The sequence below is a fragment of the Pelobates fuscus genome, chromosome 4 (assembly GCF_036172605.1).
Source record: "Pelobates fuscus isolate aPelFus1 chromosome 4, aPelFus1.pri, whole genome shotgun sequence".
Lineage (NCBI taxonomy): Eukaryota > Metazoa > Chordata > Amphibia > Anura > Pelobatidae > Pelobates > Pelobates fuscus.
In genome coordinates, this window is record NC_086320.1 from 379,373,370 (window position 1) to 379,517,548 (window position 144,179).

The 144,179-nt window shown below is 40.6% G+C and overlaps 1 protein-coding gene across 6 annotated transcripts; it reads left to right on the forward strand.

Annotated features, from left to right (window-relative positions):
• The first annotated feature begins 20,272 nt into the window (after positions 1-20,272).
• MYL3 (myosin light chain 3) lies at positions 20,273-116,042 on the forward strand. 6 transcript variants are annotated; one of them, XR_010090792.1, is made up of 8 exons: positions 20,273-20,490; positions 47,222-47,249; positions 104,986-105,135; positions 108,250-108,423; positions 109,325-109,402; positions 110,647-110,690; positions 112,856-114,932; positions 114,964-116,042. XR_010090792.1 is itself a non-coding variant. In XM_063452827.1 (7 exons), the coding sequence occupies exons 1-6, from the start codon at positions 20,374-20,376 to the stop codon at positions 110,673-110,675; spliced, it is 576 nt and encodes a 191-aa protein (XP_063308897.1). In that variant the 5' UTR covers positions 20,273-20,373; the 3' UTR covers positions 110,676-110,690; positions 112,856-116,042. The 6 variants fall into 6 exon arrangements, 1 of the variants encoding a protein (XP_063308897.1); XR_010090793.1 differs by having other exon boundaries at positions 112,856-114,915; XR_010090794.1 differs by having other exon boundaries at positions 112,856-114,901.
• Positions 116,043-144,179: the final 28,137 nt, after the last annotated feature.

Sequence of the window (144,179 nt, forward strand, 5' to 3'; positions counted from 1 at the left end):
TAATGGCAGCGTCAGGGTAAAGCCACATAATAATTATGGGGGGAGGATCAGAAGAGATATAGTGGAACATTGGTTAAGTATCTTCTCGGATGTTCTACATCCCAAGTAAAAGCAACACCAGACAGGTTCTTGGGAAGGGGCTAATACATTCTGATCCCATCATCTTGTTAAATAGGTGGCATATCTTTGACAATGCACATACTGGAAATAAGCAAAGCAAGTCTTGGCATAGTTTGCGTTTGGAGGTCCCAGGCCTCCCAACAGCCCCGATTTCTGCAGGACAGTCCCAATGTTGTTATCATCATGGACAGGCACTAGGACAATGCAGAGAGTGTTTGGTCCTTTAGGTTGGTGGCCAGCCAGGACACTGTCAGCCAGTCTGGCTCGCTAGATGCTAAGATGACACATCTCTCTGTACTAGGGATACTGTTCCTTTTCTGGGTGGGCTTTTAAATATGGTAACTAGCAACACCTCCCTCAGACACCCTCAGACCCACCCACCCCACTCTTGTACCTCACAATGTTTGGAGGTATGGATGACCCGATATCTGTTTTGCTGCAATAAGTAGGTGATCTACTACCCGGAGAGTCCTTTATGTGTTTCTTGTGTATTTACACTTGCTCCATAACTGGGAATACTATGAAGAAATCACAAAAAAATAATTCATATCTGCCAAGTGCTCCCCTCTGGAAGATGGTTCTTTGAACTGTGTTGTTTTTTTGTTTTTTTTTGCATGTGTTAGTCTCATGTTAAGGCAAATTGTGCCCTGGAAACAGCTGGTGTGTAAGCAGACAAAAGACAGACGTAAAATAACATGTAAAGTTACAGGAGTCGGCATTCCAATGGATTATGTTCCGCGCATGCAATAAAATCAATCACGAGACCGGCTGCCAACTATAAATAAATGTATACACGTGTGTATGAAACTAGTTACACCCTGAAATTTATATTAAATATTAAATATCAATATTTTATATTGTATGTGGAATATTTTTATATATTTATTTTTGTATACTAATTTAAACTTGTTTGTTTGCACTACATTCTTTAACAGAAAGTAGATTTCCGTGATAAAATGTAATTCATTATTTCCAGTACCCCGTCAGAGAATTTATCGGTCTTCGAGCGGTAATTACATTTAAACTTACTGTTTCTTGGTTAGATAAATATATTATAGGTTTAAACAGATCGATAAAGGCCTCTGTTGGCCGAAACGTTGCAGTTTTTTTTTTTCAATAAGCCGGCCTTCCTGCAGCAATCCTGAGTGCCTGGACCCAAGTATTTTATAAACCGATTTAAAGACAGTTGTTTTTTTGCAGCAGTGACACAATTAAAAGGAAACCATTAAAATACATGAGATGATCTGGTGAAAGACTGTAACTAAATCTGTCGATAGTTTTATTTGTTAAATTAAAAAAGTCAGAGGTTTTAAAAATCAACTAAGATAATAACTTTCCAAATGATTCCTAAATGATTATAGTTAAATATTAAACATATGAATCCCTAGACTGGGCCTCAAATCCATATTATCAACCAAATAAAAAATATCTATGTATAAAAGTAACCAATCTTTACAACACATTCATACTATTCATCACATTCAACACATATTCAACACATTCATCCTGCGAACCCAAACGACTATTTCACACATTTAACTCTCTTCTTCGCCCTGCTGTTGCTCCTCCACCTACTAACTTGACCGCCTCAGACTTTGCAACTCACTTCACTGACAAGATCTCTACAATCAGGAAAGAGATCTCTCATCTTTCTTCTTCCCCTTACAATACTTCCCCTAACTTCACTCCCTCTATCTATCCTCCCTTATACACAAGTATGTCCCGTCTAGGCCCTTACGATCTAATGAAGACTTACGTCTATCTTCTGTCCGTACTCCCACCTCTGATGCTCGCCTTCAAGATTTCTCGAGGGCTGCACCGTTCCTGTGGAACTCACTTCCCTCCTTCGTTAGATGCTCACCCAATCTCCACTCCTTCAAAAAATTGTTAAAAACATACTTCTTCATAAAGCGTATCCATTAAACTGTTAATAGCTCCCGACTGATTCCTCTTCTGCAACTGTCACTAGTCTAATACTATCCTTACCTTTTTGTGTCATTTTACCCCACTCCCTCTAGCATGTAAGCTCATTGAGCAGGGCCCTGAACCCCTCTGTTCCCGTGTGTCCAACTTGTCTGGTTACAACTACATGTCTGTTCGTCCACCCATTGTAAAGCGCTGCGGATTTGATGGCGCTCTATAAATAACATAATAATAATAATAACAATACTAGTGAAACTCGTGTAAAATAATGCTCATTGTTTTAAAAACATTTACCACATTGTATGACCCTTAACTATGTTATCTGTCCAATTAAAAACACCCATCTCAAAAGTCCAAAGCTGGTTTCTCTCCTGTAATTCTAGGGATAAGAACCTGTGATCAATAGAGTTACAGCCATCTGCCTATTGACAGATATTAGGTTAAAATAAAATATACTTGAAGATTAATTTCTGATCAAACTACCATTTGTCAGAATTTGGGTAAATCGGATATCGGTCAAATTCCCAAACTCCGAACCGAAATGTTCCCAAATCACAAACCAAACAATCAGCTCAGTGGTCAAACATGTCAATTTAGATTTGTGATTCAGAGTTCCGCCCATGGGCTAAAACAAGAGATGATCGATTTGGAATAAAAGCTGATTTGGTGTGAACAGTCACTCAGTGTTAATTTTATTCCCAATCTAGTGAGAAGTGAGCGATAGCAGCAATAAAAAGTCATACGTTACACTGAACGCAGGAGGAATTATTCTCAGAATATTAATTACTTCTAATGCATAGAAACGCAATCCACAATTTATATTTTCTTGAAAAATTAATAGGTATCTCACACCATGGAAACATCACCTACTTTTGGTGAGATTTATCGAGGGAACACTACAATAAATTGCTTCTGGAAGTGTAAGTGAAGCATTTACCCTGCGATAAGGCTGAATTGTTCAGGAATAAAATTCAGAAAATCTCTCAGTCTAGCCTTATAATACAACAAGAGAGTAGGGTAACGGCCACAGCTTTATTAAATCTTATTAATCATTGAAGCACCTGCCAGTTGACCAGGTAACTGCCTGCCAAACAGATTTGTTTGCCCTATCCCAGGAGTCCAAGCAGCCAGCTCTATTGCCTTCAGTCCTGTAGCAGGCTGCACCTTCCCGAGCCTGGTCCGGCCATTTTTGAACCATGCGCTGGCCATAACTACAGCCAAACTGTGACTAAAAGAGAGAGAAACAAAAAAAAACTAAAAACTACATAACAAACACAATCTGAACCCCAAACAAAAAGGGGAGAATGGGTGGGGTACAGCTTCTCTCCTCTACACTCGTTTGAAAGGAGAGTGGAAAGTTACAGTACAAGTCCCACCTTCTCTAGAATAGCAACACGTTGCATTTTTAAACACAGCAGTTATGACCCCCTTCTTGTAAAAGCAGGGGGTCACTTTAACTAGGCCCCTACCTGGTTTCAGCTAACGTGTCCCCAAACAGGGCCGGACTGGCCCACCGGGATACCGGGAAATTTCCCGGTGGGCCGCGGCACCTGGGGGCTGCGCATATATGTGCCACCGGGTGGCCGGTCCGGTGGCACACTCATAGGGGGCCGGCCGCGCTTCAGGCTGGAGCCGCCGGGCTCCAGCCCGGCGGAGAGGAGGGAGAGACACTGGGAAAGTGGGGAGGAAGAGAGGAGGGAGAGACACTGGGAAAGTGGGGAGGAGGGAGAGACACTGGGAAAGTAGGGAGGAGGGAGAGACACTGGGAAAGTGGGGAGGAGGGAGAGACACTGGGAAAGTGGGGAGGAAGAGAGGATGGAGAGACACTGGGAAAGTGGGGAGGAGGGAGAGACACTGGGAAAGTGGGGAGGAGGGAGAGACACTGGGAAAGTGGGGAGGAAGAGAGGAGGGAGAGACACTGGGAAAGTGGGGAGGAAGGGAGGAGGGAGAGACACTGGGAAAGTGGGGAGGAAGGGAGGGACACTGGGAAAGTGGGGAGGAGGGAGAGACACTGGGAAAGTGGGGAGGAGGGAGAGACACTGGGAAAGTGGGGAGGAAGAGAGGATGGAGAGACACTGGGAAAGTGGGGAGGAGGGAGAGACACTGGGAAAGTGGGGAGGAGGGAGAGACACTGGGAAAGTGGGGAGGAAGAGAGGAGGGAGAGACACTGGGAAAGTGGGGAGGAAGGGAGGAGGGAGAGACACTGGGAAAGTGGGGAGGAAGGGAGGAGGGAGAGACACAGGGAAAGTGGGGAGGAAGAGAGGAGGGAGAGACACTGGGAAAGTGGGGAGGAGGGAGAGACACTGGGAAAGTGGGGAGGAAGAGAGGAGGGAGAGACACTGGGAAAGTGGGGAGGAAGAGAGGAGGGAGAGACACTGGGAAAAAGTGGGGAGGAGGGAGAGACACTGGGAAAATGGGGAGGAGGGAGAGACACTGGGAAAGTGGGGAGGAGGGAGAGACACTGGGAAAGGGGGGAGGAAGGGAGGAGGGAGAGACACTGGGAAAGTGGGGAGGAAGGGAGGAGGGAGAGACACTGGGAAAGTAGGAAGGAGGGAGAGACACTGGGAAAGTGGGGAGGAAGAGAGGAGGGAGAGACACTGGGAAAGTGGGGAGAAGGGAGATACACTGGGAAAGTGGGGAGGAGGGAGAGGTGTGGAGGAGGGAGAGACAAAGAGGGAGAAATGAGGGAGACACACAAGGGAGTGGGAGAAAGAGGCAGAGGGGGGAGAGAGAGACTGGGAAGGAGAGGGGAGACATTGACAAAGTGGAGCAGTGAGGGGGAGAAAGAAACATACAGAGTGACTGGGGGGAGACAAAAAGGCACACAGAGGGGCTGGAGATAAAAAGAGACACACATAGCACATAGGGGCTGTATATATCACTGGTGGATGGGGGGGGCAACGAGGCAATTCCCCCCCCCCCCCCCCCCCACGAGGCTTTCCCCTGGAGGAAGAGAGGACCCGGGGAGCTCTAGCAGCCCCCTGGGTCCTTCTCGCGTGAGCACAGAGCATTGCCGCAGTTTCCACGGCAACGCTCCAGCTCTCACGAGGGTGAACCCTGGAGTCCTGGAGCTACGGGCTAGAGTTCACTCTCAGCACTGCGACCACCAGGGATTCACATCTGCTTAAAATAAATCTGCACTTTTGTTTATTTTGAAGCCTATGAGTGCGCTTTTTACATTAGAGTAATTTTTTATTTAAAGTTATCTGTTCTAACACTTTATCTGCACACTATGCTGGCGCAACGCATTATGGGGCTGGTAAATATTTTTTTTCCAGGGCTGCCCTGTTCCCAAAAGTCGCAAACTCTCTTGCATTATGCTCAGGGCACTTAGTGGGTTGGCCTGCATGATTGACAATCAGCCTGGCATGAATTCAAACCAGAATGACCTACCTATCTTTCATGTGGGCACTCCCACTTCTGCGCAGTCCCACCCCTTTGGTCAGTACCAGTAACACAATTCTTATCTCTGGCCTGCTTCCTTTACCCTGCCAAAAGTATTCTGGTTTTGGCATTCTGCCACGTCCACGCAGGATGTAGGAAGAGGGCTTATCACTGAGCTCCCACACTTATTTACGTGTTGACCCCAAATTATTTTTAGATCTCCACTCACTGTGAACTCTTTGGTATTCTCTGGGTTAATACTGGGCTCCCATCGAAAGACATATTGAATTTATTTTTAATCTGCTTTCCCATTTCCATCTTACAGAACAGTATATGTATTTAAATACCCCATTTTATAATTGACATATTATGGTTTGATTTTTCAAATCAGTTGTCAAGTCACTGTCTAACCAGTAGACTCTCAGAACTTGGATTGCATGCTGGAACCGACATGACATGCGCACAGTCGTTATTCGGCTTGTGGCATTTTGATCCCCATAACCCACCAATAAACACAGACACCAATTTCTGTTGGAAAATAAAAGTCCACAGCTTTATTTAAATTTTTCAATAAACAAGATAACAAATTGGGGTCATTGCCAAATAAAATTAATTTACCCCCACCCCCATCCGTACAGCATTAACCCAGACAATGACCCCATACCATAAACAATATATAACAATATAAATAACACATAAATATAACACACGGCCTACCAAAGAGGCCCCATAATTATAACTTTATTAACTGTAGGGGTGTACCGAGACACCCCTACACCACCAGGTTCGGAGCCACCGATGAGCTCGAACCAACAGACCACTTCCAACTCTGGCCTAATTCAACCTAAGCTTAGCCTAGCCACTTGCTAATCCACTTCCATCCCAATTACCCTAGCCCTATCCTGCCGCTGTGACCAAACGGGACCTGCTAAAAACCAGGGAGGGTGGGAGGGACAATTAACAGGTAAGTGCAGATTCTGATTAAAATGGCCACTTGCTAAAATGGCCGCTTAATATACTTGCACTTTTCACACCCTTTAACATGCTCCACCCTAATTCCCCACCCCTAAATCTATAGCTCCACCTGCCCACTCCTTGGCTCTGTCAAGGCCCATTCCCCTGACTGCGCTGATCCATGGGCTTCATAGCAGAATCTGTGTAAAAACACACAGGACTCAATTTAATATTACTGGTTTTTCAAATGATTTAAGATTTTTGGTTACATTTTTTAAAATGATTTAATAGTATCAAAATATAGTAAATTTCCTATCATTTTTTATATATTTTTTATAACTGTTGCCATATTTATTATATATGATCATTTTTTTTTTTTATATTTTAAAATGTTAAAAAAGAAGCTTATTAAACATTATTAAATTGAGGCCACAATTATATATGAGGAATTGATAAGAACGGGGGTTTTGTCTGAATGCTATAGATAACAACGTGTCACCTTAAAAAACTAATAATGCAATTTATTGTCAGTTCTAACCGAGGGAGATATACAGGACTTCTACCCAGCAACGGAAACTGCAATAATGTATTTTTGGAAATGATAACAAATCAAGTAAAAATGGGAAAAACATGTAATCACAAAAATCAACTGCACAGCTTGAATCCAGCATGTTTGATTGTTTCACAATGCATCGTTCCCCTATGGTAAGAGAGACCTGACTACTGAACTCCATCAAATTGATTGGAAATTCAAAAAAAAAAAATGTTGATAATCCCTAATAGTTTTTAAACATGAATGTGGGGCAATCACTAAGTAAATAAGTGGAATCAGAAGGAATCTTGCCTCCTTGTGTCACTAAGGTCCTACCTATACTAAGTTATACTGCAGGTAATATATCTGGACAGTGCAGCTCGACCCCGTGTTGGAAGTTCTGTCCGTGTGTTCATCATTTACGGTGTCCTGATATCAGGAACATGTCATTTACGGGGGAGAACAGAAATACTGGCAAGTCATTTATTAGCTACGATTATGAGGGTATTATTACAATTCTGCTGGCATGCTCCATTTGGCATCACAGCTGTGGTCATAACATGGCAGCGAGATTATCTTTGGGTGTTTCTGTTTGTCGACTTAGTTGAGAGACACACCAATACCATCACCCCTTCACTAGATCATAGTAAAGAAGTATTTCTATTGTTGTAAAATGTTGCCTATTGGTGCATTTTTTGCCTTTTTTATTTTTATACTGTTGCGCACGTTCCCCAACAGATTCTTTATGTAACAGGAAAACTGTCTCCCCAGGAATATCAGAGCTGTTGCGCAATTGTAGAAATCCACACCACTTTACATAGTTACATAGTTACATAGTTACATAGTTACATAGCTGAAAAGAGACTTGCGTCCATCAAGTTCTGCCTCCCTCACATATGTCTTTGCTGTTGATCCAAAAGAAGGCAAAAACCCAGTCTGAAGTGCTTCCAATTTTGCAACAAACTAGGAAAAAATTCCTTCTTGACCCCAAAATAGCAGTCAGATGTCTCCTTGGATCAAGCAGCTATTACCCCACTAATTAGAAATGGTATCCCTGTATGTTGTGTTTTTGCAAGTATTTATCCAATTGCAGTTTAAACATCTGTATGGACTCTGATAAAACCACCTCTTCAGGCAGAGAATTCCACATCCTTATTGCTCTTACTGTAAAAACATTTTCTTTGCCTTAGATGAAATCTCCTTTCTTCCAGTCTAAATGTGTGACCGTGTGTCCTATTTATACCTATAAGGACCTCGTGTTCTTATTTACCTCTATTATGGAACAGCCTCCATCCTAACTCAATCGTTGCAATAAATGCTGCTTTCTGCCGTTGAACGCTGTAGAAGAGGAGAAATTAAAGAAAGCTTCTGTTTCTACCCTAGCTCAGGACAGAGTTGGGTTGTAAATCCTTAAAGAGACACTCTAAGAAACAAAACACCCTCAGCTGAATGAAGCAGCTATGTAAAAATGTATTTCTTGTGTTTTTAATTGTATTTGTGTTACACATCTGACATGCATACAGGCAAGTAGCGTAGTGTTGAAAATGTTGCATTGTTACATTATGCGATCAGTCATTGGCTGTACATATCCATTTTGTTTGCTGCTTGTTTCGTCAAAGTAACAGGTCCGGTAGTCATTTGCTTTACACTTCAAACAATAATAGTGAATGCCTCGTACTCTAAGTAGCTATCAGTAATCATTATGAGAAAACATAACTGAAAAAATGTAAATTATAAAACATTATAGAAATAAATTCAGGGCACCACCATTTAGTACATTCCTAGGTAATGATAAAAGATGAAGCAGTTTTGCTGTATAGATCATTCTCTTTCAAAGGCATTGCTTAACTGTCAGTTCTCTGCCCCTTAGGAGTTAAATCATATGTTTATACAGTCCTGGCCACACCGTACCTGTCTGTGACTCACACAGCTTGCATGAACATTTTTTTTTTCATTTTCAATCAGATCTTACAGGACTGTGTGTTAACTTTAAAAGTTATTATCTCCTGCTCTGTTAATTGAACTTTAAACACATACAGGGGGTTCCTGCATGATCTAGGAGGCTATTATCAGAGCACTAGGTAAGAAATTCTAAATTTAACCCCTTAAGGACTGGACTGTTTTTGCGATGTTGTACATTTGCGACCAGGCCTCTTTTTACACTTTTGTGGTGTTTGTGTTTAGCTGTAATTTTCCGCTCTCTCATTTACTGTTCCTATACAAATTATATGTTGTTTTTTTCAGGACAAAAAAGGCTTTCTTTACATACCATTATTTATATAATCTCATGTCATTTAATTTAAAAAATAAAATAAAAAATATGATGAAAAGAATGAAAGAAATATGTTTTTTTACTTTTACTTGAAAAATCTTTTACTCATCTACAAAAGCGAATAAAAAAAACTGCTACATAGATTCAAAATGTTGTCCTGAGTTTTAAAATACCCAGTGTTTACATGCTTTTTTTGCTGTTTTTTGCAAGTTATAGGGCTATAGGTACAAGTAGGATATTGCGGTTTCAAAACATAAATTTTTTCAAAGTCATCAATAGTGACATTGTAACACTATTATCTGTCAAAATTCTCTGAATAACACCCCACATGTACATATTTTTTTTTAAAGTAGAGATCCCAGGGTATTCAATATGGGGGTATGTCCAGTCTTTTTTAGTAGCCACCTAGTCGCAAACACTGGCCAAAGTTAGCATTTATATTTGTTTGTGTGTGAAAAAATTAAAAAACTAAATTGAACGCTAATTTTGGCCAGTGTTTGTGACTAAGTGGCTACTAAAAAAGACTGGACATACCCCATTTGCAATACCTTGGGTTGTCTTCTTTTGCAAATGGTATGCCATCATGGGGGTAATTCTCATTACTGGGCTACCATGCGCTCTCAAAGGCAACGTAACCAACCTGGCCATTTTCAATGTAAAAATATTTGACCCATATATTTGACCCTGTAACTTTCAAAAATGCTATAAAATCTGTACATGGGGAGTACAGTTCGGGAGACTTTGCTGAACACAAATATTAGTGTTTTAAAACAGGAAAACGTATCACAACAATTATATCATCAGTAAAAGTGATGTTTGTGTGTGAAAAATTCGAAAAAAGTCACTTTCACTGACAATATCATCGCTGTGATAGGTTTTACTGTTTTGAATCACTAATATTTGTGTTCAGCAAAGTCTCCCGAGTAAAACGGTACCCCCCATGTACAGGTCTTAGGGTGTCATAGAAAGTAACAGGGTAAAATACAGTGCTAGCAAATTAAATTCTCTGCAATTTCGGCCTGGGTTGGCAGGCAGGTCCCTCAAATTGCAATTAATAAAATTACTTAATTATGTAAAAATATTACATAAATACGCACGTAGATTTTAAATACATATGCATATTTATATATTTGAAGTCTACGTGTATATTTATATAATTATTTATGTAATTTTGTATATGGACATATGTATATTTCGTATTATTTTTATTTATTTATATATACATAGATATATATACAATTTCATTCTAAGTGTATTTTGATATAAATATATATATTTTAATATCAAAATACAGTTAGAATAAAATTTCATATAGATATATATATTTTTTAATTTTTATTATTATTTTAATTTTTTTTATTTAATTTAATTTACTTATTATTTGTATTTTATAATAATATATATATAGACAATATATATAGTTATTATATATATATATATATATATATATATATATATACATGTGTAATTTAATTATAAGTGTATTTTTATATTAATATATGTACATATTAATATAAAAATACACTTGGTATGACATTATATATATGATATATAGACATATATTATATAAATATAATATATGTCTATATATCAATATCATATATATACACACGTATATAATTTTTTTTAATTAACATTAACTTTATTTTTATTTTTTATTTTACAGTTGCAGGGAGACTACCTGTCAGCACAGACAGTCCCCCTACAAGCAGACACATGGACACCTATTGTGATCATGTGATCGCTGTGTTGAGTGATCACATGGCCACAGGGGTCCTAATCCGCCATGTGGAGACTGACTGGGCTGCAGGCAGTCTCCCCACACCGGGAGCACCGCCGATCGCCGCCGGGGGAACCACGGCGATCGGGTAAGGACATTGCACCGTCATCGGTCGGCAAGGCAAAAATGCCGATGACGGTCCTGAACCGTCCTCGGTCCTTAAGGGGTTAAACACACATTGTGAAATAGAAAACGTTGACTCTTTACAGGAAGTGTGTAGGGAGACTGTGAAGGTCACATGCAGGGAGGTGTGGCTAGGGCTGCATAAACAAAGTTATTTAACTCCTAAATAGCAGGGAATGTATTCAGTGAGACGGCAGGGGCTTGATCTGTACACCAAAGCTGCCTGATTAGGCTAAAGTTGTGTTGGTGCTCGGAGTGTATCTTTAATTTAAACGTAAAAGACAACTGAGCGTCACATTAAGAGAGTTAACTCAAGTTATAGATGAGTTTTACTATTTAATTCAATGCGGTGCTTTCTGTAGCCTCATACTGTGAGTGCCACATTATACCGAGGATAATTTACTAAAACAGAAAATGCCAAATCCCATAATGCTATATGGAATAACATTTAGCTTTGGCTTTGTAAGATTTTTTTTGACCCTGAAATAATTATAATAATCTCTAATATCCACACACATTTATTTTCCTATAAAAGGTGAATAAATAATTTCCAAATTCTATAAATTTAGATAATTTACACTGTGAGATATATTGAATATGCCATATGCCTGATTTGTCCTAAATGTTTGCTCTAGTTATTATCCCAATATTTTAAACATTTGTGATACGTCATGTTTTAATAAAAATAGACCCTTTACTGACAGATATTCTCACCCAGACTCCATGCCTACTTTATGGGAGCAAGTTAACTCTCCCACTGACATTGATGGGAAAGGAAGCCCCAGTTCTAGCCTAATTTTGGAAACAGAGGTCTCCCCTGCAGTTTATCGTACCAGGCATGGCTGAGAAAGATAAGAGTTGATGTCTGGTTATGAGTGCAGTGGGTTATGGACTAACTGTGTAAATGTGTCTTATCCGATTACTGCTGTTTGAGCCTCATCCTTGATTTGGCAATATTCCCAAGTCAGGCATGAGCCGAGCACTTATAGCTGTCACCGATGAAGTCATGTGAATGTAATGTATGTGCGGCTATCAGGACATACACACCCTTTATGGCTCTATCTTTGAATTAAAGCCTCAAGTGCATTTCATTGCAACGCATGCCCTCTGGTTATTGACCTCTGACAGTGACTGACATGCAAACTCTCTGAATGTCCTTGATATGGCAATGTCCTCTGGAGCAAATCCCTTATCCCACAGCCAGGGGATTGGAGTAGGAACTATCAGGAGAGAGTTAACAATATGCTCTCTTTTAATGAATTTTGCTAATTTGTTTAATGAAATTTGAACAAACCAAATTAATGTATTCACTAAATGTGGATTCCAAACCATTTTTTTTTTTTATCTCGGACAAACTAAATTGAATGAACTGAACATTTTCCTCTTGCACAGGTCTGCTGAGAGTCTCGTTATGTCTAAAGCTGTTCCATTTTAGATCTAGCATAAATAAAATAACAATTGCCCCCCCACCCTTCCGCTCCCCCATATACAGCAAAGCCACATTTTACCTGCTGCAAACACACAGGACACAGCTATATTCAAGGCTTGAATACAAGACTCCATGGATCAATGTTGGGACCCCAAAAGATATTGGGGGGAAAAAACTGCCAGAGAAAAGATCTACAAAGTGCTCGATCTCACTTCAGTCTATAAAAGCCTGTTAATACATTTTCACAAAAAACACACGTTAACTTTTGATCAGGGCCATTTGGGTGATTTCTGTTATCATTATGAAATAAGAAGGAGCCTGTGACAAAGTGCCTGTTGCCACTTGGTCCTGGAGAGGCCTGCTTGCCCTGGGAAGTATTTCCATTTAAAAACACTATTTGGACTTATTGATGTTTAAAAGTCTGTTCCTGTTTGACCCTCAACATAGAGTCTTGTCTCATGATTGGGGGATATTACTGCATCTACACTGGGGGATTGCTATACTCTGTATACTCCCCTAGCTATAATCACTAAGCTCTTTTAAGAGCTTGTTCCAGCTTCGCTCCCTGAAGGAAGAGAGGTTCGGTTTGCAGTGCTGATGGTGTCAAGTGGAGTGCTTGGATTCCTCGGGAAGCACTAAGAGCATCCATCAACGGAGGTACTCGGTCGGAGTACTAGGAGCTCCGTTACAGAGCCAACTATGTGATAATAGATGGCTTTATATGATCGCTATCCTTCAATAAAAGACATGTTTTGCATGATCAGTCATATTTTTTAAAATCAATGTGAAAATTTCACAATTTCTGCCAGTGTAAACAAACTTTTGAGCACAACTGTAACTGCTCAAGTTAATTAGCAATTTTATTAACACTTTTGTTTGACCCTCAATTTCTTCTTGAGCTCGATTATTCTAGTTGTTTCTAAGTAGTTTTTGAACATGTTAAATAACCTGTGACATATTGGTGCACAGCGTATAAACATTTGTAGGAGTAGTTATCCAGGTATTTAACACCGCCTACCTCGCACCTGGGCCGTAGCCACTCAGGTTTCCCCTCCCCTCTGTGTACTAATAAGTATTACCTTGGTGGGCCCTATTTAAATACAGGTCTACCTGACTGTCGGTTTCTGCACACCATGACTGACCTGCTCACTTAAACCTCGCCCTTTGTCCCAGACCACAAATATATACCGATATATATATATCTTTATTGGTGTTGAATAGTATAGACACATGTCTATAAAGTAAAGGCAGATATTATCTCTGCTTTTGTTTAAACTTTGTACAATGGAAATAAAGTGATTTAGGTTTGGAGATTTGCTGCATTTCATGAAAGGAGATATTTGAAACTGATTTATTAACATAAATGTCCATTTACTATTTATAAGTAGTGGATTTATGAGACATTTTAATATGTTGAGTGGAAACCTTTAGAAAATATTCACTTTGGCAATTTAAAGAGGTTTTTTTCCAAAATGCCACTTTAATTATAAGTCTGACAAGCAGGGCTAACCTGGAACCGTAATTAGAATAATTGCATAAAATAGTTCAAAATCACAACTGAGTTTTAGGACCATTGCTGAGAAGTCTAATTAGAGCAGTACAAACGGAATAAATTAGATTCGATACCTAAGCTTAGGTAAACGTGTCATGTGAACTTAAAAAATGTTCCATAATCTAGATCTCTCATTCTTAAAGGAACACTGAGGGCACCATAACAACTTCAATCTAAATGAAGTGTTTTGTTGTCTGAAGGTCCAAGGTATCATCTTTCCTCAAAGGGTTAAACTATTTACAAAGTGTTTCACGTGGTGCTTCTTCCTCTGCCTTTGTTCCATCCTCAATATGGAGACCTCAGCCTGGGTCCTCTCAGCCAGTGCCTTCTTAACAACATTATGGGCCCCCGGGGAAGCAGTGCACTGGGGCCTTGCCTACACACAACTCACAGGAAAACAAATATAAATTATAGATAAAATTAAACTTATAAATTAGTACCTCCAACAAATGCAATACATACATACAATACATACACACAGACTGCTGAATGCACTCACAGACTGCTGAACACATACACACACCGACTGCTGAATACATCCACACACCGACTGCTGAATACATATACACAACAAATACTGAATACACACGTACACAGACTGCTGAATACACACACAGACTGCTGAATACACACAGACTGCTAAATACACACAGATAGACTGCAGAATACAAACACAGATAGACTGCTTAGTACACACAGACACTCCGCTGAATACACACACACACACACACACACACACAGTCTGCTGAATACATACACAGACTGCTGAATACACACAGACTGCTAAATACACACACAGACATACTGCTGAATACACACAGATAGACTGCAGAATACAAACACAGACTGCTGAGTACACACATACACTCCGCTGAATACACACATAGTCCGCTGAATACACACACACACACACAGTCTGCTGAATACATACACAGAGTCCGCTGAATGCACACAGACAGACTGCTGAATACACACACAGGCAGACTGCTAAATACACACAGACAGACTACAGAATACACACACAGACAGACTGCTGACACACACAGACAGTTGTCACGTCCTGTTACATTCTGCTGATTATTTCTGTCTTGGCTTCTGATATCCAGTACTCTTTTTACAATTCTTGTTTAGTTTTTCTTGGGTTGTTCTGGTTCTCTGTTCCATTTCTGGTTTTCTTTATGCTGGGTCTTCTGGGTTTATTCCTTTATTCCATTCATTGAATTCCTAGTCTCTTGGATTCATTTAAATGTTTGTTTTTTGTTGCCACACCCATTCCTTTGCCATTAATCCATTTAGTTTCAGTGTTCCCTGCTAGTATTGGTCTCATTCCTAGCTCCGTCAATAAAATCTTTGCATGTGGCAGCCAATACAAGTGTACAGCTCAGTGACTGAAAGATACTATCAACAAATCCACGTCAGGAACAGCCAATAACAGGGCGCGACAATGCAGAAAATGTTATGTTAAAATGGAATGGACTTGTCAGTGTAGCCTGTTGATCTTCTCCTGTGAAATCATGAATGCCAAAACGATATTTTAAAGAAAACATATAGACACATTGCTTAACTGGTGGGACCAGCTATATTGGTATAAAAGTAGACATTTTCATGAAGAGAATATTGGCTAACCTTGTTTTACTGCATTTCCAAATATAATGTAAATTTGCTCTCCTATACTTTTTTTTAATTATTTGGGACTAGTGATGTCCCGAACAGTTCGCCAGGAACTGTTCGTGACGAACGCGGCGGGCGAACATATGCGATGTTGGTCCGCCCCCTATTTGTCATCATTGAGTAAACTTTGACCCTGTACCTCACAGTCAGCAGACACATTCCAGCCAATCATCAGCAGGCCCTCCCTCCCACACCCTCCCACCTCCATGACAAATAGGGGGCAGACCGACCATCGCATATGTTCGCCCGCCGCGTTCGCCACGAACAAGCTATGTTCGCCAGCGAACTGTTCGGGACATCACTATTTGGGACGTTACTTTGTGAAATCAGCCTTCTCCCACCCTCATTGCTCATAGCAGATTGTAGGTAAACATTGTTTGTGAAATGTAATTACCATGTGACCTGCAGGGTATCTGTGTGTGTAAAAGTAAAGTTCTCACACTAATTAACAAACACAGCTTTTTCAATACTGTAGGTAACAAATTGTAGTAAACGACAAGTGGATCAGCGCTGAGTAACCAATCAGAGAGTATATTTTTAATAATGGGCAACAAACCTAATGTGTGGGGCTCCCAAACCCCAGAAAAGAGAACAGACAATAAAATAGAAAATAGAACATAGGTTGTGCTGAAAAAAATCTTAAACTAAAGAAAATTACCAACAGAATGAACACAATAAAAGACAACACTAAGATAATAATAAAAAAATACAAAATACAGAAATGAAAATAATAAAAAAAAGTCCAATCTTGAAAAATAAATAAAAACTTTGAGGTACAGCAATAATAAAATGGAGACCTTATTGCAATTATTTTCCTGTGAGAATCGGGAGGTTGCTGCTTCTTCAATTCATTTGACAATAAAGGGAAGAAGAAGAAACTCCAATGGTGTAGTATGCGACAAACAGGAAAATAAATAACATAAACAATATATAGATCTACTCACATTTAGTAGAGCTAATACAAGCTTGGGTGTGGTGCGCTTTCAGTGGCGTTGATCCCCCACTGGTAGGATATTGGTGGTTTTGCTTCCAAAAGGTATCTCCAAACACATAGGCGAAGTCGACTACTGCCTCTCGATGTTCGCAGACGATATCCTACTATCACTAGAACACCCACTCACCTCGGTACCAGCTCTTCTCTACCTGCTAAAAGAATTTGGAGACATCTCCTATTACAAACTAAATCACGTAAAAACCCATGCATTACCAATTGGCCTACCAACACACATGGTACAACAACTTTCACAATGTTATCGGTTTGACTGGAGGAAGACTAGCCTAACCTACTTATGGGTAAAATTGGCATCATCCCTGAAATCCACCTTTAACCTGAAGTCTGTTGGAAATGATAATTAGTCGTGAAGGTATCTACCTGATCCTGAATACACTGCCACACTGTCTGTTGGCACAAGTGTCTCTATCATTGTATCAACTTATTGCCTAATGTGTATGGAGCATACTATACTATACTATAATCTATGATCTTCAAGTAGTTACTGGCATGACAGGTTAACATTGAACTGCGTGTGTATTGACTTATAACTCTCCATATTTCTCTTCTGTACCCCGATATAATGTTTGACTGGTGCTATTATTGTGATTTCCTACAATGTACTTTTCTAATGTCTGTTTAATAAACAATACAAAACCTTCAACTTAAAAAGGTATCTCCAAGGCAAGGTGTCTCAAAAGAGAAAGACAGGGAAAAATAGTGCTCTCTGAGTAAACCTGTAAAATATACGCTAGTTTAAAAGGTCTTATTGTGAGGAATAACCAGTGGCCCAACATGCAGAATTCAAACGCGTAACAAATAACAAACAGTAACGACGTATTACCGGGCCTTAGAATGGCCAGATTTAACGTAATAGAATAACCAGTCACGAGCAGAGATCAGGACTACAGAAAGGAACAATTATGGTAAGAACGAAGCGAAAGGGTCAGGAAAACCAAAAATATGGGAAGTCAAGCCAAGCCAGGATCAATAACCAACAGGATGAAAACAACGACAGGGCTCTGAACAATTGCAGGTTTGGGTTTAAATAACCCAGTAAACCCTGCTATTTGTTATTTTGGGTCCCATGACCCCAAAACGTGTGTACATGGCGAAAACGCGATGCCGCTCGCATGTTCACATCACTAGTGGACAGTGCTATCATATACACTGAGGTGCCAATCGAACACCATAACACTTATACTCACAATTGATTAAGCAGGAACTACTGCTCAATGATTGAAGAGTAGGTGGTATAATCCCCACCTGGGATTCTTTGGTGAGTTGTTCTTTGAAGATGTAGATCGGTGACCAGGTCAAAAGTATATAAATAAATAAAAAGTATATGGTTCAAAGAAATAAAATAGCCAATATTCCTTTAATTCTACAATGTAAATTAAAAAAATGTTTTAATAATTTTTAATTTACATTGTATAATTAAAGGAATATAGGTAACAAATTGTGTCTGTTTTTTTATATACCGCTAAGAGTACTTTCCATCTAAATTCTAAGCACATACAAATTTAGGGATGGTCACATGAATTTCAAGGATATTCTCTTGACATGTGAGCTTGCAATTGAAGAGGGTATCGTCAGCACAATACAAAGTTTAACATTGAGATACATGCATTTTGTTAGATTCCCAATTCAATATTTTTTTAAGCACTGGCTATAAGCATGGGCGTCCGCAGATGTTTTTTAATGACATACCTATTTTGCAGGGCTGGACTGGGGATACAAAGTGGGGATACAAAATGTATGCCAGCCCCATACGTCATTGTGCAATGTAGTGTGTGTGCGTTTGTGCGTTTGTGCGTTTGTGCGTGTGTGTATATATATATATATATTATTGGTATGTTTCTTTTTCTAATTCAAAATATTGGTTCCATCAGTGTAAATTATGTAATTATACAATAAGCATACTCACATGCAGACACAGACAATCTCACTGACACAAGCACACAAGTTCATTGATACACAGGCTCACAGACAGACCATATCATTGATACACATAATCTTATTGATATAAAAACACAAGCTCACTGATACACACAAATAGCCTCACTGACAGACCATCTCACTGACACACAGACAAGCTTACTGGTACACACACACAAACTTAGTAAGAAACTCTGACACTCAAACAAGGTAAATACAGACACATTGGTATACAAAAACAGACTTACTACAGACAAACTTACTGTCACACAAACAGATGCTCACTACAGACAACCTCACTCACACACACAAGCGCAGTGACACACACATGATCACTACAGACAAGCTCACTGACACACATACACATACTAAAGACAAGCTCACTGGCACACATGCTCACTACAGAAAAGCTTGCTGACACACATGCTCAATACAGAAAAACTCACTGGCACACACAAGCTCACTGACACATATACACATGCTCACTGACACACACATGCTTACTGCAGAAAAGCTAGCTGACACACACAAGCTCGCTCCCTACCTGAGTTAATGTTTTAGAACTTTGATTATATCCATGCCTATATATAAAGTACACACAACACTAAATGTGTCCCTTAATGCATCAGAATAAAATTGATATTAGTCAACAAATAATGGCAGCCACAGATAATGTCAAGGAGCAAAGTCAGTACAATAACCGATGACTGCTTGCATCTGTGCCAAATGCGGAACTATTGTTGCAGAGATTAGCCAGATGATATTTTTATATGTCAGCCTTTTACATTGATTGTTATTAAGAATATTTACGTATTTTTCCTGAGATAGCTATGGAGTCAGCTTTTAGATTTCAATGGCATATTGTGACCTCGCCATTGAATGCTCCGTGTGCCCCATTGATGCTCACATTAAACGCTATAAAGGTTTGTACAGGAGAAAATTGCTAAATTCTCAGACACCTGTTTAGCGGCAGCTCGGTGCCATAGGAAGCACATTGTTACAAACGGTTCCAAGTGCAACCTGTTCATGTGGTTCTTTTTACATTCCTGATTATTCTAATTCCAGTCACACACCACACAGTCCTATAAACCATCATTAAAAACTAATCTGAAAATAAAATCTACCGTGGCCATAGTTAAGGTGTGAAAAGCAGTTGATTTTGAAGGGAAGTATTACAGTTGGGGAGATTTTCTTTAATAATCATTAGAGGGATTTGTTTTTTATTACAAACATAGCACATTGCCAGAAATATTTTTCTTATTCTTAATGGAAAAAAATGGCTCCAAATGGTTAATTTAGTCACAACAAACCATGATTGCCAGGGCAAGTATTAGGCTTGGGAAATAATAGCTTGTAATAGATTCACTTTTTTTTTTTTTAAACCAATACATTAAAAAGTGCTAAGTCTTTAGAATCTGGCCCTTCCATAATGCCAAAAGCTCTTTTGTTCTACCAACATGGTGTCACAAGTCTTTCCATTTAAGTGCTAATCCTTCGTTATCCTTTGTCCACCTGCTCTAAAATAGCAGAGCAAATATTTTCTCCATATATAGATGTCCCCTATTGTCAGGAGGTTAGACAGAATGAAGGGGAGGACTGGGTGGCCTTTGAGAGTTGATAAAGACCACTTGGACCAGATTGAAACACATTCTCCTGTTCTCAGTCTGGTGAAATAATTTCTCCCACAGTCCGTGTCGTCTCATCATGCCACCCAAAAAGCCAGAACCAAAAAAAGTAGTAGAGGAACCCAAAGCAGCACCTCCACCTCCACCCCAACCAGAACCACCAAAAGAAATATCTTTTGACCCGACCTCTGTGACTGTAAGTATCTTCAGGGATAGTATATAATGGTTAATGTTACATTTATGAGTAGTGAAGTAGCCACAGGTGCAGCTGGAATCCATTACATTCAATGTACCGTGTGTCAGGCCAGCCGACTTTTAACTCTTTAATGTTATTAACGCCAGCGAGAGCAGATGGTCCTCACAAAGTTAGTAAAACAAATACCTTAAATGACAGAGAGGTCTTGAAATTAGTATATGTTTATCAATGGGAGCTGCGTGTCTAGAAGAATGCTCATTCTGAAATAAAGTGGATATTTTTTAATGTTATATTATATTATTAACATGTTATATTATCGTATTACTTTCGATGTTAAATGTGTTAAATGTGCAAGTGTTGGGAACATAAAGATCATGGTTTGTTTTGGGGGTAAAATTTAAAACTTTAGGATTGGGATTGTAAAATTTACACTTTGATAGAACTATCCCTGCATGATTAGTGTCCACACATCAGTACAAATTGCTCAGTATCAAGAAATGGAAGAAGCTCGACAATTACATTTTATTTATTTATTAAGTATTTATAAGTAGTTTTTTTCGCTTATTAATCATTATATTAGTCGTTATATAGTTTGATATCCACTACCCACTTATCATTGAGAGGTTCAGAATAATGTCACAGAATGTGTACAAAATGTTACGGAAGTGCAAATTCTTTTTTATGGCTCTACAGCATTCAGAGTCCCTGGCGTTAGCTCTGTGCCTTACCAGAAAATTGTAAGGGCAATGTGAAATAAAATGTAACAATTCTGACTTTAGATCAGCTTTATTAAATCCATTAATAAATTCTATGAACAGTGACGGCAGTAACACAAATACAGGGCCCCTATTTATTGTCGGAAATGTCTGTATCAATTATATATGTTAGCCAGTGTTATGAATAAAATATGCGTCACTGTCATGCCACCATCGTTTTAAGGAGCGATTAACAGATGTAAGAATCGAAGTCGATCTGCTCGGTGTTTCTGCTAGAGCAGATTCTACAGGGTATATTTACTAAACAGTGAACTTGTGTAAATTGATAAATGAATGGAATAAAGAAGGCAAAAGTGTCTGTTTATAATGATTTAGAGAATATTTCTAAACTGATGTTTTTTGTCTAAATGTTGCACTTTGAGTTTTATTTCACTCTAGTTTGCTGTTTAGTGGATAAACTCCTAAATATAATACTGATGTGCTGAGCGATTCTGCCTAATGTATAGCAGTGTTATATCTGTACCTTTCAAAATACAAGCAATCACAAACGGGTGGACAAACTGTGTCTTCACACATATTTTGTTATGGAGTTCATTTTGATTTGATTTAAGACTCAGACTTGCAGGCGTTATTCCCAGTAGGGTCAGTTTTAAACGTTATGGCAAAAACAAAAGCCAAAAACGTAAAATATTTATATTAACTTCCTACTTATCCACTAAACAAGCTGTGATATTTAGGATAAATTAGCCGCACGGCGAGTGAAGCGCATCCATTTTCCAAATCAGATCTTTTGATTGTATTTGTCTCTTCATCCCAATGATGAATGTTAAGTGAAATAAGGCCGTAATATTATTTGATCTCTTTGTAGTAGAATACAGTGATCTTTCAGCAATTTGAAGCGTATTTTTGAGATTGCCAAAAATAGTAGCAGCGTACCAGCAATTGAAAAACATATCAAAACTGTCTGAATTGGCCCTTATTTTCACAGCTACATTCCTATAAAATCAGTTCTCCAATTGTCCCAACTTACATTTTAGTAAACAGATCCACATTTTACCATCAGAAAACCAATTCAAAGAAACAGACCTGGCTTCCCCCCTCCTGAAACCAGCCGGTCTGTTAGCAGAAGGTGTCACACGTTTGATAGCTTATCGTAGTGATGAGATGAGTGGAATCATAGTGTCAGTGTCAGCCTGGATTAACAGAACACTCGGAAAGGTTAAGTGATGGGGGGGTGATAACCTACTTTAAGAGCGCTAAGTATATAATGTGCAGACTTACAGCACGGTTACTCTAAAGCACCAACAAGCTTGGAAATCTATCATTGCTAAAAGCCACTACAGGCATCAGAGAGCCGCAATATTTAGAAGCAATGCCATTAACCCTGCGTAGTTTTATTGCGCTTAGGAAAATGTCATTTAAAGGGTAAATTGCACAAAAAGCATTTTGCTCATAGAACTTTTTTTCTTATCACAGATAAAAGCTATATATGTGTCCAAAGCACTCTTTACTATAGATTAAAGTGATTGCTCCTAACGTGTTTGGATAGAGTGTTATCCTATTCAATATTATTCATTAATCAAGGATCCGTAACAGCAATGCGTACAAAAAAAAGGTTTGAAATAAAAAATAATGTTAATAAATAAAACAATAATAAATATATATATATGTATATGAGATACATATATTATATCTTATATATAACGTCATGCTAAGGATATTTTGTATTAATAAATACAAATATTAATATAAAAATACACTTAGCGTAAAATTATGCACGTATATATATAATCTATATAATAACTATATATGCACTCCTGGTTAAATTCTTAATGCCCGGTGCAGGTCTGGCAAAATCATGTAGATAGTAGGAAGGACCGCACTCCAAGGTCTTTGTGATAGTTTTCAAATAAAATGTAACTTTTATTTAATTCATATAAAAGTCAACGTTTCAGCCCCCACATGGAGCTTTCATCAGGACAAGATTTTCTATATGTATATATGTAATTTTATTCTAACTGTATTTTGATATTAATATATATATATACACAAACCTGATTACTTAATCCTAAATAATAAGCAGTTGTTACAGGTAATTGACACCAGAAGGTCATAAATAATTGAATTGGAAGGCGATTGCCGGCAGCTATGACCTGTCCGTTAACACGTTACGCTGTTCTCTTTCTGACCTTGTGTTCTTTCGCTTTGTTTTTTAGTTGTGTTGTAATATTAAATGTTTGCTCTGAGGGCATTATTTTTCATTATATCTGGTATCACAGCGTGTCCTCTCGTACTCTACCAAAAGTCCCAAAGTGACAAATTCAACCGGAAAAAAACCCAGCAATAAAACCCGGACATAAAAACATTACTGCGTCAGGTTTCAGAAATATGACAAAACAAAGCAATTGATTAAAAACAATATTTTATTCAAAATAACAGTAAAAAAAACTCTGTCAGAATCATAACAGATAAAAATATGCATCGGCTAAAAAAACCCAAAATTTCTGAATTGAAATAAGTGAATACGCTAATATCCTATTAGTGATGGCTGCAGATTGGCTGAAAACTTTTCAGATACTTTCTGGTCAAAAGTAAGAACTGCTTCTATTTAGTTTTACGCTTCAACTTTAAAACATATTATATAATAATTTAAAACTGTTATAACCCACAGTGTTCCTTTAACTCCTGATAAGCAGGCAAGCCTATACTTAAAGGGACACTGTAGGCACTATAACCATTTCATCCTATTGAAGTGGTTATAATGTCTGCAGTCCCTTGGCGCAGTACCTCCATTCAGAGTTAAATCATATTCCAGCAGTTTAAAACTGGATGATGGTGCCAGGCTTTCCTTAGCTCCACCCCATTGGAGGTGCGGCCAAAGCAGAGATCACACACTTCCTTTTAGTCATACCAATTCACATCTGCAATGCGCACGGTGATAAGTTGAAAGCAGTCAGCTGACACTCTCAACCAATCGCTGCTTTCTCATTAGCCCAAACAGTACAGGCTCCTGGGGACTCATGTTTAGCATTAAAACGTAAATTTTACCAGTTAAATGTTGAATGAAAGGACAGTGCCAATGGTGAGATGAGGCAGTTATGGTGCTTTTTAGTGTTCCTTTAAGTTATCTCCATATCTGTACAGATTCCACTGACTGCCTGGTCTCAGTACTTAGAATGTTCACAGCTATTTGTCAAAGACCTAAAAAAAAAATACAGAAATGAAACTAGACGTTCAAATTCCTTAATGGTCCCCTGTCTGTCCTCCTCTCCGTCAGATCCACTTTACCATGTTAAGCCAATAATAATTCCCAGAGAATGAAATGTTCTTTAATATTATTATATATTTCATGTTAACATATGTTAGTACTTCAGTCTCTCTTTGTCTGCACCACTACATTTCATTCTGTAAGAAATAAATTCACATTCAATGCAATAAGGACAATATTTTCCCAAAGCTTTTTTTAGAAAAAGGAAAAACCTTAATTTCATCCAGAAATCCTTCAGATTCTGGCAGTTCTTACTGAGACCTTTCTTATATTGCTATTTTTCATTTTTGTTTTATAATTGGAAATATCTTGCTATTACACAGAGCTGTAAAGTCAGTCGCTGATCGTATAGTTTCTATATAAATCCCGCACCAGTCTTTTATGATATTATTTCATATTAAATCGGTTCCGAGATTAATTCTTTGGTTTTAACAATAAAACTGGAATTCCATCTATTTTTTCTCTTTTGAAACTGACATTAAAACGAAATGTATAGATTTGTTTCCAAGTTGCATTGATTTATTCATCCTGTCTGTCCTCTAAATGGTAAATCCAATATCTAAAGGTAACATTACCACAACTCCTACAATTTCAACTGGACAACAAGGAACACTTTAATTTTAGTGCTGTGAGTGCGGTTACTAATAACCTATGTAACTAAATCGTATTATTGATGTGGAGCTCTGTTATACTCTCAGACACATTACTGGGAATGTCATTGCTGTGGAGCTCTGTTATACACTCAGACACATTACTGGGAGTATTATTACGGTGGAGCTCTGTTATACACTCAGACACATTACTGGGAGTATTATTGCTGTGGAGCTCTGTTATACACTCAGACACATTACTGGGAGTGTCATTGCTGTGGAGCTCTATTTTATTCACTCAGATACACCAACAATATGGAGCTCCACAAAAGAGGGACAGGGGGATTTGTACCAAAAATAGGTACTATTCTTCCTAAACAGGGACAGCTGGGAAGTATGCATTGCTAGGAAAATATAATACAGGTTTGCGCTCATTTAAATAAAGTTTCTATCAGATTGAATTTTGAATAATTAGGGTATAATTAGGGCTTAAATGCTATACACACAATTGTGGGAAACTGGAACCCAAGTTAGTATTGTGGACTTAATTGGTTTTCATTTACTTTACTTTTAGTGAATAATACTTAAAATAATAATAATACAAAATATTTTTTTTTTTCTGCTAAAAAATGCAAATGTTCCCATTTTAGACCACGATGGATGAGATAATGGGTTCAGAGAGGGATGGCAAGCTTTCTTACTGTGTCAGTTTGAAAGATTCATTCTTCCCACATTCTTTTTGACTTTACTAGTCTACATTTTGTAACTTAGTTTTCAATTCTACAACTCAGTGTTTAATGAACAAACTCCAGAATTATTCGCTAATCAGGAAATCACAGAAATTCATTAGGAATTGCCCCTCATCACCTCTTCTTTCTCTAAGTAAAGTTAGTTTTGCTAAATTTATCTGTACAGTTCATTCAGTCAGAGTAAAAACCCTACATCGAATAACATCTCCAGAATAGGTTATTATCCAGCTTTTCCAGATTTGCAATCCCCTTGTCAATGTTCTGTGTTTTCCAGTTTAGTAAATAAAGCCGAATGTTTAGTAACAACATATAGTAAGATCACACACGTGACGTTTGTACATATCTATATCTTATCTAACCTGGCTTGATGTAGGATAGACTTTGACAGAACAGTTCTCAATAATCTAACAGAGCTATTAACAACAATGTGCAATGTCAATCAGCAGTGGCCAAGGCCAGTAAGGTATTGTCATGCATGAAAAAGGACATTCATTCTCGGGATGAGAATATAACTTTGCCTCTTTATAAGTCACTGGTAAGACCACATATTGAATATGCTGTGCGATTTTGGGCACCTGTTCTAAAGAAGGATATTATGGCACTAGAAAAAGTGCAGAGGCGGGCTACAAAATTAATAAAAGGAATGGAACATATCAGCTATCAAGAAAGGGTAACAAATTTAAACCTCTTAAGTTAAGAAAAAGTTGCCTGAGAGGGGATATGATAACATATATACATATGATATGATATGATATATACAAATATATTCGGGGCCAGTACAAACCACTGTGTGGAAATCTATTCACAAACCAGACTTTACATAGGACACAAGGTCATGCGTTTAGACTGGAAAAAAGAAGATTTCATCTAAGGCAAAGGTTTTTTTTTGCAGTAAGAACAATAAGGATGTTGAATTCTCTGCCTGAAGAAGTGGTTTTATCAGAGTCCATACAGATGTTCAAAGAGCTACTAGATGCATACTTGCAAAAACAGAATATTCAAGGATATAATCTTTCAATGTAGGGTAATAACTGCTTGATCCCAGGATAAATCTGACTGCCATTCTGGGGTCAAGAAGGATTTTTTTCCTAGTTTGTTGCGAAATTGGAAGCGCTTCAAACTGTTTTTTTTTTTGCCTTCTTTTGGATCAACAGCAAAACCTAAGGCTGAACTTGATGGACGCAAATCTCTTTTCAGCCTATGTAACTATGTAACTATGTAACTATATTCATTCAAAGTGAATTGCAAATGTAAAGTCAGAGTAGCCACACTGAAAGTATAGCTGATCGTAGAGCATTTTTGATCATTTTTTAAAATGTATTTGGAATTCTCACTTTAGTGAATGACTTTGATAGACGTATTTAAAATGATTTATAAAGGACTTTGTGCATAGACGCCATTTTAAATCTTATTCGCACGATATTGTGCACAGTTTTCTTTCTGTTCTAGTCTAGAAATCCTGTTTCCCACCATTTTTACTCCCCGATCAATCCATCTCCCGCCAGTGTTGCTTTACTGCGTCAAACGGTAGCTGGCTCTGGTATCACTAAATCAGCATCTTGTGTTTCACAATGCCATGTCCCGCTGATTGTGGGCTGGATGGAGCTTGGCATTTGTTAAACACATCTGAATAAATACATATTTCATAGAGTTGGGAAACTCCAGCATTCTGAGCTGAAACCACAAAGTACTCGGTTTACGATTCAGTGTGATTGATGCGTATAATTAAACCAGCTTTCCATACTGTTATTTGGATACTATGCGGCTGGTTTACCTGAGAACGTTACATTTTCTCTCTGCTGTTCAGACACAGTTATGCCACAATGCATTTTACTAGTTGGCGTATCTGTGTTGAATTGGCAGAAAGAAAGCTTCTGACCAGACTGGAGGAAAATAAATGATGAGATGCATTTGGCAGCTTGAAGATCCATCATTGTGATTGGATTGATCAGCTAGGCTGGCCTTAAATTTGAAATTCACTTAATACGGTGCGTCTATATTATATCACATTATATCACAAAATAATGGGCAACGAAGGGTCAACCTGCTAAAGGTAAAAAATACAAAAAAAAAAAAAACCCAGAGAAATTAGAGACTTACAGAAATATCCGATGGTCCTTTATTATTATGGAGACGGATTCATTTATGCTTTTGTTTGAATGAAGTGGGTGAAAGATAAGGAAATCCTATGCCCTTTAGTGATGAGACGTGGATCATATTGAAACTGTCTGCCAACTAATTGCCCATTCCACACTTATTGTGCTAAAAGTGACTCTAAATGCGTTTAAAGCACTCACACCCTCTGTGTAATTGACTTCCTTCGCTCAGCTCTGATTAAATCTCAATTTTAGCTCCAGCTGGACCCAACGTCGTTCAATATCCTCTTATATTAAATAAGTAATGAGGGCTCTTGATTTTTCTTTCAACGTTTATATTTGTAGAAAAGGATGATGGCACTATACGTGATTGCGATCTTTCACTTTGTTCCAATCTTCAATATACTCTTCATATTTGCAACAAAATGGGAGTGAGCTCAGAAAGCAGAAGATTTAAAAAGGATGTTTTAAACACTGGGCCAGATATTGTAGAAATTATCTACAGCAAGCACGTCAAACTCAAAGGTTAACACGGGCCAAAAAAACAAGGTTTACGTTTATGTGGGCACCAAAAAAACAAAAACTTCAGTTTCCATAGTAACGTAGGTTTATTTAGAAAAGTACAGTGTAAAAAAATTATGGATGTCCTCACGCTCGTAGGACTTTAAAGAAAACAAAAGAGCAAATTTATTTTAAGGAGACGGCATTTGCATATAACTAATGTTTAAGTCCAACTACCTTGACATATTAAGAAATGTTTGGTAATGGAACTGACATGGTGAATGTGTGCTGTTGCACAGCTGTAAAAAACAAATGACGTTATCTTGTTTATTTCGAAGTCCTATGAGTGTGTTCTTCACTTTGGCTGAGATCATCAAACTTGATGATCTCAGCCAATCCAATGCTTTCCCATAGGAAAGCATTGGGAGGCTATTGTACATGTGTGGCAAAAAGCTGCGCGGCCAATCAGAATCTCCGTGGGGAGGGTTCAACGCCTCCATGCAGACCCAATCTAATACACTACCCCCTGCCCCAAATTTAACACACTGCCCCCCTCCCACCACTCTAATACACAGGCCCACTCCCTGCCCCAATTTAATACACAGGTCCCCTCCCTCCCTCAAATTAATACCCAGCCCTCCCTCCCCCAATTTAATATACTGGCACCCTCCCTCCCCAAAATTAATACAGTGCAACCTTCCTCCCTTAAATTAATACACTGCCCACTCACTCCCCCAAAGTAATATACTGCCCCCCCTCCCTTAAATTAATATACTGCCCCCCCATTAAATTAATACGCTGCCCCCCCATCAATTTAACACACTACACAGGAAGGTCCCCCAAGCCCCTCTTCTTCTACCTTAAGATAAGCCGCCCGTCCTCCAGTTGCAGCTCTGCTCAATCAGGCCAGACACTCCTCTGACACTGCGAGCAGGAGGTAAGGGGAATGGCTGGCCTGCTCTGCAGACAGACAGACACTCTACCCTCTTGTGGCCGTGGGAGGTAAGGCAAGAATCACACATGAAATACCTTTCATGTCTTGCGGCTGGTCGAAGCCATAGCATAAAGCGTCCCCAGGTCACGCAGGCCGCAACTTTGACATGCTTGATATACAGAAATACCCACTCACTGCCCTCTGTCACTGCTCACTCATGCTGTGGGACAGAGTGAGAGTCATTAATTGACATAATGGAGTAAAATAAGGAGACACAGACACAGACTGACATAGAAATAGATAACCATGGAAAGAAATATGATACGACGATAAGATGGAAAAATAACAAGAAGAGAGGGAGAGAGAAAAATTGCTAAAGTATAATATCATTATTATTGCATTGTTTCCCTGTCATTGTGTCATTGTATCTCTGTCATTGTTTCTGTGTCTCTCTGTCATTGTGTCAGTGTTTCTCTGTCATTGTGTCAGTGTATCTCTGTCATTGTGTTATTGTTTCTGTGTCTCTCTGTCATTGTGTCAGTGTTTCTCTGTCATTGTGTCAGTGTATCTCTGTCATTTTGTCACTCTCTCTCTGTATCTCTGTCATTGTGTCATTGTTTCTGTGTCTCTCTGTCATTGTGTTAGTGTTTCTCTGTCATTCTGTCAGTGTATCTCTGTCATTGTGTTATTGCTTCTGTGTCTCTCTGTCATTGTGTCAATGTTTCTCTGTCATTGTGTTAGTGTATCTCTGTCATTTTGTCACTCTCTCTGTATCTCTGTTATTGTGTCATTTTATCTCTGTTATTGTTTCATTGTATCTTTGTTTCTCTGCATTGTGCAATTGTATCTCTGTTATTGTGACATTGTCTCTCTGTCTCTCTGTGGTTCTGTCTTTCATTATTGTTTTAGATCTCTATCTGTGTAGTTTTTACATCGTATCCACGTGTTGCTGTGTTTTTTCTGTGTGACCACGGTGTCATTCTAGCTTTGTCCTCATTTCTATCTCTACGAGACCGAGTTACAAATCCAGGCAGATACTGAGATAAACTGGAGAGTGAGACTCGGACACAGATAGAATGAAAGAAAGCAGGCTAACCAGGGGAGAGAGAGATAACATGGAAAATAGGCTCAACAAGGGAGAATATGGGGTGAAGAACTCAATAGCAGCTATGATTAAATGTGTAGATATTAGACTCTCCATAGCAATGAGACGTTATCATCGAGATTCTCCCCAAATCCTGAACAGTTTGCAGACTGTAATCCCAGCTAGTTTACTGTTTCAGTTTTTATTTACATAATGGAGGTGAAATAAAATGCTCATTCACTTACTTGCAGAGATCTAGCAGAATATCGTTTTGGAGATTAATCTGGGGTGCGATTGAAGCCTCTCGAGTGTTGAACTCATTAGATGAATTTCATTTCTTTCATAGAAAGGCAGCTCCTCGTGCACCATCTCTCACGCACCGTAAATCATTTAGTAGGAATTGTTTCACTTTTGTAAACTCAGAATAAGACTGAAGAATGCAGAACAAATCCCACTTTGGGGATTGGTGAAATAATACGTCTTAAAACCCATTGCTGTTCCATTATTATTATTATTATTATTATTATTATTTATTTTGAATATCCCCTCTCTTCACACACATCTTATGTTATATTTGCATTATAGTTTCTTTAATGGTTTCCCCAGAAATATCTTGTGAATAGTTTTTGGTTTATTTTGAATATTTAAAAAAGTTTGTTGGTTTGTGAGATACATTCGATAGCTGCTGATGATGTACGCTGGGAAACTCAGACCAGGTATTCCAGTGATACATAAAGCCAATGTTGTCACAGTAAACCCTCTAGCCACCTGCATAACCTACATCATGGGTTGGAAACCTTTGGAACTCCACATATTATGGACTACATCTCCCGCAATGTTATTATGGCAAAGCATTAGCAGAAATGTAGCCCACAAAACCTGGAGTCAGTGGCGTACATACCAGGGTCGCAGGGGTCGCGGCTGCGACCGGGCCCGGCCCACCAGGGGGCCCGGCCGCCCTGCGACCCAGGTATGTACCCACAGGGCCAGCCTCTTCTGCTGGGGGGCCCAGGAGCCGGCCACCTCCGGGCCCCCCGAGGCTGGCCCTGCTGTCACCCGGCTGGCTGGCGGGCGCGCGAGGGAGCACTGTCCCCTGGGTTCTCCCTCTTCAGCTCCCTCGCGCACCGCACTGAAACCGGAGCCAGAAGATGACGTCATCTTCCGGCTCCGGCATCAGTACGCGGCGCGCGAGGGAGCTGAAGAGGGAGCACCCAGGGGACAGTGCTCCCTCGCGCGCCCGCCAGCCAGCCGGGTGACAGCCTGGCCAGCAACACCACTGGACCCCAGGGAATCCCCCCAGCTCTCCCTCAGGTAAGGAGGCTGGGGGGATTAAATAAAAAAAAAAAATGTTTGAGTGTGTTAGTGTTAGTGAGTGTGTGTGTTAGTGAGTGTGTTAGTGTTAGTGAGTGTGTGTGTTAGTGAGTGTGTTAGTGTTAGTGAGTGTGTGTGTTAGTGTTAGTGAGTGTGTGTGTTAGTGAGTGTGTGTGTTAGTGAGTGTGTGTGTTAGTGAGTGTGCTAGTGAGTGAGTGTGTTAGTGAGTGTGTGTGTTAGTGAGTGTGTTAGTGTTAGTGAGTGTGTGTGTTAGTGAGTGTGTGTGTGTGTTAGTGTTAGTGAGTGTGTGTGTTAGTGAGTGTGTGTGTTAGTGAGTGTGTGTGTTAGTGAGTGTGTGTGTTAGTGAGTGTGTGTGTTAGTGAGTGTGTTAGTGTTAGTGAGTGTGTGTGTTAGTGAGTGTGTTAGTGTTAGTGAGTGTGTGTGTTAGTGAGTGTGTTAGTGTTAGTGAGTGTGTGTGTTAGTGTTAGAGTGTGTGTTAGTGTGGGTGTTAGTGTTAGAGTGTGTGTGTTAGTGTGTGTGTCTGTTACTGAGTATGTTTGTGTGCGTCTGTCACTGAGTGTGTGTCTGTCAGTAAATGTGTGCGTCTGTTCATGAGAGTGTGTGTGTGTCTTAAGCACTTACCTTTCTCCAGCGCCGGACTCCCTTAACGCTGGGGATCTCTCCGTCCCCATCCGCCTCTCAGCTCCGAATGCACATGCGTGGCAAGAGCCACGCGCGCATTCAAACCGCCCATAGGAAAACATTACTCAATGCTTTCCTATGGACGTTCAGCGTCTTCTCACTGTGATTTTCACAGTGAGAATCGCAGAAAATCCTCTAGCGGCTGTCAATGAGACAGCCACTAGAGGCTGGATTAACCCTCAGTGAAACATAGCAGTTTCTCTGAAACTGCTATGTTTTCAGCTGCAGGGTTAAAACTAGAGAGACCTGGCACCCAGACCACTTAATTGAGCTGATGTGATCTGGGTGTCTGTAGTGGTCCTTTAAGTGTATGTGTTTATGCATGCACTGGCATACATACCGCGGTCGCACGGGTCGCAGCCCTGCGACCAGGTGCCCGCCGCCATGTGTTGCGGCCCCAGCCTGCGCAGAGTAAGCACTCGCGCGGGGGGAGGGGGGGGCCCCGGATCAGTTTTCACACCGGGGCCCCATGGGTTGTGTGTACGCCACTGCCTGGAGTGCTGGAGGTTTCCTTCCACTGACCTACTTCAACCAGCTGAAAAAAATGCCACGTGATATATAGAAGCTAGTAGTACAGTACAACATATAACCACTGGTGGCACAGTACAACATATAACCACTGGTGGCACAGTACAACTTATAGCCACTGGTGGCATAGTACATTATATAGACACTGGTGGCACAGTATATCATATGACCACTTGTGGCACAGTACATTATATAGACACTGGTGGATAGTACATTATATAGACACTGGTGGCACAGTACATTTTATATACAGTGGGGGCACAGTATATCATATAGACACTGATGGCACAATATGTTATATAGACACTGGTGGCACAGTGTATCATTTAACCACTGGGAGCACAGTACATTATATAGACACTGGGGGCACAGTGCATTATATAAACACTGGTGGCACAGTACATCATATAACCACTGGTGGTACAGTACATTATACAGACACTGATGGCACAGTATAACTTATAGACACGGGTGGCACAGTACATTATATAGACACTGGTGGCACAGTATATTATATAGACACTGGTGGCACAGTACATTATATAGACACTGATGGTACAGTACAACATAAAGACACTGGTGGCACAGTATATTATATAGACACTGGTGGCACAGTACATTATATAGACACTGGTGGTAGAGTACAACATAAAGACATTGGTGGTACAGTACATCATATAGCCACTGGTGGTACGGTACACTGGTGGTACAGTACAACATAAAGACACTGGTGGCACAGTATATTATATAGACACTGGGGGCACAGTGCATTATATAAACACTGGTGGCACAGTACATCATATAACCACTGGTGGTACAGTACATTAAACAGAGACTGATGGCACAGTACAACTTATAGACATGGGTGGCACAGTACATTATATAGACACTGGTGGCACAGTATATTATATAGACACTGGTGGCACAGTACATTATATAGACACTGGTGGCACAGTATATTATATAGACACTGGTGGCACAGTACATTATATAGACACTGGTGGTAGAGTACAACATAAATACATTGGTGGTACAGTACATCATATAGCCACTGGTGGCACAGTATACATTATATAGACACTGGTGGTACAGTACAATCTTGACCCTAACTCCCAATCTTGACCCTAACTCCCCATCCAACTATCGTCCTATCTCGCTACTGCCTTTTGCATCCAAGATCCTTGAAAGAATTGTGTATGCGAGATTGACAGACTTCCTCGAATCAAACTCTCTGCTAGACCCGCTTCAGTCTGGTTTTCACGCTAAGCACTCTGTGGAAACGGCACTGACCAAAGTATCCAATGATCTACTCGCTGCAAAATCTCGTGGTCACTACTCTATCCTAATTCTCCTTGACCTGTCTGTGGCTTTTGACACTGTTGATCATCAACAGCTTCTTCTCATCCTTAGCAATATCGGTCTACAAGATATTGCTCTCTCCTGGTGCTCCTCCTACCTCTCCCAGCGCTCTTTCAGTGTTTCTTTCTCTGGCTCTGCTTCTTCTCCCCAACTCCTCTCTGTTGGTGTCCCTCAAGGTTCAGTCCTTGGTCCCCTACTGTTCTCCATCTATACTGCCTCCCTTGGTAAACTCATTAGCTCCTTTGGCTTCCAATATCATTTCTATGCAGATGACACGCAAATCTACCTGTCCTCTCCTGATCGCTCCCCATCCCTCTTGACTAGTGTCTCTGACTGCCTCTCTGCTGTTTCTAACTGGATGGCTGCCCACTTCCTTAAACTAAACTTGACCAAAACTGAAATTCTGGTCTTTCCTCCCTCAAGTGTTGTTACTCCTGTGTCTGTCTCCCTCCAAGTCAATGGTGCGACCATCAGCTCCACAACGCAGGCTTGTTGCCTAGGTGTTCTCTTTGACTCCGACCTCTCCTTCAAGCCTCATGTTCACTCTATCGCCAAATCCTGTCATTTCCATCTCAAAAACATTGCGCGCATCCGCCCCTACTTAACGCCAGATGCGACTAAGGTGTTGGTCCATACCACTGTACTTTCTCACCTTGACTACTGTAATCCGCTTCTCAGTGGTCTTACGTGCTCCCAACTTGCGCCGTTACAGTCCATAATGAATGCGGCGGCGAGGCTCATCTTCCTGTCCGCCCGCACCTCCCATGCCTCACCCTTCTGTCAGTCCCTACATTGGCTTCCTATAAAATATAGAGCTCAATTTAAAATTCTGGTTCCTGCTTTTCAATGTCTACATAATGCTGCTCCCACCTATCTATCCTCCCTTATACACAAGTATGTCCCGTCTAGGCCCTTACGATCTGCTGAAGACTTACGTCTATCTTCTGTTCGTACTCCCACCTCTGATGCTCGCCTTCAAGACTTCTCGAGGGCTGCACCATTCCTGTAGAACTCGCTTCCCTCCTCTGTTAGATACTCATCCAGTCTCCACTCCTTCAAAAAAATCATTAAAAACCCACTTCTTCATAAAAGCGTATCAATTAAACTCTTAATAGCTCCCAACTGATTCCTCTTCTGCAACTGTCACTAGTCTAATACTATCCTTACCTTTTGTGTCATTGTACCCCACTCCCTCTAGCATGTAAGCTCATTGAGCAGGGCCCTCAACCCCTCTGTTCCTGTGTGTCCAACTTGTCTGGTTACAACTACATGTCTGTTCGTCCACCCATTGTAAAGCGCTGCGGAATTTGACCGCGCTCTATAAATAATATAATAATATTAATAATAATACTACATAAAGACACTGGTGGCACAGTATATTATATAGACACTGATGGCACAGTATATTATATAGACACTGGTGGCACAGTACATTATATAGACACTGGTGGTACAGTACATCATATAGCCACTGGTGGTACGGTACATTATATAGACACTGGTGGTAGAGTACAACATAAAGACCTTGGTGGTACAGTATATTATATAGACACTGGTGGCACAGACCATTATATAGCCACTGGTGGTACGGTACGTTATATAGACACTGGTGGTAGAGTACAACATAAAGACATTGGTGGTACAGTATATTATATAGACACTGGTGACACCGTACATTATATAGACACTGGTGGTACGGTATATTATATAGACACTTAGTGGGATGGTAAACCAAGAAATTAAAAATAAGAAAAGGGCATTTAAAGCATTCAAATCTGACAAATCAGAGGCATTCTATATAAGACCTTAGTAAATTAATAATGAATGCAAAGAGGTGTTTTAATTGGCTAAACTAGAAAATGAGAAAGTGAGGGCAAAATCAATAACCCCAAAAATGTTGAAGTACATAAATACTAAAACAAAACAGAACTTTAAGTGTAGGTACACTGAAAACAGAGATGAGCGTGTTAGTTAATGAAGACCAGGAAAAGGCAGAAATTTAAATTAACATTGTTTCCTCAGTATTTATTAAGGAAGAACTTATGTCAAGAGGTATGCAAATGATCTTTCAGGATTGGAGATAACCAAATGTGGTTCCTATAATCAATAAAGGCTTCAAAATCTTTGCTTTGAAATTATAGACCTACGAGCTTACATAGAAACATAGAATGTGACGGCAGATAGGAGTCATTCGGCCCATCTAGTCTGCCCAATTTTCTAAATACTGTCATTAGTCTCTGGCCTTATCTGATAGTTAGGATAACCTTATGCCTATCCCACGCATGCTTAAACTCCTTTACTGTGTTAACCTCTACCACTTCAGCTGGAAGGCTATTCCACACATCCACTACCCTCTCAGTAAAGTAATACTTCCTGATATTATTTTTAAATCTTTGTCCCTCTAATTTAAGACTATGTCCTCTTGTTGTGGTAGTTTTTCTTCTTTTAAATATTCTCCTCCTTTACTGTGTTGATTCCCTTAATGTATTTAAATGTTTCTATCATATCCCCCGTCTTGTCTTTCCTCCAAGCTATACATGCTAAGATCCTTTAACCTTTCCTGATAAGTTTTATCCTGCAATCCATGAACCAGTTAAGTAGCCCTTCTCTGAACTCTCTCTAAAGTATCTATATCCTTCTGGAGATACGGTCTCCAGTACTGCGTATAATACTCCAAGTGAGGTCTCACCAGTCTTCTGTACAATGGCATGAGCACTTCCCTCTATTTACTGCTAATACCTCTCCCTATACAACCAAGCATTCTGCTAGCATTTCCTGCTGCTCTATTACATTGGCTGCCTACCTTTAAGCTATCAGAAATAATCACCCCTAAATCCCTTTCCTCAGATTTTGAGGTTAAGACTCTATCAAATATTCTGTACTCTATCCTTGGGTTTTTACGTCCAAGATGCATTATCTTGCACTTATCCACATTAAATGTCAGTTGCCACAACTCTGACCATTTCTTTAGTTTACCTAAATCATTAGCCATTTGGCTTATCCCTCTTGGAGCATCAACCCTGTTACATATCTTAGTATTATCCGCAAAAAGACACACCTTACCATCAAGACCTTCTGCAATATCACTAATAAAAATATTAAAGAGAATGGGTCCAAGTACAGATCCCTGAGGTACCCCACTGGTAACAAGACCTTTCTTCGAATATACTCCATTGACTACAACCATCCGTTGCCTGTCATTCAGCCATTGCATAACCCATTCAACAATCTTGGAATTGTTGCAGTTTATTGCTAAGTAGAGATGTCCCGAACAGTTCGCCAGGAACTGTTCGCCGACGAACATAGCTTGTTCGCGGTTGCCACGGCGGGCGAACATATGCAATATTCGGTCCGCCCCCTATGTTCGCTGGCGAATAGTTCCCGGCGAACTGTTCGGGACATCTCTATTGCTAAGCCTTCTATGTGCAACAGTGTCAAAAGCCTTACTGAAATCTAGGTAAGCTTAACTTCTGTGGCTGCAAAAGTATTCAAAAGGTTATTAAGGGATAGGTTTTAGGAATTCATTGGAGAGAACATTATTATAAGCAAAAAGCAGTATGGTTTTATGAAATTATAGGACTTAAATATAGGACTTTAAGGGACACTATTGGCACCCAGATCACTTCAGCTTATTGAAGTGGTCTGGATGCACTGCCCCAGGTCCTTTAACCCTGCAACGCTAATGGGTTAACTCCACCTCTAGTGGCTGTCTACCAGACACAAGTTTATTTTCCTGGCACTATAGTTTCCCTTTAAATCACCTCGCCTGGCTTTAACTGACACTGCCTGCATGAAAAAAAAAAGTTTTATTTGAAATCAGATAATAACTTATTTTTTGTGACGGTACTTACCTTATCTGGGGGCCAGCCGGAGTCCGGAGCAGATTCCACACGAGCCGCAAAGAGCGGTCACACGGCCCGCCTGGCACTAGGAGCATGGCTCGCGTCACGACGCGGGCCTATTAATTGTAAGTTAATAATATTTAAACTTCCCTAGCCCTATCCACTTTGCCCTTTAGTGTGTTCCTTGATCTCTTGTGTTTATTCTGGTATTGACCCTGCTTTGTATCTGACTCTGAATTTATCTTTAACCCTTTCTTGTCTTGTTTGCCTGTCTGATTTATCACCGTGTACCTGACTCTGGCTGGTTCTTGAAGAACTGTCCACAAATTTGTAATGGGAACACCTCTCTTCCCAGGTTTACTCTGTATGCAAGCATGTCAGGTCATCAAACCTATGGAGTTACAGTGGCAAGGACACAGTACTGCAATCCCAACCCCTCCCCCCCCCCCCCCCCCCCCGTGACCCCTCCACCTCTCCTATTTAAAACTGTTCTTCTATGACGTTAAAAAAGCACAATTATTAGAAACATAATAGAGTAACAAAGACTTTTATACTGGTATTCTTGTCAAGTCACATTTATTTAAGGAATATAAAAATGATTACAAATTGTAAGACTGGAAAAAATGACAAATATTTTGCAGAGAATAATAAGCAGGGCATGGTGTTTCCAATTAGACGGTGAGACGTTTTTCCCTTTTTATGAGTAATTTGAGATTGTTTTACAATGAATAATTTAGAAGGATGTGGGATCATGTTTATGTGTGCTCTTGAACATAAAATGTCTGCTCCAGACTGACTCATAAAGAGAAAATATGTTATTACACCACAACGCAGGGTATGTTCGAGGTGAACAAGCTTTATTATATTTATGTATTGTGCTATTTGGGTCAGGATGGGGAAGTACCTGCTCCTCTAAATAAACTGAGATTTATAGTGAGGATAAATCAATTCCAAGCTCAGGATATCTGTGGTGAAACAGAAAAATACACCTGTTAGCGTTATACAAATAAATTATACATACACTGTATACCTACTGCACTTACTGTACCTCCCTCTACTGTAATGTAACCTGCAAAGTGCTGAGTACACCTGTTAGCGCTATATAAATAAAATATACATACACTGTATACCTACTACACTTACTGTACCTACCTCTACTGTAATGTAACCTGTAAAGTGCTGAGTACACCTGTTAGTGCTATATAAATAAAATATACATACACTGTATACCTACTGCACTTACTGTACCTCCCTCTACTGTAATGTAACCTGTAAAGAGCTGAGTACACCTGTTAGCGCTATATAAATATAATATACATGCACTGTATACCTACTGCACTTACTGTACCTCCCTCTACTGTAATGTAACCTGTAAAGAGCTGAGTACACCTGTTAGCGCTATATAAATATAATATACATGCACTGTATACCTACTGCACTTACTGTACCTCCCTCTACTGTAATGTAACCTGTAAAGTGCTGAGTTCACCTGTTAGTACTATATAAATAAAATATACATACACTGTCTACCTTCTGCACTTACTGTACCTCCCTCTACTGTAATGTAACCTGTAAAGTGCTGAGTACACCTGTTAGCACCATATAAATATAATATACACACACTGTATACCTACTGCACTTACTGTACCTCCCTCTACTGTAATTTAACCTGTAAAGTGCTGAGTTCACCTGTTAGCGCTATATAAATAAAATATACATACACTGTATACCTACTGCACTTACTGTACCTCCCTCTACTGTAATGTAACCTGTAAAGTGCTGAGTACACCTGTTAGTGCTATATAAATACAATATACATACACTGTATACCCACTGCACTTACTGTACCATCCTCTACTGTAATGTAACCTGTAAAGTGCTGAGTACACCTGTTAGCGCTATATAAATAAAATATACATACACTCCTCTACCTACAGCACTTACGGTACCTCCCTCTACTGTAATGTAACCTGTAAAGAGCTGAGTACACCTGTTAGAGCTATATACATATAATATACATACACTGTATACCTACTGCACTTACTGTACCTCCCTCTACTGTAATGTAACCTGTAAAGAGCTGAGTACACCTGTTAGCGCTATATACATATAATATACATACACTGTATACCTACTGCACTTACTGTACCTCCCTCTACTGTAATGTAACCTGTAAAGTGCTGAGTACACCTGTTAGCGCTATATAAATATAATATACATACACTGTATACCTACTGCACTTACTGTACCTCCCTCTACTGTAATGTAACCTGTAAAGTGCTGAGTACACCTGTTAGCGCTATATAAATAAAATGTACACACACTGTATACCTACTGCACTTACTGTACCTTCCTCTACTGTAATGTAACCTATAAAGTGCTGCGTACACCTGTTAGCGCTATATAAATATAATATACATACACTGTATACCTACTGCACTTACTGTACCTCCCTCTACTGTAATGTAACCTACAAAGTGCTGAGTACACCTGTTAGTGCTATATAAATAAAATATACATACACTGTATACCAACTGCACTTACTGTACCTCCCTCTACTGTAATGAAACCTGCAAAGAGCTGAGTACACATGTTAGCGCTATATACATATAATATACATACACTGTATACATACTGCACTTACTGTACGTTCCTCTACTGTAATGTAACCTGTAAAGTGCTGAGTACACCTGTTAGCGCTATATAAATAAAATATACATACACTGTATACCAACTGCACTTACTGTACCTCCCTCTACTGTAATGTAACCTGCAAAGTGCTGAGTACACCTGTTAGCGCTATATAAATATACATACACTGTTTACCTACTGCACTTACTGTACCTCCCTCTACTGTAATGTAACCTGTAAAGTGCTGAGTACACCTGTTAGCACCATATAAATATAATATACACACACTGTATACCTACTGCACTCACTGTACCTCCCTCTACTGTAATTTAACCTGTAAAGTGCTGAGTTCACCTGTTAGCGCTATATAAATAAAATATACATACACTGTATACCTACTGCACTTACTGTACCTCCCTCTACTGTAATGTAACCTGTAAAGTGCTGAGTACACCTGTTAGTGCTATATAAATACAATATACATACACTGTATACCCACTGCACTTACTGTACCATCCTCTACTGTAATGTAACCTGTAAAGTGCTGAGTACACCTGTTAGCGCTATATAAATAAAATATACATACACTCCTCTACCTACAGCACTTACTGTACCACCCTCTACTGTAATGTAACCTGTAAAGAGCTGAGTACACCTGTTAGCGCTATATACATATAATATACATACACTGTATACCTACTGCACTTACTGTACCTCCCTCTACTGTAATGTAACCTGTAAAGAGCTGAGTACACCTGTTAGCGCTATATACATATAATATACATACACTGTATACCTACTGCACTTACTGTACCTCCCTCTACTGTAATGTAACCTGTAAAGTGCTGAGTACACCTGTTAGCGCTATATAAATATAATATACATACACTGTATACCTACTGCACTTACTGTACCTCCCTCTACTGTAATGTAACCTGTAAAGTGCTGAGTACACCTGTTAGCGCTATATAAATAAAATGTACACACACTGTATACCTACTGCACTTACTGTACCTTCCTCTACTGTAATGTAACCTATAAAGTGCTGCGTACACCTGTTAGCGCTATATAAATATAATATACATACACTGTATACCTACTGCACTTACTGTACCTCCCTCTACTGTAATGTAACCTGTAAAGTGCTGAATACACCTGTTAGTGCTATATAAATAAAATATACATACACTGTATACCAACTGCACTTACTGTACCTCCCTCTACTGTAATGTAACCTGCAAAGAGCTGAGTACACATGTTAGCGCTATATACATATAATATACATACACTGTATACCTACTGCACTTACTGTACGTTCCTCTACTGTAATGTAACCTGTAAAGTGCTGAGTACACCTGTTAGCGCTATATAAATAAAATATACATACACTGTATACCAACTGCACTTACTGTACCTCCCTCTACTGTAATGTAACCTGCAAAGTGCTGAGTACACCTGTTAGCGCTATATAAATATACATACACTGTTTACCTACTGCACTTACTGTACCTCCCTCTACTGTAATGTAACCTGCAAAGTGCTGAGTACACCTGTTAGCGCTATATAAATATACATACACTGTTTACCTACTGCACTTACTGTACCTCACTCTACTGTAATGTAACCTGTAAAGTGCTGAGTACACCTTTTAGCGCTATATACATATAATATACATACACTGTATACCTACTGCACTTACTGTACCTCCCTCTACTGTAATGTAACCTGTAAAGTGCTGAGTACACCTGTTAGCGCTATATAAATATAATATACATACACTGTATACCTACTGCACTTACTGTACCTCCCTCTACTGTAATGAAACCTGTAATGTGCTGAGTACACCTGTTAGCGCTATATAAATAAAATATACACACACTGTATACCTACTGCACTTACTGTACCTTCCTCTACTGTAATGTAACCTGTAAAGTGCTGAGTACACCTGTTAGTGCCATATAAATAAAATATACATACACTGTATACCAACTGCACTTACTGTACCTCCCTCTACTGTAATATAACCTGCAAAGTGCTGAGTACACCTGTTAGCGCTATATACATATAATATACATACACTGTATACCTACTGCACTTACTGTACCTTCCTCTACTGTAATGTAACCTGTAAAGTGCTGAGTACACCTGTTAGTGCTATATAAATAAAATATACATACACTGTATACCAACTGCACTTACTGTACCTCCCTCTACTGTAATATAACCTGCAAAGTGCTGAGTACACCTGTTAGCGCTATATACATATAATATACATACACTGTATACCTACTGCACTTACTGTACCTTCCTCTACTGTAATGTAACCTGTAAAGTGCTGAGTACACCTGTTAGCGCTATATACATATAATATACATACACTGCATACCTACTGCACTTACTGTACCTCCCTCTACTGTAATGTAACCTGTAAAGTGCTGAGTGCACCTGTTAGCACTATATAAATAAAATATACATACATTGTATACCTACTGCACTTACTGTACCTCCCTCTACTGTAATATAACCTGTAAAGTGCTGAGTACACCTGTTAGTGATATATAAATAAAATATACACCCACTGTATACCTACTGCAATTACTGTACCCCCTTCTACTGTAAAGTAACCTGTAAAGTGCTATATAAATATAATATACACACACTGTATACCTACTGCACTTACTGTACCCCCTTCTACTGTAATGTAACCTGTAAAGTGCTGAGTACACATGTTAGTGCTATATTAATAAAATATACATACACTGTATACCAACTGCACTTACTGTACCTCCCTCTACTGTAATGTAACCTGTAAAGTGCTGAGTACACCTGTTAGCGCTATATAAATAAAATATACATACACTGTATACCTACTGCACTTAATCTACCTCCCTCTACTGTAATGTAACCTGTAAAGTGCTGAGTACACCTGTTAGCACTATATAAATATCATATATATATACACTGTATACCTACTGCACTTACTGTACCTCCCTCTACTGTAATGTAACCTGTAAAGTGCTGAGTACACATGTTAGCGCTATATAAATAAAATATACATACACTGTATACCTACTGCACTTACTGTACCTCCCTCTTCTGTAATGTAACCTGTAAAGTGCTGAGTACACCTGTTAGCGCTACATAAATATAACATACATACACTGTATACCTACTGCACTTACTGTACCTCCCTCTACTGTAATGTAACCTGTAAAGTGCTGAGTACACCTGTTAGCGCTATATAAATATAATATACATACACTGTATACCTACTGCACTTACTGTACCTCCCTCTACTGTAATGTAACCTGTAAAGTGCTGAGTACACCTGTTAGCGCTATATAAATAAAATATACACACACTGTATACCTACTGCACTTACTGTACCTTCCTCTACTGTAATGTAACCTGTAAAGTGCTGAGTACACCTGTTAGTGCTATATAAATAAAATATACATACACTGTATAACAACTGCACTTACTGTACCTCCCTCTACTGTAATATAACCTGCAAAGAGCTGAGTACACCTGTTAGCGCTATATACATATAATATACATACACTGTATACCTACTGCACTTACTGTACCTCCCTCTAGTGTAATGTAACCTGTAAAGTGCTGAGTACACCTGTTAGCGCTATATAAATATAATATACATACACTGTATACCTACTGCACTTACTGTACCTCCCTCTACTGTAATGTAACCTGTAAAGAGCTGAGTACACCTGTTAGCGCTATATACATATAATATACATACACTGTATACCTACTGCACTTACTGTACCTCCCTCTACTGTAATGTAACCTGTAAAGTGCTGAGTACACCTGTTAGCGCTATATAAATATAATATACATACACTGTATACCTACTGCACTTACTGTACCTCCCTCTACTGTAATGTAACCTGTAAAGTGCTGAGTACACCTGTTAGCGCTATATAAATAAAATGTACACACACTGTATACCTACTGCACTTACTGTACCTTCCTCTACTGTAATGTAACCTATAAAGTGCTGCGTACACCTGTTAGCGCTATATAAATATAATATACATACACTGTATACCTACAGCACTTACTGTACCTCCCTCTACTGTAATGTAACCTGTAAAGTGCTGAGTACACCTGTTAGTGCTATATAAATAAAATATACATACACTGTATACCAACTGCACTTACTGTACCTCCCTCTACTGTAATGTAACCTGCAAAGAGCTGAGTACACATGTTAGCGCTATATACATATAATATACATACACTATATACCTACTGCACTTACTGTACCTTCCTCTACTGTAATGTAACCTGTAAAGTGCTGAGTACACCTGTTAGCGCTATATAAATAAAATATACATACACTGTATACCAACTGCACTTACTGTACCTCCCTCTACTGTAATGTAACCTGCAAAGTGCTGAGTACACCTGTTAGCGCTATATAAATATACATACACTGTTTACCTACTGCACTTACTGTACCTCCCTCTACTGTAATGTAACCTGCAAAGTGCTGAGTACACCTGTTAGCGCTATATAAATATACATACACTGTTTACCTACTGCACTTACTGTACCTCCCTCTACTGTAATGTAACCTGTAAAGTGCTGAGTACACCTGTTAGCACTATATAAATATAATATACATACACTGTATACCTACTGCACTTACTGTACCTCCCTCTAGTGTAATGTAACCTGTAAAGTGCTGAGTACACCTGTTAGCGCTATATAAATATAATATACATACACTGTATACCTACTGCACTTACTGTACCTCCCTCTACTGTAATGTAACCTGTAAAGTGCTGAGTGCACCTGTTAGCGCTATATAAATAAAATATACATACATTGTATACCTACTGCACTTACTGTACCTCCCTCTACTGTAATATAACCTGTAAAGTGCTGAGTACACCTGTTAGTGATATATAAATAAAATATACACACACTGTATACCTACTGCACTTACTGTTCCCCCTTCTACTGGTGCTGAGTACACCTGTTAGCGCTATATAAATAAAATATACATACACTGTATACCAACTGCACTTACTGTACCTACTACAGGTACTCTACTGTAATGTAACCTGTAAAGTGCTGAGTACACCTGTTAGCACTATATAAATATCATATATATACACTGTATACCTACTGCACTTACTGTACCTCCCTCTACTGTAATGTAACCTGTAAAGTGCTGAGTACACATGTTAGCGCTATATAAATAAAATATACATACACTGTATACCTACTGCACTTACTGTACCTCCCTCTTCTGTAATGTAACCTTTAAAGTGCTGAGTACACCTGTTAGCGCTACATAAATATAACATACATACACTGTATACCTACTGCACTTACTGTACCTCCCTCTACTGTAATGTAACCTGTAAAGTGCTGAGTACACCTGTTAGCGCTATATAAATAAAATATACATACACTGTATACCTACTGCACTTACTGTACCTCCCTCTACTGTAATGTAACCTGCAAAGTGCTGAGTACACATGTTACCGCTATATAAATAAAATATACATACACTGTATACCTACTGCACTTACTGTACCTCCCTCTTCTGTAATGTAACCTGTAAAGTGCTGAGTACACCTGTTAGCGCTACATAAATATAACACACATACACTGTATACCTACTGCACTTACTGTACCTCCCTCTACTGTAATGTAACCTGTAAAGTGCTGAGTACACCTGTTAGCGCTATATAAATATAATATACATACACTGTATACCTACTGCACTTACTGTACCTCCCTCTACTGTAATGTAACCTGTAAAGTGCTGAGTACACCTGTTAGCGCTATATAAATATAATATACATACACTGTATACCTACTGCACTTACTGTACCTCCCTCTACTGTAATGTAACCTGTAAAGTGCTGAGTACACCTGTTAGCGCTATATAAATAAAATATACATACACTGTATACCTACTGCACTTACTGTACCTCCCTCTACTGTAATGTAACCTGTAAAGTGCTGAGTACACCTGTTAGCGCTATATAAATAAAATATACATACACTGTATATCTACTGCACTTACTGTACCTCCCTCTACTGTAATGTAACCTGTAACGTGCTGAGTACACCTGTTAGTGCTATATAAATAAAATATACATACACCGTATACCTACTGCACTTACTGTACCTCCCTCTACTGTAATGTAACCTGTAAAGTGCTGAGTACACCTGTTAGCGCTATATAAATATCATATATATACACTGTATACCTACTGCACTTACTGTACCTCCCTCTACTGTAATGTAACATGTAAAGTGCTGAGTAAACTAGTTGCACATTTTTCTCACAGATTTGAACACTTAGAACCTCAATATTCAAAGAGAAATACCCACTTTATTGTCCATTTAATTTGGCATTTCTTCTGTTTCTCTCCTCAGATTGAATTCTCAGCAGATCAAATTGAAGGTAAGATCATACTTTTTTTCTGTGTTGTCATTATCACTTGTAGTGTGATCTAAACCACTGATATACAAATACAGACACTGTTGGTTTATGCACACACTGTCCATACCGGATACCAAACATGGGGGCATTGGTGACTCTCTTATCTCCATCATAGTTTGCATCGTAATGATCACTCCTTGACTCTTCTACTATTGTCTGGGATCTACTGGTTTCATAAGCACTGGTCCCCTGAGTACATTCTGAGGCCTGTGGGTGTTATAAACTCTAATTGTCTGGGTACAGGCTGTAGTCTATAGGATTAATAAACCCCAATTGTCTGGGTACAGGCTGTAGTCTATAGAATTAATAAACCCTAATTGTCTGGGTACAGGCTGTAGTCTATAGGTTTAATAAACCCTAATTGTATGGGTACAGGCTGTAGTCTATAGGATTAATACACCCTAATTGTCTGGGTACAGGCTGTAGTCTATAGGATTAATAAACCCTAATTGTCTGGGTACAGGCTGTAGTCTATAGGTTTAATAAACCCTAATTGTATGGGTACAGGCTGTAGTCTATAGGATTAATAAACCCTAATTGTCTTTGTACAGGCTGTAGTCTATAGGATTAATAAACCCTAATTGTCTGGGTACAGGCTGTAGTCTATAGGATTAATAAACTCTAATTGTCTGGGTACAGGCTGTAGTCTATAGGATTTATACACCCTAATTGTCTGGGTACGTGCTGTAGTCTATAGGATTAATAAACTCTGATTGTCTGGGTACAGGCTGTAGTCTATAAGATTAATACACCCTAATTGTCTGGGTACAGGCTGTAGTCTATAAGATTAATACACCCTAATTGTCTGGGTACAGGCTGTAGTCTATAGATTTAATAAACCCTAATTGTCTGGGTACAGGCTGTAGTCTATAGGTTTAATAAACCCTAATTGTCTGGGTACAGGCTGTAGTCTATAGGTTCAATAAACCCTAATTGTCTGGGTACAGGCTGTAGTCTATAGGTTTAATAAACCCTAATTGTCTGGGTACAGGCTGTAGTCTATAGGTTTAATAAACTCTGATTGTCTGGGTACAGGCTGTAGTCTATCGGATTAATAAACCCTAATTGTCTGAGTACAGGCTGTAGTCTATAGGATTAATAAACCCTAATTTTCTGGGTACAGGCTGTAGTCTATAGGATTAATAAACTCTAATTGTCTGGGTACAGGCTGTAGTCTATAGGATTAATAAACCCTAATTTTCTGGGTACAGGCTGTAGTCTATAGGATTAATAAACTCTAATTGTCTGGGTACAGGCTGTAGTCTATAGGATTAATAAACCCTAATTGTCTGGGTACAGGCTGTAGTCTATAGGATTAATAAACTCTGATTGTCTGGGTACAGGCTGTAGTCTATAGGATTAATAAACTCTAATTGTCTGGGTACAGGCTGTAGTCTATAGGATTAATAAACTCTGATTGTCTGGGTACAGGCTGTAGTCTATAGGGTTAATACACCCTCATTGTCTGGGTCCAGGCTGTAGTCTATAGGATTAATAAACCCTAATTGTCTGGGTACAGGCTGTAGTCTATAGGTTTAATAAACTCTAATTGTCTGGGTACAGGCTGTAGTCTATAGGATTAATAAACCCTAATTGTCTGGGTACAGGCTGTAGTCTATAGGATTAATAAACCCTAATTGTCTGGGTACAGGCTTGTAACAGATCCCTCCCAACCTCTGGTGGATGTGAAACAAACAAGGGAATTACAACTTACACATCCATTGGGTTCATTCCTCTGTTCGTCTGGTTCCGTGCGAATTTCGCGTGTAATACAGAGGTGGCCGCCATTTCGGGACTTTGCACGTGTTCGCGGCCATCTTGTGTGCGAACAGCGGTGTTTGCCTGTAACCGCATGGAACTGAAAACGGATACGCAAACAGGCGAACACCGCTGAGTCCTCCAGACCTCCATAAGTTCGTACGGAAACTACCGAACGTCCCCTCGTTCGGTAGTTATATGCAATCATCTATGGGGATTCCAGCGAACCCCGCGATTCGCATGGATGGCAAGAATATCATACCTTTTTACCGTGCGAACGGAGACCGACCGCAAGGCCAAAACTCATGGAACTAATTTCGGCTAGTTGGTCTGTGCGGTCGGTCAAAACTTTGGAACGTTGTATCTCCCGAACTATACATCCGAATGGGGTGATTTTTGGATATATTGTCCCCCTGAAGGAGAGCTATCCAGCGCTACCGGATTTAAAGCTGTACCCCCTGTCTTTGGGGTACATCCAGAACTGGGGGAAAAATGTGGACATTTTAATTGGGTTATGTAGTTATCTGAGGGGAGGAGACGTGGGGGTGTTACCATCTGTATTATTGGTTGTTTTCATCCTCCCCCTGGGAGTGTTCTGTGTGTATCTATTTCTAATAAAAAGCAGGCTGGGTGTTCCAGTCCTCAGTTCATCTTGACCCTTCAAAACGTAGCCTCGTCTCGTTCTTGGAAGGGGATTATTTGGGAATATTATTCTGCTCCTGTTTACAGCTGAACCTGCTCCTCACTCTGGATATCGTGGATGGGATTACATCAGCCTACTTCTCCACAGCAGCTTGCAGGGAAAAAGGACGTCTTCAACGGCAGAAACCCTCTCTCTATCTGGGTAGCCGTTACATTGGTTGGCAGCGGTGGGATGGTTCTTTTTGCCCAAGGAGCAAGTGCTGAATGGAGTCTCAGTATGCCAAGCTGAAAAGACCCACACTGAAAGATCTATTGGAAAATCGTGGTAGGAGTGCCAGTAACAGACCAAGGAGAGAGCTGATAGCTGACCTACTGGAGCTGGACGAAATGGATAGATCCATGGAGGTAACTGAACCTATTGCACCGGTCAGCGAGAACGATGTACTCACTGCTATTGTACAGCGAAGATTAGCATTATATCCAGAAAAGACCACGGAGCTATTAGACAGACTGTTCAAGAACGCAAAAGAGGAGATCGAGACTAAGAGGAGGCAAGACACGGAACATGTATTGGCGCAACAAGCTAGTACACATATAGTTCCTACTCCTCCTCCCGTTGCTGCAGGGAAGAAAATACCATTTACTGCATTTAAAGCGTTTGCAGAAAATGAGGAAGAAATTGATGGATATTTGGCAGATTTTGAGCGGCAGTGCTCACTGCACCAGATACCCCCAGACCAATGGGTTACTATTCTGGCTGGAAAACTTTCAGGAAAAGCAAATGAGGCTTTTCGGGCACTCACGGCCGAAGATATCACACAATATCAGCGGGTGAAAGCCGCACTACTCACCCGATACGCAGTCACCCCAGAGGCGTATCGCCGTCGCTTCCGGGAGTCCAAAAAGAAGGCAGCGGACTCCCACATGGAATGGGCAAACAAGCTACAAAGGGTGGCATCACATTGGATGCAAGGGTGCAATGCTAACACCGGAGAAGAAGTGCTACAATTGTTCTTGATGGAACATTTCTTCCAAGATTTGGCGGCGGATACACAGGATTGGGTGAGAGATCGCCGCCCAGCCAACTTAAATGAGGCAGCACGACTAGCGGACGAATATGTGGAAACGAGAAAAGTGAGCCAAGGTACTACACGACCAGCACCTAGAACAGAGGCCCGCACCCCAACCTACGCTGCACGCACAGAATTCCGGGCCCCGGTACCCCCAGGACCTCCACGTCCTCAAGGGTCTAACAACCAGCCCCGGGAATCCTACAAAGTGACGTGTCATCGCTGCGGCAACCTGGGACATATTGCCCGTGTTTGCCCGTTGGGATCAGCCAATAATAACTGGAGGCGCACATCTAACACCGAAAGCCCATCTTGACGCCCCGCTGCTGCTCACTGCCTGGAAATTGAAGGGAGTCCTGAGGAATGCCTGGGAATATTATATGAGGCCAACCCCATACAAGCGGCTTCCCCAGATAATCGCCAGCACCACCGTCAGGAGGTGCGTGTAAATGGACAGATAGCACAAGGCCTAAGGGACACTGGCGCTACCATCACTTTAATACAAAAGCATCTGGTGAAACCAGAACTTGTGTCTAACCGTACTGTTGCTGTTCGGGTCGCAGGGGGGGCTGTCTTTCGCTTACCCACCGCCCGGGTACACTTGGATTGGGGAGTCGGGTCAGGAAAGACCACGGTGGGCATTATGGACAACCTACCCGCTGAGGTCGTGTTGGGCAATGATATTGGCCCTCTAGCCTCGGCCTTTTTACCCACTACTGCTGCGGCTTGCCCCGTGACCACCCGCTCACAGACCCGTATCGAGGACGATCTGCCAACAGGTCGGGAGACCCAGGTAAGCCACCGACAGACACCTAGCAATGACACTACAGAGAGACCGCTAGCTTGGGACACCCCAGAGGAGTTTGGGAGGGAAACTAGACAGGACCCCACCCTCCGAAAGTACCGAGAACTAGCTGACAATAGAGGGGATGAGCGGGAACGTTTTATATGGGAGGGGGACCGATTATACAGATTAACCGAAGGCAGGAAGAGAGGCTGTGCTCCTTCGCAGAAGCGCCAATTAGTGGTACCTAGAAAGTACCGATTGGAGCTTCTCCGAATTGGCCACGACATTCCGTTAGCAGGACATCTAGGGGGTAACCGCACAACCTACAGAATCACTCAGACCTTCTTTTGGCCAGGAATCTCGAAGGACGTGCGCCGTTACTGTAGCACGTGTGATGTATGCCAGAGGGTGGGGAAGAGAGGGGATCATCCGAAAGCTCGACTGTCCCCTATGCCTGTGATCGAGGAACCATTTAGCAGGGTGGCAGTCGATCTAGTAGGACCCCTACCTAACCCCAGTCCCTCTGGTAAGAAATACATTCTTACCGTGGTGGACTATGCCACCCGCTACCCAGAAGCCGTCGCTCTGACGAATATCCAGGCTGACACTGTCGCCAGTGCGCTAGTCGGGATATTCACCAGAGTAGGATTTCCCCAGGAAATCTTGTCGGACAGAGGGACCCAGTTTACCGCAGACTTAACCCAGCAGTTGTGGAAGGTCTGTGGTATTAAGCCCCTGCTTAGTTCACCGTACCACCCCCAGACTAACGGTCTCTGTGAACGCTTTAATGGTACCCTAAAGCAATTGCTACGGACCTTTACGGCGGAATACAGAGACTGGGAGCGATTTTTGCCACACCTCCTGTTTGCTTACCGGGAGGTACCGCAGGAGTCCACTGGGTTCTCTCCCTTTGAACTGCTCTATGGACGGAGGGTGCGAGGCCCCCTCGACCTCATCCGAGAGCACTGGGAGGGAGAGACGGAACACGAAGGTGTCCCCATCGTACCATATGTGCTAGAAATGCGGGACCGTATGGAACAGTTAGCCCGGATGGCCCGGGATCATCTCCATGCGGCCCAGGGTCAGCAGAAACATTGGTACGATCGGAACGCTAGGCTGAGAACATTCCAGGTAGGACAGAAAGTTCTAGTACTTAAACCCGTTCGAGGAAATAAATTGCAGACCTCCTGGCAAGGCCCCTACAAAGTAGTAGCCCAGGTCTGTGACACCACCTATATCATTGCCAGTAGCAAGGACGAAAAGATACAGAAGTCCTTTCATATAAACCTATTAAAGGAATACCAAGAACGTCCCGAAGACATAGCCGCCATATGCATCCCCGCCACTGAGGACCCTGACAGTCTCCCCATCCCTGATCTATTAGCCAACCCCGAGTCCAAAACTCTGCTTAATACAGTACAGCTAGGGGAGCGATTAACTCCCCCAGAACGAGAACAACTCCAGCAACTACTAGTTGAAAAGAGATTAACCTTTTCCCAGGAGCCAGGTTACACACCTGTAGCGACCCATTACGTAGAAACCCCAGGACAAGCCCCGCTCCGACAAACTCCCTATAGAATTCCCGAGGCTGTAAAAGAAGAGATGAGGAAGGAGATTCAGGAGATGTTAAAACTAGGGGTTATAGAGCCATCCGACAGTCCCTGGGCATCTCCCGTCGTCCTAGTCCCCAAAAAGGATGGGACGACCCGGTTCTGTGTCGATTACCGACGCCTCAACGACCGAACTGTGACAGACGCATACCCCATGCCCCGAGTAGACGAGCTATTGGATCGCATTGCCAGGGGACGCTATCTGACCACCATTGACTTGTGCAAGGGGTACTGGCAGATTCCCCTGGCCAAGGACGCTATCCCTAAGTCGGCGTTTGTCACCCCGTTTGGCCTGTACCAGTTTAAGGTCATGCCCTTCGGGATGAAAAACGCCCCAGCTACTTTTCAGCGCTTAGTGGACCGCCTCCTTGATGGCTTCCAGGACTTCGCTTGCGCATACCTGGATGACATTGCGATCTATAGCGAGACTTGGGGGGAACACCTACAACACATAGAGACTGTGTTGGATCAGATTAGGGCCGCCGGCCTAACTCTGAAGCCGGAGAAGTGTAACTTTGGCATGGCTGAAGTCCAGTATTTGGGACACAGGGTGGGGTGTGGGAAACAACGACCAGAACCCGCTAAAGTAGAGGCCGTAGCCAATTGGCCCACACCCCACACTAAGACACAAGTGTTAGCATTTTTAGGGACAGCAGGGTACTACAGGAGATTTGTCCCTGACTACAGCGCCATCGCCAAACCCTTGACAGATTTAACAAAGAAGAATTTACCTAGGGTAGTCCTGTGGTCTCCCGCCTGTGAAACAGCATTCCAAACCTTGAAACAAGCATTAAGCAATGCACCTGTTTTGTCTGCCCCCGTCCCTAACAAAAGATTTGTCGTCCACACAGATGCGTCCATGTACGGACTGGGGGCAGTGCTAAGCCAGGTCGGCGAAGACGGGGGCGAACACCCTGTCGCGTATCTCAGCAGAAAACTGTTACCTAGAGAAGTGAGTTACGCGGCAGTGGAAAAAGAGTGCTTAGCCCTGGTCTGGGCCCTAAAGAAATTGACCCCATATCTGTATGGTCAAGAATTCACCTTAATTACTGATCATAACCCCCTTGTATGGCTGAACAGAGTAGCTGGAGATAATGGACGCTTACTGAGATGGAGTCTCGCACTACAGCCATACAATTTCTCCATCCAATACCGCCCTGGCAAGTTTAATGGGAACGCGGACGGTCTGTCCAGACAAACAGAACTATTGCCCTAACAAAGGACCGGACAGCCCCAAGTTGACCCGAAAAGGATCAATCCGGGTCTGCCGGAGTGTTCCACAAAAGGGGAGCAGTGTAACAGATCCCTCCCAACCTCTGGTGGATGTGAAACAAACAAGGGAATTACAACTTACACATCCATTCGGTTCATTCCTCTGTTCGTCTGGTTCCGTGCGAATTTCGCGTGTAATACAGAGGTGGCCGCACTTTCGGGACTTTGCACGTGTTCGCGGCCATCTTGTGTGCGAACAGCGGTGTTTGCCTGTAACCGCATGGAACTGAAAACGGATACGCAAACAGGCGAACACCGCTGAGTCCTCCAGACCTCCATAAGTTCGTACGGAAACTACCGAACGTCCCCCCGTTCGGTAGTTATATGCAATCATCTATGGGGATTCCAGCGAACCCCGCGATTCGCATGGATGGCAAGAATATCATACCTTTTTACCGTGCGAACGGAGACCGACCGCAAGGCCAAAACTCATGGAACTAATTTCGGCTAGTTGGTCTGTGCGGTCGGTCAAAACTTTGGAACGTTGTATCTCCCGAACTATACATCCGAATGGGGTGATTTTGGATATATTGTCCCCCTGAAGGAGAGCTATCGGATTTAAAGCTGTACCCCCTGTCTTTGGGGTACATCCAGAACTGGGGGAAAAATGTGGACATTTTAATTGGGTTATGTAGTTATCTGAGGGGAGGAGACGTGGGGGTGTTACCATCTGTATTATTGGTTGTTTTCATCCTCCCCCTGGGAGTGTTCTGTGTGTATCTATTTCTAATAAAAAGCAGGCTGGGTGTTCCAGTCCTCAGTTCATCTTGACCCTTCAAAACGTAGCCTCGTCTCGTTCTTGGAAGGGGATTATTTGGGAATATTATTCTGCTCCTGTTTACAGCTGAACCTGCTCCTCACTCTGGATATCGTGGATGGGATTACATCAGCCTACTTCTCCACAGCAGCTTGCAGGGAAAAAGGACGTCTTCAACGGCAGAAACCCTCTCTCTATCTGGGTAGCCGTTACAAGGCTGTAGTCTATAGGATTAATAAACCCTAATTGTCTGGGTACAGGCTGTAGTCTATAGGTTTAATAAACCCTAATTGTCTGGGTACAGGCTGTAGTCTATATGTTTAATAAACCCTAATTGTCTGGGTACAGGCTGTAGTCTATAGGATTAATAAACTCTGATTGTCTGGGTCCAGGCTGTAGTCTATAGGATTAATAAACTCTGATTTTCTGGGTACAGGCTGTAGTCTATAGGATTAATAAACTCTGATTGTCTGGGTACAGGCTGTAGTCTATAGGTTTAATAAACTCTAATTGTCTGGGTACAGGCTGTAGTCTATAGGTTTAATAAACCCTAATTGTCTGGGTACAGGCTGTAGTCTATAGGATTAATAAACTCTGATTGTCTGGGTCCAGGCTGTAGTCTATAGGATTAATAAACTCTGATTGTCTGGGTACAGGCTGTAGTCTATCGGATTAATAAACCCTAATTGTCTGGGTACAGGCTGTAGTCTATAGGTTTAATAAACTCTGATTGTCTGGGTACAGGCTGTAGTCTATAGGATTAATAAACTCTGATTGTCTGGGTACAGGCTGTAGTTTATAGGATTAATAAACCCTAATTGTCTGGGTACAGGCTGTAGTCTATAGGATTAATAAACTCTGATTGTCTTGGTACAGGCTGTAGTCTATAGGATTAATTAACTCTAATTGTCTGGGTACAGGCTGTAGTCTATAGGATTAATAAACTCTGATTGTCTGGGTACAGGCTGTAGTCTATAGGATTAATAAACTCTGATTGTCTGGGTACAGGCTGTAGTCTATAGGGTTAATACACCCTCATTGTCTGGGTCCAGGCTGTAGTCTATAGGATTAATAAACCCTAATTGTCTGGGTACAGGCTGTAGTCTATAGGTTTAATAAACTCTAATTGTCTGGGTACAGGCTGTAGTCTATAGGATTAATAAACCCTAATTGTCTGGGTACAGGCTGTAGTCTATAGGATTAATAAACCCTAATTGTCTGGGTACAGGCTGTAGTCTATAGGTTTAATAAACTCTAATTGTCTGGGTACAGGCTGTAGTCTATAGGTTTAATAAACCCTAATTGTCTGGGTACAGGCTGTAGTCTATAGGATTAATAAACCCTAATTGTCTGGGTACAGGCTGTAGTCTATAGGTTTAATAAACCCTAATTGTCTGGGTACAGGCTGTAGTCTATATGTTTAATAAACCCTAATTGTCTGGGTACAGGCTGTAGTCTATAGGATTAATAAACTCTGATTGTCTGGGTCCAGGCTGTAGTCTATAGGATTAATAAACTCTGATTGTCTGGGTACAGGCTGTAGTCTATAGGATTAATAAACTCTGATTGTCTGGGTACAGGCTGTAGTCTATAGGTTTAATAAACTCTGATTGTCTGGGTACAGGCTGTAGTCTATAGGATTAATAAACTCTAATTGTCTGGGTACAGGCTGTAGTCTATAGGTTTAATAAACCCTAATTGTCTGGGTACAGGCTGTAGTCTATAGGATTAATAAACTCTGATTGTCTGGGTCCAGGCTGTAGTCTATAGGATTAATAAACTCTGATTGTCTGGGTACAGGCTGTAGTCTATCGGATTAATAAACCCTAATTGTCTGGGTACAGGCTGTAGTCTATAGGTTTAATAAACTCTGATTGTCTGGGTACAGGCTGTAGTCTATAGGATTAATAAACTCTGGTTGTCTGGGTACAGGCTGTAGTCTATAGGTTTAATAAACTCTGATTGTCTGGGTACAGGCTGTAGTCTATAGGATTAATAAACTCTGATTGTCTGGGTACAGGCTGTAGTCTATAGGTTTAATAAACTCTGATTGTCTGGGTACAGGCTGTAGTCTATAGGATTAATAAACTCTGATTGTCTGGGTACAGGCTGTAGTCTATAGGTTTAATAAACTCTGATTGTCTGGGTACAGGCTGTAGTCTATAGGATTAATAAAACCTAATTGTCTGGGTACAGGCTGTAGTCTATAGGTTTAATAAACTCTGATTGTCTGGGTACAGGCTGTAGTCTATAGGATTAATAAACTCTGATTGTCTGGGTACAGGCTGTAGTCTATAGGATTAATAAACTCTGATTGTCTGGGTACAGGCTGTAGTCTATAGGATTAATAAACTCTGATTGTCTGGGTACAGGCTGTAGTCTATAGGATTAATAAACTCTGATTGTCTGGGTACAGGCTGTAGTCTATAGGTTTAATAAACTCTGATTGTCTGGGTACAGGCTGTAGTCTATAGGATTAATAAACTCTGATTGTCTGGGTACAGGCTGTAGTCTATAGGTTTAATAAACTCTGATTGTCTGGGTACAGGCTGTAGTCTATAGGATTAATAAAACCTAATTGTCTGGGTACAGGCTGTAGTCTATAGGTTTAATAAACTCTGATTGTCTGGGTACAGGCTGTAGTCTATAGGATTAATAAACTCTGATTGTCTGGGTACAGGCTGTAGTCTATAGGATTAATAAACCCTAATTGTCTGGGTACAGGTAGTAGTCTATAGGATTAATAAACTCTGATTGTCTTGGTACAGGCTGTAGTCTATAGGATTAATAAACTCTGATTGTCTGGGTACAGGCTGTAGTCTATAGGATTAATACACCCTAATTGTATGGGTACAGGCTGTAGTCTATAGGAATAATAAACTCTGATTGTCTTGGTACAGGCTGTAGTCTATAGGATTCATAAACTCTGATTGTCTGGGTACAGGCTGTAGTCTATAGGATTAATAAACTCTGATTGTCTGGGTCCAGGCTGTAGTCTATAGGATTAATAAACTCTGATTGTCTGGGTACAGGCTGTAGTTTATAGGATTAATACACTCTGATTGTCTGGGTACAGGCTGTAGTCTATAGGTTTAATAAACTCTGATTGTCTGGGTACAGGCTGTAGTCTATAGGATTAATAAACTCTAATTGTCTGGGTACAGGCTGTAGTCTATAGGTTTAATAAACCCTAATTGTCTGGGTACAGGCTGTAGTCTATAGGATTAATAAACTCTGATTGTCTGGGTCCAGGCTGTAGTCTATAGGATTAATAAACTCTGATTGTCTGGGTACAGGCTGTAATCTATCGGATTAATAAACCCTAATTGTCTGGGTACAGGCTGTAGTCTATAGGTTTAATAAACTCTGATTGTCTGGGTACAGGCTGTAGTCTATAGGATTAATAAACTCTGATTGTCTGGGTACAGGCTGTAGTCTATAGGATTAATAAACCCTAATTGTCTGGGTACAGGCTGTAGTCTATAGGATTAATAAAACCTAATTGTCTGGGTACAGGCTGTAGTCTATAGGTTTAATAAACTCTGATTGTCTGGGTACAGGCTGTAGTCTATAGGATTAATAAACTCTGATTGTCTGGGTACAGGCTGTAGTCTATAGGATTAATAAACCCTAATTGTCTGGGTACAGGTAGTAGTCTATAGGATTAATAAACTCTGATTGTCTTGGTACAGGCTGTAGTCTATAGGATTAATAAACTCTGATTGTCTGGGTACAGGCTGTAGTCTATAGGATTAATACACCCTAATTGTATGGGTACAGGCTGTAGTCTATAGGAATAATAAACTCTGATTGTCTTGGTACAGGCTGTAGTCTATAGGATTCATAAACTCTGATTGTCTGGGTACAGGCTGTAGTCTATAGGATTAATAAACTCTGATTGTCTGGGTCCAGGCTGTAGTCTATAGGATTAATAAACTCTGATTGTCTGGGTACAGGCTGTAGTTTATAGGATTAATACACTCTGATTGTCTGGGTACAGGCTGTAGTCTATAGGTTTAATAAACTCTGATTGTCTGGGTACAGGCTGTAGTCTATAGGATTAATAAACTCTAATTGTCTGGGTACAGGCTGTAGTCTATAGGTTTAATAAACCCTAATTGTCTGGGTACAGGCTGTAGTTTATAGGATTAATAAACTCTGATTGTCTGGGTACAGGCTGTAATCTATCGGATTAATAAACCCTAATTGTCTGGGTACAGGCTGTAGTCTATAGGTTTAATAAACTCTGATTGTCTGGGTACAGGCTGTAGTCTATAGGATTAATAAACTCTGATTGTCTGGGTACAGGCTGTAGTCTATAGGATTAATAAACCCTAATTGTCTGGGTACAGGCTGTAGTCTATAGGATTAATAAACCCTAATTGTCTGGGTACAGGCTGTAGTCTATAGGATTAATAAACTCTGATTGTCTGGGTACAGGCTGTAGTCTATAGGATTAATAAACCCTAATTGTCTGGGTACAGGCTGTAGTCTATAGGATTAATAAACCCTAATTGTCTGGGTACAGGCTGTAGTCTATAGGATTAATAAACTCTGATTGTCTTGGTACAGGCTGTAGTCTATAGGATTAATAAACTCTGATTGTCTGGGTACAGGCTGTAGTCTATAGGATTAATACACCCTAATTGTCTGGGTACAGGCTGTAGTCTATAGGATTAATAAACTCTAATTGTCTGGGTACAGGCTGTAGTCTATAGGATTAATAAACCCTAATTGTCTGGGTACAGGCTGTAGTCTATAGGATTAATAAACTCTGATTGTCTGGGTACAGGCTGTAGTCTATAGGATTAATAAACTCTGATTGTCTGGGTACAGGCTGTAGTCTATAGGATTAATAAACCCTAATTGTCTGGGTACAGGCTGTAGTCTATAGGATTAATAAACTCTGATTGTCTTGGTACAGGCTGTAGTCTATAGGATTAATAAACTCTGATTGTCTGGGTACAGGCTGTAGTCTATAGGATTAATACACCCTAATTGTATGGGTACAGGCTGTAGTCTATAGGATTAATAAACTCTGATTGTCTTGGTACAGGCTGTAGTCTATAGGATTAATAAACTCTGATTGTCTGGGTACAGGCTGTAGTCTATAGGATTAATAAACTCTGATTGTCTGGGTCCAGGCTGTAGTCTATAGGATTAATAAACTCTGATTGTCTGGGTACAGGCTGTAGTCTATAGGATTAATAAACTCTGATTGTCTGGGTACAGGCTGTAGTCTATAGGATTAATAAACTCTAATTGTCTGGGTACAGGCTGTAGTCTATAGGTTTAATAAACCCTAATTGTCTGGGTACAGGCTGTAGTCTATAGGATTAATAAACTCTGATTGTCTGGGTCCAGGCTGTAGTCTATAGGATTAATAAACTCTGATTGTCTGGGTACAGGCTGTAGTCTATCGGATTAATAAACCCTAATTGTCTGGGTACAGGCTGTAGTCTATAGGTTTAATAAACTCTGATTGTCTGGGTACAGGCTGTAGTCTATAGGATTAATAAACGTTGATTGTCTGGGTACAGGCTGTAGTCTATAGGATTAATAAACCCTAATTGTCTGGGTACAGGCTGTAGTCTATAGGATTAATAAACCCTAATTGTCTGGGTACAGGCTGTAGTCTATAGGATTAATAAACCCTAATTGTCTGGGTACAGGCTGTAGTCTATAGGATTAATAAACTCTGATTGTCTGGGTACAGGCTGTAGTCTATAGGATTAATAAATTCTGATTGTCTGGGTACAGGCTGTAGTCTATAGGATTAATAAACTCTGATTGTCTGGGTACAGGCTGTAGTCTATAGGATTAATAAACTCTGATTGTCTGGGCAGGGCCGCCATCAGGGGGTGACAACCGTGACAGTTGTCACGGGCCCGGCGGCCCTGGGGGGCCCGGACTACTCTGGCAGTCCCGGGCCCCACTTTCCCTCCCTGCACACATAGATAGCGAATATCGCTATCTATGTGTGCAGCCGCGGGCCCCCCAGCTCCCTGTTACCGCAGAAGGGGCCCAGGCAGCACACAGCCTCTTCTCTTCTCCTCCCTGCTAATAACTCTCGCGAGACCCGGTTGCCATGGCAACGCTCCGCGGGTCTCGCGAGAGTTATTGGAGGAGAGAAGAGAAGAGGCTGTGTGCTGCCTGGGCCCCCTCTGCGGTAACAGGAAGCCGGGGGGCCCCACCATGCCACCGGACCACCAGGGATGGAATCTCCCCCCTCCCTAGACACAGGTAAGCAGGGAGGGGGGAGAAACAATTTAATTAATTTTTATTTTTATTTTTTTAATAATGTTAAAATGCCCCCCCCCTCCCCCTCCTCATTGGACATTTACACACACACACTACATACACTGACACAACACACACACTACATACACTGACACAACACACACACTACATACACTGACACAACACACACACTGCATACACTGACACAACACACACACACTACATACACTGACACAACACACACACACTGCATACACTGACACAACACACACACACTACATACACTGACACAACACACACACACTGCATACACTGACACAACACACACACTACATACACTGACACAACACACACACTACATACACTGACACAACACACACACTACATACACTGACACAACACACACACTACATACACTGACACAACACACACACACTACATACACTGACACAACACACACACACACACACTACATACACTGACACAACACACACTACATACACTGACAAAACACACACTGCATACACTGACACAAAACACACACACACACTACATACACTGACACAAAACACACACACACACTACATACACTGACACAAAACACACACACACACACACTACATACACTGACACAAAACACACACACACACACACTACATACACTGACACAAAACACACACACACACACACTGCATACACTGACACAACACACACACACACACTGCATACACTGACACAACACACACACACACACACACTGCATACACTGACACAACACACACACACACACACACACACACTGCATACACTGACACAACACACACACACACTGCATACACTGACACAACACACACACACTGCATACACTGACACAACTCACACTGCATATACCAACACAACACACACTGCATACACTAACACAACACACACTCTGCATACACTGACACAACACACTCTGCATACACTGACACAACACACACTGCATACACTAATACAACACACACTGCATACACTAATACAACACACACTGCATACACAAACACACACTGCATACACTAATACAACACACACTGCATACACTACACACTAACACACTCACTGCATCACTATACTGACACACACTCTGCATTCGCTACACTAACACACACTCTGCATCCGCTACACACTAACACACTCTGCATTCACTACACTAACACACACGCTGCATCCGCTACACACTAACACACTCTCTGCATTCACTACACTAACACACACGCTGCATCCGCTACACACTAACACACTCTCTGCATTCACTACACATTAACACACTCTCTGCATTCACTACACTAACACACTCTCTGCATTCACTACACTAAGACACTCTCTGCATTCACTACACTAAGACACTCTCTGCATTCACTACACTAAGACACTCTCTGCATTCACTACACTAAGACACTCTCTGCATTCACTACACTAAGACACTCTCTGCATTCACTACACTAAGACACTCTCTGCATTCACTACACATTAACACACACTCTGCATTCACTACAAATTTACACACACACTACATTCATTACACTGACACACTCTGCATTCACTACACCCTAACACACACTCTGCATTTATTAAACACTAACACACACTCTGCATTCACTACACTAACATACACTCTGCATCACCTGTACACACAGCATCCACTACACAAACATCCTGTATTCACAGTACACACACTACATCCACCACAAATTGAAACACTCTGCATTCACTATACACAGACACTGCGTCTAATACACACACTACATCAACTACAGACACTGCATCCACTAAACACATTTCATCTAGTACATACAAACACTACATCCACTACACAAACACACACTACATCACTGTACACACACTACATCCACTACTCAAACACTCTCTGCATTCACTACACATTAACACTCTGCATTCACTACACTAACACACACTCTGCATCCACTACACATTTACAAACACTCTGCATTCACTGCACTAACACACACACTACATTCATTACACTGACACACTCTGCATTCACTACACACTAACAAACACTCTGCATTCATTACACACTAACACACACTCTGCATTCACTAAACTATGCACACACTCTGGATTCACTATACTGACACACACTCTGCATTAACTGTACACACAGCATCCACTACACAAACATCCTGTATTCACAGTACACACACTACATCCACCACAAATTGAAACACTCTGCATTCACTATACACAGACACTGCGTCTAATACACACTACATCAACTATAGACACTGCATCCACTAAACACATTTCATCTAGTACATACAAACACTACATCTACTACACAAACACACACTACATCACTGTACACAAACTACATCCACTACTCAAACACACTCTGGTTTCACTATACACACTGCATCCGCTACACTAACACACTCTGCATTCACTGCACAAACAGTATCTAATACACACAAACACTACATCCATTACACACATTCTAATTCACTTCCACTATACACACCACATTCAGTCCCGCATAATTGTCAGCGGACTAGGTAGGGCGTGGGCGGGCCCGGGAGGGAGGGGTCGGGGGAGGGGGCCCAGACCTTGTGCTTTGTCAGGGGCCCCAAAATTTCTGATGGCAGCCCTGTGTCTGGGTACAGGCTGTAGTCTATAGGATTAATAAACTCTGATTGTCTGGGTACAGGCTGTAGTCTATAGGATTAATAAACTCTGATTGTCTGGGTACAGGCTGTAGTCTATAGGGTTAATACACCCTCATTGTCTGGGTCCAGGCTGTAGTCTATAGGATTAATACAGAAAGAACAGAGAGTTAACCGTGGTGCTATATTACACAGAATTCCTAAGGTTTTAAAGTGTTCCCTTATAGACACTCAAAATACAATAGTTAAAAGAAAAAACAAAAAAACAAAAGGAAATGACCTTGTAGTTCACCATAAAGTGATAATAATAAAAAAATAATACAAACTGAGTATCATAGATGTATTCAACATGAATATCTATAGAGAAAAATATAGAAATATATAGTGTAATATGGTTAACACATATGGAAGGTGGGGGTGGTAGAGAACTCACAAAATCAAGATGAATTCAGGCGTTTCTCCCTTGATATGTAGGGAATAACAGCAATGGGAAGGACTTCCAGCGATGTAATTCTGGATGGAGAATGATCAATATTCCTTGCCCACTCAAAGTAAAGGAAGAGAAATGATGGTGCAAATTGTATAAAAAGTATTACAATTTATTACAAATATTGCACTTACAATGTTGCAAATAAAATACAGCTTGTCTCCACACCAAGGTGGTATCCATGCAAATCAGCCAATGGGATCACAGCAGGAAATGGCAAGCAGTATCAGCAATCAAAATAAAATACAATAAAATAAAATAAAAGTTCATATGAACTTTTATTTTATTTTATTGTATTTTATTTTGACTGCTGATACTGCTTGCCATTTCCTGCTGTGATCCCATTGGCTGATTTGCATGGATACCACCTTGGTGTGGAGACAAGCTGTATTTTATTTGCAACATTGTAAGTGCAATATTTGTAATAAATTGTAATACTTTTTATACAATTTTGACTGATGATAAATAATAGCAAAAAAGGAAGAAACCCCAGTACTCAGCGAATATGGTAAAACGTTGGTTTGTATACAGTCATCGCAAAGGGCAACGTTTTGACATACTAGGTACCACTCTGTGATAACTGAATAAAAAACATAATATTCCTTTATAGTCCTGTGGGACTTCAACAGTGGCAGGCAGCTAACCAAAAATATTTTGTTCCTTCAGTGGTAGAGACGCAATAATCCTTCCCAAAAATACATATTTTTTTCAGTTTTGGGGCTTTCAGTTCAATCTGTGGGACTACGTCAGAATAAAATAAATGCAATACTGTCAAAGTTGCTGTTAAATTTATGGTTGAAAAGTCGAAAGAGCTTAAACTTCTGTGGCATCTTCAAAAATCTGATAAATTTAGAAATGTCAGATTTACCATGAATGTCTGGGAGCAGGTAACTAGAAATTACATGAAAAGTGCTGTCTCTCTGTAAGTAGAGTTTCTATGCTATTGGATGGAGAACCATTAATAAAGAGGTATCCCAAACAAATTCCTCTCATTTCCCTTCTGTCTCATTGGAATTTACTAAGAAAAACACACAATGGTACATACACAGATACAGACACTGGAACATACACTCAGACACACACACTGGTACATACACAGATACAAACACTGGAACATACACAGATACAGACACTGGCACATACACTCAGACACACACTGGTACATACACATATACTGACACTGGCACATACACTCAGATACAAACACTGGTAGATACACAGATACAGACACTGGCACATACACTCAGACACACACACTGGTACATATACATACAGATGTACACACTGGTACATATACACACTGACACACATAGATACACACAAACACTGGCACAAACATTTAGATACACACACTCAGATACACAAATTATTAATAGACGCACATAATTCACAAAATGTGAATACGTGCTGTCTGGAATAGATGTAATATAATTTCAAGTATGGTCTCAATATGTTTACTGTGTGACAAGAATCACACTACAGAAAAATAACAATAAAATAAATTAAGTGACAATACAAGCCTTATAAGTCTATTCCTAAACTGAACCTGTTAATCCTAAATATTACTGAATATGGCTTGCTATGAATTTGTAACATATTTTAGTACACAGGTCTATTTCAGCATGCCATATAATCTCAATTAGAGAGGTAAAAAGTGAGATACCCAGGGTTGAGAGGGTTAAATGAACTCTATAGCTGTATATTGAGTTAATCAGTATGTAAATATCACAGGGTTACCTGCTCACAGTAAGACAGCTTAAAATAAAGTTGCAAGTGGCTATGATAAGTACAAATTTATAGACACAAAAAGTGCCTCAAATGCATTTCTGGTAACAAGAAAACGAATACAGTTATCAGATAAAGATAAATAACGTAAACCTTACTCCTTGGTAATCTAGCTAGACAGGTAAGTAGAAGGAGTCAAAGAAATATAGTGAAAAAAACATATAATTAAATATACATGTCTATTATCATATAGACACACCCAAGTGACAAGGTGATAAGTGTCCTAAACCAAAAAGCAAATAACCCGACGCGCGTTTCGGTGCACACTTAAATACACACACTGGTACACACAATCAGATACACACCCTGGCTCATACATAGATACAGACACTGGTACATACAGTCAGATACACACACTAGCACACTAGCACATACACCCAGACACAATGCAGTAGAAGCTCACTCCATCCTCTCCATTCCTGTGTGCCTCTGCTGCCTCCTCTGTCCAGTCCTCCCGGGTGTTAGCTCTCTGTAAAGCTGGAAGTGGATTTTACATAATTAATCAATTGTATTAATTATAATTCAAGTTACCTGCCTGACAACCAGGTGGAAAGTCCATTGAATTTAATTTACAAGCCCTATATTTAACCCTGTAACTTTCAAAAACACCATAAAACCTGTACATGTGGGGTACTGTTGTACTCTTGAGACTTCGCTGAACACAAATATGAGTGTTTTAAAACATTAAAACTTATAATGATGATGATATTATCAGTGAAAGTTGAGTTTTTGTGTGAAAAATGCAAAAAAAAAAACAAATATAAAAAAAATAACTTTGGCTAGCATTTGTGACTAAGTGACTACTAAAAAAGACTGGACATATCCCATTTTGAATACCCTGGGTTGTCTACGTTTGCAAATGGTATGCCATGATGTGGTTAAATCTCATTCCTGGGCTGCCATACAGTCTCAAAGGCACCATAACCAATCTGTCAAAATTGAATGTGTAAAAAATTAAATGGGCAAGCCCTATATTTGACCCTGTAACCTTCCAAAACTCAATAAAACCTGTACGTGCAGGGTACTGTTTTACTCATGAGACATCACTGACATCACTGACATCACTGAACACATATATAAATAATGAATGCGGCAGCAAGGCTCATCTTCCTGTCCGCCAGCACCTCCCATGCCTCACCCTTCTGTCAGTCCCTACATTGGCTTCCTATAAAATATAGAGCTCAATTTAAAATTCTGGTTCTTGCTTTCAAATCTCTACATAATGCTGCTCCCACCTATCTATCCTCCCTTATACACAAGTATGTCCCGTCCAGGCCCTTACGATCTGCTGAAGACTTACGTCTATCTTCTGTCCATACTCCCACCTCTGATGCTCGCCTTCAAGATTTCTCGAGGGCCGCACCGTTCCTGTGGAACTCGCTTCCCTCCTCCGTTAGATGCTCACCCAGTCTCCACGCCTTCAAAAAATCATTAGAAACCCACTTTTTCATAAAAGCGTATCAATTAAACTGTTAATAGCTCCCAACTGATTCCTCTTCTGCAACTGTCACTAGTCTAATACTATCCTTACCTTTTGTGTCATTGTACCCCACTCCCTCTAGCATGTAACCTCACTGAGCAGGGCCCTCAATCCCTCTGTTCCAGTGTGTCCAACTTGTCTGGTTACAACTACATGTCTGTTCGTCCACCCACTGTAAAGCGCTGCGAAATTTGATGGCGCTATATAAATAACCTAATAATAATAATAAAAATAATAATATATGAGTGTTTTAGAGCAATGGAATGTATGACAATGATATAATCAATGAAAGTGCAGTCATTGTGTGAAAACTGCAAACTATTATGAATGTTAACTTTGGCCAGGGTTTGTGACCAAGTGGCTACTACAAATGACTGGACATACCCCATTTTGAATATCCTGGGTTGTCTACTTTTACAAATGGTGTGCCATGCTGGGGTTAATTTTCATTCCTGGACTGCCATACAGTCCCAAAGGCAACATAGGCCCAGCAAACCAACCTGGCAAATTTATATTTGTATAAAAAAAAAAAAAGGGGAAAGCCCTATATTTGACCCAGTAACTCTCCAAAACACCATAAAACGTGTACATAGTGGGTACCAGGGACGGACTGACAGTGGCCTGGGCCCCCGGGCAAAATTAGGACCTGGGCCCCCGGCAGACCAATATATATGCGCTACGGAATCTGTTGCCGCTATAAAAAGGCAATAATAATAATATTCTGGTATATAAGATGGTGTATGTACGGTGTATTTGGTTATATATGTACATGTAAAGTGAATGTATGTTTTGTGTGTATATTCACTGTGAGCCTTGGTTTAACCCCTTCAGGACGGAGTCAATAGTGCACGTTCTGATCAAAACAAAACGTAAACAAAAACTGGAATTTGCGCTATATGTCTGTTCACCCGTAGTTCCCCTCTTTCATATTATATGCACCCACACTTATTATATATCATTTTGTTCAGGAGAAACAGGGCTTTAATTTACCATTAACTATTCATATATGGAATATAATTTATTATGAATAAAATAAAAAAAACTGTGAGAAATGTATTTATTTTTTAAAAATGTGTAGTTCCGCCTCACATTTTAGCTGTAAATGTCATAATACTGTTAGGTTTTACTGCAACAAAATGCACATATTTGTAATCAGCGATGTCTCACGAGTACAACAGTACCCCCCATTAACAGGTTTTATGTTGTTTTGGAGAGTTACAGGGTCAAATATAGAACGTTCCATTTTCAAATTGAAATTTGCCAGATTAGTAATGTTACCTTTGAGACGGTGTGGTAGCCCAGGAATGAGAATTACCCCCATAATGGCATACCATTTGAAAAAGTAGACAAGCCAAGGTATTGAAAGTGGGGTATGTTTAGTCTTTGTTAGTAGCCACTTAGTCACAAACACTGGCCAAAGTTAGCGTTCATATTTGTTTTTGTGTGAAAAAAGCAAAAAACGAATATTTGGCCAGTGTTTGTGACTAAGTGGCTACTAAGAAAGACTGGACATACCCCACTTGCAATACCTCGGGTTGTCTACTTTTGCAAATGGTATGCCATCATGGGGGTAATTCTCATTCCTGGGCTACCATACGCTCTCAAAGGCAACATAACCAATCTAGCAAATTTCAATGTGAAAAAAATGAAACGCAAGCCTTATATGTGACTCTCTAACTTTCCAAAACACCATAAAACCTGTACATGGGGGGTACTGTTATTCTCGGGAGACTTCACTAAACACAAATATTAGTGTTTTAAAACGGTAAAACATATTACAACAATAATATAGTCCATAAAAGTGCCGTTTGTTTGTAAAAAATGCAAAAAACGTCACTTTTGCTTAAAATATCATCGTTGTAATACAATTTACCAGTTTGAAACACTAATATTTGAGTTCAGCGAAGTCTCCCGAGTAAAACAGTACCCCCTATGTACAGGTTTTATGGTGTCGTGGAGTATTACAGGGTCAAATATAGTGCTTGCAAATTAAATTCTCTGCACTTTCTCCCTGTGTTGTCAGGCATGTCAATCAAATTTTAATTAATCAAATCACATAATTATGTTAAAAGATTATTTAAATATACATGTAGAATTTTAATATATATACATATATATGTATTTAAATGCTACGTGTATACTAATGTAATTTTTTATGTAATTATATGTATTTATCTATATATATATATTTGCGGTTATTTGTATTTTATATATAGATAGATATATATAGAATGCCATTCTAAGTGTATTTTGTTACCAATATATATATATTAATAACAAAATACAGTTAGAATGAAATTACATATGAATATATAATTTATATTAAATTTTGTTTCAATATTTTATTTATTTATTTTATTATTTTATTTATTTATTATTTTAATTATACGTATATATATATAATATATATATGTACATCTATTATATATATAATATATATACATATTATATATATGTAACATCATTCTAAGTGTATTTTAATGCTAATATATATACTTATATTAATATTAAAATACACTTTGTATGACGTTACATATATATAATATGTATATATATTATATATATAATATATATACATATTATATATATATAAAAATATTTTCAATTTATTTTTTAACATGTTTAATTTCTTTTTTTATACTTTCTTACCAGCAGGGGGACTGTCTGATATTTTAGACAGTCCCCCTGCAGGCAGATCCATAGCCAGCTATAGGGGGCCATGTGATCGCTCTTTGAGAGCGATCACATGGCCCCCGGGGGCCTCATTTGCCGTGGGAGGGCTGCCTGGGCTGTCAGGCAGCCCCCCAGAAGAGGATCGCGGCGGAGGTAAGTATAACTTACCTCCTGGGGCTCAAAGCCGTTACGGCGTTCCATGCCGCCGCAACGGCTTTAAAGCCCATTATAATGGGGACGGCATGGAACGCCGTAACGGCGTTAACGGGTTAAGTGAATATATGTATGTTTGTGTCTAGTGCCACGATGTGTGGATTCAGAGTAATATAACAATTTTTTTTTTTTTTAAATAGGGTAGTATTTATAGGACCACTAGAGTGCCAGGAAAACAAACTCATTTTCCTGGCACTATAGGGTCTTTGTGTGCCCCGCACCTCTGGGTCGCACTCTCACTGGGCTGAAGGGTGAGGAAGGGGTTAAACTCTCCTCTTCTGACGTCAGCGCTGAATGCGCATGCGCAGCAAGAGCCGCACGCATTCAGTCTATAGGAAAGCATTTCTCAATGCTTTCCTATGGACGGCAGCGTCTTCTCACTGTGATTTTCACAGTGAGAAGGGTGGAATCGCCTCTAGCGGCTGTCAATGAGACAGCCACTAGAGGCTGCAGGGATAACCCTAGATGGACCTGGCACCCAGACCACTTCATTGAGCTGAAGTGGTCTGGGTTAGGGATCGACCGATTATCGGTTTTACCGATATAATCGGCCGATATTCGGTATTTTCGGCAATATCGGTATCGGCCAATAGGGATACCGATATTGCCGATAATACCTCCCAGGACCGCCAGGCTCATTACAAGCCCGGCGGTCCTGGGGAGGGCGGGCAGCAAGCGTTTACTCACCTCCCAGCAGCTCCTCCAGCTCCCCAGTGTAAATCTCGCGAGACCCGCGGCCAGCTCTGACGGCCGCTGGTCTCGCGAGATTTACACTGGGGAGCTAGAGGAGCTGCTGGGAGGTGAGTAAACGTTTGCTGCCCCCCCCTCCCACAGCTAAGCCAATGCCACTGGACCACCAGGGATTAACATATCCCCCCTCCCTGGCAAGGCAACAAGCAGGGAGGGGGGACAACAAAAAACAAATAAAAATAATTAAATATATATATATATATATATATATAAAACATTTTTTTAAATATAAAAATAAAAAAAATAATTTAATAAAAAAATGCCCCCTCACACATACTCTATTATTATACACATACACTACACAAACACACTGTGTATATAATTCAGTGTGTGTGTATAATAATGCAATGTGTGTTTGTATAGTGTGTGTGTATACAATGCAGTGTGTTTGTATAGTGTGTGTATAATGCACACTACACAAACACACTGCATTATAAACACACGCACTACATTATACACACACACACTATACAAACACACTGCATTATATACACACACACACTATACAAACACACTGCATTATATACACACACACTATACAAACACACACTGCATTATATACACACACACTATACAAACACACACTGCATTATATACACACACACTATACAAACAGTGTGTTTATATAATTCAGTGTGTTTGTGTAGTGTGTTTATATAATTCAGTGTGTTTGTGTAGTGTGTTTATATAATTCAGTGTGTGTTTGTGTAGTGTGTTTATATAATGCACACTACACACACTCTGCATTATATAAATACACTAAACAAACACACACACTCTGCATTATATAAACACACTACATTCACTATACACACACTACACAAATACACACACACTACACAAACACGCACACTTTGCATTTAGTATATACAGCATTCACTTTACGCACATACTGCATTCACTTTGCGCACACTACCGACACACTACACAAACACTCTGCTTTCATTATATACACACTAGACAAATACACACTGCATCCACTACACACACTAGACAAATACACTGTATCCACTACACAAACATACACTGCATCCACAACACTCACACTACACAAACACACACTGCATCCACAACACTCACACTGCACAAACACACACTGCATCCACAACACACACTACACAAACACACACTGCATCCACAACACTCACACTGCACAAACACTGCATCCACTACACGTGGCATGTATATTTTGTGCATTTACCTTTAGAAATAGTTTTTATTTTCCAAAATGGTAAATGTACAGAATATCGGCAAATTATATCGGCTATCGGCCTAAAAGTTCACAGAATATCGGTATCGGTATCGGCTCTAAAAAATCAATATCGGTCGATCCCTAGTCTGGGTGCCTATAGTGGTCCTTTAAGTGTGTATGTGAATCATGGCAATGTGTTTATATGAGCAATGCAGGCATCCAAAGTACTAACCATGTGCTAAAAGTTACGAGCCACCTTAAAGGGACACTAGAGTCACCAGAAAAACTTCAGATTCATGGAGTTGTTCTGGTATGTATAGTCAGTCCTTACAGGCATTTTAATGTAAACCCTGCCTTTTCAGAAAAGGGCAGTGTTTACATTGCTGCATAGGGACACCTCTCGTGGCAGTCACTCAGATGGCCACTAGAGGTGCTTCTTGGGTCAGTGATAGACAATGTGCAGCACTGATGTTCAGTGTCTTATAATTCTGGCGGACCCGTGTGGCCCTGAAATAAAGGTAAGTTTATTACCTTTTTAGGAGGGGCAAGGGTTGATAGGGGTTGTAGGATGTGATAGGGGTTGTAGGATGTGTATGGGGTGATAGGGGTTGTAGTGGGTAATAGGGGTTGTAGGATGTGTATGGGGGTGATAGGGGTTGTAGTGTGTGTAGGGAGTGATAGGGGTTGTGGTGTGTGTAGGGAGTGAAAGGGGTTGTAGGATGTGTATGGGGGTGATAGGGGTTGTAGTGTGTGTAAGGAGTGATAGGGGTTGTGGTGTATGTAGGGAGTGATAGGGGTTGTAGGATGTGTATGGGGGTGATAGGGGTTGAAGTGTGTGTAGGGAGTTATAGGGGTTGTGGGGTGTGTAGGGAGTGATAGGGGTTGTGGGGTGTGTAGGGAGTGATAGGGGTTGTAGTGTGTGTAGGGAGTGATAGGGGTTGTAGTGTGTGTAGGGAGTGATAGGGGTTGTAGGATGTGTATGGGGTGATAGGGGTTGTAGTGTGTGTAGGGAGTGATAGGGGTTGTGGTGTGTGTAGGGAGTGATGGGGGTTGTAGGATGTGTATGGGGGTGATAGGGGTTGTAGTGTGTGTAGGGAATGTGTGTAGGGAGTGATAGGGGTTGTGGTGTGTGTAGGGAGTGATCGGGGTTGTGGTGTGTGTAGGGAGTGATGGGGGTTGTAGGATGTGTATGGGGGTGATAGGGGTTGTAGTGTGTGTAGGGAGTGATAGGGGTTGTGGTGTGTGTAGGGAGTGATCGGGGTTGTGGTGTGTGTTGGGGCTTGGTGAATAAAGGGGAATGGATGGATAGGTTAAAAAAAGTTAAATAATGTATCCCCTCTCCCTAAACCTTACCTTTGTCCATGAAGGGGGTAATCCTTACCCACGGTGGTGCAGAGAGTCCAACCTCCATCTTGCCATGTGAATCTCTAGAAGAGCTCCCTCCCTGGCCGGACATGGAACTGCGGGCAGGCTGCCAGAAACACTGATAAAGCAGCTCCGCACAGGGCTGCTCTGATCAGGTACAGGCAGCCTGCATGGAGAGCTCACAACTCAGGGCAGAGGCTCTACTCCTTTTTTCTTCCAGCCTAGACAGGCACAGTGAGAGGCAGCCTGGAGGGTCTTTGATAAGGCCCCTGGGCTGTCTCTCAGTGTGCTAAAAACTGTGAGTATGGCCGACCATGGGGGGAAGCTTCTCTAACAGAAGGGGCCCGCAGAAGTTCATGCGGCCCCTTACGGAGTGCAGGCTGGCTGGGGAGCCTGCCGAACTCCCCAGCTGCTATTACATTCTGCACCACAGGCGGGCCCCCCAGAGCATCGGGCCCTCGGTCCATGACCGATATGCCCGAGTGCTCAGTCCGCCCCTGGTGGGTACTTTTGTACTTGTGAGACATCGCCGAATACAAATATGTGTAATTTATTGCAGTACAAACTAACAGTATTGTCATATTAACAGTTAAAATGCCATGCAGAAACTGAAAAATAACAAAATTACTTAATTTCTCAATATTCTCAATATTTGATATGAAATGAAAGCCCTGCTTCTCCTGAACAACATGATATTTAATATGCTTGGGTGTAGTTAATATGAAAGAGTTGAATTATGGTTGAACAACATATAGCGCAAATTCCAGGTTTTGTTTAAGTTTTGTTTTGATCACAACTTGTACAACTGACTCCGTCCTGAAAGGGTTAAAGGGCAGGCAACCGGCCGGGCTCCTGTTTAACAAGTATTACGGGAGGATTAGGGGGCGCAAATCATATAGACTGCAATGGAAATCGCACACACATCATCTTGTGTTTGTGATTTCCGGGATATTATATATGATTTGCAGGTGTCAGGGAGCCACATTCAAAATGCGGGAGTCTACCGGAAGTACCGGGAGCCTTGGGATGTCTGACAATGTCGAAATAAAGTCTGCCCGGATTCCTTTTATACTATGAATTATTTACCAGACTTGTGCAGCTACACTGAATGAATCAAATGCTTGGTAATTACTGGACGACATGAATCAATTTCTTTGTGTTTTGCTGAACAAATTGATTAATTCATTCAGCAATTAGCAGGATTTAATCATTGCAGATTAACTGGCTTTGTGCACAAGTCTATCATTTACCATTCAGTGCAACCCACTTAATGGTTCAGGAATATCTTGGAAATCAGACAATCCTGAGGAGACGTGCATCTACCAGCCATATATTAGCAGTAAAGAAAATACAATGGTTTTGATAACTCTAAAAAAACAACAACCTGTATAATAATGCTGCCGGCTCTTTATAGGAACAACTACCCCACATTCCCACTCAAGGGCAAATAAAAACATGTTCTTATGAAGAAATATATACAGTTGCAAGAAAAAGTATGTGAACCCTTTGGAATAATATGGATTTCTGCACAAATTGGTCATAAAATGTGATCTGATCATCATCTAAGTCACAACAATAGACAATCACAGTCTGCTTAAACTAATAACTCACAAAGAATGAAATGTTGCCATGTTTTTACTGAACACACCATGTAAACATTCACAGTGCAGGTGGAAAAAGTATGTGAACCCCTAGACTAATGACATCTCCAAGAGCTAATTGGAGTGAGATGTCAGCCAACTGGAGTCCAATCAATGAGATGAGATTGGAGGTGTTGGTTACAGCTGCCCTGCCCTATAAAAAAACACACACCAGTTCTGGGTTTGCTTTTCACAAGAAGCATTGCCTGATGTGAATGATGCCTCGCACAAAAGAGCTCTCAGAAGACCTACGATTAAGAATTGTTGACTTGCATAAAGCTGGAAAGGGTTATAAAAGTATCTCCAAAAGCCTTGCTGTTCATCAGTCCACGGTAAGACAAATTGTATATAAATGGAGAAAGTTAAGCACTGCTGCTACTCTCCCTAGGAGTGGCCGTCCTGTAAAGATGACTGCAAGAGCACAGCGCAGACTGCTCAATGAGATGAAGAAGAATCCTAGAGTGTCAGCGAAAGATTTACAAAAGTCACTGGCAAATGCTAACATCCCTGTTAGCGAATCTACAATACGTAAAACACTAAACAAGAATGGATTTCATGGGAGGATACCACAGAGGAAGCCACTGCTGTCCAAACAAAACATTGCGCGACGTTTACAGTTTGCACAAGAGCACCTGGATGTTCCACAGCAGTACTAGCAAAATATTCTGTGGACAGATGAAACCAAACTTGAGTTGTTTGGAAGAAACACACAACACTATGTGTGGCAAAAAAGAGGCACAGCACACCAACATCAAAACCTCATCCCAACTGTGAAGTATGGTGGTGGGGGCATCATGGTTTGGGGCTGCTTTGCTGCGTCAGGGCCTGGACGGATTGCTATCATCAAAGGAAAAATGAATTCCCAAGTTTATCAAGACATTTTGCAGGAGAACTTAAGGCCATCTGTCTACCAGCTGAAGCTCAACAACAGAAGATGGCTGTTGCCACAGGACAATGACCCAAAGCATAGAAGTAAATCAACAACATAATGGCTTAAACAGAAGAAAATACGCCTTCTGAAATGGCCCAGTCAGAGTCCTGACCTCAACCCAATTGAGATGCTGTGGCATGACCTCAAGAAAGCGATTCACACCAGACATCCCAAGAATATTGCTGAACTGAAACAGTTCTGTAAAGAGGAATGGTCAAGAGTTACTCCTGACCGTTGTGCACGTCTGATCTGCAACTACAGGAAACGTTTGGTTGAAGTTATTGCTGCCAAAGTGTCAGGATCGGGTCAGGGATCCAACACGCAGAGTACAAAGAGTAGCAGATACGTATACCGGTCCTTAGAATGGCCGGACTTAACGTATAACTGCGATAGAATGGTCAGAGACAAGCCGAGGTCGAGGGAACGAGAAGACAGGTAAGCGAGAGACAAGCCGGGTCAAGGATAACAGAAAGACAGGAGAGTAAATACCAAAGCCGGATCAGAACCAAAAGGCAAGAGAATAACAAAGCACTGTGTGACTAGGCGGACTAGAACCATGACAGGGCAATGAGTAAATGAGAGAGCCACTGTTAAGTATCCTGGCTAGGGAGAGAAGACACGCCTCCGGCGAGTCCTGATTCGTCTCCCGAGATTTGAGTGACAGGACGTTCCGGGTTGGCGTCATGACGTCGACCTCCGGTCCTCCTGCTATAAAAGGAAGTGACTCCCTCGCGGCCGGCGTTAGCAAGACCGAGTGAACCGCGAGGGGCCGAGGAGACATGCCGTCCGGACGGATAAACTTCTAAGTCTCTACCTCTCTCAGAGGTAGAGGCCTCAGGTACCCTGACAGTACCCCCCCTCTCAGATACGCCCACCGGGCGGAAGGAGCCGGGGCGAGATGGAAAGCGGGAGTGAAATGCCCTGCGAAGGCGAGGAGCATGAACATCCTCTTGTGGTACCCAACTCCTCTCCTCAGGACCATAACCCTTCCAGTCAACCAAATATTGTACTCTCCCCCGGGAGACACGAGAATCAATAATGGAGTTAACCTCATACTCCTCCTGACCCTCCACCTGAACAGGGCGCGGAGGGGCGATTGTGGAGGAGAATCTGTTACAGATTAGAGGTTTCAGCAATGACACGTGAAAGGAGTTCGGGATGCGTAAAGTAGCTGGGAGAGCTAGACGATACGCCACTGGGTTAATTCGAGTCAAGATCCTGTAGGGACCAATATAACGAGGAGCGAATTTCATGGAAGGAACTTTAAGGCGAATATTCCTTGTACTCAACCAAACTCTATCGCCTGGAACAAAATTCGGAGCCGCCCTTCTACGTTTGTCAGCATGTTTCTTAACCAGTATAGAATTGTGTAGAAGAATCTGTCGAGTCTGGTCCCACAACTTCCTCAAATTGGCCACATGGACATCAACCGACGGCACTCCTTGGGAAGGAGAAACCGAGGGAAGAATAGATGGATGAAAGCCATAGTTCATGAAGAAGGGGCTTGAATGCGTAGAGTCACAAACGAGATTGTTGTGCGCAAACTCCGCCCAAGGAATCAAACCGACCCAATCGTCCTGGTGTTCGGAAACAAAACAACGTAAGTATTGCTCAATCTTCTGGTTGGTTCGTTCGGCAGCTCCGTTAGACTGAGGATGATAGGCGGACGAAAAATTCAATTTGATGCCTAATTGAGAACAGAAGGCTCTCCAAAAACGTGAAACAAATTGGGAGCCTCTATCAGAAGTGATCTCCGAAGGAATCCCATGCAAGCGAAAAATCTCTTTAGCAAAGATCTCCGCCAATTCAGGAGAAGTCGGGAGTTTAGGCAAAGGTACGAAATGTGCCATCTTGGTAAACCTATCGACTACGGTGAGGATAACAGTGTGCCTTTTAGAAATAGGCAAATCCACAATAAAGTCCATTGCCACACAGGACCAAGGTTTGTCAGGAATTTCCAGAGGTTGTAGAAGGCCACAAGGAAGCGAATGCGGTAGTTTAGTCTTAGTACAGACCTCACAAACTCCGATAAAATCCTTAATATCCTTCCGTAACGAAGACCACCAGAAATCCTTGGAGATCAAAGAATACGTCTTGCGAACACCCGGATGACCAGCCACCTTACTCTCGTGAAGACACTGTAAGAGCTCCAATTGGAGTTCAGGAGGAACGAAAAGTCTGGAAGCCGGAGTCAGTCTAGGTGCCAGATGCTGCAAGCTCCTTATCTGATCAAGTAGCGGAGAATGGACTTTGAGAGTAGTGTTAGCGATAATGTTACACTTGGGTACTATAGAGGACAAAACCGGCTCAGATACGGCAGCAGGTTCATATTGGCGAGATAAGGCATCGGCTTTAGAATTCTTAGAACCTGGCCTATATGTGAGTACGTAGTTGAAGTGAGTGAGAAATATGGACCAACGAGCCTGTCTAGATGATAGTCGTTTAGCCTCTCCAATATAGGATAAGTTTTTATGATCTGTCAAAATCATAACAGGATGCAAAGTACCCTCCAACAAATGTCTCCACTCCTTCAAGGCCATTATAACCGCTAGTAGTTCCCTGTCACCAATGTCATATCTGCTTTCAGTACCTGACAATTTTTTGGAAAAGTATCCACAAGGATGTAATGGTTTGTCAACACCCAACCTTTGGGACAGAACAGCACCTATACCTGTCTCAGAAGCGTCAACTTCGAGTAGGAAAGGTAGTGTAGTATCAGGGTGAACTAAAATTGGTGCGGAAGCAAACAGCTCCTTGAGTGTCTTAAAAGCCAGAAGTGCTTCAGTAGACCAATTCTTAGTATCAGCCCCTTGTTTGGTCATATTGGTGATGGGAGCAATGATAGAGGAGTATCCCTTAATGAAACGTCTGTAGTAATTGGAGAAACCAATAAATCTCTGGATAGCCTTGAGACCCTTAGGTAAAGGCCAATCTAATATGGATTGGAGCTTCTCCGGATCCATTTCAAACCCCTCCCCAGAAATCACATAACCAAGAAAGGTAGTTTGGGATTGGTCAAAGCTGCATTTCTCTAGTTTGCAGTATAAGCCATGCTGAAGAAGTTTGTGTAAAACCCTTCTGACTTGTCCGTGGTGAGTTTCAATATCCCTGGAATGTATAAGTATATCATCAAGGTATACAATCACACAGTCATCTTGAAACTCCCTAAGAACCTCATTAATAAGGTCCTGAAATACCGCCGGGGCATTGCAGAGACCAAAAGGCATTACAGTATACTCATAGTGCCCATATCGAGTATTGAATGCAGTTTTCCACTCGTCTCCGTCGTGAATTCTCACCAAATTATAAGCACCTCTAAGGTCTAACTTAGTGAAAATCTTAGAACTTTTTAATCGATCAAAAAGCTCGGTGATCAAGGGAATCGGATATACATTTCTGATGGTTATCTTGTTAAGACCTCGGTAGTCAATGCAGGGTCTTAAAGAGCCATCCTTCTTTTTAACAAAAAAAAATCCAGCCCCAGCAGGAGAGGAGGATCTTCTAATGAACCCCTTGTCTAGGTTTTCACGAATATACTCCTCTAGAACTAAGTTTTCATTCGTAGACAAAGGGTATACATGACCCCTGGGGGGTATGGTACCAGAAAGTAAATTAATTTTGCAATCAAAAGGCCTATGTGGTGGTAAGGTATCAGCCTTTCCTTTGTCAAATACTGCCTTTAAATCTTGATACAAGGACGGTATCTGTACTTTGGTAGAGTCGGTAGCGTTATTAAGTGAGTTGACACTACAAAGAGGTGACACTTTCTTTAAACAATTCTCTTGACAATCCTGACCCCACGAAACTATTTCCCCTGATCTCCAATCTATAACGGGGTTATGTCTTTTAAGCCAGGAGTATCCCAGGACTATGGGAACAGAAGGAGATGAAATGAGTAGTAGGGATATTTCCTCCTTGTGTAGAATACCAGTAGTTAAGTAAAGAGGTGTGGTCTCCCGGAAAATCACAGGCTCAACTAAAGGTCTACCATCAATGGCTTCAACAGCCAAGGGTGTCTTCCTTAACTGGGATGGGATAGTGTGTTTGGTGAGAAACTTTTGGTCGATAAAACTCTCAGCAGCGCCGGAGTCTATCAATGCCATAGTCTCTAAAGTTCCCTTCTCCCAAGTTAAAGAGACCGGTAATAGGAGTCTATGTTCTTTGTAGTTATGAGTAGAGGACAAAATCGAAACACCCAAGGTCTGTCCTCTAGAGAAACTTAGGTGCGAGCGTTTCCCGGACGACTGGGACAGCTCAAACGTACATGACCTCTGGCCCCACAATACATACACAGTCCCTCCCTTCTCCTGTACTGTCTCTCCTCCTCTGAGAGACGAGTAAGGCCTAACTGCATAGGTTCTAAAACCTGTGGATTTTTGGTTTCAGAAATTTGAAATGATGATGCTAGTCTAAAGGAAGATTTAGCGGTTCTATCTCGAGTATTCTGTCTCTCCCTTAGACGTTCGTCAATACGAGAGATAAAGGAAATTAAGTCCTCCAGGTTCTCGGGAAGCTCTCTTGTCGCTACCTCATCAAGTATTACATCAGATAATCCATTTAAGAATACGTCTATATAGGCCTGTTCATTCCATTTTACCTCTGCCGCCAAAGACCTGAACTCTAGTGCGTAATCCACAAGTGTTTGGTTGTCTTGTCTAAGGCGCAACAGTAATCTGGCTGCATTGACCCTCCTGCCAGGGGGATCAAAAGTTCTTTTAAAAGCAGCTACAAAGGCATTATAGTTATAGACTAATGGATTATCATTCTCCCACAACGGATTAGCCCATCTCAGAGCTTTCTCAATGAGTAAGGTAATAATAAATCCCACTTTTGCCCTATCAGTAGGGTATGAACGAGGCTGTAGCTCGAAATGAATACTGATCTGGTTCAAAAAGCCACGACACCTCTCAGGAGAACCAGCATAACGTACAGGTGGGGTAACTCGGGAAGAAGCACCTACAGTAGCTACCTCTAGCCCTGAACCCACAGAAGAAGCAGACATATTACGCATCTCCTCAGGTGGATTAATAGGACGAGACAGCAGCGCCTGTAGTGCTAGAGCCATCTGATCCATCCTATGATCCATGGCGTCAAACCTAGGATCAGGAGAACCAAGCTGACAATTTGTACCTGCAGGATCCATGGCCCTGTCGTAATGTCAGGATCGGGTCAGGGATCCAACACGCAGAGTACAAAGAGTAGCAGATACGTATACCGGTCCTTAGAATGGCCGGACTTAACGTATAACTACGATAGAATGGTCAGAGACAAGCCGAGGTCGAGGGAACGAGAAGACAGGTAAGCGAGAGACAAGCCGGGTCAAGGATAACAGAAAGACAGGAGAGTAAATACCAAAGCCGGATCAGAACCAAAAGGCAAGAGAATAACAAAGCACTGTGTGACTAGGCGGACTAGAACCACGACAGGGCAATGAGTAAATGAGAGAGCCACTGTTAAGTATCCTGGCTAGGGAGAGAAGACACGCCTCCGGCGAGTCCTGATTCGTCTCCCGAGATTTGAGTGACAGGACGTTCCGGGTTGGCGTCATGACGTCGACCTCCGGTCCTCCTGCTATAAAAGGAAGTGACTCCCTCGCGGCCGGCGTTAGCAAGACCGAGTGAACCGCGAGGGGCCGAGGAGACATGCCGTCCGGACGGATAAACTTCTAAGTCTCTACCTCTCTCAGAGGTAGAGGCCTCAGGTACCCTGACACAAAGGAGGTTCAGCCAGTTATTAAATCCAAGGGTTCACATACTTTTTCCACCTGCACTGTGAATGTTTACATGGTGTGTTCAATAAAAACATGGCAACATTTCATTCTTTGTGTGTTATTAGTTTAAGCAGACTGTGATTGTCTATTGTTGTGACTTGGATGATGATCAGATCACATTTTATGACCAATTTGTGCAGAAATCCATATCATTCCAAAGGGTTCACATACTTTTTCTTGCAACTGTATATATATGATCTCTGTCCAATCAAACATTTCTAACAGAGTACCAATTGAGGCCTATGTTACACTCACTTCTGCTTTGAAAATGTGTTTAAAGCTTGTGGCACAGAAAACCATGCCTCACACCCCACCATCCCCCAGATTTCTGGTTTGGAAAGTTAGGAGATTTTATTATGGTCATCTGTCTTGAAATTGGTACTTTTATAACTTAATTGTGTGGGGCATACAGTTAACAAGCTGCACAGATATTGAGGAGTAGTATGGATCGTGAGATGGTTGCATAATTGAACACATTGTAAGGGGTGAAAGTGACACCAGTGTTAAAAACTTAAAGGGACACTACACTGCCCAAATAAAAATAACAGTTTCCTAGATACAACATCACAGAAAATATGCATTTAATTATGTAGTTTTTCATGAGGGGTGTACATAAAAAAGCAGCTTGCAAAAGATGCAGATGTTTTGTCTGCATACTTTCTGTGTCTGTCCAATCACAGACCTCCCAATGCAGCTCCATGAGAAGTCTTTGCAAGGCAGGTCCTCTGGGCAATTGCTGCCTCTTGAGTTTATCTCCACTGAGCTAAACAAACCAGGAAGTAACATGACTGGTTATCTGATTGACAGCCAGGGGGGGTGTAACATGATTAATTTATAAAAGTGGCAAATTCTATTAAAATCTGTACTTTTTGTAAAGTGATAAAAGGGAACACACTCTTCACGCACAAAGTACGTCAACAAGCTAAAGTGCATTGGGGGTCAGGGGCGTCCCTTTAAAAAGTCATTAGTCCCTTGACTTACTTCAATCTTTCTATTGGTGACCCATCAAAACAGATGAGAAACTTGAGGTTGCCTTCACTCTCCATTCAGTAAGTACCTTTTGAGACATACAATAGAGTAGCAACTCCCAACACAGTAAACTAAACTCACAAATAGTGATGTCCCGGACTGTTCGCTGGCGAATAGTTCCTGGCGAACATCGCTTGTTCGGTCCGCCCCATATTCGTCATCATTGAGTAAATTTTGACCCTGGTCTGTACCTCACAGTCAGCAGACACATTCCAGCCATTCAGCAGCAGACCCTCCCTCCCAGACCCTCCCACCTCCTGGACAGCATCCATTTTACATTCATTGTGAAGCTGCATTCTTAGTGAGAGTAGGGACAGTGCAGCTGCTGCTGATTTGATAGGGAAATTGATAGCTAGGCTAGTGTATTCAGTGTCCACTACAGTCCTGAAGGACTCATCTGATCTCTGATGTAAGGACAGCACCCCAAAAAGCCCTTTTTAGGGCTAGAACATCAGTCTGCTTTTTTTTTTTGTGTGTAATGTAATTGCAGTTGCCTGCCTGCCTGCCAGCCAGCCTGTGTGTCAGGCTCACAGCATATACTGTGCCCACTTGCCCAGTGCCACCACTCACTCACTGGTGTCACAATAGCTTGCATTTAAACAAAAAAAAAATGTTTTTAATGTAGTATAATAGCAGTCAGTTTCCTTCACTAGTGTGAGTTTCAGGGCCTGCCCAGTGCCACCACTCACTCACTGGTGTTACAATAGCTTGCATTTAACAAAAAAATAATCTTTTTGGACTGTAATATAATAGCAGTCATTTTCCTTCACCAGTGTGCGTTTCAGGGTCTGCCAGGGCACAGTGTCACACCAGTGCAACTCATATCTGGTGTAACAGTAGTGCACATTTAAAAAAAATATTTTTTTTTTGACTGTAATAGATTGAATAGCAGTTAGCTGCCTGCCAGCGTGTGTGTCAGGCTCGCAGTGTATACTGTGCCCACTTGCCCAGTGCCACCACTCACTCACTGGTGTTACAATAGCTTGCATTTAACAAAAAAAAATCTTTTTGGACTGTAATATAATAGCAGTCATTTTCCTTCACCAGTGTGCGTTTCAGGGTCTGCCAGGGCACAGTGTCACACCAGTGCAACTCATATCTGGTGTAACAGTAGTGCACATTTAAAAAAAATATTTTTTTTTTGACTGTAATAGATTGAATAGCAGTTAGCTGTCTGCCAGCGTGTGTGTCAGGCTCGCAGTGTATACTGTGCCCACTTGCCCAGTGCCACCACTCACTCACTGGTGTCATAATAGCTTGCATTTAACAAAAATAAATATTTTTGGACTGTAATATAATAGCAGTCAGTTTCCTTCACTAGTGTGCGTTTCAGGGTCTGCCAGGGCACAGTGTCACACCAGTGCAACTCATATCTGGTGTAACAGTAGAGCACATTTAAAAAAAAAATACAATTTTGACTGTAATAGATTGAATAGCAGTTAGTTGTCTGCCAGCGTGTGTGTCAGGCTCGCAGCGTATACTGTGCCCACTTGCCCAGTGCCACCACTCACTCACTGGTGTCATAATAGCTTGCATTTAACAAAAATAAATCTTTTTGGACTGTAATATAATAGCAGTCAGTTTCCTTCACTAGTGTGCGTTTCAGGGTCTGCCAGGGCACAGTGTCACACCAGTGAAACTCATATCTGGTGTAACAGTAGTGCACATTTAAAAAAAAAAAAATTTTTTTTTTGACTGTAATAGATTGAATAGCAGTTAGTTGTCTGCCAGCATGTGTGTCAGGCTCGCAGCGTATACTGTGCCCACTTGCCCAGTGCCACCACTCACTCACTGGTGTCACAATAGCTTGCATTTAACAAAAAAAAATATTTTTGGACTGTAATATAATAGCAGTCAGTTTCCTTCACGAGTGTGCGTTTCAGGGCCTGCCCAGTGCTACCACTCACTCACTGGTGTCACAATAGCTTGTCCACTACAGCCCTGAAGGACTCATCTGATCTCTGCTGTAAGGACAGCACCCCAAAAAGCCCTTTTTAGGGCTAGAACATCAGTCTGCTTTTTTTTTCCTTCTGTGTAATGTAATTGCAGTTGCCTGCCTGCCAGCCTGTGTGTCAGGCTCACAGCATATACTGTGCCCACTTGCCCAGTGCCACCACTCACTCACTGGTGTCACAATAGCTTGCATTTAACAACAAAAATATTTTTGGACTGTAATATAATAGCAGTCAGTTTCCTTCACGAGTGTGCGTTTCAGGGCCTGCCCAGTGCTACCACTCACTCACTGGTGTCACAATAGCTTGTCCACTACAGTCCTGAAGGACTCATCTGATCTCTGCTGTAAGGACAGCACCCCAAAAAGCCCTTTTTAGGGCTAGAACATCAGTCTGCTTTTTTTTTTCTTCTGTGTAATGTAATTGCAGTTGCCTGCCTGCCAGCCTGTGTGTCAGGCTCACAGCATATACTGTGCCCACTTGCCCAGTGCCACCACTCACTCACTGGTGTCACAATAGCTTGCATTTAACAACAAAAATATTTTTGGACTGTAATATAATACCAGTCAGTTTCCTTCACTAGTGTGCGTTTCAGGGTCTGCCAGGGCACAGTGTCACACCAGTTCAACTCATATCTGGTGTAACAGTATTGTACATTTAAAAAAAGAAATTTTTTTTTGACTGTAATAGATTGAATAGCAGTTAGTTGTCTGCCAGCATGTGTGTCAGGCTCACAGCATATACTGTGCCCACTTGCCCAGTACCACCACTCACTCATTGGTGTCACAATAGCTTGCATTTAACAAAAAAAAATCTTGATGAGGGGGACTACTTAACACACCACTCCTATCTGGTGGCACATTAGATTGCATGCGCAGTGCCCCAAATTTGAAGTAGGAGGACCGACCAAGCATCTTTTTCCATCTCCCGCTTCCTAAAATCGATGCCTTATATACACGTCCCCTGATAGGGGACGTAACAGGGATTAAACTGATAAGAATAGTACTACTTAACACACCACTACTTTCTGGTGGCACATTAGATTGCACGCGCAGTGCCCCAAATTTGAAGTAGGAGGACCGACCAAGCATGTTTTTCCATCTCCTGCTTCCTAAAATCGATGCCTTATATACACGTCCCCTGATAGGGGACGTAACAGGGATTAAACTGATAGGAATAGTACTACTTAACACACCACTCCTATCTGGTGGCACATTAGATTGCACGCGCAGTGCCCCAAATTTGAAGTAGGAGGACCGACCAAGCATGTATTTCCATCTCCCGCTTCCTAAAATCGATGCCTTATATACACGTCCCCTGATAGGGGATGTAACAGGGATTAAACTGATAGGAATAGTACTACTTAACACACCACTCCTATCTGGTGGCACATTAGATCTGAAGAAGAGGAGTCAGAGGAGGAAGGTGGCTTTGAGGAGGTGGAAGACCAAACACAGCAGGCGTCCCAGGGGGCTTGTTGTCACCTTTCGGGGACCCTTGGTGTTGTACGTGGCTGTGTGGAGGAAGAGACCTTCAATGACATCAGTGAGGACAAGGAACGGGACATGGCTAGCTTGGTATCCAACCTTGTGCAAATGGGGAGTTTGCGGTTGTGCAAATGGACTGTTTGCGGTTGTTTGCGGTGCGTTAAACGGGGAGTTTGGTCTGTCACTGTGAAGCGGGCGTAACCCTTACACTACCTGATCAATACAACATAATACCTGATGTTTTAAAGCAGGTTATTCCAAACAATTTAGGAATGTTAGGTGATTTATGCCCTTTATGGATTAAAACCAGACTCTGCATCAACTATGTAATTTTCCATGGGAGTTTTGCCATGGATCCCCCTCCGGCATGCCACAGTCCAGGTGTTAGTCCCCTTGAAACAACTTTTCCATCACTATTGTGGCTAGAAAGAGTCCCTGTGGGTTTTAAAATTTGCCTGCCCATTGAAGTCTAAGGCGGTTCGCCCAGTTCGCCCGTTCGCGAACATATGCGGAAGTTCACGTTCGCCATTCACGAACCGAAAATGTTATGTTCGCGACATCACTACTCACAAACAGTCCAGCACCAAGGCAATTCAACAATCACTGTAACAATATTGCATATTGATATAGACCAGAGCCCCAGGTTTTACATCTGCAGCTGATCATATTGAATATATTTGAAGAATATTTCCATCAGGTGCTCACAACATAGTAGAATGGAACTGCTACAGAACACCCTGAGATATAGCTTAGTAAAGCTGTGAATAATATGAAGTGCATGCAACTGCGTAATAATTTAAACTCCATAAATGTGCACTTCTGGAAAAGAGTTTTTGGAAAAAATGCCAATTTTTGGGACTGCATTCTTTAAATGCCACACAAATCTAATACTGTAGGATTCAGTTCTCAAAAATCCCCCAAATTGACTTATAATCGTGTAGAATTTACTGCAATCTTGGTGATGTTTCCTTAAATTATGTCTTCATAAAATAGAGTTGATTTATTCTTAATATATTTCAGTCCCAACAGTGTAATATTAGCAACATAATGAAAGCAACAAAACGCATATTTTTCCAATTAAAATGAAATAATGCTACAAATTCTAACCGTGTCCTAGTTTGAGGAGTTACACATTCAGCTTTTGTGAACCTTTGAAAACATTAAATTAAACCATAATCATTTGCAGCTTAACTTTCTCTCCAAGAGCAGCTCGAATTCTGGAGAGAATCCGAAAACCTAATTTCAAACCTCCCACAAAAAAAGTGGAGAAAAAAAAACACTTAAAGAAAACAGTAAATTTAAATGATTACAGATGAGACAAATGCCACACACTGGACCTGGCTTCTGTTAAGCATTTTTTAGACCAAATGAAAGTTGTTTGTAGTGGTGGCTGTGTCTTGACTTTTTTAAATAGAGCTCCGGGAGAAAAGGAAAATAAAAAGTCTTGCTGAGTTATCAAAGAGTGTCGACAGCTGAATTATATAATATTGTTAACCTCAGAAATTAAAGTGGTACATTAGTGAATGCAGTGGAGTAATGATTAGTGAGTTCAATAAATTGTGTATCCATAGGATTAAGAGAATCTAAAGCTATTAAACAAATTGTCCTTGTTTTTAGTTTGCAAATGTTATCTTCGCAAATGTCAAATATAAGATCAGAGTAATAAAATCTGAGTGTTATTTATCAGTATCATGTTAAGACAAACATCATTCCATAACTATGTACACTTGTAACAGCTCCATCTTCTGTCCAGTCTGACAAAACACACTCATTATGTTAGGATATTATAGTATAAAGACATTCTCAACATCATGTCCTTCATAACCAAATATTCAGAGTCTCCTCTCGCTACCGAATGTATTTTATTTTGAAAGTTCACCCACTTCCAGCGGCTTTGTGTCCATGTGGAAGCTCTGATAATTTTCTCTTTTTCTTTGCCTCCTTTCGTCGGCTGCGTTCTCCTCCAAACTATCTTACAATATTCTCCCAAGATGATGGCTCAAATGACTATGGTTCCGCGCATCTTTCGCAGCACATAGCAATTTTAGGGGTAATATAGTTTTTGTTGCCCTAGTCTGTTTTCAGACTGCTATTCCTTCAGGCAGCTCTGCCATTATGTCCTTGGGAGCATCTGGATTATCACCAAGAGCCTCTCACCTCTTTACTCCTATACCATCTATTCTATACTCATCTACTGTCTACATCTATACTACACTCATTTACTGCTATACAATCTATACTACACTACTTTACTCTTATACCATCTATATGGTACTCATTTACCATCTATACTGTACTCCTTTCACTGCTACACCATCTATACTATACTCCTTTACAGCTATACCATCTATAATGCACTCCTTTACCACCTTTACTATACTCCTTTACTGCTATACCAGCCTATACTATACTCCTTTACTCCTATACCATCTATACTGTACTCCTTTACCATAAATACTACACTCCTTTACTGCTATACCAGCCTATACTATACTACTTTACTTCTTTACCTTCTATACTACAACCCTTTAATCCTTTACCTTCTATGCTACAAACCTTTACTCCTTCACCTTCTATACTATACTCCTTTACTCCTTTACAATCTATACTATACTCCTTTACTCCTTTACCTTGTATACTTTACTCCTTTGCCTTCTATACTACAATCCTTTACTCCTTTACCTTCTATGCTACAAACCTTTACTCCTTTACCATCTATACTATACTCCTTTACTCCTTTACCTTGTATACTTTACTCCTTTGCCTTCTATACTACAATCCTTTACCCTTTTACCTTTTATACTATACTCCTTTCCTCCTTTACCTTCTATACTATACTGCTTTCCTCATTTACCTTCTAAACTACAATCCTTTACTCCTTTACCTTCTATACTATACTCATTTCCTCCTTTACCGTCTATACTACAATCCTGTATCCTTTTACATTCTATACTATACACCTTTACTCCTTTACTTTATATACTACATTCATTTACTCCTTTACCTTCTATACTATACTCTTTTACCTTCTATACTATACTCATTTACAGCTATACCATCTATAATGTACTCCTTTACATCTATACTATACTCCTTTACAGCTATACCACCCTATACTATACTTGTTTACTCCCATACCATCTATACTGTACTTCTTTACCATATATACTATACTCCTTTACTGCTATACCATCTATACTATACTCCTTTACTGCTATACCATCTATACTCCATCTATACTCCTTTACTATCTATACTATAGTCCTATACTCCTATACCATCTATACTATACTCCTTTACGCCTGTACCATCTATACTATAATCCTTTACTCCTATAACATCTATACTATACTGCTATACCATCTATACTATGCTCCTTTACATCTATACCATCTACACTCTACTCCTTTACTGCTATACTATCTATACTATACTCATTTACTCCTTTACCATCTATACCATCTAAACTATACTCCTATACCAGCTATACTATACTTATTTACTCCTGTACCAACTATACTATACTCCTTTACTTCTACACCATTAACATTCTACTATGTTACTGCTGTACCATGTATACCATACTGCTTACTCCTGCACCATCTATACTATACACCTTTACCATATATACTATACTCTTATATCATCTATTCTATACTCCTTTACTCCTGTACCATCTATAGTATGCTCATTTACAATCTAAACTATAGACTTCTTTACGGCTACACCAGCTATACTATACTCCGTTACTGATATACCATCTATGCTATAATCCTTTACTCTTTTACCATCTATACCATGTTCCCTTTCTCCTGTAACATCTATACTGTACTCTCTTTACTCTTTACCATCTATACTACTCTCATTTACTCCTACACCACCTATACTATACTCCTGTACCATCTATAGTATACTCTTATATTTCTTTACCTTTTATACTACAATATATACTTCTTCCCTCCTTTACCTTCTATAATATACTCATTTACTCCTTTACTTTCTATACTCCTTTCCTCCTTTACCTTCTATATTAAACCCCTTTACTCCTTTACCTTCTATAATATACTCTTTTACTCCTTTACCTTCTATACTATAATCCTTTACTCCTTTACTTTCTATACTGTATTCATTTACCCCTTTACCTTCTATACTACAGTCCTTTACTCCTATACCTTTTATACCTTTTATACCTTTACTCCGTTACTTTCAATAATACACTCCTTTACCTTCTATACTACAATCCTCTCCTCCATTACACTCTATAATATACTAATTTACTCCTTTACCTTCTATACTCCTTTCCTCCTTTGCCTTCTATACTAAACTCCTGTACTCTTTTTACTTCTATACTAAACTCCTTTACCTTCTATAATATACTCTTTTACTCCTTTACCTTCTATACTACAATCCTTTACTTCTTTACCTTCTATACTTTACTCCTTTACATTCTTTACTACAACCCTTTACTCCTTTACCTTCTATTCTATACTTCTTTACTTATTTACCTTCTATACTATACTCCTTTACTCCGTTACCTTCTATACTATACTCCTTTACCTTCCATACTATTATCCTTTACTCCTTTACCTTCTCTACTAAACTCCTTTACTCCTTTACCTTCCATACTATTATCCTTTACTCCTTTACCTTCTCTACTAAACTCCTTTACTCCTTTACCTTTTATACTACTATCATTTACTCCTTTACCTTCTATACTACAATCTTTTACTCCTTTACCTTTTATACTATACTCCTTTACCTTCTATAATATACTCTTTTACTCCTTTACCTTCTTTACTACAATCCTTTACTCCTTTACTTTTTGTACTATACTCTTTTACCTTCTATACTATACTCCTTTACCTTCTATACTACAATCCTGTCTTCCTATACCTTCTATACTACAATCATTTTCTCCATTACCTTCTACACTATACTCCTTTCCTCCTTTACCTTCTATAATATACTCAATTACTCATTTACCTTCTATATAACAATCCTTTACTCTTTTACATTCTATACTCCTTTCCTCCTTTACCTTCTACACTAAACCCCTTTACTTCTTTACCTTCTATAATATACTCTTTTACTCCTTTACCTTCTTTACTATACTCCTTTACCTTCTATACTACAGTCCTTTACTCCTTTACCTTTTATACTATACGTCTTTACTCATTTACCTTCTATACTACACTACTTTACCTTCTATACTACAATCCTTTACTCCTTTACCTTCTCTACTAAACTCCTTTACTCCTTTACCTTTTATACTACTATCATTTACTCCTTTACCTTCTATACTTCTATCTTTTACTCATTTACCTTCTCTACTAAACCCATTTACTCCTTTACCTTCTCTACTAAACTCCTTTACTCATTTACCTTCTATACTACAATCCTTTACTCCTTTACTTTTTGTACTATACTCCTTTACTTTCTATACTATACTCCTTTACCTTCTATACTATACTCATTTACCTTCTATACTACAATCCTTTCTTCCTATACCTTCTATACTACAATCCTTTACTCCATTACCTTCTACACTATACTCCTTTCCTCCTTTACCTTCTATAATATACTCAATTACTCATTTACCTTCTATATAACAATCCTTTACTCTTTTACTTTCTATACTCCTTTCCTCCTTTACCTTCTATACTATAATCCTTTACTCCTTTACTTTCTATACTGTATTCCTTTACCCCTTTACCTTCTATACTACAGTCCTTTACTCCTATACCTTTTATACCTTTTATACCTTTACTCCGTTACTTTCAATAATACACTCCTTTACCTTCTATACTACAATCCTCTCCTCCATTACACTCTATAATATACTAATTTACTCCTTTAAATTCTATACTCCTTTCCTCCTTTGCCTTCTATACTAAACTCCTGTACTCTTTTTACTTCTATACTAAACTCCTTTACCTTCTATAATATACTCTTTTACTCCTTTACCTTTTATACTACAATCCTTTACTTCTTTACCTTCTATACTTTACTCCTTTACATTCTTTACTACAACCCTTTACTCCTTTACCTTCTATTCTATACTTCTTTACTTATTTACCTTCTATACTATACTCCTTTACTCCGTTACCTTCTATACTATACTCCTTTACCTTCCATACTATTATCCTTTACTCCTTTACCTTCTCTACTAAACTCCTTTACTCCTTTACCTTCCATACTATTATCCTTTACTCCTTTACCTTCTCTACTAAACTCCTTTACTCCTTTACCTTTTATACTACTATCATTTACTCCTTTACCTTTTATACTACTATAATTTACTCCTTTACCTTCTATACTTCTATCTTTTACTCCTTTACCTTCTCTACTAAACCCATTTACGCCTTTACCTTCTCTACTAAACTCCTTTACTCCTTTACCTTCTATACTACAATCTTTTACTCCTTTACCTTTTATACTATACTCCTTTACCTTCTATAATATACTCTTTTACTCCTTTACCTTCTTTACTACAATCCTTTACTCCTTTACTTTTTGTACTATACTCTTTTACCTTCTATACTATACTCCTTTACCTTCTATACTACAATCCTTTCTTCCTATACCTTCTATACTACAATCATTTTCTCCATTACCTTCTACACTATACTCCTTTCCTCCTTTACCTTCTATAATATACTCAATTACTCATTTACCTTCTATATAACAATCCTTTACTCTTTTACATTCTATACTCCTTTCCTCCTTTACCTTCTACACTAAACCCCTTTACTTCTTTACCTTCTATAATATACTCTTTTACTCCTTTACCTTCTTTACTATACTCCTTTACCTTCTATACTACAGTCCTTTACTCCTTTACCTTTTATACTATACGTCTTTACTCATTTACCTTCTATACTACACTACTTTACCTTCTATACTACAATCCATTACTCCTTTACCTTCTCTACTAAACTCATTTACTCCTTTACCTTTTATACTACTATCATTTACTCCTTTACCTTCTATACTTCTATCTTTTACTCATTTACCTTCTCTACTAAACCCATTTACTCCTTTACCTTCTCTACTAAACTCCTTTACTCCTTTACCTTCTATACTACAATCCTTTACTCCTTTACCTTTTATACTATACTCCTTTATCTTCTATAATATACTCTTTTACTCCTTTACCTTCTTTACTACAATCCTTTACTCCTTTACTTTTTGTACTATACTCCTTTACTTTCTATACTATACTCCTTTACCTTCTATACTATACTCATTTACCTTCTATACTACAAACCTTTCTTCCTATACCTTCTATACTACAATCCTTTACTCCATTACCTTCTACACTATACTCCTTTCCTCCTTTACCTTCTATAATATACTCAATTACTCCTTTACCTTCTATATAACAATCCTTTACTCTTTTACTTTCTATACTCCTTTCCTCCTTTACCTTCTATACTAAACCCCTTTACTCCTTTACCTTCTATAATATACTCTTTTACTCCTTTACCTTCTATACTATACTCCTTTACCCCTTTACCTTCTATACTACAGTCCTTTACTCCTTTACCTTCTCTACTAAACTCCTGTACTCCTTTTACATCTATACTAAACTCATTTACCTTCTATAATATTCTCTTTTACTCCTTTACCTTCTATACTACAATCCTTTACTCCTTTATCATCTATACTATACTCCTTTACTCCTTTACCTTCTATACTTTACTCCTTTACCTTCTTTACCTTAACCCTGTACTCCTTTACCTTCTATTCTATACTTCTTTACCTTCTATACTATACTCCTTTACCTTATATACTACATTCCTTTCCTCCTGTACCTTCTATACTATACTCCTTTCTTCCTTTACCTTCTATACTGCCCACTGAGAAACAACTAGTTTAGATATATAATGAGGGTGCTGGACTATACAGGGAGCACAGTTATTCATTTTTTCTTTGGTCAGCAACTTCTAGGAGAAATATACTAAACTCCTTTAGTCCTTTACCTTCTATACTACTATCCTTTACTCCTTTACCTTCTCTACTAAACTCCTTTACTCCTTTACCTTCTCTACTAAACTCCTTTACTCCTTTACCTTCTATACTATACTCCTTTACCTTCTATACTACTATCCTTTACTCCTTTAACTTCTCTACTATACTAATTTACTTCTTTACCTTCTATACTACAATCCTTTACTCCTTTATCATCTATAATATACTCATTTACTCCTTTACCTTTATACTGTACTCCTTTACTCCTTTACACTCTGTACTACAATCCTTTCTTTTTAAGGGTTCTTGCATAGCAAGACCACTTAATGTTATCTCACATATATATTATTCTGATTATTATAACCATATTTACCACCCTAACTCCTCCCACAGTTTTTACACTACATAGACAGTAATATATCGAAACGTGCAGATTGTTCCCGATTGGATTGCTATTACTTTGTGGAACATTTCGCTGAAGGGTTCACGGAATATCGTCGTTCTTGTGGCGAAATTGGTCCCATAGAAATGAATGGCAAAATGTTCAAAACTAGAGTGGGAGCTGGCAAAAGCTGAAAAATCAGGACATGATTTCTAAACTGCCACCACTCCCTCATTTTCATGCCCACCTACACAAATCTTATATCAAAACGTTCAGCTATCCCTGCTGCCACTAGAAATGTCCACGGCTAAGCCATAGTCCTGATAGTTTTCACAATATGACCATTTGTTTGCAACTCACGCCGTCGATTGACATTCATTGAAACTTCACTCTAGCCAGCTCAAACTTGAAGGGCAATTTCCTAACTGCGACTGTGCCTTCATTTTTAATACTTCAGAGACATACTATGCATCAAAATGTAGGTCTGGGTCTTGTGATTCACAATATAAAGCTCTTCGCTGTAGGATGTATAGTGTTTAAAATATGACCGTTTGAAGATAGCAACCACCAAAATACTCTGACCTGTGCCAGGCTGCAGCAGCAAGTGATGTCATAGACAGGGCCTTTTGTACACCTGCTAATGTTTTTTATAAATGTATGTTTTAATGTAACTGTGAAGCACTTTGGGCAACAACGTTGCAATTAAATGTGCTATATAAATAAATAAAAGTTGAAATGCATTTCTCACTCTATCAAGTTTGCCGTGTGCACTTTTTAAATTTGATCAATCAATTGGTTAGTGTAATGTTTACTATCTTTACTCACTCCAAACACTCTACACAGTTACTCTGCCCAGTCCAACCTTTCCACAGTTACACCAGCCACTCCAACCACACAACAGTTACTCAAGCCACTCCACCCAGTTACTCCGCCCACTCCAGTTGTAGACTACTGGTGGAGGCAAGAACACTTCACACAATTTCCCCAGAAATTTTAGCTTTTCTAGTTTATACTACAATCCTTTACTCCTTTACCTTCTGTACTATACTCCTTTACCTTTTCTATTATACTCCTTTACTCCTTTCCCTTCTATACTACAATCCTTTACTCCTTTACCTTCTTTAATATACTCATTTACTCCTTTACCTTTTGTACTACAATCCTTTACTTTTTTATACTACAATCCTTTACCTTCTGCACTATACTCCTTTACTCCTTTACATCTACATGCAGTAACCATATCTGGATTGGTTCTTGCTGGTTCTTGGAATTTAGACTAAAGCCTTTGTTTGACTTTTCTTCATTATTATTCATGGTAAAATACACAGAAACATGAACAATCTGTACTTCATTCAATATCTATGTTCACCTGTTACAGTTACACCTATTGGCAGACACACCTGCATACATGCTTTGTATTGGTAGATATTGCAATGCAGGTGCACACAAATATTAAATAATGGGATTTTAATAGACTTGCTTGAATATTTCACTAAGAAACAACCACCAGGTGTCTGTCTCTCTTATATATGCGTATTTAAAACCTGTCCATTACTAAACGTTCAGCAACAGCCACTTACCTGCAGTGGGAAATTCAAACAATGTCCGTAAGATCCAGGCACTAGCACAGATGATATCTTCCCTAGCAAACCACAGACGTAACAGGAGTCATTTCTATACAAGATCTCCTGCGGGTGAATAGTATGAACGTGCCTTCTGCATTATACATTTGGGTTTTAGTATTGTGGAACTGATTTATTTATTCCATCCCATGAATTACCCCATGGGGATACCCCTATCTCTCTGGGTCAGGATAGGTTCCAGCAAAGATTCAAGGAAAACACGTTGAAAAATGTATTACTTGGAGATAAATAACATTTCCGTTCTGAATGTCATTTCTCTCCCTTTTTCTTTTTTGTTTCTCCGTTCCTCCCCCGATTACCTTAAAATTATATTTTTTCTTTAGTTCCTTTTTAAAGATAAGCATATAGTTACCATGATGTATTATTGCATATTATCCTGTTGAATGAAAACACACTTTAATCTCTAATATCTGAATGTTTGGATTGCTTAATAAAAAATAAATAATGAAACTCAGCAGCCAATTTAGCCCATTTATTGCAAAAGTGCAAACACTTCAATAGGAACATGATTAAAAATAATTGGTAAAAAGCAGAACATTTTACTAACAAGTAAATGAATGCCTTTAGTTTAAAACCTCTCTGTTGAGGTAACAGGCTGTCAATTACTAAAAGTGATAAAAGATATTATTTCCCAGTTGAATGCTTTAGTGTTCTATACCTTGTGAAGTTTAATGTAATAAAGTAAATTGAACTTTGATTTATTTTGTTAGACAAATAATGATTTGTGGGATTGTAAGAGTCCTTGAACTAATATTCACTCTGATTCCTCCTTTACAGCTAACTATGTTAAGCTGTGGATAAATATGAAATACATTGAGCAGATAACGTATTTTAATTATGATAGCTCACACTGTAGACATTCTAAAATGACCTGACGCTCTTTGTAGAAATTTAAATGCAAGAAAAATAATTTAATTGATCGCACTGCATTACCAGGTTTATTCACAAAAGTTAGAATTACCATCAATTAAAAGAGATTTCAACGGGAATTAAAGCAAAAAGAGCTGACTGGAAAAAAATCTCCAAGGCAACTAGGTACTAGCTACTTTGGCCTTAAATTGGAAATTCCCTTAAACTCAATTTGAATTCCTGACAATTGTCACCTTAGTGAATTAACATGTGTGTGCTAGTATTAATTTATTATCAGCTATTTCAAACAACCATAGAACCATTCGGCCCATCTAGTCTGCCCAATTTTCGAAAAACTTTCATTAGTCACTGGCCTTATCTTATAGTTAGGATAGCCTTATGCATATCCCATGCATGCTTAAACTCCTTTACTGTGTTAACCTCTACCACGTTAGCTGGAAGGCTATTCCATGCATCCACTACCCTCTCAGTAAAGTAATACTTCCTGATATTATTTTTAAACCTTTGTCCCTCTAATTTAAGACTATGTCCTCTTGTTGTGGTAGTTTTCTTCTTTTAAATATAGTCTCCTCCTTTACTGTGTCGATTCCCTTTATGTATTTAAATATTTCTAACATATCCCCCTTGTCTCGTCTTTCCTTCAAGCCATACATGTTAAGATCCTTTAACCTTTCCTTTTAAGTTTTATCCTGCAATCCATAAACCGGTTTAGTAGCCCTTCTCTGAACTCTCTCTAAAGTATCAATATCCTTCTGGAGATACGGTCTCCAGTACTGCGTTCAATACTCCAAGTGAGTCTCACCAGTGTTCTGTACAATGGCATGAGCACTTCCCTCTTTCTACTGCAAATACCTCTCCCTCAGATGTTGAGGTTAGGACTCTATCAAACTATTCTGTACTCTGCCCTTGGGTTTTTACGTCCAAGATGCATTATCTTGCACATATCCACATTAGATATCAGTTGCCACAACTCTGACCATTTTTTTTAGTCTACCTAAATCATTTGCCATTTGGCTTATCCCTCCTGGAACATCAACCCTGTTACATATCTTAGCATCATCAGCAAAAAGACATACCTTACCATTAGTGATGTCCCGAACGGTTCGCAGGCGAATAGTTCCTGGTGAACATAGCATGTTCGCGTTCACCACGGATGGCGAACATATGCGATGTTCGGTCTGCCCCCTATTCGTCATCATTGAGTAAACTTTGACCCTGTACCTCACAGTCAGCAGACACATTCCAGCAAATCAGCAGCACACCCTCCCTAGCAGACCCTCCCACCTCCTGGACAGCATCCATTTAAGATTCATTCGGAAGCTGCATTAATTTTTTTTTTTGTTTTTGCAATTTCTTCTTATTTATTATTTTTTTTCAGTGCATATAAATGTTACAAGCAGATACTCCCCCCAGACACTCTGTGTTACTGCAGATAATTCCAAAGAACTTTCCCACGCTGTGTAAAATGACACAGAACACTCTGATTGGTTAGATTCCAAGCCCACCAATCAGAGTGCTCTTTGTCATTTTACACAGCGTGGGAAAATTCCAAAGAACTTTCCCACGCTGTGTAAAATGACACAGAACACTCTGATTGGTTAGATTCCAAGCCCACCAATCAGAGTGCTCTTTGTCATTTTACACAGCGTGGGAAAATTCCAAAGCAGGGGTGGGGGCCGGGGGGAGGACAGTAGGTCCCCCCCCTCATTATTTTTATGGCCCCCACCCACCGCGCAGGGGTGGGGGCCGGAGTGGGGAGGACAGTAGGTCCCCCTCTCATTATTTTTATGGCCCCCACCCAACGCTCACGGGAGGGGGCGGGGGGAGGACAGTAGGTCCCCCCTCATTATTTTTATGGCCCCCACCCACCACTCAGGGGTGGGGGTGGGGGGAGGACAGTAGGTCCCCCCATTTTGATTTATGGCCCCCACCCACCGCGCAGGGGTGGGGGCGGGGGAAGGACACTAGGTCCCCCCCCACCAGTGTGTATCAGGGTCCCTGATGACAGGTGTCAATCCATATCTGCCAAGTGACCCTATGTAGGGGGAACAGTCCCTATTCTGATCTGTGTCAGTGTGTTTCAGGGATCCTTAGGATAGGTGTCAATCCATATCTGCCAAGTGACCCTATGTAGGGGGAACAGTCCCTATTCTGCTCTGTGTCAGTGTGTATCAGGGTCTCTGAGGACAGGTGTCAATCCATATCTGCCAAGTGACCCTATGTAGGGAGCAGTCCCTATTCTGCTCTGTGTCAGTGTGTATCAGGGTCTCTGAGGACAGGTGTCAATCCATATGTCAGGTGTCAATCCATATCCATTGTGATTTAGGAATGTTAGGTGATTTATGCCCTTTATGGATTAAAACCAGACTCTGCATCAACTGTGAAATTTTCCAAGGGAGTTTTGCCATGGATCCCCCTCTGGCATGCCACAGTCCAGGTGTTAGTCCCCTTGAAACAACTTTTCCATCACTATTGTGGCCAGAAAGAGTCCCTGTGGGTTTTAAAATTCGCCTGCCCATTGAAGTCTATGGCGGTTCACCCGGTTCGCCGGTTCGCGAACATTTGCGGAAGTTCGCGTTCGCCGTTCGCGAACCGAAAATGTTATGTTCGCGACATCACTACTTACCATCAAGATCTTCTTAAATATCACTAATAAAAATAATAAAGAGAATGGGTCCAAGCAGAGGCGGCTCTAGACTTTATGAGGCCTTAGGCGAAACGCAAACATGAGGCCCCACTAACAAAAAAAAGTGTCACATATACACATTGATGCACTGTCTACCTGTGTATGTGCCTGAGAGTGTGTCTGACAAAGAGTATCCTTGTGTGTGTGAATGTATGTCTCTGAACATGTTTGCGTTTTTGTCTGAGACCCTATGTGTATGGGGTAGCTGCTTGAAGTGTGTTGTGTGTATGGGGGGGGAGAGGCGGGTGATGGTGAGAGGGGGGTGATGGTGTGGGGGTGATGGTGAGAGGGGGGTTGATGGTGAGAGGGGGGTTGATGGTGAGAGGGGGGTTGATGGTGAGAGAGAGAGGGAGAGGGGGGTGATGGTGAGAGGGAGAGAGGGGGTGATGGTGAGAGGGAGGGGGGGGTGATGGTGAGAGGAGGGGGGGTGATGGTGAGAGGGAGGGGGTGATGGTGAGAGGGAGGGGGTGATGGTGAGAGGGAGGGGGTGATGGTGAGAGGGAGAGGGGGGTGATGGTGAGAGGGAGAGGGGGTTGATGGTGAGAGGGAGTGGTGGGTTGATGGTGAGAGGGAGCGGGGGGTTGATGGTGAGAGGGAGCGGGGGGTTGATGGTGAGAGGGAGGGTAATGGTAATGTGAGAGTGAGAGGGGGGTAATGTGAGAGTGAGAGGGGGGATAATGTGAGAGTGAGAGGGGGGATAATGTGAGAGTGAGAGGGGAGATAATGTGAGAGTGAGAGGGGGGATAATGTGAGAGTGAGAGGGGGATAATGGGGATAATGGGGATAATGGGGGATAAATAGAACCTCTTCCTCTGTAAACTCACTTGTACCAAATGACTCAATTGTCCTTTGTCCAATTTCCTTTTTCCTTTTTCTATGGCTAGAATATTTACCTGTATGTGCATCAGTTTGTGTATGTCTGTGTATCTGTGTGTCATTGTTTGAATGTGTATATCTGTATGTTTGCCATGTTTTGTATCTGTGTGTGTGCCATCATGTCTGTGCAACTGTATGTGTGGCAGTGTTTGTATCTGTGTGTCTATGTATCTACAAGTCAGTGTTTCTATCTGTGTGTTTACCTGCATGTGTGTCAGTGTGTCTGTGGATCGGCACTGTATATAGATATATTATATACCTAGGGCAGAGGAGAAGCAGAGGATCCTAGGAAAGAGGAAAAGGGGAGATGGGGCAGAGAAACACATATACATTTGAACTAACAGCATCTATATTAATAGCAAACATTTAGCTTATAAAAGGGGTAAAATTTATGGTAATGAGTTGCCAATGGGTACACAAATTAAAAAAGACTGGGAACCACTTACTTAGACAAAACAGCAAAGTTGGGAAAAATAAACCTCCTTAGCTCAGCTGAGTTGGGATATGGCTGCTGTTTCACTCGGTTTAACTCTTTGCATGAGGACATCCAGCATCTTCAAAATCCCCATAGAAAATCATGAATTCAAAATCTATGTAGGGGGAACAGTCCCTATTCTGATCTGTGTCAGTGTGTTTCAGGGATCCTTAGGATAGGTGTCAATCCATATCTGCCAAGTGACCCTATGTAGGGGGAACAGTCCCTATTCTGCTCTGTGTCAGTGTGTATCAGGGTCTCTGAGGACAGGTGTCAATCCATATCTGCCAAGTGACCCTATGTAGGGAGCAGTCCCTATTCTGCTCTGTGTCAGTGTGTATCAGGGTCTCTGAGGACAGGTGTCAATCCATATGTCAGGTGTCAATCCATATCCATTGTGATTTAGGAATGTTAGGTGATTTATGCCCTTTATGGATTAAAACCAGACTCTGCATCAACTGTGAAATTTTCCAAGGGAGTTTTGCCATGGATCCCCCTCTGGCATGCCACAGTCCAGGTGTTAGTCCCCTTGAAACAACTTTTCCATCACTATTGTGGCCAGAAAGAGTCCCTGTGGGTTTTAAAATTCGCCTGCCCATTGAAGTCTATGGCGGTTCACCCGGTTCGCCGGTTCGCGAACATTTGCGGAAGTTCGCGTTCGCCGTTCGCGAACCGAAAATGTTATGTTCGCGACATCACTACTTACCATCAAGATCTTCTTAAATATCACTAATAAAAATAATAAAGAGAATGGGTCCAAGCAGAGGCGGCTCTAGACTTTATGAGGCCTTAGGCGAAACGCAAACATGAGGCCCCACTAACAAAAAAAAGTGTCACATATACACATTGATGCACTGTCTACCTGTGTATGTGCCTGAGAGTGTGTCTGACAAAGAGTATCCTTGTGTGTGTGAATGTATGTCTCTGAACATGTTTGCGTTTTTGTCTGAGACCCTATGTGTATGGGGTAGCTGCTTGAAGTGTGTTGTGTGTATGGGGGGGGAGAGGCGGGTGATGGTGAGAGGGGGGTGATGGTGTGGGGGTGATGGTGAGAGGGGGGTTGATGGTGAGAGGGGGGTTGATGGTGAGAGGGGGGTTGATGGTGAGAGAGAGAGGGAGAGGGGGGTGATGGTGAGAGGGAGAGAGGGGGTGATGGTGAGAGGGAGGGGGGGTGATGGTGAGAGGGAGGGGGGGTGATGGTGAGAGGGAGGGGGTGATGGTGAGAGGGAGGGGGTGATGGTGAGAGGGAGAGGGGGGTGATGGTGAGAGGGAGAGGGGGGGTGATGGTGAGAGGGAGAGGGGGGTGATGGCGAGAGGGAGAGGGGGGTGATGGCGAGAGGGAGAGGGGGGTGATGGCGAAAGGGAGAGGGGGGTGATAGTGAGAGGGAGACGGGGGTGATGGTGAGAGGGGGGGTGATGGTGAGAGGGGGGGTGATGGTGAGAGGGAGGGGGGTGATGGTGAGAGGGAGAGGGGGAGTGATGGTGAGAGGAAGAGGGGGGTGATGGTGAGAGGGAGAGGGGGGGTGATGGTGAGAGGGAGAGGGGGGGTGATGGTGAGAGGGAGAGGGGGGTGATGGTGAGAGGGAGAGGGGGTTGATGGTGAGAGGGAGTGGTGGGTTGATGGTGAGAGGGAGCGGGGGGTTGATGGTGAGAGGGAGCGGGGGGTTGATGGTGAGAGGGAGGGTAATGGTAATGTGAGAGTGAGAGGGGGGTAATGTGAGAGTGAGAGGGGGGATAATGTGAGAGTGAGAGGGGGGATAATGTGAGAGTGAGAGGGGAGATAATGTGAGAGTGAGAGGGGGGATAATGTGAGAGTGAGAGGGGGATAATGGGGATAATGGGGATAATGGGGGATAAATAGAACCTCTTCCTCTGTAAACTCACTTGTACCAAATGACTCAATTGTCCTTTGTCCAATTTCCTTTTTCCTTTTTCTATGGCTAGAATATTTACCTGTATGTGCATCAGTTTGTGTATGTCTGTGTATCTGTGTGTCATTGTTTGAATGTGTATATCTGTATGTTTGCCATGTTTTGTATCTGTGTGTGTGCCATCATGTCTGTGCAACTGTATGTGTGGCAGTGTTTGTATCTGTGTGTCTATGTATCTACAAGTCAGTGTTTCTATCTGTGTGTTTACCTGCATGTGTGTCAGTGTGTCTGTGGATCGGCACTGTATATAGATATATTATATACCTAGGGCAGAGGAGAAGCAGAGGATCCTAGGAAAAAGGAAAAGGGGAGATGGGGCAGAGAAACACATATACATTTGAACTAACAGCATCTATATTAATAGCAAACATTTAGCTTATAAAAGGGGTAAAATTTATGGTAATGAGTTGCCAATGGGTACACAAATTAAAAAAGACTGGGACAACAGTTACAACAGACAAACACTTACTTAGACAAAACAGTTACAACAGACAAACACTTACTTAGACAAAACAGCAAAGTTGGGAAAAATAAACCTCCTTAGCTCAGCTGAGTTGGGGTATGGCTGCTGTTTCACTCAGTTTAACTCTTTGCATGAGGACATCCAGCATCTTCAAAATCCCCATAGAAAATCATGAATTCAAAATCATGCTTTCTTATGGGAAAGGCCTACTGTGTGTGCAGCCTTAGCCACACGTGTATTAGGTCCCCCCTCGCTTTGACGTTGGAGAAGATGGAAACAGAGCCAGCGCCAAGGGATGTTTATGCTGGAATAAGGTGAGTGTTTTAAGTGTGTGTTTTTAACCCTTTAATAAATGGGGGGGAGGGGGGGAGGGGGGGAGAGGAGGAGGAAGGGGCATAGGAGCAGGTGGAACACAGCTTTGTATTCCTAACACTATAGTTTTCCTTTAAATTTGAAATTCGCTCCGGCTGTTTAGTGAATAAATCCCTAATATGCCCAGCTCATAAATATGATGTTCAGTCAACAGGTGATTTTTCTTTATGGTTTTGGATCCGTTTGGCTCAAGCTGTCATGTTTTAATAATTTCTTTGCAATGTTTCCAATCGTCGTAGAGAATTTGGAATCAGACACAAGTCCTCTGTCATGTTACACTGCAGATGGTAAACCGCACAGACATTCGAACTGCGATTCCAGGAAATATAGTTAATCATAAAAAATGATGTGGGTGATCGTAATGTGTAAGGCCTCACCAAACCAAATATTTGTTAGGATTTGCAATAATAACCAAAAGTAACTATTTCAAAAAAAGGCAATGGTACAAAAATTGAACATTTTCTCTTTTCTTTGGCAGAATTTAAGGAAGCCTTCTCACTCTTTGATCGGACCCCTAGCAGTGAGTTAAAAATCACCTACGGCCAGTGCGGAGATGTCATGAGGGCTCTGGGACAAAACCCAACAAACGCTGAAGTTTTAAAAGTTCTTGGCAGGCCAAAGCCTGAAGGTTAGTATGGATCTAGGATTTCATATTTCCAGAAATACCATGTTATGAAAACAGACATGTTTTGTCATTTTAAATGCATTTAAGCCAAAACAAATGATAAATGAAATATTGGAAATATTATTTCTCAGTCTTGAAACTCTGCAATCTGTTTCTCTTTACACGGAAGCAGCATAAAAAACATGAGATAAAATAAACACAAAACAAAATATGCCCACTAGATAAGCAAAATAACAAAACGTACTAAAAGGTGTATTCACCAAGAATAAGTGAAGCAAATAAATAAGAGAAGGTGTGAACAATATATAAAAGAAGCAATACCACCTCGGTATCAACGCTAGGACATTGGCCAGATGAATCTATAGGGAAGGACAAACTGGAAATAGTGTAATCATACAACAGATATGTAGACACACAACGAGAATGCTAAAAACTCACAAGAGTTCAGAAATATTCAGGCTCATCATCCTTCCATATTGGGGTGATAGACGTAAGTGTTCCAATTAGCTAGAGGTCTTCTTGTACTTAAAAAGATCAGAAAACATGCAGATAGTGCAGATGGTAATATTCACAATAGATTTATTAAAAATGCACTTACAACACAGTAGATAAAATACAGCATCTCTCCATAATATATGGATCTCTGGAGTGATATGTGTGTGTGTGTGTGTATATACATGAGATATATACATATATTATATCTATATTATAATACATATATTAATATAAAAATACACGTATAATTAAATTACACACACATGGATATATATATAATATAAAGATATAATAACTATATATATTGTATATATATTATAAAATATACATAATAAGTAACAAAATAAATAAAAAAATAATAAAAAAATATCAAAAATTAAATGTCATTTTATTCTAACTGTATTTTGATATTAATATATGTATATTTATATATCAAATTTGTAAGTTTTATTTATATATCAAAATACACTTAGAAGGAAATTATATATTTATATATATATATATATATATATATATATACATATATATATATATATATATATATATATATATATATAAATGAGTAAGAGATGCACTCTCATTACTTTTTTAAGCAAATAAATAAGAATTGTTTTTCCAAATGTAGGTACTACATCAAATTCGATCGGTGTTTCGACCCGTTCGGGTCTTTCTCAAGATCTTGACAACCCAGGCCGAAAGTCCAGAGAATTAAATTACCTAGCCTTATATTTAACTGTGTAACTGTCACTGACACCCTAAAACCTGTACATGGGGGGGGGAGGTACTTTTTTACTCAGTAAACTTCACTGAACACAAATATTAGTTTTTTAAAACAGTAAAACATATCACAGCAATGATCTTGTCAGTGAAAGTGAAGATTTGAGAGTTTTTCGCACACAAACGGCACTTTCACTGATGATACCATTGTTGTTATATGTTTTACGGTTTTGAAACACCAATATTTGTGTTCAGCTAAGTCTCCAGACTATAACAGTACCCCCCATGTACATGTTTTATAGTGTTTTTGAAAGTTACAGTGTCAAATATAAGGCTTGAATTTCCATTTTTTTCACATTGTAATTTGTCAGATTGGTTATGTTGCCTTTAAGATCGTATGGTAGCCCAGGAATGAGAATTACCCTCATGATGGCATACCATTTGCAAAAGTAGACAACCCAAGTAATTGCAAATGTGTTTTGTTCAGTCTTTTTTAGTAGCCACTTTGTCACAAACACTGGCCAAAGTTAGCGTTCATAATTGTTTTTGCATTTTTAACACACAGACAAATATAAATGCTTACTTTGGACAGTGTTTGTAAATAAGTGGCTACCACATAAGACTGGATATACCCCATATTGAATACCCTGGGTTGTCTACTTTAAAAAAAAATATGTACATGTTAGGTGTGATTCAGAGATTTATGAAAGATAACAGTGTTACAATGTAACCTTTGATATATTTAAAAATATATATTTTGAAACAGCAATGTCCTACTTGTACTTATAGCCCTACAACTTGCAAAAAATAGCTGAGAACATGTTAACCTTGGTAATGTCTAAACTCAGGACAACATTTAGAAACTATTTAGCACGGGGTGTTTTTTGGTGGTTGTAGATGTGTAACATATTTTGGGGGTCAACGTTACAAAAGGTTTTTTGGTTTTTTTATCATATTTTATATCATATTTTATAAAATAATTTATAGTACATTATATGATATGATGAAAATAATGGTCTCTTTAGACAGACCATTTAATGGCGAGAAAAACTGTATATAATATGTGTGGGTACAGTAAGTGAGTAAGCAGAAAATTACAGCTAATCACAAACACCGCAGAAATGTGAAAACAGCCCTGGTCCTTAACAGTAAGAAAATTGAAAAACAGTCTGGTCACTAAGGAGTTAAAATCAAACAAGTCCAAACAAGAAAGTTCAGGAGACACCCCAATGGATGAATCAAGAGACCTAGGTGAACATCTAGAGCGTCCAGTTTGAACACAAGATATTTAATGCTTAGAGAAGTTAAGAAATAATCAAATATCCATATACCCAGAGTTCGCTTCATTTAAATACCTCTCAATTCCAACACGGATTTATCTATTTGTACTCATTGTATGGTGGCCATTGAAGTACGTATTGCTTGTTATTGAAAATCCTGTATCATTCCTTCAGAGGGTCACTATAGAAAACAAGTGATTTTATGGCTGAAAATGGAAAAATTAATTCTACGCATTCCTCACTGTGGGACTTGTAGATAAATACAGTGATAGAGTTATCCTAGGGGGGGACCTTGAGGTGTTAGCAGTAAAATCAAAATGAGAGTCTCGCATTTTCTATCTCACACCCAAAGCCCAGTCCCTCTATTAGCCACCATTTTAACAAGGACGCCATGATTTCCCTGCATTATACATGACTAAGCCTCTCCAGCACTCCTGGACGACCACTGCTACACCCTGGTTTTGGATGTCTCTAGCTTGTGCTCTAAGCTCTCGTTAGCAGTATTTACTAATGTGACATAAGAAAACAACCTTATGTCCACAATATCCCAAAAACATTGCCCATTTGTCAATTATTCCAGATAATTTAATAATGGATAGATTTTTTTTTCTTTTTCTTTATACAGAACTGCACACAAAGCTGATGGATTTTGATACATTCTTACCCATGCTCCAGCACATATCGAAGTCCAAGGAGAAGGGGACGTACGAGGACTTTGTGGAGGGTCTCCGCGTGTTCGATAAGGAGGGAAACGGCACTGTTATGGGGGCTGAAATCCGCCACGTCTTGGCAACTCTCGGTAAAAAGGGAAAAAGCAAACTTTATGATATTTGCAATCAGCTTCACCCTGAAAATGTCACTTTTTAGTGAACTGAGGATCTAACATGTCTGATATCTAAGATGGAAGCGTAATTACCGTTAATATATTAATTACTATCCTTTGAATGATTAAAAGTGTCCTTGACCTCCTTTACTTCTCCCCCACGCGTTCCATCATCCTCAGATTATCTTGCTTTCTCACAAATATGTTTTCCTTCTCTGATAGACATGTGCATAATTTGCATTTGTTTAAAAAAAAAAAACAACTAATCAATTTATTTAAAAACTGACTCAACGACACAAACAAAAACTATTTGTTCATTAAAAGCAAATTGCTTCGGATGATTCCATTTATTTTCAAACAAATCAATTGGTCTAGTCCCTCATATCTCCCCAAAAGGGTCCATTAAACAGCGACATATGAGAAGTCGGCAAGCATTAAAATGCAGGTTAAGATAGTAGGACATGAATAAAGAATGTCAATTCCATCATAACTCACTACGTTTAAACACAAACAGTAATTGGGGTAGAATACTATTATTTGATATTTTTCAGGATGTGTGTTGTACAGGATTCTCTACACAAAAATGTTTGTTTTTTGTAATATGAAAACAACATGCAAATATTTTAAAACAAATACAGACATTTTGGTTTATTTATCATTTAACTTGCAGACAATTTCTCCCACATCTTCATATTTTTTTTATATATTTTTATCCAGAGTGTGGCTAATGTTATAGGAGAGAAGAAGCAATGAAAGTTGATTTTTTTATTTGTTTTTGTCTAAAAGTCCCAACGTAGCTGTTCGTACGCCATTGATACATCGCTCTGTATTGAACTGTTGAAAGGCAATAAATAATAATATTCTGTATGACCTTTAGGTGAAAGAATGACAGAAGAAGAGGTAGATAAACTCATGTCTGGCCAAGAAGATTCCAACGGATGTATAAACTACGAAGGTAAAATCTGCGCAATTTTTGAAATCATGTATTTTTTTCACTTAAAGGTAAATTTTATTTCTCTGAAAATTAAACCACTAAATAAAGTGTTTAAATTGTCTATAAGTTGTGTTAACTTTTTTTTTTTACATACTCCATTTTATTTTAACTGCATATTGAAATTAAGCAATCGGCATCATAAGTAAACATAATATTAGCATCGTGGGAGTGACATTTCTCCTTTAAAGATTCGTTAAATATTATATTTTCTTTAAGTGGAGAGAAAAAAGATGTGGCTTGATCAATCATTTGGTCTTTTCTTTCTCATGTCACGTTTCAACATATTTTGACCCGTAAAATAATCCACAAGCACAGTTTCCAAAATAAAAGTTTTTATTGGCATTAATTAGTAAAGTCTCCCACTGCTCAGTGTGTAAATCTTCCAATCTGCAATTCTAAGCGATTTATGGTGGTTGCAAATTGGAACAAGAATGGAAATCTAAGATGAAACCTGGAGACCTGAATTTCACTAAATGCAAAAATACAAGAATGTTATAGAAAGTCGGAGGGGGAAAAGTACACTTTTTATTTTTTGGCAATCATATTTGCAAAAACTGTTTCTGTCAGACTGGTTAACTTTTTATGCAAATCACCAAATCACCAGGGAGCAGTCAGCTTCGGAAAACAACGTCTGTCCCAGTGGGTCGCGAGGAGCCACCCCGGAGGGTTTTTAAACTAGAATGTAAAGCACCATTCTTTTTTATTTTATTGAAAACTCCCTTTTCATTAATAGCAACAATAATAAAAAAAAAAAATCTTGTATCATCTTGTGCTTTGCTATTCCTGAAAGTGGGGGAGTTTAAATTGTGAAGCTATCATTCCACCCACGCAGAGATCACACCCTCATGATCATTGTTAAATCATGTATGAACTTATTTTATTATTATTATTATTATTATTACTATTATTAAATATTAGAGCTGCTTGTTAACATAGGAATATTTAGTCATAAATGGATGTATGATAGATGATTTTATTTAATTTAGGACATTTATCAGATAAATTATAAGAAACCATTTTTTTGATATTATGTTATTTGTGTATTACTATTTATTTAATATTTTGCCACAATCTCCCTGAAGGAGTAAACGTTTTTTACATTTTTAGGCCACGTCATAATGAAATACGTGTAATGCGTAATATTGTGATATCAAATCCTGCACAAAGAGTTTATTGAATAATTGCTACTTTGTTTATCTGCACAGCTTTCGTGAAGCATATTATGGCAAACTGAATGCAAGCTCTCAAGGTAAGTTAAAATGTATGCAGCGCTACAGCATCTGTTGGGGTGTTATGTGGATTGTTTTTGTATGACCATCGTGGTAATAGACATCAGGTTTGAATAATTACAGTTAAGTGTCTTTAATGAACTAAAACCCACATTCGTAGAACACGAAGGACCAAATAAACATACAGTACTCAACTCATCCCTCTCTAATTTAGAGTAGATAATATTTTATAGACACATCGAACTTTCCACCAGCTCTAAAGTAGAGAACGTTCTAGGTGATGATTTAACTCCTTCAGTCTCAGCAGATTGTCACCAGAATAATGGCCACCAATATGATTTCATCTTTCACTAGTCAACAGTGGACTATTTTCTGTTTAAAAAAGGCGCTGGGTTCGGGAGAATTCCCATAGCTTTTCTCCAGATTCCAGGTCCCCGCGTTCCACCGCTCCAGGCGTAAGCTGTGTTGCTGGGACTTGTTTTATCTGAGTTAAACTTTAGCAGGATAGCAGGCTGGAGTCCTTGATACTCAAAATGGCCTTAGAGCCTTCACAACTAAACATTATTTTTTTTTCTTTAGGTTTGTTGAGCTTTATGGGAAATGTAGTCCACAGGTGTCCGCAGTGTAATTATTAGAAATATTTGTCTCAGTGAACCGTCTTCTCACAGGGTTATTCACGAAAGTGGGAATACAAGGTGAATTTCACATCTAAAGCCAAAGTACCCGAACTTCAAAAATTCTCTTAGTCAGCTACGCGTCCAGTTCGGCTACTCTGGCCTTACATTCAAAAGTCACTTTGAATTCTTCTTGAATTTTCACTTTAGTTTTCCGAGGAAGATGTTGGCAGGACTCTGGTCGGTTTAAAGCGATTTATTCTCCAGAATGTGAGAGTGGAGCTTGTCTCATACCCAGTAATTCTAATGTTTAACATGATCACCCCCGTTCCCATCCACCTTATCACAATGCTGTTTCATTTGAAAACTTCTTGGGTAAAACCTTCTGATTAGTTTTTCAGTGTGGCGCATCATGTTTGTATTAAATATATGTTTGATTGAATTTTCTAACTGGAGAACATATGAGACAGATGTCGTAAAGGATTAATATCACTTTTACAATAATAAATGAATAAATAAATAAATAAAATTTATAATAAAATCAGAGTTAAAGTTATTTTTATTTGTCATTCCAAACATGCATTTCTGAGCTGTGCCCTGTCAAAAATCTCTCTCATCAAAAGCATCTCACTGTTTGTGATCTAGGCTCCATTTTGTTATTATTATAAATACAATTTCTGTATTTGGATGTATAGCGTAGGGAGATTCCACGCTTCTGGTACATGTTAAAACAAATAAATAATAAAAAATGGGAGTATAGTGATTTTTGGAAATATTCACCTAAAGCTTGCCTCAGGATTATAATTTTCACAGATTTTAAATTCGCTTATTTTTCCTCATTCTTTAACATTTATTTTCTTAAAATCCATTTCAGTCTATATATCATAAATATTTTAATATTGGCAGCAGAGAGGGAATGCCAGTTACAAGAACACTCCAAACACCTAAAGCACTTCAGCTTGCTGAACCGTTTTATTTTCATTACACAAAAAGTGCAATTTTCTATAGAAATTAATACTTTTGTAAATGAATCTTGTTACACCCCCCTGGTTGTCAATCAGATCAACTGGTTCTGTTACTTCCTGGTTTCTTTAACTCAGTGAAACCAAACTCAAGAGGCAGCAATTGCCCAGAGCACCTGCCTTCTCATAGAGCTGCATTGGGAAGTCTGTGATTGGACAGCCACGGGAAGTCCTGGCGGGGTTAGAAGGGGAGGGCTCGCATAGGCTGCAGAAAAGAGAAAAAATGCATGATTAAATGCATACATGTTTTCATTTGGGGTATGTCTACTAAATAGTGATTTATTTATTATTTTGGGGGGGGGGGGGGGGCAGTGGAATGTTACATCCTCTACATGTGTCAGTTCCACTTTAAACCCAATAACCCCTGACAGTAACTTTCCCCCCTGTAATATGGCTGTTCAATATAATATACAAACAGGGTGACTGACTGTTATAAAGTTATCAGCTACATTGAATTGATTTATTAAACTGACCTCCTTGCACCAAATTCACTTGAATTATTTCACAGTCTTTGTGCATCTCACGTATTTCCTTTCTCTCATTTTATAGGAACACATGGATGGATTCCCTTCAATAACCCTGTTTTCTTCGCTGATTAGATGCAAATCTTCCTCTATTACGGTTATTTTAGATTGATGGCAGTCATTCCCAACTTGAAGCCTATTATTATTGATTAACCTTCTGTCAACTCACACTAATGATGACTTCGCAAATAAACAAATAAATCTTGATGTCATAAAACTAGATTAGCTCGCTATAAATTGGATGCAGCAAAAATACAAAGTGCTCAGTCAAGGGCAGCAAGGATACAAAGTGTCCGATTGGGAGCAGCAAGAATACCAAATGTCCAATCAAAGACAGCAAGCAGTCAAAGTGTCCAAGCTGGAGTAGCTAGGACACAAAGTGTCCAATCAGTAGCAGCTGGGATACAAAGTGTCCAAAGGGAGCAGCTAGAATTCAAAGTGTCCAACCAGGGGCAGGAGGTATGCAAGGCGTCCAATCAAATGCAGCTAAAATGCTAAAAGTGTCCTATCAGAATCAGCTAGCAGGTGTAGGCCAAATGTGCTCTTGTAAGCCACTCTATGGTTCTTCTCTATATTAGAAAACAGTTGTACTATTATTCAATCCTCGAACGTGTCACCCATCAGATCATATGATATACATGTGTGACAGACAGTTCACTGTGCATGAGCACCTTATCAGACCCCAACAGAAGCCCCTAACAGACACCTGTCAATCATAATGCAAACATTGGACCTTAATGTTTCCGTTTGTCGTCCATACCTACACAGCTACTGAACACGTACAGATAGTTAATGTTACCCATAGAATGTATGAGAGCAGCTACATGCGCACATGCGACGTAACATACATTAGAGCGCTAATTGTGTTACTTTGAAACACACCACCACAACTCACTGAAAATCGGACATACTTGCTTCCAATTCATTTTAAGCTTTCATGTCAGAGCAAACAGATATTAATATGTGCTGCTTTCATCCAAAAAAGATCTCCATTATTCAGGCTTTTCCTGACATTTTGGCAAACTGTGGATATCTTTCACTGTGTATATTAAGACAAGGTTACATATCTTACATTAAGCTGTAACATACATGGACATAGCCGGATGTTTGAAGTGACACTTTGAAACCCAAAGAATAACAGCATTCGTTCCCAGGTGCACACAGCGGTGCATATGTCACAGCGATGTATATGTCCCATCAGTGTATATGTCACAGCAACGTAAATGTCACAGCGGTGTATATGTCACAGCGATGTATATATCATAGCGATGTATATGTCACAGCGGTGTATATGTTGCGATGTATATATCACAGCGGTGTATTTGTCACAGTGATGTATATGCCGCGGTGTATATGTCACAGCGATGTATATGTCACGGTGTATATATCATAGCGATGTACATGTCACAGCGGTGTATATGTCGCGGTGTATATGTCACAGTGATGTATATGTCACGGTATATATGTTACAGCAGTGTATATGTCACAGCGGTGTATATGTCACAGCGATGTATATGTCACAGTAATGTATATGTCGCGATGTAAATGTCACAGAGATGTATATGTCACAGCGGTGTATATATCACAGCGGTGTATATGTCACAGCGGTGTATATGTCACAGTAATGTATATGTCACAGCGGTGTATATGTCACAGTAATGTATATGTCGCGATGTAAATGTCACAGAGATGTATGTGTCACAGCGGTGTATATATCACAGCGGTGTATATGTCACAGCGGTGTATATGTCACAGTAATGTATATGTCACAGCGATGTATATGTCACAGCGATGTATATGTCACAGTAATGTATATGTCGCGATGTAAATGTCACAGAGATGTATATGTCACAGCGGTGTATATGTCACAGTAATGTATATGTCACAGCGGTGTATATGTCACAGCGGTGTATATGTCACAGTAATGTATATGTCACAGCGGTGTATATGTCACAGCGGTGTATATGTCACAGTAATGTATATGTCACGGTGTATATGTCGCGATGTAAATGTCACAGAGATGTATATGTCACAGCGGTGTATATATCACAGCGGTGTATATGTCACAGCGGTGTATATGTCACAGTAATGTATATGTCACGGTGTATATGTCGCGATGTAAATGTCACAGAGATGTATATGTCACAGCGGTGTATATATCACAGCGGTGTATATGTCACAGCGGTGTATATGTCACAGTAATGTATATGTCACGGTGTATATGTCACGATGTAAATGTCACAGAGATGTATATGTCACGGTGTATATATCACAGCGGTGTATATATCACAGTAATGTATATGTCAGGATGTATATGTCACAGCGATATATGTGATGCCCACAATTAAGCAATATTCCCAACAGACCCTGGCTCTTGTTTTGATGTATTCTGCTCTACAGCTGCTGCCCATCAACTAAACTCTGTTTTATTGGCAGTAATCCGGTTTAAAGTTTCTTTCTTATTGTACTCTCGGACAAGTTTGAAACAGCTCCTCACTATTCAGTGTATCAGAAATAATTGAATGGTGTATATAGTGATACTACTTTCCATTTAAAGGGACACTATAGTCACTGGAGCAGCTACAGTTTAATGTAGTGGTCCTGGTGTCTATAGCCTGTGCCTGCAGTCTAGTCACTGTAAACTCTAACTTTTCATAGAAGAGGCTGTGTTTACATTGGTGTCTATAACACCTCTAGGTGTAGTCACTTAGACAGTCATTAGAGGTGCTTCCTAATCCAATGCTAGATTTAATGCATCTCTACGAGGAGATGCTGATTGGCAGATCGCAGTGTTTTGCTGCGCAAGCACAATAGCCTCTCAATGCTTTTCTATGGGAAAGCCTTGGATTGACTGAGATCATCAAGATTGGTTGCTGGACACCTAAACATGTATTCCAGCTCTATAGTGTTCCTTTAACGTATTATTTTATCATATTCTTCATTTTCTTTACGGGTCAGGATTTCTTTTGACTGTGTAACTAACTGTCATTGGTAAAACTAAGACGTGCAGATTTCATATTTCAGAGTGAACGGAATAAGTCATTCAGATCTTACAGAATTCTACATTTTGGTTATATTTCTTCTCATCAGAGGAAGATCACCCATTTGTTCCAGTTTGTACCTTGTCTTCTTTAATCAGCATTGTTCAAGGTGTAAAACGTCCTATTAATGTCATATTAAATTTTGAAAATAAATTTTTATTTCACAAAATATTTGCGTGTGGTTTTATTAAATAGATGAATTAGCATTTTGCGTTTTACATTCTTTTTTATTTTACTTTTATTAGATAGCCCCTTTACCCAGGAAACTTTACACAGATTAGCAATTACACAGTCATCTTCAATGTAGAAATTACAGTATAAAAGCCAAGCACGCTCGATTAACATATATTCATGTTATTTAGAGATACATTGTTTACATTTTTTTTGTTTTAAAGGTATACACGCAATAAACAATGTACATGCTAAATAGGCAGAATGAAAGCTAAGTGTATATATTCCTTTTCACGGAGTGTATCCCACATTTTTTATTTCAATTAGTAGCTCTCCATTGTTGTTTTATCTTTGATCACATTTACAATTTGGTCAACGTTTTGAGCTGAATAAAAGAAGTCCCACAAGTTGAGTTGTTACCTGTAAGTAATAGTGAGGGGTACGTACAGAAGGCATTCAGAGTGGAGAGAAACTAAAGTTTATTTTAATTTGAGGTGACATAGCTTGAGAACGTTTGTGGACAGTTTTGTTGCGAGACAGATATTGAAAAGTGACCCTAAAGTTTTAAGGAAGCCAGTATTAAGAGGGTCTGGGTGCAATGGTGCTCCCGATAAATGATAAAAGGCTGAAGTACTTTCTATTGTTGTATGTAAGTGGAAAGTCGGACGCCTCTGAGACAGGTAAAAAGAGGGATGCGGTCATCAAGAAGTCCAAAGCAATCCCTAAGGCAAATAGTAAAATCGAAACGTGTTATCGTATTGTTACCTACAAAGAGCAAAGTCTGGTCAACAACCCATTCCTTAGTTTAGAACCTGGATCAACGCAGAAGCTAAGGCCTTGTTTTTTGTTACGTACAGGACTAATCCCCTTCAATACACAACATGTGGTATAAAAGGAACTTCTATATTTAAAAATTTCAATAAAAAACAAAGCATGTACCGGCAGACAAGGTAGGACAGAAACTAAAGGTGTTTCATGCTTTATCAGAGCTTTCTAAATGGATCCCAAAGCTCACCACTTCATTCCAACATTTAGAAAGTACATCTCCTTGTCCAATCAATACGCATCTCATATGAAGGTGTCAAAAGACAGTCCATTTCATGAAAACACCCTCAGTGTAAAAAATTAAAAACTAAACTTACTGATGGGTGATACGGCATCTCTCTTCACACAACAGAATGAGCCATAACTTTTCATTTTTGAACCACAAGGGTCAATGGGGTCAATGGGGAGAGCAAAGTAAAAATATACATACAGTGTTTTTGCACTTAAAATGGAAATCTAATACAAAAAAATCACACAAAAAAACACACAAAAGTGTAAAAAAATAAAATAAAATAATTACTGTATCAAGGGAGACACATGTCCATAAGACTGAATGCACAGCGTGTTTAAGTTAAGACTTCCGCAAGAGCTGTTTTTCTGAATGATGAGCATTTGAAAATTACTATTTGCGACAGTGAGTATTGGAAACCTCTATCAATACATTTATATTATTTTTCAAAAGTACTGCTGGGGTAGCGGTGGACACTGTATTTTTAAAAGCAAAGTAAGTTTGAGCAACAACTGAAAAAGTGTTTTAGGATATTAATAATATGTCAATGCTAGTACCGCTTGGTTTTAACAGCCTTTATTAGAATAGAACTCACTGTAATAAAACAAAATTTAAAATAAAAAGATTTCTCCTAGTTTGGAGTCATAGACAATTCAAAATGCTGTTTGCAGAAGAGTAAAAATACTTATTTAACAATACTTATACAATAAATATTACATCAGATGATATGCAAAACCTCAATCATTGCATGAATGTAGAAAACCAGAAATCCATATATAAATGTGCTTTATCAAATTTCCTCCCAGAGAATTTTCAGCTGAATTTTCGGAGCCTTTTACGATGGCTCGAGTTCTGTGTTTGGTAAGTTTGACGTTTATATGGTTGTACATTTTTTTGTTCATGTCACAAGAGACCAGGCCTCCGGTTTTGATATAAAGACTTTTAGGAAGCAAAGACTAAACTTTCATTATACTTGCAGTTTTCATTTTATCCCGAGCTACGGCTGGATTGTAATTTTAGGATTGCATTTCAGTTATATATAGAGGGGAAACGAAGGAACAAAAAGGTCTTCTAAAGCCGTAGATTGCAGCCATACTTTGAAAATGATATGTGGATTTCAGGATGCATTTTGCGCTAAGTGAAATATATACATTTTCTCTCCCTCTCCAAACACACAGAGCATGATTATACAGAGAATGTAGAAAGGAGCATTTAAAGTGGCAGTAAGCTTTCACATGTCATGAAACATTGAATATATCATAACAGTAGACAAGAAAGATGCCAATGGTTCCAGGAATATAAATATTAATTGCAATATGGAGAGCAAAAACACAGGGTGCAAAAGAATACTGAGAATGGACAACAGCTCAAATAGCTTGCCCTCCGGTGGGTCCCCACTCAGGTCCCAAGCTGGATTTAGCTCATGTTGTGCCAAACTGCTATGTTTTCAGCTGCCGGGTTAAAACTAGAGGGACATGGCACCCAGACCACTTAATTGAGCTGATGTGATCTGGGTGTCTGTAGAGGTCCTTTACACGTGTGTGCATCTGCATTCACTGGCGTACATACCAGGGTCGCAGGGGTCGCAGCCTTGCAACCCTGCGACCAGGTGCCCGCCGCCATGTGCTGCGGCCCCGGCCCGCGCAGAGTAAGCACGGGGGGGGGGGGGGATGATCAATTTTCGCACCGGGGCCCCATGGGTCATGTGTACGCCACTGTATACACACACACATTCATATACACACTCAGACATATAAACACAAAGACACATATATACGCCCACATTTATATATAAAAATACTTCCATGAAGACATGAAAAAATAAGTGTACCTTACCATTAAAGGGAAAGCTGGAGTGGAACCTCATCCCTGGGCTACGGTGGGATCTGCTGGGAACAGTCTCTTCTGATATCCCAACTACTGCCGCTCTGTACAGTTGCTGGGGCTGGGGCAACGCCATATCCCGGCTCTAGCACTATATGAGGGATATGAGAAATCAGTGCAGTGATATCCCAGCAGCCCCTCACTATCTACAGCACAGGTACTGACAACACACCTCAAAGCAGTCCCCTACCACGCTGCACTCCCACAAGCAAGGTGCTAGTAGGTAAGTGCCTGCCTTGGTGGGAGGGGGATGCTTTGTGCCACTGCGGACTGCCCCCTGCCACCCTTAATAAGACTGTCAGTCCTAGTGCACAGTCTTACAGTTGCAGTGAGTGTTACAAACTGCTTCCCCTAAAGGCCATTCTCAGAAATTAAAGTAAACTCAGCTTCCTCTAAACACTGTGTTTTTTGTCTCTTTAATACAAAAAAGAAATTTTCAGTTAATTCTGCTTAAAGGTTTGTATTTGTTTCTCTGTAAATAATTCTTAAATCTCAATGCAGAAAATTAAACTAATTTTAATCTTAAATTAATACGATTCATTCTTTACAGCAAACAAACCTGCGATGATAGATCCTTGAAATTGCTACTTTTCCCTATTGCTTCATCTGCATAACTCACCCCCCCCCCCCCCCCCCCCCGCCCCCCCAACCTGCCGGCGTCTGATTCTAGAATTATTTTTGGAACCATCCTATCCACTGTGTACCATACTTCCAAATAATCACTGCATTCAAATGTCCTCTGTTTTATGTATCAAAAGGAATTAAAGCTCAGTATTTTAAACCCTTTCTTAATTATTTATAATCTCTATAATACTTTGTGATATAGCAGGAATAGGACAACAACTTGGATTGAAGCTGATTCTGGCTTACAGACCTTACATCTAGTGAGACAAAATACACAGAGAGATAAACCTTTGGAGCAGTAAAAATAAATCTATAGTTAAATATCGTGTTTTACTGCTCCTCGGTGGTTACTCTAGGAACAATATATAGGGGGAGGGGGCAAAGATACCACAATCAAAACCGGGGGTACTATTATTTTGATAATAGTTTAAAAGAAGAAAAACTACCACAACAAGATGACATAGTCTAAAATTAGAGGGACAAAGGTTTAAAAATAATATCAGGAAGTATTACTTTACTGAGAGGGTAGTGGATGCATGGAATAGCCTTCCAGCTGAAGTGGTAGAAGTTAACACAGTAAAGGAGTTTAAGCAGGGGCGTATTAGCCGCGAGGCAAACAAGGCATTTGCCTTGGGCGGCATTTTCCAGGGGGCGGCAAAAAAAGCCGCCCCAAACGCGCAGGGCAAATGCCTTGTTAGCCTCGCGGCTAACTGACATGCCGTCTGGGCGGGCGGGCGGCCGACGAGGGAGCACTTCCTCTGAGCTGTCTGCTCAGCTCCCTCGCGCGCCGCAGAGTGAGGCTTGGAGCCGGAATATGACGTCATATTCCGGCTCCGCCTCCCAGCCTCACTGTGCGGCGCGCGAGGGAGCTGAGCAGACAGCTCAGAGGAAGTGCTCCCTCGCCGGCCGCCCGACCGCCAGCACTGCCCAGCAGCCACTGGACCACCAGGGAGAAATAGGACCCCCCCCTCCCCCAGCATTCCCAAAGGTAAGGAGGCTGGGGGGGGGGTAAATTTAAAAAATAAAATAAAAATAAATGTGTTAAATATGTGAGTTAGTATGTGTGTATGTCTGTTAGTGTGTGTGTGTGTCTGTCAGTGTGTGTGTGTGTGTGTGTGTGAATGTCTGTTAGTGTGTGTTTGTGTGTGTGTGAATGTCTGTGTGTATGTCTGTTAGTGTGTGTGTCTGTCTGTTAGTGTGTGTGTCTGTCTGTTTGTATGTGTGTCTGTCTGTTAGTGTGTCTGTGTATGTCTGTTAGTGTGTCTGTGTATGTCTGTTAGTGTGTCTGTGTATGTCTGTTAGTGTGTGTGTGAATGTCTGTTAGTGTGTCTGTGTATGTCAGTGTGTGTGTCTGTTAGTGTGTGTCAGTGTATGTCTGTTAGTGTGTCTGTGTATGTCTGTTAGTGTGTGTGTGTGAATGTCTGTTAGTGTGTGTGTGTATGTCTGTTAGTGTGTGTGTGTATGTCTGTTAGTGTGTGTGTATGTGTGTATGTCTGTTAGTGTGTGTCTGTTAGTGTGTGTGTGTATGTATGTCTGTTAGTGTGTGTGTATGTATGTCTGTTAGTGTGTGTCTGTTAGTGCGTGTCTGTGTGTCTGTTAGTGTGAGTGTGTGTGTATCTGCTAGTGAGTGTGTGTCTGTTAGTGAGTGTGAGTGTGTCTGTAAGTGTGTGTGTGTTTCTGTTAGCGAGTGTGTGTTTCTGTTAGCTAGTGTATGCGTATCTGTAAGTGAATGTGTGTGTGTGTGTATTTAGAAGGCGGGGTGGGGGAAGGGTGGGGGTGGTGCGGGCGGGGGGAAGGGTTGGATGGGGGTGACACCTTGACATATGGATTGAAACCTGTCCTCAGAGCCCCTAATACACACTGACACAGAGCAGAATAGGGACTGTTCCCCCTACATAGGGTCACTTGGCAGATATGGATTGACACCTGTCCTCAGAGACCCTGATACACACTGACACAGAGCAGAATAGGGACTGTTCCCCCTACATAGGGTCACTTGGCAGATATGGATTGACACCTATCCTAAGGATCTCTGATACACACTGACACAGAGCAGAATAGGGACTGTTCCCCCTACATAGGGTCACTTGGCAGATATGGATTGAGACCTGTCCTCAGAGACCCTGATACACACTGACACAGAGCAGAATAGGGACTGTTCCCCCTACATAGGGTCACTTGGCAGATATGGATTGACACCTATCCTAATGATCCCTGATACACACTGACACAGAGCAGAATAGGGACTGTTCCCCCTACATAGGGTCACTTGGTAGATATGGATTGACACCTGTCCTCAGGGACCCTGATACACACTGACACAGAGCAGAATAGGGACTGTTCCCCCTACATAGGGTCACTTGGCAGATATGGATTGACACCTGTCCTCAGAGACCATGATACACACTGACACAGAGCAGAATAGAGACTGTTCCCCCTACATAGGGTCACTTGGCAGATATGGATTGACACCTGTCCTCAGAGACCATGATACACACTGACACAGAGCAGAATAGAGACCTTTCCCCCTACATAGGGTCACTTGGCAGATATGGATTGACACCTGTCCTCAGAGCCCCTGATACACACTGACACAGAGCAGAATAGGGACTGTTCCCCCTACATAGGGTCACTTGGCAGATATGGATTGAGACCTGTCCTCAGAGACCCTGATACACACTGACACAGAGCAGAATAGGGACTGTTCCCCCTACATAGGGTCACTTGGCAGATATGGATTGACACCTATCCTAATGATCCCTGATACACACTGACACAGAGCAGAATAAGGACTGTTCCCCCTACATAGGGTCACTTGGCAGATATGGATTGACACTTGTCCTCAGGGACCCTGATACACACTGACACAGAGCAGAATAGGGACTGTTCCCCCTACATAGGGTCACTTGGCAGATATGGATTGACACCTGTCCTCAGAGACCATGATACACACTGACACAGAGCAGAATAGAGACTATTCCCCCTACATAGGGTCACTTGGCAGATATGGATTGACACCTGTCCTCAGAGCCCCTGATACACACTGACACAGAGCAGAATAGGGACTGTTCCCCCTACATAGGGTCACTTGGCAGATATGGATTGACACCTGTCCTCAGAGACCCTGATACACACTGACACAGAGCAGAATAGGGGATATTCACTAAATGCCAAACATTGTTATACAGGGGAATATTCAGTAAATAAGGATAAGGATACTGTCCTCCCCCCGGCCCCCACTCCTGCACGGTGGGTGGGGGCCATAAATCACAATAGGGGGGGGGACCTACTGTCCTCCTGCCCGCCCCAGCCCGTGAGCGGTGGGTGGGGGCCATAAAAATAATGAGGGGGGGACCTAGTGTATGATGTTGTATTGATCAGGTAGTGTAATACTATTACCTGTTATATAATATTGGCAGGGGCAAGGAAATTCCCTCTAAATAGATGGGTATAGGCAGAGAGTATGGAGACCAGAGTGATAAAGTGTCAATAAGGTGATATAAAGTTAAATGTATCAAAGACACACAGCCACCCTTTCTCTTAGCTAGTTTCCAGAAATGCTGGATAGGTAGAAGGGCTATAAAGACTCAGAGAGGTCTAAGAAGAATCCTCTAAACTAGCCCTAATCTCCTTAAACACCTTCAAGGGTGTTCTAAGATAAAGCTCAATCTAAACGTTTAGATGACTGCCTGATTTCCCATCAGAGATGCTGGCTAGGAATAACACTGTGCAAGACAAAGAGTGGGTCTAAGTGCCCATAGTGCAGTAAAGTGTCCCTAGTGAAGTGAAAAAGAGAATAACGAGCTGGCGCCCAAGAGAATAACGAGCGGGCGCCCTATCAGGGGACGTGTATATGGCATCGATTTTAGGAAGCGGGAGATGGAAAAAGATGCTTGGTCGGTCCTCCTACTTCAAATTTGGGGCACTGCGCGTGCACTCTAATGTGCCACCAGATAGGAGTGGTGTGTTAAGTAGTACTATTCCTATCAGTTTAATCCCTGTTATGTGCCTTTTTTTTGGTTTGGTTTTTGAAGCCACAGTGCAGCACCAGAGGCCCAAAAAATTAGGCATGTACACATGCCTGAAAAATTAGGTATTGTTGCAGCCGCTGCTATAACAGCGGCCATAAAAATTGATGTGTGTTTCCCAGGAAGAAAGTGCCCTAAAACATTGCGGCTTGAACCCTAGTTGGTGGCGGATAAGTCACGCTAGTCAACCGGCATTCAGAGCTAAAATACAGCAGCGTGTGGACCATTTTTAGCCCAAGGCAGCTCATCTCATCAGGCCTTTTTTAGTCGACTGTATCGCCCACTGTCAGTCCCTTCGGGATCCATCCCTCATTCATCTTAATAAAGGTGAGGTAATCTAGACTTTTTTGACCTAGGCGACTTCTCTTCTCAGTGACAATACCTCCTGCTGCACTGAAGGTCCTTTCTGACAGGACACTTGAAGCGGGGCAGGCAAATCGCAAATTGGGGTAGCTCAGGCCCCAGGTCAAGCCTGCACACCCAGTAGTCAAGGGGTTCATCGCTCCTCAGAGTGTCGATATCTGCAGTTAAGGCGAGGTAGTCTTCTACCTGTCGGTCGAGTCGTTCTCTGAGGGTGGATTCCGAAGGGCTGTGGCGATGCGTAGGACTTAAAAAGCTCTGCATGTCCTCTATCAACAACACGTCTTTAAAGCGTGCTGTCCTTGCCGGTGTGGTCGTGGGAGGAGGAGGATGACTTTCACCTCTTCCCCTGTTAGATTCCCGTTGTGCTGTGACATCACCCTTATACGTTGTGTAAAGCATACTTTTTAATTTATTTTGCAAATGCTGCATCCTTTCCGACTTGTTGTAATTCGGTAACATTTCCGCCACTTTCTGCTCATACCGGGGGTCTAGTAGCGTGGCCACCCAGTACAGGTCGTTCTCCTTCAGCCTTTTTATACGAGGGTCCCTCAACAGGCACGACAGCATGAAAGACCCCATTTGCACAAGGTTGGATGCCGAGCTACTCATTTCCCGTTCCTCCTCCTCATTGATCTCAATGAAGGTATGTTCTTCCCCCCAGCCACGTACAACACCATGGGTACCAAATAGGTGACAACGAGCACCCTGGGATGCCTGCTGTGGTTGGTCTTCCTCCTCCTCCTCAAAGCCACATTCCTCCTCTTACTCCTCTTACTCACAATCCTCTTCCAGCGTTGCCGCAGGTCCAGCAAGCGATGCTGATAAGGCTGTTTATGGTGGTGATGGTGACCACAACTCTTCCTCTTCCTCTTCATGCTCATCTACGGCCTGATCCAGCACTCTTCGAAGGGCAAGCTCCAGGAAGAAAACAAATGGTATGATGTTGCTGATGATGCCTTTGGTGCGACTGACTGGGTTTGTCACCTCCTCAAAAGGACGCATGAGCCTACAGGCATTGCGCATGAGCGTCCAGTAAAGTGGCAAAAAAATTCCCAGCTCCCCATAGGCTGTCCTAGCACCCCGGTCATACAAATATTCATTAACGGCTTTTTCTTGTTCGAGCAGGCGGTCGAACATTAGGAGTGTTGAATTCCAACGTGTCGGGCTGTTGCAAATCAAGCGCCTCACTGGCATGTTGTTTCGCCGCTGGATATCTGCAAAGTGCGCCATGGCCATGTAGGTACGCCTGAAATGGCCACACACCTTCCTGGCCTTCTTCAGGATGTCCTGTAAGCCTGTGTACTTATGCACAAATAGTGATGTACTGAACGGTTCGCCGGCGAATAGTTCCTGGAGAACATAGCGTGTTCGCGTTCGCCACGGCGGGCGAACACATGCGCGGTTCGATCCACCCCCTATTCATCATCATTGAGTAAACTTTGACCCTGTGCCTCACGGTCAGCAGACACATTCCAGCAAATTAGCAGCAGACCCTCCCTTCCAGATCCTCCCACCTCCTGTACAGCATCCATTTTAGATTCATTTTGAAGCTGCATTCTTAAATAGAGGAAGGAAAGTGTAGCTGCTGCTCATTTGATACAGTTTTTCACTATAAGCTAATAGCAGTCAATGTCCTTCAAACGAGTGTCAGGCCTTCAGCGTGTACTATGCCAACCTCTGCCAGTCCACTGTGCCACTCATATCTGGTGTGACAATAGTGTGCCTTTAAAAAGAAAAAAAGTGTTTCACTGTAAGTTAATAGCAGTCAGTGTCCTTCAAGCTGGTGTGTCAGGCCTTCAGCGTGTACTCTGCCAACCTCTGCCAGTCGACTTTGCCACTCATATCTGGTGTCACTATAGCGTGCCTTTAAAAAGAAAACAAGTTTTTCACTGTAAGCTAATAGCAGTCAGTGTCCTTAAAGCAGGTGTCAGACCTTAAGCGTGAACTCTGCCAACCTCTGCCAGTCCACTTTGCCACTCATATCAAGTGTGAAAATAGCGTGCCTTTAAAAAGAAAAAAAGTTTTTTCCACTGTTATAGATTGAATAGCAGTTAGTTGTCTTCAAGCGGGTGTCAGTCCTACAGCGTGTACTCTGCCAACCTCTGCAAGTGCACTTTGTCACTTATATCTGGTGTGACTATAGCGTGCCTTTAAAAAGAAAAAAGGTTTTTCACTGTAAGCTAATAGCAGTCAGTGTCCTTAAAGCGGGTGTCAGACCTTCAGCATGTACTATGCCAACCTTTGCCAGTCCACTTTGCCACTCATATCAGGTGTGACAATAGCGTGCCTTTAAAAAGAAAAAAAAGTTTTTCACTGTAAGTTAATAGCAGTCAGTGTCCTTCAAGCTGGTGTGTCAGGCCTTCAGCGTGTACTCTGCCAACCTCTGCCAGTCCACTTTGCCACTCATATCAGGTGTGACAATAGCGTGCCTTTAAAAAGAAAAAATGTGTTTCCACTGTTATAGATTGAATAGCAGTTAGTTGTCTTCAAGCAGGTGTCAGGCCTACAGCGTGTACTCTGCCAACCTCTGCAAGTCCACTTTGCCACTCATATCTGGTGTGACAATAGCATGCCTTTAAAAAGAAAAAAAAGTTTTTCACTGTAAGTTAATAGCAGTCAGTGTCCTTCAAGCTGGTGTGTCAGACCTTCAGCGTGTACTCTGCCAACCTCTGCCAGTCCACTTTGCCACTCATATCAGGTGTGACAATAGCGTGCCTTTAAAAAGAAAAAAGTTTTTCCACTGTTATAGATTGAATAGCAGTTAGTTGTCTTCAAGCAGGTGTCAGGCCTACAGCGTGTACTCTGCCAACCTCTGCAAGTGCACTTTGCCACTCATATCTGGTGTGACTATAGCGTGCCTTTAAAAAGAAGAAAAGTGTTTCACTGTAAGCTAATAGCAGTCAGTGTCCTTAAAGCGGGTGTCAGACCTTCAGCGTGAACTCTGCCAACCTCTGCCAGTCCACTTTGCCACTCATATCAAGTGTGACTATAGCGTGCCTTTAAAAAGAAAAAAAGTTTTTCCACTGTTATAGATTGAATAACAGTTAGTTGTCTTCAAGCGGGTGTCAGTCCTACAGCGTGTATTCTGCCAACCTCTGCAAGTGCACTTTGCCACTCGTATCTGGTGTGACAATAGCGTGCCTTTAAAAAGAAAAAAAGTGTTTCACTGTAAGTTAATAGCAGTCAGTGTCCTTCAAGCTGGTGTGTCAGGCCTTCAGCGTGTACTCTGCCAACCTCTGCCAGTCGACTTTGCCACTCATATCTGGTGTCACTATAGCGTGCCTTTAAAAAGAAAACAAGTTTTTCACTGTAAGCTAATAGCAGTCAGTGTCCTTAAAGCGGGTGTCAGACCTTCAGCGTGTACTCTGCCAACCTCTGCCAGTCCACTTTGCCACTCATATCAGGTGTGACAATAGCGTGCCTTTAAAAAGAAAAAAAGTTTTTCACTGTAAGCTAATAGCAGTCAGTGTCCTTAAAGCGGGTGTCAGACCTTCAGCGTGAACTCTGCCAACCTCTGCCAGTCCACTTTGCCACTCATATCAAGTGTGACTATAGCGTGCCTTTAAAAAGAAAAAAAGTTTTTCCACTGTTATAGATTGAATAACAGTTAGTTGTCTTCAAGCGGGTGTCAGTCCTACAGCGTGTATTCTGCCAACCTCTGCAAGTGCACTTTGCCACTCATATCTGGTGTGACAATAGCGTGCCTTTAAAAAGAAAAAAAGTGTTTCACTGTAAGTTAATAGCAGTCAGTGTCCTTCAAGCTGGTGTGTCAGGCCTTCAGCGTGTACTCTGCCAACCTCTGCCAGTCGACTTTGCCACTCATATCTGGTGTCACTATAGCGTGCCTTTAAAAAGAAAACAAGTTTTTCACTGTAAGCTAATAGCAGTCAGTGTCCTTAAAGCGGGTGTCAGACCTTCAGCGTGTACTCTGCCAACCTCTGCCACTCATATCAGGTGTGACAATAGCGTGCCTTTAAAAAGAAAAAAAGTTTTTCACTGTAAGCTAATAGCAGTCAGTGTCCTTAAAGCGGGTGTCAGACCTTCAGCGTGAACTCTGCCAACCTCTGCCAGTCCACTTTGCCACTCATATCAAGTGTGACAATAGCGTGCCTTTAAAAAGAAAAAAAGTTTTTCCACTGTTATAGATTGAATAGCAGTTAGTTGTCTTCAAGCGGGTGTCAGTCCTACAGCGTGTACTCTGCCAACCTCTGCAAGTGCACTTTGACACTCATATCTGGTGTGACTATAGCGTGCCTTTAAAAAGAAAAAAGGTTTTTCACTGTAAGCTAATAGCAGTCAGTGTCCTTAAAGCGGGTGTCAGACCTTCAGCGTGTACTCTGCCAACCTCTGCCAGTCCACTTTGCCACTCATATCAGGTGTGACAATAGCGTGCCTTTAAAAAGAAAAAAAGTTTTTCACTGTAAGCTAATAGCAGTCAGTGTCCTTAAAGCGGGTGTCAGACCTTCAGCGTGAACTCTGCCAACCTCTGCCAGTCCACTTTGCCACTCATATCAAGTGTGACAATAGCGTGCCTTTAAAAAGAAAAAAGTTTTTTCCACTGTTATAGATTGAATAGCAGTTAGTTGTCTTCAAGCGGGTGTCCGTCCTACAGCGTGTACTCTGCCAACCTCTGCAAGTGCACTTTGCCACTCATATCTGGTGTGACTATAGCGTGCCTTTAAAAAGAAAAAAGGTTTTTCACTGTAAGCTAATAGCAGTCAGTGTCCTTAAAGCGGGTGTCAGACCTTCAGCATGTACTATGCCAACCTTTGCCAGTCCACTTTGCCACTCATATCAGGTGTGACAATAGCGTGCCTTTAAAAAGAAAAAAAAGTTTTTCACTGTAAGTTAATAGCAGTCAGTGTCCTTCAAGCTGGTGTGTCAGGCCTTCAGCGTGTACTCTGCCAACCTCTGCCAGTCGACTTTGCCACTCATATCAGGTGTGACAATAGCGTGCCTTTAAAAAGAAAAAAGTTTTTCACTGTAAGCTAATAGCAATCAGTGTCCTTAAAGCGTGTGTCAGACCTTCAGCGTGTACTCTGCCAACCTCTGCCAGTCCACTTTGCCACTCATATCAGGTGTGACAATAGCGTGCCTTTAAAAAGGAAAAAAGTTTTTCCACTGTTATAGATTGAATAGCAGTTAGTTGTCTTCAAGCAGGTGTCAGGCCTACAGCGTGTACTCTGCCAACCTCTGCAAGTGCACTTTGCCACTCATATCTGGTGTGACTATAGCGTGCCTTTAAAAAGAAGAAAAGTGTTTCACTGTAAGCTAATAGCAGTCAGTGTCCTTAAAGCAGGTGTCAGACCTTCAGCGTGTACTCTGCCAACCTCTGCCAGTCCACTTTGCCACTCATATCTGGTGTGACAATAGCGTGCCTTTAAAAAAAAAAAAAGTTTTTCACTGTAAGCTAATAGCAGTCAGTGTCCTTAAAGCGGGTGTCAGACCTTCAGCGTGAACTCTGCCAACCTCTGCCAGTCCACTTTGCCACTCATATCAAGTGGGACACTAGCGTGCCTTTAAAAAGAAAAAAAGTTTTTCCACTGTTATAGATTGAATAGCAGTTAGTTGTCTTCAAGCGGGTGTCAGTCCTACAGCGTGTACTCTGCCAACCTCTGCAAGTGCACTTTGCCACTTATATCTGGTGTGACTATAGCGTGCCTTTAAAAAGAAGAAAAGTGTTTCACTGTAAGCTAATAGCAGTCAGTGTCCTTAAAGCAGGTGTCAGACCTTCAGCGTGTACTCTGCCAACCTCTGCCAGTCCACTTTGCCACTCATATCTGGTGTGACAATAGCGTGCCTTTAAAAAAAAAAAAAGTTTTTCACTGTAAGCTAATAGCAGTCAGTGTCCTTAAAGCGGGTGTCAGGCCTTCAACGTGTACTCTGCCAACCTCTGCCAGTCCACTTTGCCACTCATATCTGGTGTCACAATAGCGTGCCTTTAAAAAGAAAAAAAGTTTTTTCACTGTTATAGATTGAATAGCAGTTAGTTGTCTTCAAGCGGGTGTCAGGCTTCCAGCGTGTACTCTGCCAACCTCTTACACTGCACAGTGCCACGCTTATCTGGTGTCACAATAGATTGCATTTAAAAAACCCCCCAAAAAATTCACTGTTATACATTGAATAGCAGTTAGTTGTCTGCAAGCGTCAGAAAGTCAACCCCTTGCCCGGCGTCTGACACCTGGCTTGTCTGAACTATTAGCTCACCAGCTTTTACCATACAAGCTGGTGGAGTCTGAGGCGTTCAAAAAATTTTTAGCTTTTGGGACACCGCAGTGGAAGGTACCCGGCCAAAATTTATTTGCACAAAAGGCAATCCCCAACCAGTACTCGACTGTGCAAAAGGAAGTAATGGCAGGATCAGGTGTCTGAGTGACAGCCAAGGGGGTGTAACAAGGTTCAATTATAAAAGTGACAATTTCTATTGAAATTTGTAATATGGAACAAAAGGACACACTCCTCACGGATAAAACACTTCACCTAAATGATGACGAGGGCACTAAAGTGTTTGCATTCCTAACGCTATAGGCTTTAATTAAGGGCTGCAATAAGAATACCCCTGTGCTATAACAAGTGTGATACAGCAATACAGTGTAATAATATAATACTCTACAATAAGCTGTGATAATATAATACTGTAATATAATACTGTACAATAAGTGTGATACAGCAATACAGTGTAATAATATATTACTTTACAATAAGCTTTGTTAATATAATACTGTACAATAAGTGTGATACAGCAATACAGTGTAATAATATATTACGTACTTTACAATAAGCTTTGTTAATATAATACTGTAATATAATACTGTTCAATAAGTGTGATACAGCAACACAGTGTAATAATATAATACTCTACAATAAGCTTTGTTAATATAGTACTCTACAATAAACTTTGATAATGCAATAAAGTCTAGAATAAGTTTCAACAATACAATAAACAGTACAATAATAAAATGACCATAGGGATTAAGGAGAGAGCGCAGGTAATAATTTCTTTTTCTTTGGTTTTTACTATATATTGGGGCTGATGTGTACAGTAATTATTGCTGCCGGCCCAGTAGTGATCGGAGTGAGCGCAAGACTTTTTTTTTTGTATTTGAATTTACTTTGTATCACACAGCCTTGTTACAATTCTGCCGCCCATCCCATGTGTTCCCTATTAAGGGTTAATAAGTATATAGGGGTGTATATAAAAAAAATACCCATCTCTGTCTTATTAGAGATATCTTTGGCAGAAGCTCAAGGAAGCAAGGCGAGCGTTAGGACCCACCTAAGAGGTCTGCCTTGATGTGGCAGGTGGGCATTCCCTCCAATGGCCATTGGAGTAACTAAATGACCTCCATTTGTCTAAATATACATAGAGATTTAGGAGAGAACGCAGGTAACTATTTTTTTTCTTTGGTTTTTAGCATATATTTTGCAACTTCAGAGGTTATTACATATTGAGGCTTTAATTTTCCTTTTTATGTATATTTAATTTACTGTATTATGGATAGAATCCATTATCCCTTTATATTGTGCATACATGGTGGCTGCAAATGAATTAAAAACATTGTATCCTCGAGCTTCTTTCTCTGTGTCAGCAGAAACTGTGTGATTCTCTCTCCGAGCTCCCCTGCTGGCTCATCGCTAATCAGAAAGGGGCTGAATTACCGACCATAGCTCCCATCAGGACCCCAGACATGTCACGCAGCTCCCACGAATGTCCCACTGCTGCCCCATGAAAAAGAGAACCCTAACTTTGAGAAATCATGTAATAGGGATAAAGATACATTGCAGAGATGGATTATTAGGGGAAGGGAATTGTCACGATTCGGTGAACCCAACACGCTAACACACACACACAGAAAAGGTGCAGTACCGGACCTTAGAGTGTCCGGGCTAAGCACACAAAGAATAGTCAGGAGACAAGCCAAGTAAGGGGAACCAGAAGACAGAATAACGAGAAACAATCCGAGGTCAAAGGGTAGGAGAAAGTCACAAAGTCAGATTAACAAGCCAGAGAGTACGTAACCAGAAACACAAGTTCAGTAGCAATACTAGCAAGCAAAGACCACAACAGGGCAGGGAGGAACAGGAAAGGTAAGTATTTAAACCATAAGGTTAATTCTGATTGGATAATTTCCAATCAGAATTAACAATCACACGTGGGAGATATCTAAACCTCCCACTGTGATTGAGGCACTGTGCCTTTAACACCGGGTCAGGTGACTGACCCCGGCGTGTAATATATTGGGTGGTCTCCCAGCGTGCAGCGTCATGCATGCTGCCGCTGGGGGACGTAGAGGAAGACGCGGGCGGCATCCGAGACTGGAAGGATGCCGCTTGCCGAGCCCACGAGGAGGAGGGGACTGCGGACGGCTGGAGGGTGAGTACTGCGAGCGGAGTGCAGCCTCCCCTCGAAGCCACCCGCGGGATCCCGACAGGAATTCTACCGTTGGTTCTGCAAACTTCATTTGCTCATTAGTCTTTCTCCACAAGCTTGCCATTATTTCCCCATATTACACTGTTATGCATCGTGTATATCAAAAGAGGTAAGGGATATCCAAGATCAGGCTTTTGTTTCTATAAGTGTAATCGCTAACAATCTAGAACAATATTTGCATTTGCAATTTCTCGATATTTTTTATTTCTGCAATGAGATTTCTCACTGGATCCTTAATTCATTTTTTAGTGTATTTTGGCCGGTAATGTCAATGTTTGTTTGAAAATGTTAATTGTGATTGGAAAAATGCTAAAATCTTGCATGTTCTCCTGGTGAGATTTCATAAATGACATTGGAACTGGTCCGACTGCCACTGATAGTTCTTTGTAAATAAGATGCACACAGCAAGGAGTTTAAGAGGAATACATTACTCACTGTGCTTGAGGGCGTCTATAGATGTTGTGACAAATTCAAGATCAGAACACTTATTTCCCAACAGAAAATGATTAAGTAAAGATAGACTGAAAGAAATGCGTCTCAGGGGGAATATTATTAGGAGGAAATTGAGTGATGTGTACCTGATTGTCAAAACAGTCTCCTCCAAATGGCAGCACAAATGGGTATAAACAGATGTCAATATGTTTTATAAAGTGTACTTACCTTTATAGGACCTTGACTCTGCTACTTAGAGTTCATGTTAAATGTTTTAAATTGAAAAATGGCTAGTGTCTCATGCATGTAAATGTAATGCAGCCAAGAGGAATTTATAACAGATACACCGTTAACCAAGGAGTATTAGGTTACCTAGTTTGCAATATCTTTCCCTGATTAGATATCTGATATATACAAACTGACTGACACTGTACATCTATCATAGGACATCATGAGGTCCCACACGTCTTGGTTTCCCCAGATTGTGGGAGTTAATGCCCGTAACTCCATCTATGTTACTGAGAACAGGACACGTGGAGGTCAAACACTCATTGTCTCACCACCTACCCCAAGCACATTAGTAATAGGGGGGGCGGGGGTTCTGAAACATCTACAAAGAGTGGCTGCTGCCCACATGTGTAACTTTTAGCAATATTAAGTAGAAAAGGAAAGTATGACCTGGTGTTACCTTAAGATTAAGGAATCCTAGCCCTATCCCTAACACTAATGCTAATCCTAGCCCTAACATACAACTTCAGTCTTTATTCTAGACCCAACCCTGATAGCCATTAGATGGAGCTCCCTTATTGACCTCTGATTAAGACTTGGTTCTGGAAGTTCGACGTAACCTGTTAGGGTTATTTAGTGAAGTTAGAATTGTTATGAAGGTAAAATGAAGGTAAAAGTAACTGCCTGGGAGAATATATTTAGTTTGGCTGTATTAGCCTTAGATTTGATATTTACTTTGAATTCCCTTTGAAATCCCAACAATTCTCATTTTAGTCATCAAAGTTCAAATGGCCCCTTATTGAATAGACCAAAACCATCTGACTGCATATAACGCCATTCAGACGGCAAACTCCGCACTGTAATGAGCTATTTAATAATGTCTGGATTTTGCAAACAAGGCTGTGAACCCACCTGAATTGGGTCCAGATTCCAGTTGGACAAATGCGTCGGCCACATAATTAAACCTCACATTGCCGAAGTTTATTTTGCTATTTGCCGGCTTGCTGCTAGCACATACTACTTAACATGTTACACATTGTTATCGTTCATGAAAGCAAATTAATGATGATTTGCGAATGTGCATTCTGCATTTGCTTCCGAATTTTATTAAAACCAGTGCTTTGTGAATATTCTGAATTCTGTGCTTTATGTAGGATTCGAATGCAAATGCACTGATTTTAATCCGAATGCATAGGTGCTTTAGTAAATATGATAATTGCCATTCCGTTTGGAACTCAATTTTAGTCTTTAGTAAATAACCTCCTATGTGTTTTTTAATTATTACTTACATTCTCCTGTTTCTCATTTTTATTGTTTTTAATTTACACGTTTTTTTGTTTTGTGTCCTTACTTTTTAAAATTAAAAAAGGAACCTTCTTTTTTGATCATATCTTAGATCATATCTCCAACAGTTACCTTCTCTGTGACCCATTATCATGTTACCTTTAATTATTATAGAATGAGAGATCCAAGGCTTTAGATAACAGCCTTAGAATGTTATCTCTGAAAAATGCAGTAGCTTCCTTGTTGGATAATTTGGGAAATGTTATATTACAGGTGAAACGGAAAGAGCTATAAAACAGAGTTATATAACCAGAAAATGAGTCAATATTTTAAACTGGATATTGTTATTGTCTAGGGCAGGGATAGGCAACCTTCGGCTCTCCAGATGTTGTGGACTACATCCCCCATAATGCTCTTACACACATAATGCTGGCAAAGCATCATGGGAGGTGTAGTCCAAAACATCTGGAGAGCCGAAGGTTGCCTATCCCTGGTCTAGGGAATAGTAAATAATACAAATATGATTTGAAAGTTCCATATTTTCCTGGAACACTTTCTCCTATTTTAAGATGAAATAAATAGAAATCAATGCATTATTGTACTCCTTCTGCGAGTGGTTTCCCAATTATGATAATTGTAAAAAGGTTCAATTAAAAGCAAAGAGATTGATATAGCTTTTAAACAAGCTGTTTAAAGAAACCTTTCACACTAAATAAAAAATTAACCGAGCTTCAAACAAAATGAACCAGATCTGTCACTTAGTTCCATCATCAACAATTTCGAACATAAATATAGAAACATACTCTTTGACTGTTAAATAAATCCCCGAAACCATTACATATCCAACCCCAAGTCCAAACCTCAAACAATAAGACACTGGACACTTGCAGTCAAGGGATAGAGCTTGTCCACATCTTTATTTTGAACCATGGGTTATGTTATAACATAACTTAATTAAACCAAACTGACGACTGAAGGCCACTAGCTTCTCAGGGATATTTAACAGGCCCAGAGTTCGATTCCTGGCAGCTAATCCATACTCAGGACCCCCTTCTCTTAATGCTCTGTTCTCGAGTATTTGCTCCTTCAGGTTATGGTCAGGGCAAATTCCACCAAACATGAAGCTGTGACAATAACAGAAAAGCAGACAAGAAAGGACAGCAGAAATAAGGAAGGGAGAAATGTTGTAGCTCATTTGAGAAGGACATTATTCTTCTTTGCCTTCTTCACTCTTGTCCCTGTTAATATTTTGCCTGTCAATTACCTGTTGTCAATGTAAATTATCCCCATTCTATCATTGTAAAGTGCTGCCAAATATGATGGCACTAAGTAAATAACAATAACACAAGAAGGGAAGGGTGGGTAGGAGAAGGTCCAACCTGAACGGAATGCAAGAGGGGGATGATGGTAAGAAGCAACAATTTATAACTTCACTTTCCAAGTGATACATTTATTTCATCCCTTCATAACTGTCTTACAAAACTGTCCTTGGCACAGGCATTCTAGTCAGTTATGGTAATTTCACCCAAACGGTGAAATGGCTGCCACCATCTTAGTTCCCTGTGCGCCATTGTTATAAGCTCTCAATAGAGAGCAGACAGAGAAAAGAAGAACTGAGATTAGGTTTCAATTTCTCCAACTGATTTGCAAGGCTTTAATATAAATTTCAAAGAAAGAGAAGCATCTTGTGTAAAACGGTTAATACCAGTTATATTTTGTTTTCATTGTTTTATTCAGTTGGTGTAAAATGCAAAGCTCCCCTTTAAATAAGGTAAAAGTAATTTAAGCAATAAATACAAAGATCTACGAAGCAGAGAGCTGTGATATATATTGTCATTGTGAATGCTATTTACTACTATGAGTATAGTGTCAGTGCCTTCAAAGACTCGAACCAGAGTGAGCTGCAGCGACTTACATGGTGGTTGAAGAGAAAGAGCCTCCAGTAGCTATCAAAATGACAGCCATCAGAGGGAAGTTTAAACCGTCAAGGTAAACATTGGGATCCTTTAAGCAAAGTTCTATGTCAGTTGTTAACCTAATTTACCCAAAATTAATCAGTCAAAAGAATCCTACAAAAGGGCAGACTGTAGACATCATGGACATATGAGATTTATATATAAGTTGAGTTGAGTGTTCCCAAGCCCTCTAAAGTACGTTTGAGGTGATGCCTGGTTCGTGGTCCCGTTATCCGACAGGACTCTGTTTTTTTTTTTTTTTTTTCAGTTCTCCTTTCCTTTGCATCTTAAATATCACACCCCCTCATTGCCACTTGTACCCACATATATACATTGAAGGTCTTCAAATAGGAGAATGGTGGCCTTGGTTTCCTCTTCTCATGAACACTCCATGTGTTTTTTTTATAACTTTCCTGTGGATGTGTTTTTCCAAAAACAGACAGATCAATCAGAGCTCCAACGTGCAGGCAGCTTGAAGCTATTAATATGCCATTTATAGAAGTTTTTGCCATGAATGTAGTATAGATATTGGTTTTGCTCTGTGGACGGAGGTTAAGAAACAGACGTTTAGAAGCTGTCATTACCTAGGATAACAAAGGTCAGTGTATTTTTCTGCCGGAGCTATTTTTGAGGCGTACCACCAAGGCTGAAATAGTGTCATTTCAAGCAATACACTGTGTGCACATTCCTCCCAAACCACACAGAAAAAATCATCTGAAATGAAACGTTGTCCGACACAGAGTGTCCCCAATGCATCGTTTCATTGAACGTACACCACAAAATTGAAGGTTTCAACTCTCAAATACACAGTGAATTTTGATCAAAGAAATGAATAGGCTGGAGAGTTAAAACCCCCACTGTGAGAAGGCTTCTCGTGATATTAATGATGCTGTAATTAAACTAATTTAATTTTATAGTACATACCATGACTGTTTTCATTCACAAAAAATACCAAGCATATTTTTTACTTTTTTAAAAAATTTATTTTACAGGTAAAATTAGTCTTAATTGCCTGAAAGACTATAGCAGGGATTAATTAATTAGCGAGTAGGTAGGTGAATGGACTTATTTACGTTTCATTTTAGGAAATAGGTTGTTGGTTACATTCAATAAACATACACATTTTCAAATGAGAAGCAGGCTAATTCATTCGTGATACAGAAGCGTTGGTATGTAGTGAAAGTGCTGATTTTGTTTGTTTGGAAGGAAATTAAATGCATGCTTATAGTTGTGAGTTGCTTTAATTAGAAATAAAAAAAATAACAGTAATATATTTATTAGACATGAAAACTCGTTTCGGAACGAACTGCAATTTTGGTAAATTTGTGCTGATTGGGTGTTGTAAAATATACGACTGAGCCGTAATATCCTGCCACATTCTGGGTGCCCTAAGAAATTTTTTATCTTCAGAAAAAAAATATTCAGCTGAACCAAAATTCTTGCCGTGCGCAAGTCTAATATTTACCATGTTGCAAATTTTTTCATTAGAGTCAATTTCCACTGCTATGACTCTAGGATCATAATTGTCTGAATTGTTAATCATGACTAATGTGATCTGTTGGTCTTTTGCCTAGTGTACTCACTTAGTTTTGTACACCATGTAGTTTTTCCTGTATGTAATGTTTTACCTCCACCATGGTAATCGTGGAAACAGAGCGGGTCTGGTAAATCAGTCATTATCCATGTTCTTTTAATCTCTGCTCTTAATTTATCCTACAGACTGCCCACTGCATTACGTAAAATAGTACAAAGTACACATAACTTGACAACGTACACAGCGTAATAGTTCCTGGATTTGGTGCAAATTCCCCAGGTTTGGAGTCTTGCCGAAAATTTAAGAAACACCCCCTTATACTACAATAAGAGAGAGACACAATTTGGCTGGAAATCCATTACTTTCAAATATCCCCTTTCTATAATTGTAAAGCGCTGCAGAATATGTTAATACTATATAAATTATAACAATAACAGGAGAAGATGAACAGTTCCTGCTGAGAGAGAATTGGAGAATTCATATTAAGACTGACATCATTTCTAATCTATCAAGTTATCACCGATTGAAACAAAGAAACTCTCAAGAAATGCAAGTGTATCTGATTCTTTTATTTCTATTATTTACACTGAATGTCAGCTTAGCAGCAACTTTAATCACATCACTGTGCAGGCCTCCCAGCTGTCCTGATTTTGGTAGTATAGTCCATATTTCAAGGTTCGGTCCCACCATCCTGAATTTATAACGTAGTGCCCCTTTTTTGGGATCCCCAGGAATCGTAGTATGTGCCAGGCTGTCCTTACCCTCTATACGGACCTGCATGCCCTTTTGAGCATGAACCAGTGACACAGTTTCATTTTCACAGGTTACTTCATGACATATACACATAAAGCTATTCCATTAACAGTCACTGATGGAACTACTGCTACAGGCCAAACAATGTATCCCATTGGACAGAACATTAAGTCTAGAATTGGCTGACAGGGGGCAACGACTTCCTAATCTGGGCAGAGCTCACTTCAAGAAGCTCCAAATCTGGGGAATTTACAGCAAATACGGGAACTCTAAATGTGTGTTGAGACGTTTTGTGTACGTTGTGAGTTTTGTGATTTTTGCAATGTATTTTGCACGTAACACATTGAAATATAATATATCCGTTCATGTTTGTTAGAAATCTTCGCAAATGTAACATTATGGGGCAATATATACAGTTATAGAAATCTGTGTGCAATTACTGTTGTATTTCTCTACTTCAGGCACTTTGCTCTTTAATTGTCCTTTATACATCTGTTTTACTTCACAGATTTACAGCTGAGGCTTTTGAAAAATATATATTTATTTCCTTTTCGTTGTTGATGTTAATTGTCATTTCCAAGCACACGCTGCGTATTCTCTCCGCAGGACCCAAGCAACAGGACCCAAAATATCTGCTGTTCAAGGCTTCGGAACTAATAAGGTCTGGTACTGAATGAAGATTTGCAGTACTAGGCGTAGCAGGAAATCAAGCTTCCCCACACAAGTCTAAATCTAGCCAGGACATTGCTAATAAAAACACCTGTAGACTGAGGACTCGCTGAATAATTCTGACACGAGGGAAAAGAAGTACCAAAGTAGAACAGCTAATAGAGAACTGATGTGTTTATCTGCATATTAATTATTAATTCTATATTAGCTTTCTAAATGCTATGGAGAATCACTGGTACAGATACATAAAAGAGAAACTGCTATATTATTATTTAGATTATTTTCAATACTATTTTACTAAGTTAGCTCCTTTTTAATTCCTTTTGAAAAGCGGTGACACCATATTGAAACGTGCATCACAAGGAATTATGGGAATTATGGGTCTTGAGTAAGCAATAGGGGTGGGGCCCTGTATAAAGGGTGGGTATCATATATATAACTAGAAACCACAGGGCCACATTGCAATTATTGCCCTGCCCCCCACCCTTCTCCATACATCAACCACCCCCAACCCTCCATTTGTGTAATATAACACATACAGATATATACACAGACACACATGCTAATTGTAACGGATCGACTGGGTACCCGACTGGGTACCTCCGTTAAAGGATGCTCCAAGCATTTCCTGAGGACTCCAAGCACTCTGGCAGACACCTCAATCACCGAACCGGAGAAGCATATGAGTACTTTTAAGCATATGAATGTTGTATATAGCCGAATAGGAAAAAAAATGCAAATAGGTTTACACTCCTAGCAGTCAAACTGGAACAGCATACAATAAATCCTCCCCCAATAATAAGACGACACTTCACTTTGAGGGTTAAGCAGGAACTCCCCTGTAATGGCCACACACTGGCTTTTATGCAAGTCTCCATGCAAGGGGACATCCCACAGGGTGGGACACAGTACAACCAATCATTTACAGGAGAACCGTAAAACACCCAGCACAAACATACATCCCTCCCCTCTGCCTGTGATATAATTACTGAACACAATGGCTTAATGTAATTTATCACAGGCAGGAAAAATACACTTTTTATACATACACTTTAAAAATATACATCATATTCACATGAAACATACATATTCAGAATCAGCATACTTTAAATATAAACATAACAAAAATTCAGCCAATTCCATCCAGGGGTTAAAACGTTAAGGGAAAGTCCTATTTGACCAAATGAAGCGTGGCTTTTCTGCCCAAAACCAGTTCCACAGAGTCTTCTATCCTGGAGATAATTGGGAAGTAATGCAATTATCTCCAAGGACAGAGGCAAAACTCCATTAGCCACATGGCAGACAAAGGACAATAAAAGCCATAAAAATACATACTGTTACATTTATCACATAAAACATTCACATTCTACCTATCCCCAGATAGCTTAGATCTGAGCGCACATTATTACCAGATGGTGCTCAGATCACATACATACAGTTCAATCGCCATGGAGCCAAAGTCTTTCATACAGTCTTTCAGTATACGGCTGGGCTCCATGGCATAGCTATCTGGGGTAGCATGACTTTAACAGTCCACAGAAAGGCACGAATAAACCTTACTGCAGGTAAAATAAAAGTTTAAAATGCAGGACCACAGTCTAAAGGGAGCAGGCGAGCAACCAGGCCTCTCCAGTGGACAGTGGCGAGGTTGGTTCCGCCACACTAATAAACCGACACACAGAATGACACACATTTAGATATACAGAATGACACTTCAACAGATACAAGCACTGACACACATACAGATACACAGACACACACTGACACACATGCGGATACACAGACACACATACAGAGAGATACACATATAGACAAATGTAGATACATATGCACAGAATGAAACGCATACAGATACATAGGGGCACACACTGACACACATGCGGACAGATACACACATGCAGAAAAACAGATACACATACAGACACACATTTGCAGATACACATACGGACACATATGCAGACAAACAGATACACATACAGACATACAGATACACATACAGACACATATGCAGATACACATACAGACACACATGCGAATACACAGACTCGCATGCAGATACACAGACACACTTAATGACAAGCATTCAGATACACAGAATGATACGCACACAGATATAAACAGTGACACACATACAGATACATAAGGCCACATACTGACACACATACAGACAAACAGATACACATACAGACACAGATATACATACAAACACATATGCAGACAAACAGATACACATACAGACACAGAACACACTGACACATGTGGATACACAGACACACATACAGACAGATACACAGAAACACGTAATGACAAACATTCAGATACACAGAAGGACAAGCATACAAATATAAACTGTGACACACATACAGATACATAGGGGCACACATTGGCACATGCAAACAGATACAGATACAGACATACAGATACCCATACAGACTCACATGCAGACAAACAGATACACAGACAAAGATGCCCATACGGACACACATGCAAACAAAAAGATATACATACAAAGATATATACATACAGACAAAGACATACACATACAGATGCACACATATGCAGACATTCACACACACACATACAGACACACAGATATACAGATATATACATTCACACATACAGACACACACACATACAGACACATACACACATGCAGACACACATACAGACACACATATATACATACACATACATTCACAAACACACACACTCATACAGACAAACAGATACAGACACACAGACACACATGCAGACACACACACATACAGACACACACATACAGACATTCACACAACACACACAAACTGTAAAAAAATTTAGTCACCCTCCTGTTTCCTTCCTTTAGGTACAGGAGGATGACGTCCCTGGGCTCCAGTGGTTGCCTAATGGTGATGGGAGTCAGAGCTCCCACTCTGACTCCCTCCTCTTCTTTCCCTTCATTCTCCTCCTGCGCGGCTCTGCTTTGTGTATGCTGGGAGGCAGGGGCGTATTAGCCGCGAGGCAAACAAGGCATTTGCCTTGGGCGGCATTTTCCAGGGGGCGGCAAAAAAAGCCGCCCCCAAATGCCCAAGGCAAATGTCTTGTTAGCCTTGCGGCTAACAGACATGCCGGCGATCGGGCGGCGCTGGCGGGCGGCACGGCGAGGGAGCACTTCCCCTGAGCTGTCTGCTCAGCTCCCTCGCCAGCCGCAGAGTGGGGCTGGGAGGCGGAGCCGGAATATGACGTCATATTCCGGCTCCCAGCCTCACTCTGAGGCGCGCGAGGGAGCTGAGCAGACAGCTCAGGGGAAGTGCTCCCTCGCCGTGCCGCCCGATCGCCCAGCAGCCACTGGACCACCAGGGAGGAAGAGACCCCCCCCCCCAGCATTCCCAAAGGTAAGGAGGCTGGGGGGGGGGGTGTTAAATTAAACAAAAAAGTGTTAAAAATAAATTTTACAAAAAACGTGTTAATAATACATTTAAAAAAATGTGTTAAAAATAAATAAAAAAAATGTGTTAAAAATAAATTGTAAAAAAATGTGTTAAAAATAAATGTTAAAAAATGTGTTTATGTGGGTGGGTGAGTGTGTGTCTGTTTGTGTCTGTTAGTGTCTGTGTCTGTTAGTGTCTGTGTCTGTTAGTGTCTGTGTCTGTTAGTGTGTGTCTGTGTCTGTTAGTGTCTGTGTCTGTTAGTGTGTGTGTCTGTTAGTGTTTGTGTGTGTGTGTGTCTGTTAGTGTGTGTGTCTGTTAGTGTGTGTTTGCCTGTGAGTGTGTGTGTCTGCTAGTGAGTGTGTGTCTGTTAGTGTGTGTGTGTCTGTTAGTGAGTGTGTTTGTCTGTTACTGAGTGTGAGTGTGTCTGTTAGTGTGTGTGTGTTTCTGTTAGCGAGTGTGTGTTTCTGTTAGCTAGTGTATGCGTATCTGTCAGTGAATGTGTGTGTGTGTGTATATAGAATGCGGGGCGGGGGGAAAGGTTGGGTGGGGGTGGCGCGCGGGGGAAGGGGGGGCGCCTGAGTTTTGTCCTGCCTAGGGCAGCACAAAACCAGGATACACCACTGCTGGGAGGAAGTGACAGCTTCCTCCCAGCGGGCACTCTTACATAATCAATGGGGCCCAGTCGCGCCCTTAAAGCGCTGCAGCACTGACCGCCCCTCAGGTAATCAATTGCCATCTGGTGGCCCCAAGAGCATGGGCCACCCAATGTGTCCCGTCATTGTGGCCTCAGGGGATGCTCCATGTGGCTGGCGCCGCACAACAATGCCAGCAGGCCCCCCGGTTGCAGGGATCGGAAGGGTGGCCGGGCCCCTTGGAGTGACGGCTCGCACGCAGCTGAGACCCCTGCGACCGTGGTAGTTCCGCCAGTGTAGGTGGCCATTTTCTGTAAGGGGTTCAGCCATGTTGATAATTTCAGCTTGGAACAGCTTCCCTCCCTCCCTTTGAGATATGGTTTATGGGATTTTTGTGCTTCTAACTTGTGTTTCTTGTCACAGCATACAGCGGAAAAGGTCCCCTGTCAATCAGGGTTGGACAAGTGGTCCAGTGTAAAGGATGATCAGGGCTGATCCCTTCCCTAACTCCGGTTATGATTATGGGTAAAGTACGCGCTCACTAAGCCAGAGGCAGGCCAGTGGTTAGCATGGAGTTAATGTTGGGCCAGTTCTGAGGCAAGTTTGTGTATAGGACGATGGGGGAAGGCAGTTGCACAGGATCAGCAGGAACGGTTGGCAAGGGTGTTGAATTGAAAATGTTTATGGTTACATTATGTTAATGTATGGTGTTTTATAAAACTAATGATATTTCTTGATATTAATAAAGCTGTGGCCTGTTTGTCACATTTAACATCTTGCATCTGTTTTTTAAGGTAAGCTACTAGGGGTGTATTCACATCTACACGGTACCCACTACCTTCACACATGATTTAAG

Coding starts and splice junctions, on each gene's coding strand:
- MYL3 (XM_063452827.1), top strand. CDS start 20,374: ATGCCACCCAAAAAGCCAGAACCAAAAAAAGTAGTAGAGGAACCCAAA. Junction 20,491..47,221: donor TTGACCCGACCTCTGTGACT/GTAAGTATCTTC, acceptor TTCTCTCCTCAG/ATTGAATTCTCAGCAGATCA. Junction 108,424..109,324: donor CCACGTCTTGGCAACTCTCG/GTAAAAAGGGAA, acceptor TATGACCTTTAG/GTGAAAGAATGACAGAAGAA.